This window comes from Podarcis bocagei, assembly GCF_964188305.1.
Source record: "Podarcis bocagei genome assembly, chromosome: 14".
Classification (NCBI taxonomy): domain Eukaryota; kingdom Metazoa; phylum Chordata; class Lepidosauria; order Squamata; family Lacertidae; genus Podarcis; species Podarcis bocagei.
The window spans coordinates 6,690,134-6,832,468 of NC_138139.1; the positions used below are offsets into that span (position 1 = coordinate 6,690,134).

At 46.0% G+C, this 142,335-nt stretch overlaps 3 protein-coding genes and 1 long non-coding RNA gene across 7 annotated transcripts in view; 3 read left to right on the top strand and 1 right to left on the bottom strand.

Moving 5' to 3' along the window:
- Positions 1–6,149: 6,149 nt before the first annotated feature.
- LOC308573597 lies at positions 6,150–15,905 on the bottom strand. Its single transcript, XR_014002122.1, has 3 exons — positions 15,594–15,905; positions 8,423–11,930; positions 6,150–6,553 (listed from the first exon to the last, which is right to left on the bottom strand). It is a non-coding gene; the product is annotated as an uncharacterized lncRNA (long non-coding RNA).
- A 414-nt stretch (positions 15,906–16,319) lies between these two features.
- On the top strand, positions 16,320–70,183 carry RFX7 (regulatory factor X7). 2 transcript variants are annotated; one of them, XM_081170506.1, is made up of 9 exons: positions 16,320–16,621; positions 39,125–39,158; positions 42,800–42,882; positions 43,421–43,543; positions 50,211–50,327; positions 50,876–50,960; positions 52,007–52,214; positions 55,495–55,790; positions 62,419–70,183. In XM_081170506.1, exons 1-9 carry the CDS (start codon positions 16,440–16,442, stop codon positions 65,785–65,787), a joined length of 4,497 nt encoding a protein of 1,498 aa, XP_081026632.1. In that variant the 5' UTR covers positions 16,320–16,439; the 3' UTR covers positions 65,788–70,183. The 2 variants fall into 2 exon arrangements, with proteins under 2 accessions (XP_081026632.1, XP_081026633.1); XM_081170507.1 differs by lacking the exon at positions 16,320–16,621 and adding an exon at positions 34,437–34,989.
- A 2,787-nt stretch (positions 70,184–72,970) lies between these two features.
- NEDD4 (NEDD4 E3 ubiquitin protein ligase) lies at positions 72,971–120,755 on the top strand. 2 transcript variants are annotated; one of them, XM_081170518.1, is made up of 29 exons: positions 72,971–73,154; positions 84,441–84,514; positions 85,252–85,330; positions 86,985–87,023; positions 87,935–87,988; positions 98,631–98,681; positions 99,219–99,280; positions 100,163–100,265; positions 101,134–101,294; positions 104,164–104,281; positions 104,820–104,984; positions 105,237–105,302; positions 105,997–106,116; positions 107,535–107,738; positions 108,719–108,796; positions 108,972–109,026; positions 109,126–109,184; positions 111,277–111,342; positions 112,832–113,061; positions 113,718–113,839; positions 113,944–114,014; positions 114,176–114,271; positions 115,127–115,200; positions 115,400–115,460; positions 115,972–116,031; positions 116,135–116,242; positions 116,661–116,757; positions 118,651–118,723; positions 118,836–120,755. In XM_081170518.1, the coding sequence occupies exons 1-29, from the start codon at positions 73,053–73,055 to the stop codon at positions 118,936–118,938; spliced, it is 2,751 nt and encodes a 916-aa protein (XP_081026644.1). In that variant the 5' UTR covers positions 72,971–73,052; the 3' UTR covers positions 118,939–120,755. The 2 variants fall into 2 exon arrangements, with proteins under 2 accessions (XP_081026644.1, XP_081026643.1); XM_081170517.1 differs by lacking the exons at positions 72,971–73,154; positions 84,441–84,514; positions 85,252–85,330; positions 86,985–87,023; positions 87,935–87,988 and adding an exon at positions 89,815–91,621.
- Positions 120,756–126,630: 5,875 nt separating this feature from the next.
- Positions 126,631–142,335, top strand: part of PRTG (protogenin) — an 86,289-nt gene continuing 70,584 nt past the window's right edge. For both annotated transcript variants that reach the window (XM_081170519.1, XM_081170520.1), the window contains exons 1-2: positions 126,631–126,795; positions 128,093–128,395. In XM_081170519.1, the coding sequence (XP_081026645.1) occupies positions 126,738–126,795; positions 128,093–128,395 (361 nt within the window). In that variant the 5' untranslated portion in view covers positions 126,631–126,737. The remainder of the gene's footprint in view (positions 126,796–128,092; positions 128,396–142,335) is intronic.

A 142,335-nucleotide genomic window follows, 5' to 3' on the forward strand; every position in this document is an offset into this window, starting at 1 on the left:
CAGCAGCACACAGACGACAAGTTGCACTGCGTTGAGTTCTCCTCAGATACGAAACATGAATTTCAAAGCTTCTTTGCTGTTAACTGTCTCCAAAAGCAGCTCACATCAGTCAATAGCACACTCAAAGGAAGAAGGGGTGAAAGGAAGAAGTGAGCCCTGTCTTCCAGCTTACAGACCAAAAAAAAGAATAGCATCAACAGCAAAAAGAGACAGAAGAAAAGGGGAGGGAAGAAGCAGAGGAGAGAGGAGCTTGAAAGTGCAAGCCAGGTCAAAGTGGAGAGAAGAAAACAGGCTTAGCTGTCTGCTGCATTTAGAGTCATTGTTTTATCTGCTTGAGAATTTTATGCTGCTTTTCAAAACAAAAGAGGTTTTCCCAAGTGAGTTACAACCTGTGCCATAAAACATTTAAAAATAAAAACCAGTTTCTAAAAATGTTTAAACACGGCAGCATAAAACAACAGTATTAAACACTTTGTAGCTAGACCTTACCAAGATTCCACATACTGTAAAACCATTAAACAATATCACAATTTTCAACAGAGGGCAGTGACAATTCAAAAACCAACCCCTTTGTTTTAATCAAAGGGAGAAGAAGAAAAAAGGTCTAGCTTGCTTAAAGTAGACTGGGAAGAGTTTAGCCATAGTCCCCAGCGAGCCTTTTGGCCTTTCTCATGTGCCAAAGGAACAAGTGCCCTGGTTTCTGTAGTCCTGGGGCAACAAAACTTTCTGTCTGGAAGCTACACTGTGATGCATCCATTATTAACAGAGACAACAGTCTTCACTTTAATATTGCAACCAGTAGATAGACCTGTAGCTACCTGGAAACACAACTAAATCTTGGTCCTGATGTGGGTGTCAACATTCTCACACGAAGAGTCACATAGCTGCCTTACACTGAGACTATTGGTCCTGTTCCATCTCAGTTTTGCTTAAGTGGCTCTTCAGAATGTCAGGTAGGGGTCCTTCCCCAGCCCTGCCTGGATGTGTCAGGCCAGGGATTGAACATGGGGCCATCTGCACGCAAAGCAGCTGCTCTGCCACTGAGCTATGCCTCTTCTCCTTTGTGACCACTTGTGGCAAGAGGTCAGAGTGGAACCTCTTGCAGTCTCCTCTTCTGAGCAGGAGGAAGAAAGAGAAAGGGCTGCTGTGATGGACATAAACTGGTTTCTGGGTCTAAAATATGGCAACTCGAGCACATACTGTGTGACATTGGTGTGGCTGGAGAGGCTTTGTCAGAGATAGGCAGGCAGGTGTCTGGATAACCATATGGATGCATAATAAAATCCCCCAGCAGCCCAGCCCTAGGAATATGTTAACTGTTTTGAAGCATATTTCCAGGCAAGTGTGCTCAGGATACATAAATATAATAAACATGATTAGGATTGATGCGTAAGCTATACAGCGTCACAAAGAATATAGTGCTGAATCCTTTGTATGGCACTTTCAATATCAGCCGATGTGTGTACACATGCAGTTAGGAAGCCCAGCCAAGCAGAGTTCCCTCTCTGGTCCGCACACCAGAAGAATAAATAGTTTCTATGTGGTTTTAATGGCTGCCTTTGCAGCAGTCCTTTCTGTGACATCCTGACATCCTGTGACTTCGTTTTCCTTTGTTTTGATTTTTTGCTTAAGGAGTTACACTGGCATCACCATTTCCACCCTAATCCGAACAATGCCCTTGGCTCTGCTGTTTAGCCATACAGAATCCTCTGCCAGAGAGGTTTTCCCTGGTAATATTCTCCGATTACAACAGCTTTGTGTCTAGCAGGGGGGAGAGAAGGACCTTAAATGTTATTAAACCTCATCAGCACTATGAAAAAAAGGTAAGTGGTTCACTAGCAGCCTGCATTTCCTTGACAATGCCACAAGTCTTCCACAGGGCATAATCCTTTAAGCTCAGGAGTTTGGTCACTTTTGTTCTGATTATTACAGCTCAAAAGATTTGACACTGACACACATCCTCCAAACCACTTTCCAGTCTTTTGTTATGCCAACATGTTCTTGTGGAAACAGAATAATTGATTCTTATTGTGGCCTGTGTTTAGAGTTCTTAAAAACTCACAGTGTACCCAATCCATTGTGACTTGATGAAGTCATCCTTTTGCAGAGTTAGTGTCCCATTAATCTATCAGTCATCCCCCCCCCCCCCCGGACCCAACAACCAAAACAAAATAATCTTTCCATCTGGAGCACAAGGCAGATCTGCTAATTTACAGAAGATGGAATTTATGGGAGATGGATCTGTTAGTGTTAATGGCTTCGGATTGCTGGATGCCAAGGGCAAACCAAATGGCCTGACTGCTACATCATCACGACCTGCCTGTGGGCTTCTTTCCCATGATGTGTGGATGGCAACTGATAGAGACTGAATGCTGAATTCTATGGACCTTTGATACAACCTTGCAAAGCAGGTCTTTGTGACACAGTCCAGCCATTGCATTTTCTTGCATGCTTATGAGAAGCATCCATGTACAGATGTACTGTGTGGATAATGTGCATGCTGCCGACGGGTGCTAGGAGGGTCCATGATCTGCAGGATCCTGGAAGCAACTCCTGTGATTCAAACAACCCAGGAGAGAAAAATTGTTCCATAGCCACAATAGCCATTTTTTCAAAGTGAGATTTCCCATCTTCATATACCATGACAGACCATGGTTCAGTGGTAGAGCATCTGTTTTGTATGCAGAACCTACCAGGTTTGAACCTTGTCAGCACATCCAGGTAGGGCTGTGATAGATCCCTGCCTGAAACCATCCTGGAGAGACATTGCTGGTCAGTGTGGGCAATACTGAACTAGATGGAGCAATGGTCAGAGTCCGCATAAAACAATTATTATTATTTAGATTTTTTAAAGTCACTTGTTACCAAAGGCTCCAAGTGACTTACATTTAAGTCTATAAACAAAAATATGTTATACCATTAAAAATTCAAACAAAACATTAACGTTCTCAAGCAAAACATCTACAGTAATAGTCACAGGACGCTTTGGCAGCATACTTAACAGCTGAACAAAATCAGCTCAGTCCATCAAAAGCCTGAGTGGAAAGGTAAGGCTTTTCCTTCTGCTAAAAAGATGTCAGCAAAGGTGCCAGGCAGACTTCGACAGGTGGAGAGAGCGCCACAACTGAATAGGCCCTGAATAGACTTCCTGTGTTCCTGTAAACAATCAGTGCTTTCAAAATAGCTAGAGCAGCTTGTTTTGCCTTTGGGAAAGGCTTGAGAGTGCTTTTTTGCCAGGTTACTTCATGTTCACTCTCTGGCTGTCCTCAGAAGGCCAGGAACAATTAGCATGTGAAGAAAGGGATATGGTGGTTTTACGTGATGGCTTTTGTATAATTGGAGCAATTGTATAATTTGTTCTTCAGCCAATGAGCAAAAATATACATCTGAAGGATAAGTAAAATAAAGCAGCTGGCAAACTGAATAGAAAATGATGCACGTGAATTACAGCATGACCCTCAGACAAAGCCCTCTCTGCTTTCTAGGACTCCAGTTAAACCCAGATTCCTCAACAGTGCACCGTCAAAACAAACAGCAGCATTAAACCAGGCCACAGCATTTGATAAATTGAGAGGGATTTCCTCCCCAGCCCCTCTACCCTAAGTACAGAAAGCTCTCTGCAGCCGGTTTTCCTGTGTTCTGCATAGTCATCCATCTTCTCAGACGATGTTTGTTTTGTGTTTGCCAGCAAAACATATACAGTAATTTAGCTTTCCCATAATCTCCCAGCTATAATCCAGACAGATTTCTCCTGGATTTCTATTATCTAGATTTAGCAATATGTTGTTCACTGGGCAACTTAAATTGCTGCAAAGCCTTTAGTCCTCACAATAAACATATTCTGATGCCCCTGATAATGGAGACAGCGGATTGTTCTGGACATTAAGCGCATGTAAACTTGTATATTTGGAGGGGGCACAGGTTGAACAGCTGGGGCAAAGCCTGAATGGGGTCCACTAATTTCACTGCACAACAAAAGCACCATCTGATGTTTACATGAACCCATCATAATAATGAGGGGAATGAGATATAGAGGATCGCCAGCAACAACTATGACATTTATTTGCAATGAGCTTTGGAGGACAACAAATATTTTCCTTATTTCAAAAAGATGGAATGGGAGATGTGTTGGGTGATTGCAGGATTACAACCAAGGCTACAGTCTAAACAATAGGAGTAACTCTTGTGGAACAAAGTGAGTCTTACATCCGAGTAAACCTGCATAGGATTGCACTGTAAAGCAGCTCTCTTCTGAGGCCCATTCCTTATTTTGCTTTTGCCAAGTCTGCCACTGGGAATTTGATACGCTAAAGCAGGCAGAGAAGGGAGAAGCTGCTTCCAGGTGAACACAATTCTGAATTGTCTTCAGAGTAAAAGTCTGGGTCACTGCGTAAAAAACCATTTGCTTACCTTGTTGATTTTCATGCACAATGTGTCCTTCTGTGGCATAGTTTATTATTTTCCCCATTTTATGGAGACAGAACTGAGGTTGAGCTTGGGATAGCTCAGTCAGTAGAGTACGAGAGTCGTGGGTTCGAGCTCCACTGTTGTCAAAAGATTGCTGCATTGCAAGGTGTTGGACTAGATGACCCTTAGATGTCCCTTCCAATCCTACTATTCTATAAAATAATTACTTGTCAAAGACTATGCAGTAAGGAACCCTTATCCTGAGCTTTGCCTACTAAACTGACTGGCAGTGGCTTTCCAGGGTTTCAGGCAGGCATCTTTTCCCAGCCCCATCTGGAGAGCCCGGGGATTGAACCTGGGGCATTCTGTGTGGAAAAGAGATGCTCTGCCACTTAGCTACAGTCTTTCCTCACTTCCGTAGTGAGACAACAGGTGAGCTGGGATAAGAATCTCTGTTTTCTGTTACCATGTTAACAACAGGCACATTAGGAAGCTGCCACAACCCACACCAGAGTAGTGTACAGTGGTGCCTTGGGTTAGAACTTACCGTATTATTCGCTCTATAAGGCGCACCTGACCATAAGGCGCACCTACTTTCTTTTTTTTGGGGGGGAATTAAAGAAAAAAAAATGCGGCTCTTGGGGGCTTTTGCGGGAGGTGGGGGAAGTGAGAGAGCCTCGCTCTGTCCCTTCTCCCATCTCCCGCAAAAGCCAGGGACAGCTGCACGAAGCCTCCCCAGGGTAGCGGGATGAAGGTAATTCATTCTGGAGGTTTGTTCTTAACCTGAAACACAACTTTAGCTAATGGGGCCTCCTGCTGCTGCCGCACTGCCGGAGCACGATTTCTGCTCTCATCCTGAAGCAAAGTTCTTAACCCAAGGTACAATTGCTGGGTTAGCGGAGTCTGTAACCTGAAGCGTCTGTAACCTAAGGTACCACTGTACTAGTAAAGTTTGACATGCAGGAGCTATGGTAATCATGACAGCTCCCATAGTTAGGCCTCCCAAAGGGAACCAAAACCAGCAGGAAGTTTGCTGCTCATCTAGAACCGCCAAAGAGCAGCAGTTTATTAGGGCCAGCTGCAAATACCGGTAACATGACCTGGCAGAAGGCGCAGTAGTGGTGAGCCTGCTGAACTTGGCTGGGGAAACCTGGGCTCACTTGACGGAGTGATGTTGGGCCAGTCATTGCCTGAGCCTAGTCTTCTCCAGGGGGGAGAATAACGAGGATAAAGTGAGATAGCCTACTCTAACTCTTAGGTCAAGGGAGGAAGGGTAGGAAACAAATGTAAACAGCATTAAAGCACCATGTGGTTCACAGATTGCCATTTCACATGCTAATGAGACAAATTTTAAACTATTTCACAACGTTTTGGTTAGTCCTAATAAAGGCATTGCTCAGCTATAGATTTTGGACCAACACAGCTTTGTTCTTACGGACCAGCATGTCTGCTGTGGTTTTCAGAAAAAAACATTTTGAATGTTAATGATGACATTTATATGACACTTTTCCTGTGCTCAAAATAATGTTATGTTGGTACCTAACACCTGGGAAAAGTGATGGCTGTGTTTGGCAATATAAAGTCCTGGAAGATATCCGTGTGGCAGGTCCTGGTGACCTAAAGGCAAACAGAAGGTTCTGCAAGGAATCAAGAGAGTCACTCTATACTGTGAGCAGCTAGATCTATAGTTGAGCTAGAAAGTGTTCTGATTGCAGAGGCAGCAGAGCCACACCAAAGTCAGTAGCTTTATATATATATTATTTATTTGACACTGTTGTCATACGAGGAAGGAAACAATATGGAAAATAGTACAGTCAACAAGTGGACAACATCAGCAATACTTCTGCCAAATATAATCTGGTTAAATTATATTTATTATTTGGATTAATAGCCTGCCCATCAGTTCAAGCTCTCAAAGCAGGTTCAACAAAACCATTTAAATAACAATTAAGGTTAAACCCCTAATTCAAGATTTCAGCAACACTACTTACTGCTACCATTACACTTATATGCCACCTTTTCTCCAAGGAGCGCAGGGTGGTGTCGATGGTTCTCCCCCTCTGCATTTTACATGACAACCCAGTGAGTAGCTGAGAGACGGGTTACACCCAAGGCTAACCAGTGAGCTTCATGGCTGAGAAGGTGCCTGAAACAAAAATAAACCAAATAGAATCAAATAAACTAAACTATGTCAAAATAGACTTCCCGCCATTTCCCGATGTACTTTACATTTACAATATTGAATATACTTATACTTATTACCTTACTCTTAATATATTTTCTAATACTTTTACATAATGTATCATACCATTTTTCCTTATTTATTAATGTTTCATTTACACACGGGTCATTCAAACGCTGCCAGAGATGTTATGTCATTATTGTATTTTTGTAGGTATTTCTTAAACATATCCCATTTTTGAGTGAATGGTTGTTTTGTATTTCCCCTTAATCCATTTGTTAGTTGAGTCATTTCTGCATAGTCTAGTGACTTATTCTGCCATTCCCTTACTGTTGGTACTTTCCCCCCTTTCCAATTTGATGCAATTAGTATCTGGGCAGCGGCTGTCGCATATAAAAAGATTTCTCTTATATTTTTCGGGATATCACTGCCTAGAATTCCAAGCAGAAATGGTTTATTTTTGTTAGAAAGTACAAGAAAAGAGTACGTACAAGCACAAGTTTAAATAAATATTTAATGGTCTAATTATTTAAGGTTATCATCATCATCACCTTTTCTTTGTATGTGTATTTAAGATTGTGTATGATATCCACGGATTCCAATTAATAATAATAATAAAGGGGGGGGGGAGAGAAGGGGCTTGAAACACTGGTCTCCAAGGTCCTCACCCAACATCCTAAATATTACACCACACAGGTTTGACACTGCAAAGGGAGAAGGCAGCAAGCTTTTACGTCACATCCACCCCAAAGGCATAGGCAGAGAGGTGCCTTTTGACCTGGCAATGGAAAACACAAAAGGATGCATCTGAAAGGGGAAGAAGTTCCATAACCTGGGGGCCACCACAGAGAAGGCCCTCTCATAATAAAGGATGGGGAGTGGGAAAGTTTATGGAAGAAGAAGCTACAGTGCCCAGCATGGCCAACAGTCATGGGATGTCGGGAGTTGTAACCCAACAATATTTGGAGAGCACTTGGCTCCCACCCCTGCTGTACTGGCTAAACTGATATTGAAATAATATATGTTGGTAATGGAGATAAAAGCGGCAAAATTAACTCATTCAGAGATACACCACCCCCTTTTGGAATTGCATTGCTTTGCCCCAGGCAGACTGCTAAACTACCGGTGCAGTTCATGCTCATATATTCCTAGGGCTGCTTCTGAAGTTATGCCTTCTGATCACAGAGGGCAGGGGTGAGGGCTGTGCCAAAGGGAAATGGGTTGTAGCCAGCCTTGCAGGACTAAAGAGTGAGACAAAGTTGGTGATTGTTCAGTATATTTTACTAACTCAACCAAATTGGTTTCATAGATTGTGCAGCTGTCAGTATGGAGTTGCTTCCTTGCGCAGGCATAAAAACAATACTAGGCTGGGTTTCTCTCCTTGTCTGAGAGTGTGCACTTATCAAATGCACTTTTTAGTTCTCCTGGCTTGAGTTCAGAGCAGCTCTCTTCTCTGGTTGCCAAAGACAGAGGGAGGGGAACCCAAATTTAGCTTGGCCCTCATTATCGGTGGGGTGGCTAAATTTATCCTTAGACTGGCTGCTCTGCCGAGCCAATTTCTCCTTGTCTAACCTGCTCTAAACTGTAGTGTGAGAAACTATACGCACACTAATCCTCCCCCCCCCCCAAAAAAAATTCTTACTCGAGCAATGCAATACAAAATTGTTTGGGCTGAATAAGTTTTCAGTTCATAGGTCTGATGTTGTTAGAGGCTTCAGTGCTTAGTATATATTTTAACGTGACTCCCTTCCGCTTCGTAATTGTGCTTTCCAGTGCAAATTAAAAGGTATGTAAAGGAATTTATTTGTATTTATTTATTTAAATAATTACTACCTGCTCTTCATTGTTCACACAAGACCAGAGCAAGGGAAAACACTGAAATACAATAAAGCGATTATTTCATTTAAATGCAATTTTGTATAAAATCAAGCAGCATAACAACGGCATAACTACATCAGTCAACTGAGGGGCACTACTTTAACCAAATGTTTGGGTGAATAGCCATGTATTTACCTCCATTAGCATTGGTACTGCTTGCATCTGAGAGGAGAGGGGGGCACTGTAGAATCAGGGTGCTGCCCCTGCTGAGAGAGCCATTGCATTATATCTCAGAGACCTGTGGCACCATGAGGACACCCCCCCATGACCTCAAAGTCAGGGCAGGTATATAAGGGAGCAGGTGGTCTTTCAGGTATCTAGGTTCCAAGCCATGTAGGGCTTCTGCTGTCAAAGCTAGCACTTTAAATCTGGCTCGATAATGTATTGGCAGCCAGTACTGAGCTGTCAACACATGTGTTATATATTAAAGGTGAGCTGTCCCTACAGGCAGCGTCTGAATCTAAGGCAACTCCACACAGAGTGAATTGCAATAATCCAGCAATGAACTTACCAATGCATGAACTAGAGAAGCCAGACCCCCCCCCACGGCCCTTGGCCTGTTTGTGTGTCTGGTTCATCCTTCAAGGACTCAGGGTCTGGCAGCAGGTCAGGGCTAGGCATGGCAGAAGCCATCTGAGGAAGGTGCAGAGGGTGGCAACACAAGAATGGGCCTTTTCAGGGGTGGCTTCCCAGTTATGGAATGTTTCTTAGTGAGAGCTGCCAGGCACCATTATTAATAAATGTGACCATTATGTACAACATTATTAACAACTTTAATTGTTGTAACCTGCCCTGGGGCCTTAGGGTAGAGGGGCGAGTAAATAGCTGTAGTAACAGCAACAACAGCTTTTAGACACCAAAGACATTCCTGTTCTTTACTTTGTTTACTCCTGTTCTTTCTTTCTTTCTTTCTTTCTTTCTTTCTTTCTTTCTTTCTTTCTTTGAGGGATCCTCAAATCTGAATTTTAGTAGGGTGGGAAAGGATTTGCACTTTTTTTGTTATTGCCCAATGAACACCTTTAGTCAATTGATGTTCTGTTACTTTTTTGGTATATTTTAAAATGTACATCATACCTGCTTTTATAACTGTATGTCATTTTAAGACACTATTGTAGTAAGTAATGAATAAATGCAATTAATAATAATACTGTTTCCCAGAACTGAGCTCTGCTTTGACCTTGAATAAGTGTCAACTGAGGAATTGGCTCTTCTGGATAGAAGGGACCTGCAAATAACTAGAAACACCAATTCTGCCACCCCACCCCAGTATCCAGAGCATTTTAGAGCTAGTTTTCAGACCAAACTCTCACCAGCTTCCTTAAGAAATGCCTTTATTGAACTGCGTTTCCAAGTGATGCCCACTGCAGTCTTGGATGGCCGCTACAACAACATCCCATACCAAAATAGACTTTGAATTTGTGGTCAGCCTCAGGTGGAAGACATCACTCATTATCTGTTAGCCTGCCCCTTATATAAAGGCCTGATTGCTTTCTGAAACCTTTGCTCATACAAGCAAGCAGATACACCCTGGTAGAAATGATCGCTTCATAACACAGAGTGGCTCTGTATGCACTGGCTGCAAGGAAAAAAATCACTATAAATTATTGTGGTGATTTGGAGGTTTAATTTGAAATCAAGAAGGATTTGAGTTTGTTGGTGTCTCTGATAACCCCTCTCTTACAGCATGGATGTTGACTCATATTATGGATCTGTATTGTTTTATTGGTACTGTTTGTCATGGTCTTTGGCTAGAACAATAAACTTATATGGAATTGAAAATCAATAATAATAGAGCCAGGGCAAAATAAAAAAGTTAAAAGACAATTTAAAAATAGCATCAAATACATTAAAAAGTTTCATACAGTGGTACCTCTGGTTATGAACTTAATTCGTTCTGGAGGTCCTTTCTTAACCTGAAACTGTTCTTAACCTGAGGTACCACTTTAGCTAATGGGGCCTCCCTCTGCCGCCGGCATGCGATTTCTGTTCTCATCCTGAGGTAAATTTCTTAACTTCCGGGTTAACGGAGTCTGTAACCCGAAGTGTTTGTAACCCAAGGTGTTTGTAACCCGAGGTACCACTGTATTTTGGTAAGGTAAATCCCCCACCCCTCTCTACATTTCACTGTCACCAGCAGTTAATGGGAAGCTGCCAACTGAGTAATGCCTAGCAATCTGTAGTGTAGCACACAGGACACAAGGGACCCAAGCCCTGGGACTTCCCCTGCAAAAGAAGGAGCAATGACATCACCTGCCAGAGTCGTGCCAGGCCAACTGGCACATTTTCCTTGCTCTGGCAAGTGACTGAGGTGGTAATAAGGATTTCAAGTTTGCTTCTGAGTCCCAGCAGCTGATTTTCAAGCCTTATCCTTGGAGGCTGAAGGTTGCAATGATGAACTCCTGTACTTCAACACTCACCATAACACTATTGCTGAAGGCTAACTGGAGTCTGCATTGGCAATTATAATAGATATTAATAGGATTTTGCATTATATAGTGATAATATAATAATAATAATAATAATAATAATAATAATAATAATAATAATAATAATAATTTATTTGTACCCCGCCCATCTGGCTGGGTTTCCCCAGCCACTCGGGGCGGCTTCCAACAGAACACTAAAATACAATAACCGATTAAACATTAAAAGCTTCCCTAAACATGGCTGCCTTCAGACGTCTTCTAAAAGTTTGGTACAGTGGTACCTCAGGTTACATACACTTCAGGTTACATACACTTCAAGTTACACACTCCGCTAACCCAGAAATAGTGCTTCAGGTTAAGAACTTTGCTTCAGGATAAGAACAGAAATCGGGCTTTGGTGGTGTGGCGGCAGCAGGAGGCCCCATTAGCTAAAGTGGTGCTTCAGGTTAAGAACAGTTTCAGGTTAAGAACGGACCTCCGGAACGAATTAAGTACTTAACCCGAGGTACCACTGTAGTTGTTTTTCTCTTTGACATCTGGTGGGAGGGCGTTCCACAAGCCGGGTGCCACTACCGAGAAGGCCCTCTGCCTGGTTCCCTGTAACTTGGCTTCTCGCAGCGAGGGAACCGCCAGAAAGCCCTCGGTGCTGGACCTCAGTGTCAGGCAGAACGATGGAGGTGGAGACGCTCCTTCAGGTATACTGGACCGAGGCCGTTTAGGGCTTTAAAGGTCAGCACCAACACTTTGAATTGTGCTCAGAAACGTACTGGGAGCCAGTGTAGGTCTTTCAAGACCGGTGTTATATAGTGATGTTTCCTCTTTGGCTTGCTGAATCCGTGCCATGGTGGGGAGCTCCCGTTGCTCTGTCCCAGCTTCTGCCAACCTCACAGTTCGAAAGCACACCAGCACAAGTAGATAAATAGGTACCGCTGCGACAGCAAGGTAAACGCCATTTCCGTGCGCTCTGATTTCTTTCACGGTGTTCTGTTGCGCCAGAAGCAGTTTAGTCAAGCTGGCCACATGTCCCGGAAAGCTGTCTGTGGACAAAAGTGTAGACACACACACACACACACACACACACACACACACACAGGTCACAGGGTAGTTTACGATACAAAAATACAGAAATACATAACATAGTAACAAACCAAAACAACCCCCCTAGTTTAAAAGGCCATAATTTGCTTAATTAGCCAAAGGCCTGGGAGAAGAGGAATGTTTTTGCCCGGCGCCTAAATATATGTAGTGAAGGCACCAGGCAAGCCTTCCTGGGGAGAGCATTTCACAAGTGGGAAGCCACTGCAGAAAAGGCCTGTTCTCATGTTGCCAGCCTCTGGACTTCTCATAGAGGCGGCACACAAACAAGAGCCTCAGATGATGATTGCAGGGTCTGGTCAGTTCATATGGGGAGAGATGCTGTTTTTGGAAAAATAATTAAAATTGGAGAAGGAAAGAGAATGGTGATGACTTTTGCAAATATGTATTGTGTAAAATGATTGAATTATTTAAAAAAATGTTATTATTTGGCATATATTGGTGCATAACATCATTGAATTATTTTTTAATATCTTTATTTGGGGGCATTTATAGCCTTCCTAATAACTGAAGTTTGCGAGGTGGCTTAGAATACATTTTAAAATGCAATAAAGTAGATGGGATTTTATTACGCAAGGGGCAAAGTTGTATACATCACTCCCCACAGTCTCCTGGAGGGTGTTGAGAGCAAGGAGTGCCTGAACTGTAGCTGGCAGTATTCAGCTGACCAAGGTAGGGCAGAAGACAGGGCTGCTAGTATTTATTCAAGGTATGACCAGCCCAGGGGCTTTGGCCTGCCAGTCATCACAAGGCCCAATGTGGTACACGCCCTTCTTCCAAGGTGCCAAGGGGAGGCAGTGGTCATAGGTGGGACAACACAACCACACGGCTACAGGAGATGTCAAGTGGCAAGGATGCTTCCAAGGGGAGGGGCTATGCCCTGCCTGGGTATAAATGGTGTTAAGTGGGAGCCACCCCAGCACCCTTCAAAAGCTGCTGGACTCATCAGCCCCAGCAGATGTGGCCATTATTTTGAGAGGATGGGAGTTCTGGTCCAGCAACATCTGGAGAGTACCATATCGGCTACCCCTTATGGTCATGAAAGAGAAAAGGCTTTTCAGAATGTCAGTGCTCTTTCCCCAAGTCCCAAAGGAGCTGAGGAAGAACCATTCACCACAAGAAAGAGAAGCCAAATGTCCTGCATGACACCTGTGCTCTTCTCCTCCAACTTTGTGGCTGGGAAAGGTGTGTTCCTGAGACAGAAACCCAGTGCTAAGATGGCTTCTACCTCTCCCCCATTAAAAGAAGGAAGCCAGCCACCATTTATGTTCTCCTAAACTCATTTGGCTCCTGCCAACCTAGAAGTTCAAAAGCACGTCAAAGTGCAAGTAGATAAATAGGTACCACTCCGGCGGGAAGGTAAACGGCGTTTCCGTGCTCTGCTCTGGTTCGCCAGAAGCAGCTTAGTCATGCTGGCCACATGACCCGGAAGCTGTACGCCGGCTCCCTCGGCCAGTAAAGCGAGATGAGCACTGCAACCCCAGAGTTGGCCATGACTGGACCTAATAGTCAGGGGTCCCTTTACCTTCAAACTCATTTGGAAGTGGGGAAAGGCATGTGCCTCAGGCAGAAGCCAAGGGTCAAGATGGCTTTGTCTTCTCCACTCACGACTGAAGAACAAGCCAGTTTCAGTTCAAAGTGGCAGTCAGGTTCCTTTTCCCTTCCCCTGAGGAGAAGGCAGTTGGCTGTCCCGATTCCCCCCGCCTCACTTCAGAAGGGGTTCATGAGGTGTCTTCTGTTTCCCGTCTTTTTACTCAGAACTAGCCCCAGCACTGTGGTTCTTCCTGTCTTCTTTTCCCCTTCAGCATCTCACAGAGTAGTGATTTGAAGAAAGATGACCACTCTGCCTCCCCTCTCCTCTTCATGAGACCCAGGGTCAGAGGGTGGCAGGAGCCAAACAGGGGGCCTGAGGCCTGGCTTTGGGCAGAGGGCTACTCCTCAGTAGCCTTTAGCCTGCCACCTTCTCCCTTCCCCATCTGAGGCACAAGCAGGAGTGGAGCTGCCCAGGCACTGAAGCAAATGCCAGACACTCACAGTGTTAGGGTCGTAACTTCCAGAGGACTGATGTGCTGACTTCTTCGCCTCCTTGAATTGGCTCTTTATTGGAGCTTTAGCCTTCAAACAGCTTCCCAGAAAGCATTGCTCTTCCTGAAAACTGGCCTTTCTCTCTGGAATCTGTTGGGGAGCAGGATGGAAATGGGGATCCCAGAATTTTAGACCAACTACAGGCCAGACACGGGGCAAATATTGCCCAGTGCAAGAGAAGCTTTTCTGTACACTTCTCTCCTCCAGCCCGCTGTTATAGGAGAGCCCGCCAAGAGCAGGCCCAGAAGAAGCTGTCTTATCCCAAGTCACACCTTGGTTCATCCACCTGTGTTTCGCTACCAGTGGCGTAGCGTGGGGGGTGCAGGGGGGGCCAGCCGCACCGGGCGCAACATCTGGGGGGGGGGCGCGCTCGCACTCGCAGCTCTCTGCCCCTACCTGGCTCACTCACTCTCTCTCACTGCAGTGCTGGCTGTGCGAATCCGATCCAAGCCGCTGGGTCGCCGCCCACTGTGGAGGGGGTGGGTGCCAGGCGTGCAGTGCGGAGAGAGAGCAAGGGACTAACTGGGGGAGGGACAGTGCAGCGGCCGCCCAGCGCAGCGCTGAGCGCGGGAGAGAACCACACCAGACCAGACCAGGCAGCAGCAAGAAGAAGCTGGCAGCGGCGGCAGGTTAGGGGTTAGGGGGCGCAAATTACTTGCCTTGCCCCGGGTGCTGACAACCCACGCTACGCCGCTGTTCGCTACTATGCTGATTTACAGCTCTCCATGGTTTTAGTGAGCTGAGCGGAGATTTTAATCTTGCCCCCCTTCCATCCCAGTCAGACATTTTCATCACCAAGCTAGCTCTCCAAAAAGAGCCAGTTAAATGCTAATGGTACTATTAGAACTCACGAGCTTCCCAAACTTGAACTTGGCTTCCAGCCTTTAGAAGGTGTTCCTTCTTCACATAAGGCACAATCAACCATTGGGACTTGCTGCCACAAGTGAGTTGGTGATGGCTGTGGGCTAGATCAGTGCTACTCAAAGTGCTGGTCCACAGACCAGTGCCAGTCCGTGAGCCATAGGCTGCTGGTTCACAGTGACTCCTCTGCAGGCCACGCTTGGGTGGGATGCTTTAGGGGCCAAATATGGTACCGGTTCCTCGCACAATGGATTTTTTTTTTGCCAGTCCACATCAGATAGTTTGACATGGCTTCAAAAGGGCCTTTGACACATTCATGGAAGCGAAACTTCACTTACAATTTGCTCTCAGCCATGGTCTCTAACTGCAACCTCCATGCTCAGAGACAGTATACCACAAATGGTATACCAGAAAGGCAAATCCTCAGGTGCCCAATGGCTCTCCTGTGCCATGATTCATGTGATCTCAGGTGGCGCGATCCACTGCAGTCTACTCAGAAGCAGCGTGGAACCCGAGGCTGCAATTCCCGACCCACATTCTCGCATATGCTGAACGCCACCGGGCACGTGCAGGAGCGCGACGCTGCTTCCAAGCCGCGTTCCCTCGCGCTCTGGAGTTCTGCAGGCAGAAGACGACGAGTAGAAGTCGAGGCACCTTACCTTGGCATCAAGTCCCGCTGCGTTCCGCTGGCCGGCTGCTCCTTGCCAAGAAGCGAGCCCTCAATGCGCGGGATTGAAGCCGCCTCCCTCGTGCCTTCCTCTTCGCCGGGGGCGGTTCCTCCGAAGCATGCCTAGGGATGCCAGCAGTGGGTCTCTCCTTCCGGGCAACAGAGCAGGAGCAGCGACAGTGGCACCGGACCCTGGGAGGCAGCGAACACCTCCGACGGCCGGGGCGCTTGGGGGGCGCCCATCTCTCCGGGCCCAGCACCAGAGGAGGCGGGCAGGCGGCTGCGCCTTTTCTCCTCCTCCTGGGCCGAGCGCGCGCCCTACTTCGCTCGCTCCCTGCCTCTCCCGCGACAACAGGAGGGCGGTCGCGCCAACTGAGGCTGCGCGCACGGCAGGCTGTCCGGCCGGCCGACCGACCGACCAAGTCGGCAGCGGCGGCAGCCACAGGAGGTTGCAAGGCGGAGAAGCCAAGCGCAGCGGAGGCGAGGTGCTGCTGCTCGCGCTGCGCGGCCGCGGGCTCCCTTTGGCCGGCCTTCCTTGTGCGCGCCTGGCCGCGATGCGCCTCCCTCCTCCTCCTCCTCCGGCGTAGCAACGGCAGCGGGAGGCTCCTCCTCCTTCGGCGGCGGCGGCGGCGGCTCCTGCTCGGGTATGCGCCCCTCCAGCCAGCAGCCGGGCCAGGCGGCTCCCGCGAGGGCTGCAGCGGTGGCTGCTGGTGGTGGTGCGGCGGCGGCGGCGGGGAAGGCCTAGCCAAGCGAGCCAGCCGCGCGCCCTCTCCGCCCGCCTCCCTTTTTCCGCCTCCGCCTCCTTCTCCGCCAGCCAGCCAGCCCCGACCCGGCAGTGATGGCAGACGAGCCGCAGCAGCACCAGCCACCTCCGACTCAGCAGCAGCAGCAGCCGCCCCCCGAAGCCCCCGGCGGGGTCGTCCCGGTGGCCACGGCGGCCCCTTCTCTGCCGGCGCTGGTGCCCGGGCTGCAGGGGACCGAAGCCAGCGCGCTGCAGCACAAGATCAAGAACTCCATCTGGTGAGCAGCCCGGGGAAGGCTCCGGGCCCGGGGGTGGCTGGCTGGGTGCTCGGGAGGGAGCCGGCCGGGGGTTTACTCATGCATGCGCTGCATGTGCCCAGCCGCCCTGCCTGCTGCATATTGATAGGGCGCTCTGAGCCGCGACGGTGCCGGGTCGGGGTGCCTGGACGGGCCCCTCGCCTTCCAGATCGGGGTTTTGTTTTTGCAAGGGTTGCAGAGCCCCCGGTGCGCCGCCTCCCCTCCCATGCTGTCTTCTGGCTCCGATCCCGCAAGGTTCTTTCTGCGGCGGCAGGAGGAAGAAGGCGGCGGCGGCGGCGGCGGCGGGGCGTGTGTGTGTGCCTGTGTGTCTGCAGGGTGGGGGAGGGGAAATGGAAAATGTGTTTACTCGGCTCTGCGGAGGGAGAGCGAGACAGACCCGGGCAGACAGAGCCAGACACGCTCGCATGGAGAAGGGGTCGGGCTGGGCGCGCAAGGCAGGGTGCACGTCTGCCTGCATGCTTCCTAGCTAGCTTGCTGGCGACCCAACACAAAGCTCGCCAGGCGCTGCTTTGCACGGGGCTGCTTCCCGATCCACGGTCGCGTCCAGTGCAGCCCGGGGCAGGAGGCGAGAGACATGCCTCCCCCCCCCCCACGCCTCGCCCCGTCGTGTGCAAAGCAGCAGGTCGTTCCGTGAAGGGGCATCGCCTCGCCTGGCGGCTGGCTGGGCTCGCCCTCTCCTCCTCCGCCCAGCGCCCCCCCACCCCAAGGCGCGTTTGTCAGAGGAGGCGGGGGCGCCTCTGCCGCATGTTGACATGCATCTCTTTCTCCCTCCCCTCCTTGCTGCAAACACCAGAATGGGGTGACTTGCCTCTTGCTGAGCAGCAATAGCAGCAACAGCAGCCCCTCGCTTGTTTACAGCTGCCGCCGCCGCCGCAGCCCCCCTTTTTTGCAGCGTAGGGCGCCGTTTCCTCGGCACTGCTCCGGGTTTTCCGCCAGAATCAGACCTCCCCTATGAGCAAGAGAGCTGAAGAAGATGTTCATTCAAAAAAGACTGCAATACGTTGTTCCTTGGGTACACTCCTAAAGCCAGGGACTGACTCGCTGTCTGCCATTGAGGATTTAGCCACTACACTGGCTTGCGAAGTGGGAGGCACCAGAGCTTTGCCTTCCATTTGAAGCCTTTTTCAGCTGAACCGACTTCTGTGCAAAAATAAAATTCCTGAAAATGAAGTGTCTTTCAGTGCTTGAAAAACACAGTATAAAGGCCTTTCACTTTCCCTGTGTGCACGAAGTCCTTTGAAACCTTTAATGCATTTGCTCTTGTGGTTTAAAAATGACATTTTGGGTATGTGTAGTGCTGATCTGAAATTGAGATCTACATGGTGTAAAATATATGGGGCAGATTGAATTGTCAGTGGAAGCAATACAGGTTGTGTGAAGGGATAGCTTTTGAGATGGTGAATTGCACACAGGCTTTGGGGACCAGACTAATAGTAGCCTTTAAAAATCTAGGCAAAGGAGGCGTCTGCTGACTCCAGTCTGCTCGCTGCCATTGTTTTGTTTACAGAATGCCATGAGTTAGAAGTTCTCTCCATCAGCATCCTGACTGTGTCTTAAATTGCTGCTGCTACTGAAGTGTTTGATTTACAGTATTATTATTTTTTTAGACACCCACTTAAAATATTTTCCCATTCTCCTAGTGTTCAGAAATCAGCCTCTTGAATAGGGTGTTTACATCAGTGGTTTCAGGGGAGGTGTAACATCCAAGTTGGAAGACAAAATGGCTACTAAGTAAAACCTCTTCCCTTTTATATGAACTTGGGTGTATAGGCTTAGTTCAAGCACAACACCATAGCATTGTTTGTTTTAATTCCCAATAAAATTGGGGCTTCTAGGACATCCTTTTTTAAAAAGACACATATACAACCTGCCAAATGTTTTTGCATAGCCTTGGCTGCTTTAACTAGGGATTGGCTTGTCAGCCTGATGGGAGTGAATGGAGGATGCCCAGTGGCAGTGCCTGCTGGAATGGTGCTGTTACTGGGAGTGTGACCAGCCAGCGCAGCTTTTTTGCTTACCCTAAAGGTGATCCTGAATGCCGTGTCTGGGAAGGAAGCCCCACCAGTTTCAATGAGCTTGTGTCTCAAGTGTTCAGGATTCTAGCTCTGGGCGCATGCTGCAGATAATAGGGATTAGTTTCCTTTTAACCCCATCTCCCCATTGGCTGCTCTTGGCCCCAGAGTCTGTGATCCTGTGCGTGCTTAGCAACAAGTGTGTCCCCATGAACTCAGCCGTTCAGGCTGCAAAAAAACATGTCTCGAAGCTGGGATTTATTTGTGTTTCACCTTTCCTCCACACATCTTGGCGCCACACCTGCGAGGGCCCTGCCCTCTTATTTCTGCAACAACAGCCCTTTGGGGTGGGTTAGTAAGCTGAGAGAGAGGGGGCCAAGGTCACTCAGGGGACCACAAGTGAGCAGGAGGAACATGTGAGCCCTCATTGAAGCTCCGTAGCCGCTGGGCAAGTCTTTCACCATTTTCTCAATCGTGTGGCTACAGGTGGGATGGGGATTCAAATTCATGCACATGATTTTGGGAACAGAACTGGGAATTGGAATTGTGATTGTACAGATAGAGTAGCGTCTTGTTGCATGTATCCTTGTGTCTGTGAAACAACAGCTCAGAAGCATCTTGTGCAGTGCTCTCAGAAGATTGTGCCCTGGTGTGTACTCTGGGCTGGTTTTCATTGCTGTTGCTTTGTAGTGGACTGCTAGTAAACAGTCTTCAGCTTGAATGGCTTCTCTCACTCTTTGCCGGAGTCCATGTGCTCAGCCGGGGATTTTGTAGAGCATAGCTCAGACTTGCTGGAATACTGCACCGATCTAATGCCCTGAGGTTTGGGGTAGGGTGGGCAAAAAAATCCCATAAATAAATAAGAAAAATTGCTGTGTATGGAAGGTGGCAAATGGTCTGTGTTGTCCATTAACCAATAAAGCTTAAAATGAAACCTTGTCTTTCTGGCTGGGATTACTGAAAAGAGCATCTGAAAATCTGTATGCTAACTCCTGAAACGTAAGTCGGATTTAATGTGACTGACTTCGACTGCAGTCCAAAACACACTTACTAGGAAGTAAGCCTCATTGAATTTAGTGGGACTTAATTCTAAATAAATTATATTATTATTATTATTATTGCTACTTATTTAATTCATAAATCACTTCTATGAGGCATCCTGGAGCAATTTATAACACAGTATTTTGTGTGTATGTATGCATGATATCTGCTATATATATTAAAACTTAAAATAATTGCAGTTTAAAAATTTATATTAAAATAGTTTTAAAGAACCACATATACATAAAATCAATTAAAATCCAGTACAGGTACCAATTGAGATTAAGACCTTCATTTGAAAGGCTTGTTGAAATTCTAAATAAACATACATAGGATTTCACTGTTGGTGGGTCCAACGGTCAAGAAGGCGGTTTCTGCACAAGTTGTAGAGGGGGCAGATGGGGCTTGTCAACGTGGGCAGATAGCCCATCTAGGAGAAGGAAAACTTTGATCTTAAACCTCCATGACCTGAGGGGTACCTTTGCGTGAAGAAAAGGCTAAGGAGTAAACCCTACACAAAACGAGTGGGGTCCCTAAGATGATTGGATGGTGCCTTGTACGCCTCCTTCGGGCAACAGCAGCCAAGCCAAATGTCTTGCTCTGCTTCCCTTTGAGCCACATCAGCGAGGTCGAGAGGGGGAGCCCGGGACCTCCAGATACGCTGCCCAGGCCTGCGCCCTAGGGAGGTCACGTTGGTGCTACTGACTTCACCCTTGGATGCACACTCCATTGTCAACAAGTACAGGTGGCAGCCATTTTAGACACATCCAATTGACATGTGATCGCTTACACACAGCTCTTTTTGAACCCAAAAGAAGGCAGAATGGGGGCGGGGCAGAATGGGATGTAACAGGGTGGGGTGCACTTATATACACTTTGCCGGTGTGTGTGGCGGCCGGGAACAGAGCCCCTGTGTGGAAGGATCACTGCCTGTGCCTAAAAGTGCAGTACACCTCCAGGTGAGCACTAGGGGAGGGACCCAAGTTCAAATCCCACACAGCCACAAAGCTTCTAGTTCAACCACTGTCTCTTGGCCTAAACTACCTCAGAGGAGAAATTGCGTTGAGGAGGGGGGGGGAAATGGAGATGGGTAGAGCCTTTTATGTTTTCCTGGAGGAAAGGTGAGGTTACAAAAATAATGATAATAATAATAATAAAATGTTATATATCAATATATATGTATGTTTGTTTCAATGAATTATTAGAATTGTCACTCTCTTAAAATAGCTTTTTAATGACAATTCATTTGCCTTTCTGTGGTTTGCAATTAAAAACAATACCTCAGTATAGCTGTTATTTTAAGATAATTAAAGTAGCTTACAAAATTGGAAGAAGAGGTTCTGTTTGGTGATAGAAGGATAGCTCACCTTTTCATCTCTCTATTGCAGTGGGCACACTAGTGCCAAAATGTGCCTCCCCTTTAATTTGCATTCCCAACAGCTAAAAGTTTACCTCACTAATTCCCCCTCCGCCACCGATTGATCAAATAATCCTGTAGTTGATTACTAATTAAACCTGCTCTCCCCATTGTCACTTTTAAAGGCTACAGCAATATATAGCAGTTACTAAAATGGAAGACTTGGAGATGATAACAAGTCTGTAAGGACCACAGTGCATTTGGTCGGTTGAGGCCTTGGCCAGCAATATTGTTTCTTGCTTTAGCCACAACAGAATTTATTCTGGAAATTAAAATGAGTTTGACAGGCGATATTTGTTATATTATGAGGCACTTGTAGGCACATGGCAAAGGGCCTCTGCAGATGCCTTTTAGGAAAGACCTTGGGGCAGGCTTTCCCAACCTGGTGCCCTCCAGATGCTTTTCCACTACAATGCCCATCACCCTCAACACCATCCTGCAGATGCTGGCCTGATGGGAGTTATAGTCTGACACCTATGGATTGAACCAAGCTGACAAAAGTTGCCCCAAGGTATGAACAGGTACAAATGAGAGAAGGCAGTCTGTTAGGCACTGAGGTCCCAAGCCCTGTCCCTTTACGTGAAAACCAGCACACTGAATTGGGCTCAGGAGTGAATCAGAGACCAGATTACTTGCTCAAAGCAGCTCACAGCTAAACTTTTTAAAAACTACAGATTGTGTCTGTCCCAGATTGGCCCTAGGATCACATTCAGAGGTCTTTCTCCAAGTGCCCTGCCAAATGAGTTGTGGTGGGTGACGTTTTTGGTGTTGGTGTCGCAGTTGTGGAATACCTTACAGTCTTTCTGGTGTGAGCTGAAGACATAATTATTTACAGAGTTTCCATAATTTTTTCTTCTTTTTGGGGCGGGGGGAGTATTTGTTAGATCTGCATTGTTGTTATCATCTGTTATCTGGCTTCTGCTGTTGGTACTATATTTTAAATTTAACATTTTATGGCCTTTGTCAGCCTGGTGCCCTCCAGATGTTTTAGATTGTAATTCCCATCAGCCCTGGCAGATGTTTTGGAGTACAACATTCATTGCCCCAGCATCATAACGCAGCCATTGATGGGAGTTGTGGTCCGACACGTGTGAAAGGCACCCAAGGTTCAAAATTTGCCAGGCTCTTTTTGTGACTGGCGTGGGTCCAATTGCGACCAAGTGGAGATCTCTGGATGCTAGGCTGGTGACTGACTTCTCCATCTGACTGGTCCCTCCATCTTTCTTAAGCAGGTAAGCAGGTTTTGGCGACTGCAACTTCGGTTTAAGGAGCCATTTGGCACCTAGCTTATATATCTGAGTTTCTAACACTTTGGGGTTACACTCCCTCTGAAGGAGCAGATACATAACTTTGGGAGTGCTTCTAGATCCTTTGCAGTAACTTGTGGCTCAGGTGGCCTCAGTGGCACAGACTGGCTTCCATCGGCTTTGGTTGGTGGGCGAGCTGCACCCCTATCTGGCATGGATAGCTTAACTTATGTTGCCTATGCTCTGGTAACCTCTAGATTAGATTTCTGCAACATGTTATATGTAGGGCTGCTTCTGAAGATGGTTTGGAAACTTCAGTTGGTGCAGAATTAAGTGGTCAGGGGCAAGATGGTTTGAGCATATTACAGTGGTACCTCGGGTTAAGTACTGTACTTAATTCGTTCTGGAGGTCCGTTCTTAACCTGAAACTGTTCTTGACCTGAAGCACCACTTTAGCTAATGGGGCCTCCTCCTGCTGCTGTGCTGCCGGAGCACGATTTCTGTTCTCATCCTGAAGCAAAGTTCTTAACCCGAGGTACTATTTCTGGCTTAGTAGAGTCTGTAACCTGAAGCGTATGTAACCCGAGGTACCACTGTACACTGATCTTGGCCCTACAGCACTGGCTGCCAATTAGTTTTCAAGCCCAATTGAAAGTGCTGGTTTTGACCTATACAGTGGTGCCTCTGGTTACGGACGCTTCAGGTTACGAACACTTGAGGTTACGAGCTCTGCTAACCTGGAAGTAGCTGCTTCTGGTTGCGAACTTTGCCCCAGGGTGCAAATGGAAATCGCGCGCTTCTGGTGCCCCATTAGCAAAAGCGCGCCTCAGGATCAGAACGGTTTCAGCTTAAGAACTGACCTTCGGGACGAATTAAGTTCGTAACCACAGCTACCACTGTACAGCCTTAATTGGCTCAGGACTGCAGTACCTCAAAGACCACCTCTCCCTATATGAACCAACCTGGATCCTGTGATGATCATCTGAGGCCACTCTTTGTGTGGCACCTCCACAAGAGGTCACTTTTTCTGTGCTGGCTCCCTGTTTGTGGAATGCTTTCCCTAGGGAGGCTCACCTGGCACCTTCATTACATATCTTTAGGCACCAGGCAAAAACGTTTCTCTATAACCGGGTGTGTGTGTTTGTGTACAGATTTGTTTTTGTTTTATTATGTCTTTTGTGTTCTCCTTTTGTATTTTTCTGTTGTGACCTGGACTGTGATCTTTGGATGAAGGATGTATGCAAAATTAATTAATAAATAAAATTAATAAGTTTTAAATGGGTTGCAGCCATAACAATTGACTCTTTCTTGCAGCTGATTAAGTATTGTGTAAAATTAAAATGACTTGGTATCTTCTAATCCTGTTAGGATTATTCCTTTCTGCCCATCTGAAATGGATGTGATGAAATGGTGTCTGCTTCGTTGTCCAATTGAGGCGTATGTGTCTTTATATATACAATAATCAAAATGCAACACAGGCATCAGTGAGCTACATACCGATGCTGTTTTTGTTTTGTTTTTCTGGCCATGAACTGGTTTTTTCCTCTTACAGTACTGATGAAAAGGCCCAAGCTGATCTCTGAGCTCTTTATTTCCCCTTTTCTCCTTCATGGATTACAAGTCTAGACCAGTGTTTCCCAACCACTGTTCCGCGGCACACTAGTGTGCCGCGAGATGTTGCCTGGTGTGCCGCGAGATGTTGCCTGGAGGGAGGCGGGCGAGTCGGGCGGCGAGAGGCGGGGCGGCGGGGAGAGGCCACCCAGCGCGGGGCTCTCGCCGTCTGCCTGCCTGGCTGCCTGCGAGCTCGGCGGGCAGTGCCTCCGTCCGCAGCGCCCGCCTCGCGGCTCTCATTCCCTGCCCCTGCCAAAGCTCACCCAGCCAAGCCGCGCTCTCCTTCCTGCCTCGCTTTGCTGCCTCCTCCCCCCCCACCCCCAAAGCTTGGAGGTTCCCCGGCAAGGGGGAGGGGAAAAAATTGAAACTTACACTTTCGTGCGTCCCTCCCGGCATGACGCTGCGCGCTGACGTCACAGGGCTGTAATGGTGGTGTGCCTTGAGATTTTTTTCATCAAACAAGTGTGCCTTTGCCCAAAAAAGGTTGGGAAACACTGGTCTAGACAAAAAGACCAGGCCTGAGCAGCAGCGCCCAGACAGCCCTGATTAGTGTCACTTAGGGCAGGGTTGCAAATTGCCCCAGCCTTTGCTGCACTTTTGGGATTTAATCTCTGTGTTTCTGTTTTTATTTTAGATTCATTAAAGCTTTTATGCTAATCGCTTTTGTGTCCAGACACTTAAACATCAAAAGGGATGAAAATATGTTTGAAACTATACATGTATGTCTGTCACTTTTTGTGTTTGTTTGTTTTTCCTAAAAATGTTGTAAAACCAATAAAAATTTTATAAAAAAAAAAAATAAACATCAAAAGGGAGATAGATCTTTGTTCAGCTCAACTGCTTGTGAATATGGGATTTTGGTTAATTTAGGGCAGAGTGGAAAAAGAAGAAGGTAAAAATAAAAAATTAGGGCGGAGTGAGCATTGTATGGCCCACTGTGTGTTTGTGGAGGGTGTATTTGACAAAGAGACTGTCGACAGACATCTCTGATGCTCCAGACTTTTGAGAGTCAGCCTGCAATTTCACTAAGGCTGCTAAAGTGTGTTCCACTTGTGAGTGCTATTGCTGGTGGGCTTGCCTCATTAGGGCATCTGGTTGGTCACTGTGAGACCAAGAGGCTGGACTGGAGGGCCCCCCTTTGGCCAGATCCAGCTGGTCAACCTGGTGCCCTGCAGATGTGTTGCACTACAGCTCCTATCAGCCACAGCCAACACAGCAGTGCTGTCAGGCCCGGTAACGTGCGGTCATGCTGGCTGGGACTTACAGAAGCTGTAGTCCCAAACATCTGCAGAGTGCCAGGCCAGGTTCAGGGAAGGCTGGTGCTACAACTTTCACATGGTTGCCAGTTAACGCAACCCCTGCAACCATCTGCCAAGCAGTGCCTCACACATTTACATGTTGGTGTGTGAGAGTGAAACCCTGTCCCCCGTTTTGATATTTCCTCACTTGAGGGGAAGGAGACAGTCTCATTCTTGGTGCCACCTCCCATCATTCTCCCGAGAGAAAGTCACAGAAATGAGGCCAAGGCCTTTCTTTCCAAGTAAGCTGGAGACAGGTGTTTTGGGTGCTACCCAGGGCTAGAAGTCAACTGGGACCCACCATGTGACTGCTTCAGAAAGGGGCAGATGTGCTCTTGTCTCTGCATGCTTCTGTATCCTGAACCAGGCAGAGCTTCTAAATGTTCTTTAGAGCAACCACACATATATTGGGCTGCCTAGACAATAATCCTGATCGATCAGGGTCCTGTCAGAAGTTAGTGAAGTTGTTGTAGTTTGGCTCAGCTTTGGTACAGCTTGAATGGCATCCTCACTAGCCCCTTTTGACATGACCCTCACTGCAACACAAAGAAATCAAAAATCCCAACCCTGTTTCGGCCAAAGGCTTTAATGCCAAATCAGAGTGGTACATAGGCAGGCAAAAGGTTACAGGGCGCAACAGCAGCTACATGGGTCGTACATAAACAAAATGCCAGCTAAGACATTGATCCAACAAGTGGCTTGCACATATTCCCAAAGTTATTTGCCTTCCACACTTTCTGATGTGCCGTTCTGATGTCGTATCTGTTGTGTGTAGAATTTTGGTCTCCAAGAACAGCAGCTTTCATTGAAGAGGACCCCATGGATAAACACAATCCCAGTTTTTTATCCAGTTTTTGAGGCCGTTTGGCTATCCCAAAGAAAGGGTTGCAAAAGTCATAGTTCCTCAGTGATTCAGAGTGGGTCAAGTGCCCAACCTACCTGCCCCAAGACCTTGTAATTAAAGCATCTTCAACAGAACTTACGCTATCAAGGCAGTGGATTGCAAGTCCCATTAAGGAGGCAGGCTAGTGTTTTCCCCCAGCAGATGTCCCATAAGGATAATGCTAGAAATGTAAAGAAAACAGTGATGCTGGCATGGCCCAGCCCCTGTTCATTTCAGTAGGACTTTTCCAGGTAGATTTGCTGGTGGATTTGCTTTTCACCCATTTTAATTAGTGTGTGTGTTGAGGTGCTGTAGTTCCCCAGTTCCCTCTGTAGGCAACTAAATGTCTTACAAGACAGTTGTCCACTTTGCTGTCTTTTGAGAACTTCCAGTGGAGCTTGTCATTCTTTGTATTTTCCTTTCACCCAAATTGCTTAAAGACAGTGTTTGAAATTAGCCAGGCACCAGGCGCAGTTTGTGCCTGACTATTGGCGCTGTGGGTTAAACCACAGAGCCTAGGACTTGCTGATCAGAAGGTTGGCGGTTCGAATCCCCGCGACGGGGTGAGCTCCCGTTGCTCAGTCACTGCTCCTGTCCACCTAGCAGTTCAAAAGCACGTCAAAGTGCAAGTAGATAAATAGGCGGGAAGGTAAACTGCGTTTCCGTGCGCTGCTCTGGTTCGCCAGAAGTGGCTTAGTCATGCTGGCCACATGACCTGGAAGCTGTACGCCGGCTCCCTCGGCCATTAAAGCGAGATGAGTGCTGCAACCCCAGAGTCGGTCACAACTGAACCTAATGGTCAGGGGTCCCTTTACCTTTACCTATTGGCCGCTTGCAATCAAGTGAAGATGTCTGGGTGTCGGGATGGCGCCTGACATCTCCATCTGGAGGTGCATGCCTGTGGATTTTGACTGTTTTCGCACACTAATACCACATTCTGTAGAATTCTATCAGCTATATTTTATTTGCACAATCAGGATGAATTTCAGGAACCAACATGCTTTTTTCTGTTCAGCCTTAGCAGGAGCAGTGAATAACATTATAGTTAATTATTGTAGCCTGTCTTCACTTACCCCCACCCCACTGCCCTGCTCACAGTTGTGAAGAATATTCTTAACGTTATGAATGGCCCATGTCTCTATTAAGGAAAAAAAGGTAGGAATCGGCCAATATGTATGTGGACTATCCCTGGATAAAGTGACTTTTCTTCTTTTAGTTCTCAAAGTTCTTAACCTAGCTCAAGGTTGTCATCTGAACTAGCCAGATGTTTAACTGATAATCACAGTCAGTCCATCATTTGAAAAATCAGAGAACTTGACATTCCATTTTGGCCACTTGGTTTAAGGAGCCATTTGGCACCTAGCTTATGTATCTTGAGTTTCTATCGCCGCTTTAAAAAATCACTTTCATGCAAAGCTGGCTTGATCTGCTGCCTCCTGCAGCCAGAGCACCTTAACAGTCTCGTTTCTGATTGTTTCACCCAGCATTGTTCATCAGTGAACTACTAGGTACGTGTGTGTGTGTGTGTGTGTGTGTGTGTGTGTGCAAAGAGAGAGAGTGAGTGAGAGAGAGAATATCTGCCTGTGTTTATGTATTGTCTCCTATTGCCTCCTCTAACACATCAACACACACAGGTTGCTTTTGATAGCAAATTTGGGCGTAGATGATGTATTTGTGCCTTAGGGATACATAAGGAACTGGGTGTGCCCTTCCTCCAGGTGGTGAGTTAGCCAGAAAATATTTGGAGGGTAGAGGAAGCCAACCTCACTTTCCAAGCAACTTCCAGCTGGTATCATGCACAACTGGAAACTATATGGTTCCTACAAAGATAGATCCTAGTTTTAAAGAAATAAAACAGTTGCTGGATCTGCCGATCCTTTCAGACATTCACTGAAGTCAGTGGACTGAGCCAGGAGGCAGAACTGCAAAAAAAGCTTTGTGTGTGGTTACCTGTCATTTGACTTTTGTTATTAATCCCTTCCGCCTTGCTTGAGTAAAGTCACATTTGTATGGGGGGGGGGAGTTGGGTTTGCTTCAGCTCAGGATAGATGTTTGTTGTGGAGGGAGACTAGGCACCTAAACAACAACAACACCATTTTTAAATGTTTCATGGAGTCTTGGGCATAATTGCAAGAGGGGAAGGTAGCCATAGTTATAATTTATTTTAATTCATTTATACCCAATTTTTCCTCTGAGTTCAAGGTTGTGTACATGCAAGTCCTGCTTAACGGACATTTGCGGTGTGAAAATTCACTTATCCAAACATGAAGATTTAGTGCCTAAACCTCGCTATTCACACCACATATTCCGAACAGAGAGCATTTTTCTTTACTTCCTTGTTTGCCTTCTGTTGGTTGGCAGAGGAAAGGAGGGAGAATGATCCAACAAATCAGAGCAGTTTTCCTGTTTTTTGTTTCGGCTTTTGGGGGTCAAAATTCTGTGTCTGGGAATGCATTAGAAATTTTCCCATAGGAATAAATGGAAATCATCATCTCGTTATGTGAACGCTCGGCTCATGAACGATTTTCCTTGTCTTCAGTCAGCCGGACATGCATGTGCAGCAACCCCTGATTTGCGTGGCCCTTGCACGTGTTGGCAGAGCACGTGTAAGCAAACCCTGTTCTGTCCCCTTTTCTGGCCACTTCTAGGTTGCAGCGATGTGCACTTGCACGATCACACGTGCATTGAACAAGTGTAAAATAGCCATTGCCTGTATATAGTTGTAACCCCCCACCCCCCCATTTTATTCTCACAACAACCCTGGGACACTGAGAGAAGGTGATCTGATTCAAAAAAAATGCTTCCCCTGAAATATTCTATGGCAGTGTCCCATTAAAAGGCATTTTCACCATCAATTGCTTTATTTTTTGCTCTATAAGACTCACTTTTTCCCTCCTAAAAAGTAAGGGGAAATGTGTGTGTGTCTTATGGAGTGAATGCAGGCTGCGCAGCTATCCCAGAAGCCAGAACAGCAAGAGGGATTGCTGCTTTCACTGCGCAGCAATCCCTCTTGCTGTTCTGGCTTCTGAGATTCAGAATATTTTTTTTCTTGTTTTCCTCCTCCAGAAACTAGGTAGGTGCACCTTATGGTCTGGTGTGTCTTATAGAGCGAAAATACGGTACATGCTTCAGACAACTTTTGAAGAGGCAAATTCCCCCCCAGCCTTTACCTGATCTGTAAGCTGAACCCTGGGGTCTTGTTGCTGTTATTGTTGTTGTTGTTGTTGCTGTTGTTGTTGTTGTTGTTGTTGTTGTTGTTGTTGTTGTTGTATATTACAGAGTTTTATTGAAGTTCTGTATTTTTACTGCTGCTCTGATCGTTTGTACTGATTTTGTTATATATCTATAACATACTTTTTAAGCTTTTATTGGAGGTTTTTATATAACGCAGTTTAGAAATGGTCTTTTTATTTATTTATTATATTGTCATGTTCTCAAAGTAAAAGTTGACAAAGTCGAGTTCCTGATGAATTTTTGAAATATAAATCCTTTAGTTTTTATTTGAGCAGACACCACAAGCACCATCCTAATGTCGGGATGCAGCATCTTGTAGCGCTGGCCCTCTGCAGCGCAATGCATGTTTTCTTGGGAGTAAGCCCCATTGAACTTGGCAGAACTTACTTGTGAGTAAATGTACACGTTAGCTAAGCACATACTTAGAAAGGCTGCCTGTATCGAACAACAAGGAAGGTTACGTTCAGATGTAAACAGTACTTTATTCAAAATTATTACACAGAATAAGAATACACTCAGATTTCTTGTGGAAAAAACTTGAAGTGTGAACAATTCTGTACTGCACTTATTCCTTTAGAGCAGGCGTCAGCAAATGTTTTCAGTAGGGGGCCGGTCCACTGTCCCTCAGACCTTGTGGGGGCCGGACCATATGAGGGGGGAAGTGAACAAATTCCTATGCCCCACAAATATCCCAGAGATGCATTTTAAATAAAAGGACACATTCTACTCATGTAAAAACACGCTGATTCCCAGACCGTCCGCGAGCCGAATTGAGAAGGTGATTGGGCCGGATCCGGCCCCCCCGGCCTTAGTTTGCCTACGCATGCTTTAGCGTACTTGCAGGCCACTCCATAACAAAGTTTTCAGGGCAATTCACCACAGATCCATGGGCGTAGCCAGAATTTTTGTTAGGGCGGGGGCAGGCTTCATATGGGGGGGGGCAGAACCTCAGTTAGTTAAGTATATTTCTTTATTTACTTGGTTTAGGGGAGGCAGCTGCCACCCCTTCGTCATAATATTATGAACTAGCAGTAAATGTGGATATTTTGTCAAGTTTTAATGACAGGCTCATTCGTACAGTATTATCATCATTATCATTGTGCATGATATTAAGAACTAAATGTCTTGGAGATCATAACTTCAGATTGTAAGCCAGCCCCCAGCCCCCCCCCCCCAAATCTGGTGCTTTCCAGATTTTTTTGGACTAGTCTCCCTTTAGCTTCAGCGTCTTATGTCATTGCTCACTGGGGCTGATGGGAGTTGCAGTCCATAATATCTGAAGAGCACTAGGCGAGCTAAGACTGAAGGCAAACTTTCGAACTGGTGCTCAGCTTCACAGACTTCAAAAAACAAGATTTGTATGGGTTGAAACCCTTTTTTCAACTCTTCCTACATGCCAGTTTGCTGCTTCTGTGGCCCTATTTGCACACCACCAGAAACCCAGGGCCTGGTGTGATGTGGACGAGCATAAATAAGTCTGTGGTTCATTCCTTTCCCCCTCCTTCAGTGTGACTGTGATAAGTCTAGAGAAGCTTTCACTTCTGGTTTTGCTTGTTTGCAGTTTGCTGCTTTGTTAGAATGGACACATTTTGGGTAATATTATTATTTATTTACTTGATTTGACCTGCCCTTTACTACAAAGACCTAGGGTGAGTAACAGCAGTATAAAAGCAGTTTATATATATTTTTATAGCAGTATACAGCTATAAAGACAAGTAAAACCAAAGCTGTTCCAACAGAACAGTGCAGATTCATCCAAAGTGGTGTGTCCCACAAATAACAACAAAACGCTTACCTGTGAAAGGCCATGGCGCAGAGGTCTGTCTTCAGCATATGCCAAAAGCTATGAAGATGTTCAGATGCACCTCTGTGTGGAGTGAGAGCCACAATCTAAGGGCTGCCACATAGAATGTCTCTTCCTGGCTACCATATCTTGCACTTCTGAAGGTGATGAAACTACCAAAAGAGCCCCGCAGCCCTTCTGATCTTCACACCAAAGAGGATCTGTAGGGATGGAGAAGGTCTTTCAGATATTTGGGGCCTAAGTCATTCAGGCTTTTAAGCACCTGTTGTTGTTGGGTTGTTGTTTTTAAAAAATGTTTTTTAAATGAGACACTTGAAACCAGTTTTATTGTGTTGGACAAAATGACAAGCTGCAGTCCATCTGAACTGGAAGCAAAAGCTTCCAAACCTGTCCTTGTGGCTGTGGCATAGAGGATCCTGATGCTCACCTAGGCTTGCTCCTGTCGTGCTAGGCTGTGATTTAGCATTGATGTCTGAACAGGACTTCCGTGTGTATCTCCAAACAGTAGCATGAAGCCGAAGGTGGTGGTGGGGGTGTGAGAATCAAGATACAGGCAGAGGAGCGGAGGTGGGAGTAGTGATGGAGGAACTGGTGCTCCCTGCTCTTTATGACACCAAACTTTGAACTAGTCACATTGGACCAGTGAGAGATGCTTACATCTTTTGCAAGCAACAGAGCAAGACCAAATAAATCCCAGCTGGAGGAGCCGTGATGTCGAATTGAGAACAGAGAAAGTCAACAGACAGAGGATGACTAGGTTGGATTTTGCTTTGGCTCATTTATACAGTGGTGCCTCGCAAGACGAAATTAATTCGTTCCACAAGTTTTTTCTTCTTGCGAGTTTTTCGTCTTGCGAAGCACGGTTTCCCATAGGAATGCATTGAAAATCAATTAATGCGTTCCTATGGAAACCGCTTGCCAGGCTGGCGGTGCGGAGAAGGGCTTTTCTCCCCACCGCAAGCCTTCAGGACAGGTACGGGAACAGAGGGGAAGGGGCGCAGCGCTTCTCCTCTGTTCCCGGGGCTTGCGGTGAGAGGAGGGTTTTTCCTCCCCACCGCCAACATTCAGAACAGCATTCTGAATGTTGGCGGTGGGAAGGAAAACCCTCCTCCCACCGCAAGTCTTCAGGACAGCCATCCGAAGGCTGGCGCGGGGAGAAGGTCTTTCCGCCCCACCGCCAGCCTTCGGAGGAGCCTTCCGAAGGCTGGCGCGGGGAGAAGGTCTTTCCGCCCCACCGCCAGCCTTCGGAGGAGCCTTCCGAAGGCTGGCGCGGGGAGAAGGTCTTTCCGCCCCACCGCCAGCCTTCAGAGGAGCCTTCCGAAGGCTGGCGCGGGGAGAAGGTCTTTCCGCCCCACCGCCAGCCTTCGGAGCAGCCTTCCAAAGGCTGGCGGTGGGGCGGAGAGCCCTCCTCCCACCGCCAGCCTTCGGAGGAGGTCCGAGGACAGTGGGGAAGACGCGCTGCGCTTCCCCGCTGTCCCGGAGATTTCCCTATGGGCTTTCGTCTTGCGAAGGAAGCCCATAGGGAAATTCGTTTTGCGAAGCGCCTCCAAAACGGAAAACCCTTTCGTCTAGCGGGTTTTCCGTCTTGCGAGGCGTTCGTCTTGCGGGGCACCACTGTAAGAGGTGGTAGACTTGTCCAAGTTTGAACTCCTTCATGGCAGGCCGAGCTCAGGGGTTTCACAGTAGCAGCCTGAGTCTTGAGGAGGACCAACTTCTTGTTACTTGCAAGTGACATTTTTTCTGCCTTCACGTAAGTTGAAGAGAACATGACGTTGATGTTTTTATCACTTGCTGGTGGTGCTGGGGAAACAATTGTAGGTTCTTCAGGAGCCTTTGTTTAAGTAATGACCTTTGTTAATCGCAAGCAAGATATTATCTGCTTGATGGGTTCCTGTTTTGTTTTGTTTTTTAAACCCAAACCCTCAAATTCCAGTTACATGGATGCGTTTTCTGGTTGCCGTGGACAGTTAAGCTTTTGCAAAACAACTTTCAGTTCACTAAAAGTCAAAGCTTGGAGATGGGAGTTCGAATCTATAAAGATCTATGAACTTGATTGTTGATTTTGGGCAAGACAGTGTCTTTGACTCAGAGTTTCTCATGAGGTATTCATTGTTTTATTTTACGCAGATGGTTGTAGGAATAGAAAAGTTGCGCCTTGTTGTGCTTCCTCAAGCAATTATTGCTGGGCCAGAAGAAGGAAGGTCCTCTCTCCCTAGCAGCAAGGAGTGGGCTGTGCTGCTGCTGGGGAAGCTCACCTAAATAGCCCCTCATGCCTTCTTTTCGGCTGCTCTGCCCCCTCCCTCCACTGTCTTTTCTTCTCCTTCCTCACTGATGCTGCTGCAACCTGGCGAGCTCCTTGTTTGCAGAGTATTGTAATCCACGCTGCCAGGAATGTGCTGTGTTGTCAATGCATTCTACTTGGTTCCTGTTGTGCAGGGAAACATTAAGCTGTTGATACTGAGTAGAGGCTGCCTCTGTTGACTTAATATATTATATGGCATACAGTGTGTGTTTGTGTGTGTGTTGTTTTCTTTAAAGAACGTAAGAAGAGCCTGGGTGCTGGATCAACCCAAAGGGGGGTTCATCTAGTCCAGGGGTCAGCAACCTTTTTCAGCCATGGGCCGGTCCACCGTCCCTCAGACCATGTGGTGGGCCGGACTATATTTTTTGGGGGGAAATGAACGAATTCCTATGCCCCACAAATAACCCAGAGATGCATTTTAAATAAAAGCACACATTCTACTCATGTAAAAACATGCCGATTCCCAGACCTTCCATGGGCTGGATTGAGAAGGCAATTGGGCCACATCCGGCCCACGGGCCTTAGGTTGCCTACCCCTGATCTAGTCTTAGCATCCTTTTCTCACAGTGGCCAACCAGATGCCCCCAAAGGGAAGCCAATAGGTAGGACATGGGCACATGAACCCCCTCTGACCCACTTTTCTCCAGTATTCAAAGTATTCAGAGGCATTTGGTGCCTTTGATTATGGAGGCAGAACATGGCCATAATGGCTTGCAGCCCTTGAGAGCCTTATTGTCCTCGATGAATTTGTCTAAACCATGGGTTCCCAAACTCTGATCCACAAGCCTCGTTCAGGTGGTCCATGGTGTATCTGTGGATTTGTGACTGAAGATGGTAGACAGCACACCCATAAATACCTGTTCTGATTTGGTATTTTTATTGTTTCTTTTATTATTATTTCTGTGGAATAATGTGTGTGTGTGAAAGAGAGAAGTGATTAATTGACACCTTATTTTCAGTAGCCCCTGCTTGTTGGTTGGTTGGTGACTTGTTCTACTTCTATAGTTGAGGGTGAAGGTCAGCTCCCTTTCCCTTTGTAGCCCACCAAAGCAAATTACAGTTGTGTTGGGCTGCTTTGACCTCTTCCCCTCCAGAAATGGATGGTGGTGGTTGTTGTTTGATTGGGGGCCTTCTTTACAGTGGCTTCCTCCTTTGAGGAGTCCTCTGGTTGCCTTCATTACAGGTGACTCCCCACTTACATGGGGGTTATGTTCCGGTGCATAAGTGGAAAACATGTAAACACACTTTCAATGCCTTCTCTCCCACTCTCTCTCCAATCCAGATCAAAAATACTGTACCAAAAATATCCACAACTGGAACTGAAGCTGTGGGGCCAGCAGGAGGCTGGAGGACGTGCAGAAAGCAAAGCCCTGCTGCGCCTCCGGTCTCCTCTCCGCTCTCACTGAAGTCCTCTTCGGGCTGCAGGGAGGGTTTCCTCTTGAGCCACGAGGACTCTCCAGCTCTCTCCCTCCATTTCCTGGTATGAATTAAATTACAGTACAGGAGACTCCCCACTTATGTGGGGTTACGTTCTGGCCCCTTGTGAACATAAGTGATATATAAAAAAATTTCTTCCAGTAGCACCTTAAAGACCAACTAAGTTAGTTCTTGGTATGAGCTTTCGTGTGCATGCACACTTCTTCAGATGTGTATCTGAAGAAGTGTGCATGCACACGAAAGCTCATACCAAGAACTAACTTAGTTGGTCTTTAAGGTGCTACTGGAAGGAATTTTTTTATTTTGACTATGGCAGACCAACACGGCTACCTATCTATAAGTGATATATGTTTAAGTGGGGTGCACCCCACTGCGCCTCCAGCTTGCAAGGAGACCCTCCCTGGAGCTCAAAGGGGACGTCCTCCTTGGGCTCCAGGGTGGGTCTCCTCACAAGCTGGAGGTGATGTGGGACTTGGTTGAGTTTCTCCCCCCACTTCTGGGTTTCATGCGTAACCAAACCAAAAGCCTCCCCAAATCTCCTGCTTCTGACACCTCCGAAATGCCTTTTTGCCTGCCAACTTCTCAGCCTCATGAGACCAGCACTGCCCCTCCTCACTGCCCCCTAAGCAACTCCCATCTTCCAGCATCCCTCCACTCAGGTGCCTCTGCTCCTGAAGCTACCCTCACAAAGCTTTCTCTGTCCACCCTGCGAGGCTCCCTCAGCTGGTACCTGCCACCAGGCCACTTCCGAGTCCCAATAGTGCTTCGTGTCCAGCAGGGCCACCACTAGGACCAAAACAAGGCCCAGCCAGGGCACCCGATTAATGTTTGATGATTCAGCAGTAAACAGCGGGTTTTCCCAGGGAAAGCGGTGGGACAATACTAAAACCTCTAGGACCCATGACTAGAAATCACGGGACAAAGAGAAGTGTAGGTGAGCCCTGAGTCAGGCCATTTATCCATTTAGCTTTGTATTGTTCACACTGACAGGTAGTAGTGGCTCTCTAGGGTTTCAGATGAGGAACATACCCTGATATCCATCCATCCATAACTACCTACCTACCTACCTACCTACCTACCTACCTACCTACCTACCTAGAGATGCCATGGAAGATTAAACCCAGTCATGGCCACTACTCTCCCTTTCTGAAGTTCTCACTCCTTGAAGGGGATAATCAAAGTTCTGTGGAGCTCCATTGAAGGTTTATCAGGGAATAGCAGGTGTTAGAAATGTTTCTGCTGCAGTTTCCTTTTCACCCCCCGGGCACAGTTCAGGACAGCATGGTATTGTCACATCCCTGAATCTGATATTGCAAGTGGAATTGATAAGAGGTGCATGGCAAGGTGGCGCCTGGATCACAGTAGCCCAGCCTCCCCCAGCCTGGCAGCCCCCAGATGGCAGTGGTGGTCCAGTACATGTGGTTGGGGAAGGCTGTGGTCGCCTGATGAAAGAGCCCCCTCTCAAGCCGTGTGTCGATTGCATGTTCTTTGGGTGATTGCTCAGCTGCTGCCCCCTGTTTGTTGCTGAGTGTGTGGTGTGGAGGCCTTCTCTTGCCCCTTGGAGAATGACCCACATGCCAGCCGTGTGCCACCCCTATCCCCATGCTGGATCTTGCTGCCTTCTCTCCCCCACCCCCCAGCTGATGCATCTGTCCATGTGGTGATCTGATGCTTGCTCATCAGTAAAGGTCATGGCCGAGTCCCTGGGCAGAGTAGGGGCTCCGCTTCCTTCTCAGCAGCTGCTCTGCTGCCCATGAGAGAAATAGGTTAGGCACCAAATGGACAGATGGATGGGCAGCTTTGAGGCAGCAGACAGCTGGTTTAACCCACTGGGGGAACACGCCCCCCCCCTTTGGTCTCTCTGTGTTTGGGTGCTTGCTGTTTTCTCCCGAGCAGGAGCAGCCATGCAACTTCCATGCAACTTTGCTCTGAAGAAGCAGGCAGACCTTCAGCACGCAGTGTTGTCCAAGACAGTTCCTTCCTACACAGCAGCCTGGGCATGGAGGCTGCTTCTGTCTGTGGCACCCTTGACACATTTCCGTTTAAAAAGCATACTGGACAGGGGTGACTTGATAGGGTTTCATGATTTTTTGGGGGGGGAGTTTCCCCCCTTTACCCCCTGCCTAGTGCTAGAACCCCCTGAGTCCACACAGTGAAATTAACCAGCAGCCAACTTGGGGCAGACTATATATATAAAGAGTTTTGTTTAATTGTATGTGTAATATAAATTGTCCATCTAAATAATTTATGGAATTACGGGATTAGGATGGTGAATTCACAGCAGGGTTGGTGGATGAATCATGGTTGTAAGGTAAGAACCCTTGACCGGACTCTCTGGGAAATAGGGTGCAGGAGGCTTCGACTTGATCCAACAAATCATTTGATCCAACAAAACACTTCTTGTGATTGAGATGGGGAAAAGGATCTCCCCCCACGTGTGGTGTGTTTTGGATCCCTGGAAATTAAACTCAGGATTGGAAGCAGCAGCCTGGTTTCATGAGGAGGTCGGCTGAGACTGACTGACTGATGACCACCTAGATGTTGTATTAAAGGCCTAAAGCAGCCACTTCCCCAACGTGGTGCCCTCCAGGTTTTAGGGGCCACAGCTCTTACCAATTAGCCAGCAAAGCCAATGGGCAGGATTGACGGTGGAGGGTTGGGATCCAAAACATCGTGGAGGCTGAGGAAGGTGTACACAGGCAGGGGAGAAGGGACAATATTGTGTAATAAACCTGTACACTGGAGAGCCAGTGTGGTGTAGTGGTTAAGAGCAATAGACTTGTAATCTGGGGAACTGGGTTCGCGTCTCCGCTCCTCCACATGCAGCTGCTGGGAGACCTTGGGCTAGTCACACTTCTCTGAAGTCTCTCAGCCCCACTCACAGAGTGTTTGTTGTGGGGGAGGAAGGGAAAGGAGATTGTTAGCCGCTTTGAGACGCCTTCGGGTTGTGATAAAGCGGGATATCAAATCCAAACTCTTCTTCTTCTTCTTCTACAGGAGAGCCAGCCCACCCCACCCTCCCTGCTTTCCTGTCTGAATGCAAAGCTTTTAGGATTAAAGAGGCCAGAGATTTGACAGGAAAGTTGGGCTTTTGAGAGGCACGTTATCAGGTGGGAAAGAAGTGGCAAAGCAGGATGCCTCGACTTCCAGTGTGTTTCTGGGTCCAATTCAAGGTGCTCATGTTATCGTTCAAAGCCCCAAATGACATAGGCCCCAAATATCTTAAAGGCCACCTCCTTCCCTACAGACCGTCTCGGGTGTTAAGAGGGGCCTGGTTGGTCGTACCGCCTCTCTCAGAAGTTTGGGGGGATGCCTAAGGGGGGCCATTCTCTTTGGCAGCCCCTAAGTTGTGGAGCTCCCCACAGAGATGCGCCTGGCTTCCTCACTATACGGATGTTACACCTGTGTCACTTAAGCTGTGTGTTTTCAGGGCCCGCCCTATTCTTGTGCACGCAACATGTTTCAACCGTTTTTAATTTTTAATTTTCCATTGTTGTAACCTGCCCTGGGACCCACTGGTGAAGGGCAGGGAATAAATTTAGTAATATTAATAGGAATAAGTAGGCATTGTGGCAAGACTTTCCAAGGCGCAAGTGGGTTGCTCACCGGCAAATTTGGAAAAATGGGGAGTGGGGGCAGAAAGCAAGCTTGTGGTAGAGAAACTTGGAAGCAGGAGGAAGGGTCTGTGCTGAGTGCCGTAGAAGACAGGCAATGACTGAGGAAGACTTGATATTATAGTCTGCCTTTTGGGCAGCAGAGCTTGGCTCTGAAAGCCATATTGTGTAACTGTGTGTGGTTTGTAATGCAAGCCGGCCAGCAAGCGCCAGGTTCCTGCAGCGGTTGTTGCTGCCACCTCCAGATGGGAAAACACGTGGATCCTATTTCTGAATCGTGGGACTTCTCTGGTGCTGGGTTAACAGGTGTTCAGTACCTCCTGGCATTAGCTCTTAACATTTGCCAGGGAAAGAGTGGTGTTTGGTTGCGTCTATATCAGGAGTGGTTTTTCTGTTAAGTCTTGAGATGCCATGCAGATTGGTTGGCCGCTAAATGAGGCAAAATGCAGCGTTTGGGTTCTTGCTTATTGACAAATGTTGTGCTGCTATAAATCTTTAAATAAACCTGCAGAAATAATGACGGTGAATATTAACTTGGTGTTTTCTTTTTCCTTCACTCTCCAGCAAAACTGTACAATCTAAGGTGGACTGCATTTTGGTAAGTAGCCTTGAAACCAAAGTTGCTTTCATATTCACCTAGTTTGTGCAGGGAGTGAGCCTTCCAACTCTGTCATACGCTGCCAGCTTCTTTAAAATACCCCAGGCTGGGACGCTTGAAGTGGAAAGCTTTCTGTAGCTGACAGGGAGCAAAAGTATCCTCCTCTTGCAGAGCAGACTTTTGTCTCATCACATGGAAAACAGACCCAGGAGTCTAGATCTAAAACTAGATCTTTTATTTAACAACACCAGCCCCTGCTTGTTTTATAAGAAGCCCGGAGAAAAAGAGGTGAAAGAGAAACTGAAACTCACAACTCAATAAGGCCATTTTGCTTTCTGGGCCTAGAATCCTGGGAATTGTAATTAGTTAAGGGTGCTGAGAGGGACGTGGGTGGCGCTGTGGTCTAAACCACTGAGCATCTTGGGCTTGCCGATCAGAAGGTCGGCGTTTCGAATCCCTTCTACGGGGTGTGTCCCCGTTGTTCGGTCCCTGCTCCTGCCAGCCTAGCAGTTTGAAAGCACGCCAAAAAGTGCAAATAGATAAATAGGTACCGCTCTGGCGGGAAGTCAGGGGTCCCTTTACCTTTTATATTTAAGAGGTTCCAAAACTCTTTGCAGGACCCAACCAGCAACCAGCCAATTTTTTCTCCACCACAGAATGGGCAGGAGGCGCTTGGGCCTTAATCTTTAGTGGCAGAATTGCAATCTCTCTCTCTCTCTCTCTCTCTCTCTCTCTCTCTCTCTCTCTCCTCTCTCTCTCCTGGTTTCCAGCAGTGGAAAGAGAGTAGAGAGCCTTCTCTGATTTTTATATATACATAGATAATGACCACAAATAAAGTGATTTTTTGTCTTCTGGTAACTCAAAGGTTTATCTGGTGCAAAACAAGCCGTGTGTGTGTGTGTGTGTGTGTGTGTGTTTGGCAGAACTCCCTCTTGCACTTTGACATGCTTTTGAACAGCTCCTGCCAACCTAGCAGTTCGAAAGCACATCAAAGTGCTAGTAGATAAATAGGTACCGCTCCGGCGGGAAGGTAAACAGTGTTTACGTGCACTGCTCTGGTTCACCAGAAGTGGCTTAGTCATGCTGGCCACATGACCCAGAAGCTGTCTGCAGACAAACGCCGGCTCCCTCGGCCTGTAAAGCGAGATGAGTGCCGTAACCCCAGAGTCTTCTGCGACTGGACTTAACTGTCAGGGTCCTTTACCTTTTTTTTTTTAAGGGTGCTGAGAGTTTTTAGGAGACCCCGGTTCCCATCACAGTTTCAAGAATACTCCTGGGAAGATAGATTGACTGTTAAACCCGTTATAACTCTTAACAACTCTAAGCGCACTCTTAGCAAACTGCACTTCCCAGAGGTCTTTGGGGGAAGCCATGGCTTTTTTTTAAAAAAAGAAACTTTATTAATTTTCATAATAAATGCAAAATACAAACAGCATCAAACATACTGATACAAAAGTAAAATAAAAAAATTGGAAGACTAGACTGGATAAGATAGAAGGGAAGAAAATGGAAAATAATATCCTACATTAATTTGTGTGATGCACCTTTTACAATCACAGTCCAAGGCACCTAAAAAACACTTTATCCTAATCTTCTAAAATATATACTCTCCACAAACCTAATGGGACCATTGTTCAGTCTCTGTGATATATATCAAATATATAGACTAAATAGTATAAAAATGATCTGATTTAGATTCTCTCCTAGTTACTTTTATTTGATTTGTAAGGTGTTTAGAGAGAGCTAGACTGTGTTTTAATTTGTTGGAAGCTGCCCAGAGTGGCAGGGGTGACCCAGTCAGATGGGCGGCATATAAATAATGTAGTAGTAGTTGTTAAGGAAAATTCTGGGTTGAGAGACTACTCAACAGCCCAGCTCCTTGGGGTACCAGTCCCCCGTGGGTCCATGCGGCCAGTAAACGTAGGAAATTCCAGCCAAGCAATTTGGAGCAAAACAGCAGTCAGTAGGCTTAGATCCTTTATTGTTGTTCAACAACAGTGAGTGAACCCAGAGCATGGGGCGACATTGATTTTTAAAACTTCCCACTACATCCCAGAATACAGTTTGCACAGCATTATTGATACATCATCTTTACATCACTGATGTGTCACCAAAGGGGAGGGGTAGACAGGAGTTACACTAGTTCAACCTTGGCGAACATGTCCAGACAAGTCCTTGGTCCAAGATTAGCATAGGCAAAACATGTCAGGGCAAGACCCAGGTATAAGATTAGCATAGGCAAACACCTCTGAAGTCCCATCACCCAAAGTACAACAGAACTTCCTTTGCATGTCTGGACCCCCATGCAAGACTGGTGATGGGATTAGGTTTTCCTTGGCCAACAATCAGCTCAGTAATTGTCACTTCTGGTTACTTCCTGGAGTCCCTTTTTCAAGGGCAAAATAGTGTTGGAATGGAGGAAACTGGCAAAGGAGTCGATTTTATATTATTTTTAAAGCTAGGTAACTTCCCTGAGCTGTCAAGTTGAAAGGATACATTCAGGCATAATATTTGTAACATTTTACAACTTTAAAGATGTGCCCTCCCCCGTAATTTCCGTAACATAGTAGTAGTAGTAGTAGTAGTAGTATATCGCAGACTCTACCCAACCAATAATTATCAACCAAGGGAACTGAGCAAGATTTCCATTGACAATCTGTTGACATTCATGCCACCACTAGTAATAGAAATACCAGTTTCTTATGAGATACTGTGGGATTTGTATTGCTTTTTATCAAAAGCCAAAGTTGGCTTTTGACTGGATCTGGTGTTAGTGATTGATCTATGATTTGAGGGATAGTGCTAAAAACCTTTATCCAAACATTATGTAAAACTTCACATTCCCACCACATATGAATATATGTTCCAATAGTATTACTGCCTCACCAGCATAGTGAACAGATGTTTGTAATGATTTCTGAAAGCCATGTCGGAGTCCAATACCACCTAAGTATTGTTTTTAGAGTGGATTCTTGAATCCTAGAAGATAGTAGTTTTCAATGGAGCATTTACTCAAATTTGAACCTACTCATGTTCATCAATCTGACATTTAAGGTCACCATCCCAGGATATCCTAATTTGCTGGGAGGAGCCAATTGCCTAGCTTATTAGCAACTTGTAAATATTGGATACCAAGCCTTTAAAATTCAGAGATATTTGAGCAACTAAGGATTCAAAAGTAGAGAAAGTAAACAATTCCCCTTACAAGGTAGAGATATAGCATATGTAGTAATTTGAAATAACTGTGGTACATTTCCAATATTTTCCTTTAGGGTAGACATGGAAGGATGACTATTAGGAATAATATCCATAATTGTATAAATTGCTGCTGCCTTCCATTCTTTATATTGTACATATTTATCTGTAAGGCAGAATGATAGGTGGTCCAGTACGGGAATTAAAAAGGATGTAGGCAGAGCTAAATGTGAACACCATATTTAAAGTGTTTAAAGTGGTATGATACCAATTTAAATGTATAGTGCAGATGGGGCCTAAAAGATTGAGGAAATTTAGAGAAGAGTTCTGTATTGATTGTTGAAATTGAAACCATAGCAGTTTAGCTGTAATTACATTTTGTGCAAAAATATGCACCCACTCTCTTCACTACTGACTGTGAACTCTGTTAAAAATTCTGTATTTAGCAAGAAGTTGAGAAGTTTACAGATCTACAGAAACTCTACCTCTACCTTCAGCTGCCTTCTGGTCCTAGCAATGGAGAGAAAAGGTATGTACATGTCAGAATAGTCATATAAGTCACATTTGCTGCCTAATTTCCTGGTGTTTGATGTGACAAACAGATGTTTTGTTGAAAGGCTGCTAAGGAAGTTGGAAAGACAAAGAAGTCTGTACTTTGTGGCAGTCTGGCTGTGGCTCTGTCCCACTGCCTAGGACCAGACCTCATCATTGGGGTGGGGTTAGGGTAATAGGCATGATGGAAAAGTGGGGTGGGGTACTGCCTTTGCTGACCAACTCCCTCCCCTTGCTGTCTCTGCCATTGTGGGTGGTACCTTTTTGTTTATTAGGTATTATCTTCCTCTTCCTTCGATATCTCAAAAGTGCACCTATATTTGTGGTGTTGGAAACAGACAAAGTTGCAGAAAAGAGATTGGTTAAGAGTCCAGGTGATCTATTGAAATTGGAACCTCCAGGGAACCCAAGTCTGCCAGTCTGTCCTTTCTCTGGCTTAGGATTCAGTACACACTGGATGGTAATATAGCAATAATAAAAGTCGTCCTAATTGATCCTCTTTTCTCCTGGCTCAGCGATCAGCTGTCTGTGTCATCCAGCCGCGCCCAGCAAATGCATGCCTTCTCCTGGATCCGTAACACCTTAGAGGAGCACCCGGAGACATCCCTCCCCAAGCAGGAGGTGTATGATGAGTACAAGTGAGTGTTTACAAATGTATTGTGGGGAGGTGGGTTTAGTTGTGCATTGGGAGAATATCAAGGAGGGTGGCCTTGATTAAACAATGAAATACTTGCTTGTGCTGCAAAGCAGAACAGCACTGCACAAAGCCGGGGAGGGGGAGCCCTCGTGAATAGTGGAGAGCAGGGGTCGGCAACGGTTTTTGAGGCCGAGCTGGTCCACTCCCTGGCAGACCTATCGGTGGGCTGGAGTGTGCGCACCCGCGCCCGCTTGTGCGCTCAAGCTATTTCCAGTGCTCTTCCAGGTCGGAAGAGCTTATGCGCATGGGCGCTTCTCTGTCCTGTGTACACTATTTTTGGTGCTCTTACAACCTGGAAGTCGGTTCCCGCGGCAAGAAAAAAAATGGCGCTGCGAAAAAAGCATGGAATCCCAACGCCGATCCACGGAACCCACTGCTGCCACACACTCGCCTAAGCATCAACTGTGATGGGCAGAGCATGGCATGTGTGTGGCAGCAGCACCCCTCCCAGCTGTCTGAGACCACCACTTTACCTTTCTTCATGGGCAGGCCGGCCCTGCTGCTAGGTTCTGTCTCACTAAGAGAGTTGCACGGGCGCAGCCAGACAATGGCAGAATTGCTCGTTCAGCTTTCAGGTTCAGTGTGCTGGCAAACGTAGCCGAGCGTCTCTCCTCCCGTGGCTTTGTAAATTATTAATCCCCGTTGTACGGCCTATAAAAGTGATCTCTTGACCCACAAAGGCTGCATGGTAGATGGCCGAGGCAACAGCGCTGGGGTGTGTGTGAACCAAAGGGCAACAGTAAAAGCTATTTGAGTGCCGAAATGTACTAGATGGAAGTGGGGTGCTTGTCTGGGCACGGGAAGTGTTTCATGCCCTCTGCTTTATGCATAGCACAGTATTAGCAGGTCGTATTTTCAGAATCATTTGCTGCTTCCCACATAAGGTGCTGGTTGTCACACCCTAAGCTGTGCACAGCACTTCTGCACTTGCTAGTCCGGCATGAAATTCTTCCCCCTTTTAAAGGCAGCCCTGTGGGTTCTGCCGTGCCCTTTCCCTTCTGCTTGAAGGCTTTCCCAAGGAAACCCCCAGAGGGGGTCCCCATTACAGGTGTGTCTCAGATGTGGTCCTCAGCAGCTGAGGAAAGCTGCCTCTTGGATTCTCCCCTGGAAAGGTCACATCCGGGCTGTGTGGGCAGGCGGTGATGGGCGCTCCAGTGTCCTGCCTCCATTGTTAACTTGAACTGCCACTCCTGCCTGTTTCCTGCTGCACTTCCAAAGAGAAGGGAGGACTTTTGGGGACAGGTTATAGCTTAGTAGTAGAGTGCGGGCTTTGCAGGTGGAATGACCCAAGGAACTTGTTTGGCTCGGGATGATGGGACCTGGAGTCTGCAGCATGTTGGACCACAGGTTTGCCATCCTTGGTTTAAAAGGTGCATACTGCTTTTCCAGAAAGCAGTCTAAAGCACTTTGCAGCTGATCGACTCAACATAGATGGCCCTCATTTTGATCCTGTGCCTGATCCCCGGGGTTTTTTTGGGTTTTTTGGTTGCTTAGCACTGGAGGGGCTGTAGCTGAATGAATGATCGAGCACATGCTTTGTGTGCTGAAGGTTGTAAGTTCAGTTCCCGGCACTCCTAGTTACTAGTGCTGGGAAAGACCCTTTTCTGCCTTGGCAAGCAGCTCTCTGTGGCCTAGTCAGAGAATACCACTGACCAGGACTTTGGGGAATTAATAGCTGGACAGTACCATGTTGGCTACCCTGGGTTAGATAGGCCAGTGATTTGGGGACAGGCCAAAGCTATATATACTATGGTCTTAGTATATAATGTGCATTAGCAGTCTAAGACAATAGCCAATTACATCTGGGCAGCATAGTTTCCTCTTTCTAAAAAAGGCTGTGTGTGTTTGGGGGGAGAACAGGCTTGTCCTTTTTTTTGCTTGGCTTTAGCCAATTCCAGTCCTTCTTAATGCAGGAGCAGGAAGCTTCCTACCTGCGGGTCTTATGTACAGGTATTACAAAAGACTGACTAGAGTCTTTGGAATACGTACTGGCCAGGAATCAAAGATCACATGGGAAATGTTGAATTGTTTGTTCATCTGAAAAATTTTGTAGGCTGTCGGAGGAGCACCGTTTGGAAAACTTGTTTTGCTTTCTTGTCCAAACGTGGTGCAACATTTGTGAAAATTATACTTATAAAATATGAAAGGGGGTGGGATCAGACCTATTACTTAGGAACACTTATCCATTATATGCAAGCCTCTTTGAGATGAACAGAACCTCTCCAAACTGAGGCAATGGGCTGTGAAATTGCAAATGCAATTTAGTGTAAACAGGTGTAAAGTGATGCACATTGGTCCTTAGAGGGGGGGAAATCTTCGTTTCACAGTTATGCTGCTGTGGTCACTGGTGGTGACTGACCAGGAACAAGACCTTGGGGTTGTAGGGGATAGCTTGATGAAGGTGTCGGTCCAGTGTTCAGCAGCCGTGAAAAAGTTGATCCAGGAAGGGAATAGACTTCCAGGACTTCTGGGGAGGAAAATGGCAGTCTAGGCATCTCTTGCGAGATAATTATGTGGTGATTAAAGATAGCCAAGCCATAAGTCTTGGTTGTCACACTCTCTCTGGGAAGACAGAGAGAACGGAAAATAACATCTGATTCTCTGAAAAAGCAGCTTTCCATGCTGGGAGACTGAGAGGTTTTGAGGGACCCAACAGGGGTGAGTAACCTAGACCAGAGGAACTGCTCAAACACCTCATAGTAGTCCTGAGAGTGAGTCCTTAGGGTGTAAGGCCAGCAAAACCGCCATTTATTTTAATTACTTTTGAGACTGTTAGAAATTATAACTGAAGTGATGGTTGAAATTTGAGTCTCGAATGTGAACTGATTCCTGGCTTAAGAAGAGACAATCATTAAATAGCTGGATGCAAAACAGCAAGCATGTTTTAATTCTTTGTGTCTAAGAAAGATTCTAAATGGTTAAGGGGTGTTCCAACTGTTAAAACTCTTTATTTTATTTTGTTTTATTTTTAACCTTTTGTCCCTCTGGTGAAAGTGCTGGCTGCAAAAGTTAAACTAGTTTATCTATGCCACTGTGGGAAAAGAATGTGGCCTGGAGACAAGGAAACTAAGATCTTAAGGTGGAGAGTGAATTGTTAATAAAACTAAGAACACTCAGTATGGCAGAAACACTGTTGGGCACCCCATTGACTGCTAGCATTGTGCAGCAACTACTATATGAGCAATTAAAAGAAATCAGGGCTGAGATGGATGACATGGTGAATGAAAATGGAACAGATAAATATGTGGCTAAAGAAGACACAGAACCTTTGATTAATAATACTAATAAAGGACTGTCAGAACAGGAGCGTGGAATGGTAGAGCTGAAGGCAGTAGATGATGAAATGGAAAGGACCTTCACACAGGTGACTGGAGCAGTGAAATAGTCATGTGGTGGAGTTACGATGTTGGAGGAGTGGAAAGAAACCATGGATGGAGAGATTAAGAAATATTCTGAACTAGCAGAGAAAACAGCTGAGAGGAAAAGGATTTTGTGTACAATTTGGAGTGAATTTAGAGGAAAATGCTACCAAGTCTCTAGTGACTTTCCTGGGAAAAGAATGGAAGAAGATTCCCCCCCCCCAAACTAGGTTGGAAATCACAGCCAACAGAAAATGGAACCAGAAGATGTGGAACTTGGTGTGAATTAATGAATCTACAATTAGTAAATAACCATGGATTACTCTTTTAATATATGGCCACAGTGGGGAGTCTCCTGTGTCAATAAAGGAGGTGGATTAATAGTTTCTCAACATGGAGGAATTGTTGTTGAAGTTCCTGGAGGCAAAGTCGTAATGCTGGATTGGAGAAACCCTCAGACTTTTTGTGTGGAAGGAAAAATGAGTGAACTTGAGATGTCTGAGTCTGAAGACTGGGAAAATACTTCCTAGCAGGAAGAGGAACAGCTGGATATCATCCTGGAGTGAATACTCTGAATAATCTTTATACATATAACTGACAGATGGAGAATCAGAAGCCTCTATTCCTTTCTTTTATTTTTTCCACTCTTTTCTTATCTTTATCTCCCTGTTCCTTTTTCTTCTTCTTCTTTTCTTCCCTTGCTTATGTTTATTTGTGTCTCCTACTCTGGTTCACTGAGGAGATTGTACACAAGTGAAGGTGAGGACTGGCTGGTGAAGGACCCTGTGTGAGAGGCAGGGAAGGGAAGATCTCCCAGAGTGGGAGGCTGAGAGAAGAATCCCCAGGTGAGAGAGAGCTGGGAAGGTCCAGCCCCTTCTGTGTGAGACAAGAATTGAGTTCTACCTCTGAGAGAGAGCTTTGTATTTACTTTGGGTTTTTTGTTTTTTGCTTTTTAAAATTTAGATTAGTTTGCTTTTTATTTCATTGTATGATGAAAACGTTTCCACAAAAAATTATGTGGAGAAAAATAAAAACAACAACTGCCAGTATCGTTATGCCGTTATGCATATATGTGGTTGAGACCATACTGGAATGCTGTGTACTCTTCTGGTTGCCTCACCTCTGAAAGGATATTGCAGAGCTGAAAAAGGTTCAGAAAATGGCAACTAAAATACAGTGGTACCTCGCAAGACGAATGCCTCGCAAGACGAAAAACGCGCAAGACGAAAGAGTTTTCCGTTTTTTGAGTCATTCCGCAAGACAAATTTCCCTATGGACTTGCTTCGCAAGACGAAATGTCTTGCGAGTTTGTTTCCTTTTTCGCTAAGCCGTTAATAGCCGCTAAGCCGTTAATAGCCGTAAGACGAAAAAACCGCAAGACGAAGAGACTCGCGGAACGGATTAATTTCGTCTTGCGAGGCACCACTGTAATTAAGGGGTTGGGGCAACTCCCTTGCAATGAATGGTGACAACATTTGGGGTTTTTTAAATTTTGAGAAATGGTGACTAAGGAGAAACATGAGGTGAATAAATGATGTGCAGAGAATGGATAGGCCTCTCTCATAATACTAAAGGTCGGGGACATCCAATGAAGCTGAATGTTAGGGCAGACAAAAGGAAATATTTCTTTACATAGTTTAACTATGGGATGCAATCCTATGAGATGTAGCTATGGCCACCAACTTGGCTGGTTTTTTAAAAAGGATTAGACAAATCCTTGTAGGGTAAGGCTATTAATAGCTACGGCCCTAATGGCTGTGGCTCTACCTCAACGTGCCTTTGAAAACAAGCTGGTGATCGCCGATGAGGAGAGCCTTCTTGCTGTGTTCAGGACTGCGACATAGCAGACATGCGGTTGACTACTGTGGGAATGGAATGTGGGGCCAAATGGACCCTTTGGCCTGAGCTGGCTTAAGTTGTCACTAGACAATCTCATGGGGAAATTATCCTGGGGATGGGATCAAACTATAGCTCGATTCATGTGCTCCATAAAAATGGTTGGAGATGGTAGCCTGGAGGCAGAGTTGGGCAACCAGGTGGCTAGACCCAACCAAGTAGGCATGCGGGGGGAGACAGGGCAAGGCAGCAGCCTCTGTGATTGACGGGGACCCCTGCAGCTAAGGCCCCTGTGGGGCTGTCCTGAGAGTGAGCCGCCTGGTTTTTCCAGGGCTGCTGACCCTGTTTCTTTGGTACTCCACGAAAAGGCCAAAGCACTAGGCATGTGGATGGGGCCTTAAGTGCTGCTTTTTCTGACCTAGATAATTTAATACTAATTATTTATTATTTCTACTGCACCCATCTGGCTGGGTTTCCCCAGCCACTCTGGGCGGCTTTCAACAGATAAAAACAAGATAAAACTTCAAACATTAAAAACTTCCCTAAACAGGGCTGCCTTCAGATGTCTTCTAAAAGTTGGATAGCTGTTTATTTCCTTGACATCTGATGGGAGGGTGTTCCACAAGGCGGGCGCCACTACCGAGAAGGCCCTCTGCCTGGTTCCCTGTAACCTCACTTCTCGCAGTGAGGGAACTGCCAGAAGGCCCTCAGCGCTGGATCTCAGTGTCTGGGCTGGATGATGGGGATGGAGATGCACCTTCAGGTATACTGGGCCGAGGTCGTTTAGTGCTTTAAAGGTCAGCACCAACACTTGGAATTGTTCTCGGAAACATACTGGGAGCCAATGTAGGTCTTTCAAGACCGGTGTTATGTGGTCTCGGCGGCCACTCCCAGTCACCAGTCTAGCTGCCGCATTCTGGATTAATTGCACTTGCTGAGTCACCTTCAAAGGTAGCCCCACATAGAGCACATTGCAGTAGTCCAAGCGGGAGATAACTAGAGCATACACCACTCTGGTGAGACAGTCCACGGGCAGGTAGGGTCTCATCCTGCGTACCAGATGGAGCTGGTAGACAGCTGCCCTGGACACAGAATTGACCTACGCCTCCATGGACAGCTGTGAGTCCAAAATGACTCCCAGGCTGCGCACCTGCTCCTTCAGGGGCACATTTGCCCCATTCAGGACCTGGGAGTCCCCACAAACACCCACCCACCCCCTGTCCCCCAAAAACAGTACTTCTGTCTTTCAACCTCAATCTGTTAGCCGTCATCCATCCTTGAACCGCCTCCAGGCACTCACACAGGACCTTAACCGCCTTCACGTGTTCTGATTTAAAAGAGAGATAGAGCTGGGTATCAGCCTTGCCCCAGTCCTGCTCTCATTCATTTCTACTTGCTTCCCTTTTGTTTCAGGAGCTATTGTGACAATCTTGGATACCATCCGTTAAGTGCTGCTGACTTTGGGAAGATCATGAAGAATGTCTTCCCCAACATGAAGGCTCGCCGTCTAGGCACAAGAGGAAAATCAAAATATCCTTTGTGGAAATGTTTTTGAAACCATTTCACTTAACTTTCCTGGAAATCAGGGTCAGCATCAAAGGGTGGCATGCCACCAGCTGGGGACCCCCAGGACCTGTTCCTCCTCTTCACTGCGGCAGCCTGCTTGTTCACCTGTCCTTCACTCTTTCAAGGAGGCAACAGTGGCAGGGAGGAGCAGGAGAAAGGAGGCTGGCCATTTGCTCATTGACATTGTCTGGCAAGAGCAAGCAGACAATGGCAGTGGTGAGGCAAAGGTAGCTGTGGCCATGAGCAGGGGGAGCACAGGGGGGCAGTTTGCCTCACTAGAAGAGTGGGGGTCCATTGAAGGCCTGGAAGGAAACAATAGAAAGACAGAGCTCCTCTCTTAACCCTTGATCATTTTTGGATCACGCCTGCATTTCTGCCCTTAAATTCAGAAAGGATGTTCTGTTGACCAATCAGCTTTGTATCTATGTTAGGTCTGTGTAAGAAAGTTAATTTAATGCAAAGGGAAATACTGCAATTTTACACTTATTTACACCTTAATTTTTAAAAATCACGTATTGCTATAGTGGACTTCGGAAGAAAGCTTTTGTGCAGATGCCGACACTCCCCAACCTTGACTTCCACAAAACTGCCGATGGGGTAAAGTAGACACCTGAGCTGTTGGGCAGAATGATTAAGACCTTTTAGGTAGAGCAAAAGGGCTTTAAGGAAAGCTGACAGCTTAGCACTGCAGAATTAAAGATCACTGGGTTTGCTTTGTAGAAGTTGGAATGTTTAAAACTAAGGGATTTCATTATGTAGTAAATGGGAAGGAGGCACAACCTTTTAAAACACAAGGTAAACCATAAGGTCAAAGACTCCTCTGACACTTGTGGTTGTTACATTTCACGTACACATTGGGTGGGAAGAGAACAGCTCCTCTGCTTTCAGAAATATACTGCATGTCACTTTAGAAATGTTGGGGCCAGGTGCCTGCCACAAGACACAAAGAGCATGTTTTCACCATATATTTTTGCATCTGTCCAAATGCAGATGTGTCCATCTCATGTCTGCAAGCAGTAGTGTGGGAAATGGCATTAAAAGAGGGGGCAGATTTTATCCATAACTTTTTTGGGGGGGGAGCATCTTTGGGGGCCCTCCAGATGTTGCCACACTCCCGACTCCCATAACCACTACCCGTAACCATTGGCCATGTTGCCTAATGGGGACCGATTGAGACTAAAAACATCTGGAAGTTCCCCGCAGGCATTCCATAAGCACTTTTTTGAAATGAGCAAACCTGATTTCAGTTTCCTTTTGTTAAAATGGTTACTGAAGCTTGGGGCTGTTTTTTATCGGGTGTAGGAAATTTTGCAGAGCCACCATGACAGTGTCTGAAATAATTTTAAAAGCCTAAGTCAGAGTGGAAAATCCACTTCAGGTCCTTCAAGAACCCCAACATAATGCCAGAATTCTCTTACTTACCTTACTGTGTTATGGAAGGGACACCATGGAGCTTGTGGCAAAAATAGCGAATCCTTTTCAAGGGAAGCAAAATATCAACAAACCCTCGCCCAGGCCTTCCTTAAGCAGCAGCTCAGTACTAGCCCCAATCTCCATGGCTAGATTGAAATGCTGTGTACTTTTCACGTACTATAGCGAAGCTGTTGCTGTTGCTCAGGGTCTCCTTTTTGTTTTTGTTTCAGCTGGAAGGGGCAGAGTCTTCTGGGCACCTGCAGAGTGCCGACGAAGAGGTGGTGTCAGCTGCCTGCCAGCTGGTCTGCCAGTGGGCCCAGAAAGTGCTGAGCCAGCCCTTCGATTCCGTCTTGGATCTGGCACGCTACCTGGTCAAAAGCCACTACATAGGCACTAAATCAATGGCAGCTTTAACTGTGATGGCTGGTGCCCCGGCAGGTGAGGAGGTTTGGCTCAGTGCACCACTTGATGTGCTGTTCCTGGGAGGAGAAAAAATGTTGGCGTTTTCCATGTTATAAGGGTTGGAGGGTTCATATTCCCCTGCTATAAATATGAGCGTGGTGGGCCTGTCAGCATCGCCCCTGAGCCAGTGCCACCAACTGGACTCATCCACTTCAGCCCCGACTGGGCTAGGCGAGCTGGGTAACACTTCCAGAGACCACCTTCTTCACAGGAACAGGTCAAAGTGCTGTGGACTCACAGCTTAGAGTTGTGAGCACCGGATTCACTTCCACAAGAAGACAGTCGTCACACAGCAGAGTATAGCAGAGTATAGCAGAGCATAAACGACTTGGAGAGCAGCTCTGTAGAATATCTTCTTTATTCTATCTACAACTATAATACACAACTATATACAGAGCTAAATGAGGTCTAAACGAAAATGTTGAACTGCACTAAGTGTCTGCAGCTGCTCTTAGCAGCAACCTTATCTATACACACGGTCTCTCTCTAACACTCAGTCTATCTCTCTTTGATGTGAGGCTGGAGCGAAATAAGTAGAGAGCAGAAACTGCCCCCTCCTCTCTGGAGAATCAGCAGAGAACATCAGCAGATTATTGGATATGGGAGGGGTGAAATCTCCTCAGGGCCCATGCTGAAATCTCAACAGATTTCTCTTGGAAAAGGCATTTTGGGACTTTTGGTTCATTCTTGTTGGCCTGTCAGTAATCTGGTTTGGGGAGCAGAGTTTTCTCTGCACTGGCTCCAAGGATTATTGCATGTTGTCTGTCTCTCTCTCTCTCTCTCTCTGTGTGTGTGTGTGTGTGTGTGTGTGAGAGAGAGAGAGAGAGAGAGAGAGTGTAGTTAGAGTTCCATTATCCTGTACACTGCTTAGAAATACTAAACATATTAGTGGTTTGGAAATACAGTGGTGCCTCGCAAGTCGAAATTAATTCGTTACGCAAGTTTTTTCTTCTTGCGAGTTTTTCGTCTTGCGAAGCACGGTTTCCCATAGGAATGCATTGAAAATCAATCAATGCGTTCCTATGGAGACCGTCCTATGGAGACCGTCCGAGAAGATCGCTTCTCCCCGTTGCCAGCCCTGCAATCTCCAGGGACAGAGGGGAAGGCGCATGCGCGCCTTCCCCTCTGTCCCCGGACCCCTTTTGAACCAAGGGGCGGCAACGGGGAGAAGCGATTCTCCCCGCTGCCCCTTCCCTTGCTTTAAAACAGGTCCGGGGACAGAGGGGAAGGCGCGCGGCGCTTCCCCTCTGTCCCTGGAGATTGCGGGGCTGGCAACGGGGAGAAGCGATCTTCTCCCCGCTGCCCCTTGCTTCAAAAGAGGTCCGGGGTGCGGGGGCAAGCTTCGTTTTGCGAAGCAAGCCCATGGGGAAATACGTCTTGCGAAGCAACTTGAAAACGAAAAAACCTTTCGTCTTGCGAGTTTTTCGTCTCGCGAGGCGTTCGTCTTGCGGGGCACCACTGTACTTCTAAAGAAAGAAAGAAATTTTAACAAGGGGGCCACTTGGGACAAATTCCTTCCTATATTAAATTGAGGATGGTACAGTCCCTGCAGTGGGATCCTGCTATTTCACCTGATAGGTGGGTTTTCTATATGCAGGGTATTTTATTATGAAACCTGACATTTCCCCACTGTATGACCGGAAGCAGTGCAGTCTGAGGAAGGCCTTTTCTCCTGAAAGTCAGTGTGCCACTTGGCATGCAAGTATCCCTTGTCTGCCTGGGAAACATTTGCTCTCTTGTCTAGAGCTGCAGCAATGACTCAGCGGGGGGGGGGGGGGACAGGCCTAACTCTGCACCATGGAAAGACCCACCAGCTATCTGGTTGCAATACAGGGGGGCCTACAAACTCCTGCAGCAGGTGGACTTGACAATCGTTTAGTTGTTGTTATTTCCTTTTCTTTTTTTCAAAATAATTTTTATTGATTTTAACATATAAATTATAAAATGTACCACAAAACTTATTACTTATACAATCTTTTTAGACGTCCATCAGCACCTCTGATCATCCATCGTTTTAACCACTTCTTATGCATTTCTTAACTTTATATTGCCTTTACATCTCTTTAACAAATCATCCTTCCCCTTCTCCATTTTTGCAATACTTCCGATAATACTCCTCACAAAACTTCTTGCAAACCTACAAACGTCGTCTGATCTTCACAAATACTTTTCAAATAGTCCGTAAATTTACTCCAGTCTTCCGTGAATTTCTGGTCCCGCCGGTTTCAAATCCTTCCTGTTAGTTTATCTAGTTCTGCATAGTCCATTAACTTCATCCTCCATTCTTCAATCATCGTTAATTCTTCTTGCTTCCATTTTTGGGCCAGTAATATTCTTGCTGCTGTTACTGCATATAAAAAGGGCTTATATTCCTTTCTATTTATATCACTCCCAACAATGCCCAGTAAAAATGCTTCCGGTTTCTTTATAAATGTATATTTCAACATTTTTTTCATCTCATTTTACAAAGGTGAGGGACTTCAACTTCCATTCTCATTTCTGTATACAAGGAGGAGACTTGTGTCTCACAGAGATGTGTTCACTGGGGACCTTACAAAATTTATTCACTGCCACCTCCTGCCAGGCATTTGAGGTGCTCGTAGGCAGCAGTGGGAAACTCCTGGCCTTTGGGCCCAGTTAGGCCTGACACAGGTCCCAGCTTGGCTCATGAGGCGTTTCCCCACAAACCATGCCTATGTGATGTCATATGTGGGGCAGGTATGTCCAAGACTACACAGGGATAACTGGAAGCTTAATGTGAGCTCCCAATTCACTACCATAGCCAAGGGTTAAAGCAAGGTCCTTTGAAGGCACGCACCCTGCACCAGTCAGCTGATTGGTGCCAAATGCATGTCTTTAAAGGAGGTTACTGCAGCAGCTGACCATCTGTCACATCAACCGCCTTTGAACTTGGACAATAGTTGTTGTGGTTAAGCAGACTGTGTGGCTTTTGCAGTTGTAGTGTGGCTGATAAGCCTGATGTTGTGCTCCTCCAGGTACCTGAGGGCACAACCCTCTCCTCCTGTGCAAGTGAACCCGAACTGCGTCCAAAGAGCTCGGCCGAGGATTGTGTGGGCTGTCGTTTCCCATGCTGGTGCCCCTCTGCCATTTGGGACTACAACTCCCATCAGCCACAGCATCGTATGACTGAGCTGGCTGGGGCTGATGGGAGTTCTGGTCCAACACAGCAGGAAGGCTGGTGTAGGTGCTCAAATGGCAGGCCTGCCTTACCCGCCCTCCTCCTCATCTTTTCCAGGAATCAAAGGGATCCCCCAGCCTTCGGCTTTTGTCCCAACCGCGGAGAGCAATTCCTTCCAGCCCCAGGTGAAGACTCTGTCCTCCCCAGTTGATGCAAAGCAGCAGCTGCAGCGGAAGATCCAGAAGAAGCAGCAGGAGCAGAAGCTGCAGTCGCCTTTGCCAGGAGAGTCCCCAGCCAAGAAGGTGGAGGGCACCACCAGCAATGGGGTCACCAGCCTTTCCAATGGGAGCCCAGCCATCTTGTCTCCTCAGCCCATTGGCATTGTCGTGGCTGCTGTTCCCAGCCCTATAACGGTAAGCTGTTGGCGTGGATGTTGGTAGACACAGTGGGCCCTAAACCTTTTGCTGACCTCCCCATGGGCTTCCAGGTGGGTAGTAAATTGGGGTGGGGTTATCTTGGGAACTGCGTATGATGATTAGTAGAGGAAGACAGATGAATTCAAAGTTATTTTCTCTGGAGATTTTTTTGGGGGGGAATACATGGAAGGAATTGAACTGATTTGTAGCAGGGTTTTTTTTTTTTGGAAATTAAATGGGGTTAAACAAATAGAAGCGAAAGTGATTTGGGGTGATCCGAAGTTGGGGTGCAGATTTATTGTAGAACTTTTCTAGTGTGATTTGGATCAGGAAATTATCTGGCTTTGCCTTCTGTGACATTTAAAATCTAAGCGTGAATCTATAAATAATAAACTAGCATTTATGGATTTTATGCAGGTTTGCACCTGTGGCCCTGTGCTTTCATGTACCTTGCAAGATCCCTGACAATTGGGAAATGCAGCTATGCTCTCATTTCTTTCTTTCTTTTTTAAATGATATTTATTGAAAAAAGATTTTTAAAAAAATTACAAAGAAAAAAGACAAAAAGAAAAAGAAAAAAGAAAACCATCATTTTCAAATTCTCCACTTTCATTACCTTCTTTCCATGACCTCCTCCTCCTCCCATCTCTTGTATCTTGAGTAATAATTATCACAGCAAATCCTTTCCATAATTCATAATATTCTGTCATTACATTACCTTACTCTATTTTCATCTTATCTTATAAAAAACCTTAAAACTTAAGACTTAAATCTTATTTTTACCAGCTTCTCATAACCATTACCTTTTTACCTAATTCTTTAAACATTTTTACAAGAGCCAAGTAATTTCATTTCAACATTTTCCCAACGTTCATAAAACATTTCTAATGATAAAAAAAGAGAATAAAAACAATCCAATCTTCTTCCAGCGTCCCCTCCCCCCGGTCCTGGGATTGTCAGTCCTTTTTATCCCGTTAGTCTGGCACATTAACCTGGTGATCTTATATCCGAGGCCTTCAAATCTCTTCCATGTCCCTTCCGCAGCTCTTCTTCATATTTTCCTTTCACTCGTGGGAACTCCAGCTTGGTAGTGTTTTTTTTTTTTTTTAAAAGATTTTTTATTGCGTTTCTTTTCATAGATTAACAAATTTGTTTACATGGCAACATACAAGAAACATTTTTTATATATATATATAAAGAAAAATAAAAACAAGAAAAAATGTTATGAAACTTTCCTTAACATCTTTCAGCAATTCACTTTTGGACCTCCTCGCATCCTCTCAGCATTGCATTCATTGTTCTAGCCAGTTCAGCAATTTGTTATCTTGTTTCCCATCTTATTATACCTTTAAATGTATTATGTTACCAATTTCAAAAAATTGTAATTTAGTTTTGACATTGTTAATAAACATAATAATTTGTTTCAAATATTTCTCGTTTTTTCTATCATTACTTACTTTATCATTTCTTAAAATAAATTGCGGAAACATAACATTTCTTAATCGTGCGCTATCTTAACATTCAAACAACTTATAATGTTTTTGCAAATAGTCCTTAAATTTTTTCCAGTCCTCCTCCATAGTTTCTTCGCTCAGATCTCGGATTCTGCCAGTCATTTCTGCCAACTCCATATAGTCCATCAACTGCGTCTGCCAGTCCTCCAGTGTGGGTAAATCTGGTGTTTTCCAGAACTTAGCGATGAGAATCCTAGCTGCTGTGGTTGCATACATAAACAAGGTTCTGTCCTTCTTTGGCACCTTCCGGTCCACCATGCCCAGAAGAAAGGCCTCTGGTTTCTTAGAAAAGGTATATCTAAATACCTTTTTCAACTCATTATGTATCATTTCCCAAAAGGCCTTTACTTTCGGGCAGGTCCACCAGAGGTGAAAGAATGTCCCTTCTGCCTCCTTGCATTTCCAACACTTATTATCAGAAAGATGGTATATTTTAGCCAACTTGACTGGGGTCATGTACCACCGGTATACCATTTTCATAATGTTCTCTTTCAAGGCACTACATGCCGTGAATTTCATACCGGTGTTCCATAACCTTTCCCAGTCCTCAGACATAATGTTGTGTCCTACATCCTGTGCCCATTTTATCATAGCAGATTTAACTATCTCATCCTGTGTGTTCCATTTAAGCAGCAAGTCATACATCCTCGAAAGTACCTTAATCTTTGGTTCTAGTAACTCCGTCTCCAGTTTCGATTTCTCCAACTGGAAACCCACTTTTTTGTCCATTTTGAATACCTCTTGAATTTGAGCATAATGTAACCAATCTCGCACCTTACCTTTTAATTTGTCCTGGCTTTGGAGCTTCCAATTGTCTCCAACTCTTTCGATCAGTTCCCAATATTTTGGCCAATAGGCCTCCATATTGGGCTTTTTTTTTGAGATCTTGGCTTCCACAGGTGATAACCACCTCGGGGTCTTGTTTTCTAATAAATCCTTGTACTTCATCCAGACGGCAAAAATTGATTTTCTGACAATATGGTTTTTGAACAGTTTATGAACCTTCGCCTTGTCATACCACAAGTATGCATGCCAACCATACACATTATCAAACCCCTCCAGATCTAGGACATCAGTGTTTTCCAACAGGAACCAATCCTTCAACCAGCAGAAGGCTGCAGCTTCATAGTACAACCTTAAGTCCGGCAGGGCAAACCCCCCTCTTTCTTTTGAGTCGGTTAGTATTTTAAATTTTATTCGGGGCTTTTTGCCCTGCCAGACAAACTTAGAAATATCCTTCTGCCATTTTCCAAAACATTCCATTCTGTCCACGACCTGAAGGGTTTGAAATAAAAATAGCATTTTTGGCAAAACACACATCTTTATAGCTGCGATTCGGCCTGACAAGGTAAGTTTCAATCTTGACCAAATATCCAAATCCTTTTTAATTTCCAACCAACATTTTTCATAATTGTCTTTAAAAAGATTTAAATTTTTGGTGGACAAGTATACCCCCAGGTATTTCACTTTTTTAACCACACTTAGCTCTGTCTCTTTCTGATACCCCTCTATCTCTGTAGGTGTCAAATTTTTGACCAAAACCTTAGTTTTTTGTTTATTTAACTTGAATCCCGCCACCCGACCAAACTCCAGGATAAGTTCCAGAACTCTTTTTGTACTAGATACTGGCTCCTGTACTGTCAAGACTAGGTCGTCTGCAAAGGCTTTCAGTTTGTATTGTTTCGCTCCGACCTCTATACCTTGCACCAACTGGTCCTCCCTAATCATATTCAGCAATACCTCCAGAACAGAGATAAATAGCAGAGGGGATAAAGGGCACCCCTGTCGTGTCCCTTTTTCAATTAGAAGTTCATCCGACACCACATTGTTCACTATCAACTTGGCTTTTTGCTCTGAATAAATTGCTTCTAGTCCATTTTCAAACCCCCGTCCCACTCCCATCCCCTTCAAGTTTTTCTTCATAAACATCCAAGAAATGTTGTCAAATGCTTTCTCCGCATCAATAAAGATTAAAGCAGCCCTTGTATTTCTAATTCGCAACAGCTCCAAAATATCAATGATGTTCCTGGTATTGTCCGACATGTGTCTACCAGGGAGAAAGCCTGCTTGGTCCTTGTGAATTACTTCATTTAATACATTTTTAAGTCTACTTGCTAAAATGTCTGCAAAAATTTTGTAATCCACATTCAGGAGTGAGATGGGACGGTAGTTCTTAAGCTGAGTCTTTTCCCTTTCTGACTTGGGAATCAATGTGATAAATGCTTCTTTCCACGTTTCCGGTGCCTTCCTCCCCTCCATGATCTGGTTACAAACCTCCAACAACGGTTGTATCAAGAAATCCTTCAAAGTTTTGTAATATTTGGAGGTGAGTCCATCCGGGCCTGGAGATTTGCCCAGCTGCATGTTTTGGATGGCACCTTCTATTTCCTGTTGAGTTATTTTGCTGTTAAGAATTGATCTTTTATCTTGACTTATTTTAGGTAGTCCATTTGTTTCCAAAAATTGGTCCATTTCCGATTCTTTCTGAGGCCCCTGTGCGTAGAGCTCTTTGAAATATCTGTGGAAGCACTTTCTTATTTCTTCTGGTTTCTGAACTATTTTTCCTTGAATCTCCAGATTTGTAACCGTATTTAACTTTTGTCTTTTTTTCAGCTGCCAAGCCAGCAACTTTCCACATTTATTTGCTGATTCAAACGATCTCTGCTTCATTTGTTTGATTTTCCACTCAATCTCTTGATTGATCAGTTTCGAATATTGTGCTTGATGAAATTTGATCTCTCTTAGCACCTCTTTAGATTTCGGTTTGATTCTCAATTTTTTCTCTCCTTCACTTATTTTCTCTAAATTTTTTTCTTTTTTTCCATTCCAATATTTTCTTTTTATCGAATTCTGTTGAATCAGAAACCCTCTCATTACAGCTTTACTTGCATCCCAGATTGTTCTTTTCTCCACCGTAGTGTTCAAATTTATTTCAAAGTAGTCCTTTAGTGTTTTTTGGGCCTTCTTCACAATCTCTTGATCTCTTAACAAGGTGTCATTCATTCTCCATCTGAAGGATCCAGTTGGGAAAAGTCTCAGTTCCATTTTTATGGCATTGTGGTCGGAGCAGGTTTCCAGCTTGGTAGTGTTTTTGACCCTTTTCAACAAATCAGCCCCTTTCCCATAGTCCAGACTAGACTCCATGTAGTGTTTTAAAACATGTTTCAAATTCCCTCCAAAATTGGAAGTCCCAACAGCTCCAAACCTCTGACGGCCCATTGCCAGACTCGGAAAGTCCAAACATCCCTGCATAGGGGGGTCAGTCCAACCCCCCATTTCCAAATCAATCCAAACTTTGTCTTTCCAAATCTGGTTTTTTCCAAGTTCATTTGTCAAATCCAAAGGCTCATTTTCCTGCTGGGCCAAAAGTCCCTCCATCTCTGGCGCCCGAGATTCTGCAACATCCTCTTCTATCATCTGCTCTGTCAGGACACACTCCTGTTTAAGTTCCTGGGTGGGCTCCATATAATTTCCTACTACCTGTTCAAATGTTCTGGCCGCATTAGTCATCAAATCCGTCTTCTGACTTAACTGATCCAATAGGGCATTTATTTTACAGAAAGCACCCAACAGTGCTTCTGAAAACATTGTCCTGCAAGGTCACAAGTCCTTTCCCACGGTTGTAATCTGGCAGCTGCAAGCTCCCTAGAATTGGTTACAGTTTCACAGTCCCCCTCTAGGGGGGAACTTCTGGTTGTTCTTTCTTTTAAGGACAATAGCAACAAAGTTTCTTTTTTATTATATTTTGTCAATATTTGTTCCTTTAAAATGCGAAAGGAAACAGTGGAATCACAATGTTACTCTTCTTTTAACTATCTGTCAAAAACATTTGTCTCTGGTCAATGAGCTTCAAAACGTCAATTCTGACACCCCGCTCCAGGGTCAGGACGGTGGAAAGTTACTTTACTTTAAACTCACTTCTGCAGGTTTAAACAGTCCAAAAAAGATCCCCCTTCTTCTCCTGCTACCGAAGGGGGGTTCAACGCTTTTAGATGGTGAAAACCAATCCTTTAAAAGTAATTTTCTAAGCTCTGGTTTACGTTGTCTTTGCTTTCTTCTGACTACAAGGAAACGGAAGGTTGACTTCCTGTTTAGACCTTCCCGTTTCAGTACCAAATTAAGGTAAATTTTTAAGTCCAATTCCTTTCTAATCGCCAGTTCTTATTTGAAGTCCAATTGTTCAATGTTTGAGTAATCACGGGTGATTACTTTAGATGCCAAATCGTCCCAGGAAAAAGGTAGCGCTCTCCGGCAATGGCTGTGCAGCTTCGCTCCACGGAAATAGCAGTTGACTCACAGCACCGTGCCACTTCCCCCTCTTCGCTTCGGAGCCCGTTAGTGGGTTCCTTTGCGGGTTGGGGGGGCGCTAAAGGTGCCCGCCGAGTCCCACGGTCACAGGCTTCATCCGCCTGTGATTTCTGAAAGGGTCCCCGCTTCGCCGCAGTGGAAAAGACCCGTTTCACGCGGAGCTGGTCCCTCCAGTTCAGAGGGAGTCCGCCATTGCCGATGGCGCCACCCCGGAAGTCCTATGCTCTCATTTCTTGTTCCTTGGTGACGTCACCCGACGGTCGGGGGTGGAGAGAACAGGAAGCCTGGGGGGGAGGAGTCTCCCTTGCTGAAAAAGTGGAATAAGGCAGGTAGAGAGGTAGGAAAAAGGTGCAGCTGAGAATCAACATGTGGCAGCCACAGGGAGTCACATGGAAGTTTGACGGTGGCAATGAAGAGATCCTTGGCGATTTTGTGAGGGTTGTGGACTGTCAGTGCAGCAGAGTGGACGAAAGATGCGTATCAGTGGAGAGCCCACTCCAGGAGTTTGGACAATAGTTGGTGGGGCAGGAGGTGTTGAGGAAGCCTTTTTCTGAGAATGGGGAAGAGACACATGTGTTTGGAAGCTGCAGGAGTTGATTTTTGATCGACATGAGTGGGTTAGAGAGTAAAAAAAACATAGGGCATGGGAGATTGTAGGGTGGGGGGCTGTGTCAAACAGGAAGTAGTGGAAGTGGACAGGAAGGAGACTTGCCTTCTGTAGACCAAATTCGATCTGTTTAGTTTTGCTGGGTGACTGCTTTTATAAGAGGAGTAACTGGAACCTTATTTCCCTCCCCCAACAGGTGCCGAGGACCCGGCAGTTGGTGACGTCGCCTAGTCCTGTGGGTTCAGCTGATGGCAAAGTTCTCCCGCTCAACGTCCAAGTGGTCACCCAGCATATGCAGTCGGTCAAGCAGTCACCAAAGACCCCCCAGAATGTTCCCGCCAGCCCTGTTGGGGATCGTTCTGCCAGGCACCGCTACCCTCAGATCCTGCCCAAGCCTGCCAACAGCAGTGCCCTCACCATCCGATCCCCAACGACAGTGCTGTTCACAAGCAGCCCCATCAAGACCGTTGTCCCTGCTCAGCACATGAACGTGGTGAAAATGACCACCATCTCCCTCGCTCCGAGCAGCAGCAGCAGCGCCGGCAGCACGCCGGTCAAACACACGCCTTCAGTGGTCAGCGGTTCCGGAGCAGCCGACGAGCTGAGGACTGTCCCGCAGATTCAGAATGGGTCCGTCATTTCGCTTCAGTCTCCAGGGCCCAAAGCTGGTGGCAGTGGAGGAGCAGCAGGAGGAGGCTTGGCTCCCTCTGCGTCTTCAGTTGAGGTCAAGATGGAGCCAGAGGCAGCCCTGGAGGAGACAGTGCTGCGGTGCCAAGAGAACTCAGACGCCTCTAAAGTTGCAAAGGTTGCTCTGAGCACCTCAGTTGGGCAGCAGAGGAAAGGTGAAGCAGAACTGTGGAAAGGTCAAGCCGAGGAGGTCCGCGGAGACGGGAAGTGTGTCCACGGCTGTGACCCGAGAGCCGAGGAAGCAGGAAGGAAAAGCCTTGCCCAGCCCACTGAATCCCGCCCCGTTCCCACATTGGAGATCAGTCCTGGCACGATCACTCCCTCGGTTGCTATGCAGACCTTCTCTGGCACCAGCATCCCTGTGCCTCCCGGTGGTGACAAAGTGTGTGCTAAAAGCCCAAGGAAGCGGCTGCCATCTGCCTTTACAGACTCCCAAGGCCCCCCAGTCAAGAAGCTCTCTGTGGGGCAGGTCTCTGCAGCCAGCACAGAAGCCCCAAAAGCAGGAGGTGTGAAGAAGGTGCAGCAGAGAGTGGTGGCTGTGGCCAAGAGCGAAGGGGCTGCAGCACTTGTGCAGGTGCCTGGCAAGGTGACCATCAAAGTCCATTCTGCGGTGCCCAGCAGCTTAGTGACCACTTGCCCCCTGGACGCCGACCTTGTTCTTGACTCCAGCGATCCCACTTTAGGGCAGCAGCTGGCAGACTCCTCTTCAGACATCAAAGTGAAGTTGGAAGGGAACGTGTTTGTCTTAGAAAGCAGTTCCCAGCCCAGTGACGGCTTTAGCCCCAACATATGGCAGCATCTTGCAAAGAGCTCCGACTTTGCCCCTCTGAACTGCGAGCAGCAGCCGCTGCAGGAGGACGTCGGTGTTATGGCTCTCACAGAACACGCTGGCGGCTCAGAGGCCTTGCCGAAGTCTGTCTGGGAGCCAGTGCACTTCGAAGGGCTCCAGCAGGCAGCTGCCTACGGCCAGCAGGTGCAGAGCCAGGGGCCAGAGCCCTCTCTGGAGCAGCAGCTGCAAGCGCAGGCGCCAAGCCAGTTAGCTTTGCAGCCGGAGCTCAAGGAGTTTGAGGATGCCGCCTCGCAGTCCAACGAGAACTTCTTCTCCTTCGACGACGACCTGACCCAGGACAGCATCGTGGAGGAGCTGGTGCTCATGGAGGAGCAGATGTCCATGAACAGCTCTCACCTGTACGGGAGCTCCCTGGGCATGGCCCTCCAGAGCCAGGGGGCGGCCCAGGGGGCATCCCTGTCCTCTCACGCGAGCAGCGCCCACTTCTACCACCCGATCCACAACAGCGGCACCCCTGTCCACACCCCAACTCCCACGCCCACCCCGACACCTACTCCCACGCCCACTCCGACGTCCGAACTCATTGCGGGATCGCAGGGCGTGTCGCGAGAGAGCCCCTGCTCCAGGATGGCTCAGACAACGCCCGTTGACAGTGCCCTGGGGAGCAGCCGGCACACGCCCATCGGCACGCCCCATTCCAACTGCAGCAGCAGTGTCCCACCAAGCCCCGTGGAATGCAGGAACCCCTTTGCCTTCACGCCCATCAGCTCCAGCATGGCCTACCATGACGCTAGCATTGTCTCCAGCAGCCCCGTCAAGCCCATGCAGCGGCCCATGGCCACACACCCTGACAAAACCAAGCTGGAGTGGATGAACGCCGGGTACAGCGGAGTGAGCAACCCGCCCGTCTCCAGCCATGGGATCCTCCCGAGCTACCAGGAGCTGGTGGAAGACCGCTTCAGGAAGCCCCACGCCTTCGCCGTCCCCGGCCAGTCCTACCAGTCTCAGCCGCGGCACCACGACGCCCATTTTGGCCGCGTGACTCCTGTCTCTCCCGTCAGCAGCGCCGGCAGCAAGCAGGAGGGCTTCGCTGTGCCTGCGCCCCTCGACGGCAAAGGGGCGGGTTCCTCCCATAACAGCAGCTTCAGGTGCCGGAGCGTCAGTCCTGCCGTCCACCGCCAGCGCAATCTCAGTGGGAGCACCGCTTGCCCTGCTGGCAATGTGCTGCGCTCCAGCACGACGACGGCCGCGACCGCAGCGCCCTTCGGCAGCCCCGTCACTCCGGAAGTCCACAACACGTTCAGCGCCGTCCACGCAGACGCGAGTGCCAGCAGCCTTGCGCAGAGGAGCCAGTCAGTCCCCTTGACCGTCATGATGCAGACGGCTTTCCCGCCTCCTCAGAAGCAGGCGAATTCTAAGAAGATAACAAATGTCTTGCTGAACAAGCTCGATTCGGATAACGATGACGCGGTGAGGGGCCTGGGGATCAACAACATGCCCTCCAACTACACAGCCAGGATGAACCTGACCCAGATCTTAGAAACTTCCTCTTCCACGTTTCCGAGTGCCAACGGCCAGAACGCGCTCAGCCCCAGCCCTTCGGTTTTTGAATTCCAAACACCAAGTTACCTCACAAAGGGCAGCAGCGCCGATCACATCCCTTTTGCTCCGGGAGATAATCAAGCACAATCGGAGCCTCTGGAGGAGGAGGAGGAGCAGCAGCAGCAGCAACAGCTGGATTTCAGCAGCACCGTGAAAGACTTCCTGGATGAGGGCAGCCTCCAGAGCAGCCAGCAGCTGGCCAACCAGGTGGCTTCTGATCTCAGCAACGTGGCCTCCGTCTTCTCCAATGACATCAGGTTGGCTTCCGAGCTCTCGGGCAGCATTAATGATTTGAACACGCTGGATGCAAACCTGCTCTTTGACCCGGCTCACCAGCAGGGCCAGGACGATGAAGCAACACTGGAAGAATTAAAGAACGACCCCTTGTTCCAGCAGATCTGCAACGAGTCCATTAACTCAATGACTTCGGCAGGTTTCGATTGGATGGAGAGCAAGGACCATCCTGCTGTTGAAATGTTGGGTTGAATCTTTTTTTTTAAAAAAAAAGATTAAAAAAATTAAATAAATATATGTAATATGATGTATGTAGCACACTGTATCTAAAAGACAGACAGACACTTTGTATTTGTCTTAATGGAAGTGCCTCCCTGCAGCAGAAACATTGACTATGACTTAATTGTGGCATTTTTACAAAACAAAAAAAAAACCACCAACAACCAACACCTTTTGCTCCACCAGCTGCTCTATTCTTCAGCAGGGAATATTCAGTCTTACCCGTTTTAAAGACTTTTCTGAAGGATACAGCCTGATCCAGAGCCAGTATTAGATTTTAAAAAAATTTACTTACCGAACAGCACTTTTTTGCTGTTGCAAAAGAAAAAGTGACCGGGGAGGTTCCAAGAGTGTAGTGAGTCTATATTGCTAAGGAAAGGGGCTCGCCAGTTCCCCAAGCAGTGTTACCTGGCTGCTCCTCCCTCTGTTCATTTCAGCCAGTGCCGCGCTGAGTCCCTTGCTGGGCTGCTGTTCCCTGGGTTACCAAGCAAGCTGCACTGGAAGGAGTGGAGGCCACGCAGCAACCGTGTTCCTCGGATGGAGAGGGCTACGTGCACTTGGGTGTGGACACGGGGCCCTTGCACATGCTGGCGCATCCCTTGCGCTGGAGGGCCTGCACACATTTCTGAGGAGCGAGCCTGTAGAGGAAATGGGGGAAGCGGTCCAGGAGGGAAGAGTTTCCTGTGTATATCAGCACAGGTTGCTTGGTTGGGTGACGGACTTTAAATGGCTGCTTCCCAAAGATTCTGGGCTCGCTATCGCCCCCTCTGTTTCATTGCTGTTAGAGAACCACAGAGGTGGGGGTCCCAGCTGTGGATAATGGCGGAGGAAGACTTGGGTAAAAGCTGACCATACAGCTTAGAAGGTGTGAGAACGCTATACTTAGACACCAATACAACTTAAAATGACAATAAAGGGCTAAAAGGGGGAGCGGCAGATAGGAACTATCAAGGAATGAGAAAGAAGCACTAAAATTTTATTGGGAAGTGTGTGGGGGTGTGTGTGTGCCTAGCCTTCTTTAGTTGCTTGAAAATCTCAGCTTAAAAATCTATCTGTTTTTATTGGTTTTAATATCCTTGAGAGGAAATGTATTTCTGAGCCTTGAAACTTCAGAAGACTTCATTCCGTTCTGTTTCCTATTTATTTATCAGAATTGGAGCAACCTGAAGTTAAGGTGGAAATGGCCCCAGCCCATCCATTCTCGCTTGTAAACAACATTTGGGGTGCAGAAAAGCAGTTGCCTCTTCACTGATATGCAGCCCCTCTGCTCTTTCCCGAGAAGCTGATAGAAAGAACAATTTTCATAGAGCCATAAGTGCTACTAGATGCCAGGGGGTACAGACATGCCATGGGGTGTATTACAGAAGCTACCCTACACAAACCCAATGGAAATGGATGGGGAAAGATGCATAGGTTTGTTGGTGCCCCATGTCCGCCTGTTGCAAGCGGATGCGCCCAGCAGGAGCTGCCCGGGGCGTGTGGCCATTGCCTTTCAAAGGGCTGTGAAGAGAGAACAGCCAGCCATTAGCCAGCTGGGGCCTTACTCAGGCAGAAGGATCTGTGCCAGAACTGTGACTTCACCTGGAAAACCTTTTGCCAGATCCATTGTCCAAGGCTGCGGGAAGCTGTTCCCTGGGTGCTTGTCCTGTGTTTGCCTCATCTTGTAAGGTGGGCTGATCATTTTGCACCTGCCAAAACCCAAGTAAGGTGTCAGGGCCAGAATATTTCTGGGAAGGAGAGAAAGAGAGAGGAGCTGTTGCAAATGGCTGCCCATGAGACAAAGCAAGCAAAAAATGCACCAGCCAGTCGTGGCAGGCTTTTGAGACTACCAGCCGGTCAGACGTAGATTGTGCCCTGATTGTTGGCACATGTAGGCCAGTTCCAGAGCAAAAGGTTTCAGGGCAGCAGTTCTGGTTAATGTGCTCGTGAGGAGGAAGCTTTCCCAGTGTTGTTGTGCCTCTACATTCAAGGTGCTGGAACCCAGGCCCCGTGACAATACTTCATTTCAGGCCCCACAGGGGTTGCCAGCGTCTTACTCCATGTGAGCCATAGCCAGCCCCTTTGGCGTCAGTGGGGTGGGGGGCAGGGAGTAAGGAGCAAGGGCCATGGGGAGTTTCCTGGCTGCTTGTGTGTTCTTGGAGTTAGGGAAGCAGTGTATAGAAAAGTTGACTTTGGAGGCGAGGGCAAAGCAGCAACTACTTACCTGGGTACCCCAGGGGATTCCACAGCACATGCACCCAGTATATTGTGGTTTTTTAAAAAGAGAGAAATCCGATTTCTGCATGGTTTTTGGTTGTAATTTTTAAGATTTGTGTGTGCACACGTGTTTTTCATTAAATAAGAAAATCTGGAAGTACAAAGAATCAAACCAAACAAGAGATTTCCCCTTTCCATCTAGGTTTTGTCCTGGGTGGCAGGATAGCTGTGTGTGTTTGTGTGTGTGTTCTCACATCACAGGCCCTTAAAGGAGGCATGCTGGCGTATATTTTGAGCACTCCTTGGCAGAGAGGGATGCCTCCTTCACCCCTGCCCAGGCATTACTGCTGTGCAGATGGGTTCTCTGCCCCCCTCCAAGAATGGAACTCTTGGTTTGTCCCTAAGGTGATGGTAGTGAAGGTGCAACAACCTGGGGGTGGGGGTACGTGTACATGTGCTGCTCACCTTCATCATCTGTCTGATGCTCCTGATTGGCCAGCAGGGAGCTCTTGCCCACATCCAGATCAATTGGGAGTGGAGCACTTTTTTGACCGGTGACCCACCTGTAACCCAAAATGTGTTGGATGCATTGTAGATACAGGTTTGAGCATGGACTGTAATGTAGATACAAGCTACAGATGGCTGAATTGAAATCAATTTTAAATGTGAGACATTCAAACTATCATGTGACCACTATCATTTTGTCTCTCCGCTCCCCCCCCCCCCCAATAAAAGAAAGGCCTGTTACCTTAATTTTGAAACGCCACTGGTAAATCGGACTGAAGCGATAATTCTGGGAATTCTGCGATAACTTAAAAGCGAATTGAATGGAAGTTAGGTTTGCAAGGAGGGTCTGGGGAACCAAAACTTTTTCACACACACTTCATGGTGCTAGACCCAAAATGGGGTTTTGTGTATTGTTGGCCTGTGCTTGTTTTGCGGTTTCCTCCGTGTGTTTGGGGTTGTCATGGGCAGCTTGCTGGACCCCTCCCTCTTCCTGGTGCTTGCAACCCCTTCGCTCTCTGCCTGCAGACAAGTCCCTGCTTCACACCAAAGCGTGCCATCTCCGGGGGAGGCAGAAGCCCCCTTCTGCCAGATAAGACCCCTGCGTAACAATGATAATTTTAGTTGTTCAGAGGGTTGCTCTCCTTGGCTAAAGGCGAATGAACTTGCACCCCCCATGTACAGTATTGTCAAGAATATATTTTGGATTTGGCTGGCCAGCCTGTTGGACTGTGTGGGGTTCAGCTATTGCACTAAGGCTTCTGTTGAACTGTGGCAGGCACATTCCTTAGGATAAATGCAACAAATTTGACGGCCCACGGATTATAAAAAAAGAGAGAAAAACAATGACTACAGAAAACTTTTTTAATGTGTTTCATTATTAAAAGGCAAAATGTCATGCAAATGACAGGCAACTTGTCTTATGTAGCAATGTGCATTGATCTCAATGAGATGTTTCTATTTCTTATTCTCTTACGTGAGAATCTTACAGCAGGAAGAAAAAAAAAGAACTGTTTTGTTTGCCTCACCATGTTAATACATGACCACCTGATGTGCATGCGTGTTCTCTTGACTTACCTTGTACAGTGCTAGGTAGACTTGTAACCCACTCTTTTTCATTATTATTATTTTTGCGCTGTATTAGATCTGGGTCTGTGCTAACCAGACAAGCATAGCTGAATCACCAGTTAGTTACTTTTTTTTTTTTACGTTTACTAATTCTGCTTAGTTATTGTTAAATACGTTACTTTCTCATTATCTTTATTGCTCTGGTGTTGGGGGGGGAATCCTTTTGGCATAATTTTTTTCATGAGAATTCATGAAGTAAAGAATTTGCAAATAATTGCAATAAGCACTGACTTTTGAACTGAAAAAGAAGGAAATTGTTTCTTGGGCAGTGCAGCATCTGAAGTTTATATAAAGTCTTGTACTATACTTTTGTGCTTTCTATAAGGAAAGAAGAAAAAAACCACCCTCTCTACCTTTTCATCTAGTGCACAGATTCTTCTCTCTCTCTCTCCCCCACCCCCGGTGTTTCGTTGTCTGTTGTACCTGCTGAAATGACAGTAGTTGGATATTGCAGTAGCATTTCAGTTGATTTTTTATTGAAAGTGCTCAAAATTTGTTTTTTTTTTAATGTTTTCAGAAACAATAAAACATTTTATATTAATCCGGACTTGAGGAGCAATTTATTACATGGACACGGGTGTTAAGAAACGCTGCAGGGGAGGGTGTCTCTCTGCAGTGTGTGTGGGAAAGGGTGTATGCAAGACCTGTACAAGCCCCATGGAAACAAGCATTAAATGTGATAAACAAGAATGGTTCACATTGACAGGTTCCTTTGGAGCACTCAAACTGCCTTGCTTATGATTCACAATGTATGAAGCTGCTTTAGACTCGGTCAGACCACTGATTGAGCTAGCTCAGTGTTGTCTACACCTGATGGGCGGTAGCTTTCCAAGGTTTTGGATGGAAGTCTCTCCCAACCCCACCTAGAGATGCCAGGGATTGATCTTGAGACCTTCTGCATGCAAATTACGGTATATGCTCAGCTACTGAGCTGTGGCAATTCCAAAAATATGGTTATTAATTGGGGGAGGGGTATGGGCTGTCCAAAGACTGGAAAACTGACTAGAAAACCCACTTTACAAAGTCACATCTCAATATCTTCCTCAGCTGGTGAGACAAATAACGGGGACTGTCCAACATGATGGACCAAGCAGTGCCAGATTACCAAATAGGCAGGGCCTATGGTCATAGCTGTCAACGTTTTCCTTTTTTTAAGGGAAATTCCCTTATTCCAAATAGGATTCCTCACAAGAAAAGGGGAAAGTTGACAGCTATGCTTATGGGCCCCACTCCTTTTCGGAGCCCGACAACAACTGATCAAAATAATACAGATTTGATATTGAAAGATAATTACAAAAATGTATTAGGAGATCATTTATGAGGCCCCACCCAACCCAGATTTCAGCTGCCTAGGGGCCTCCACGGGATTTAATCTGGCACTGGGACCAGGAAACCAAATTCTGCAGCCAACCAAGCAGCTCACTGAGGATCAGTCACTCTCAATCTAACATACCTCACAGGCTTGAGATAACACTACTGTGGAGGCAGAGCCATACCTGCCACTTTGGAGGTACAAGGCTACGATAGAAAAGTAAACACCCTTTGAAAGATTATGTGGGAAACTACTATATTTTTCCATGTATAACACTAGGTTTCCCCCCTTAAAAATGTCAAAAATTAGGGGGTGTCTTATACACGGATAGTGCTGAGGGTGGGCTGGTGATTGGCTGCCACGAGCAGTGGATGCGTCTTATAGATGGGAAAATACAGTATATATTTCAGGAGGTTTTCACCCTCCACTTGGATGGAAAAAGCTCTCAAGATTGCCTTACAAAAAACCAGTAGTAAGAGAGTTGTGGCCCTCGGGCTTGCAATCTAAAACATCTTGAATCTTTTCCTACCTGGGAACCATTTTTCATAGGCACCCATATATTTGTATGGTGTATGTGCTGTGACCCACCTCAGAGCAGACCAGGACCCAGTAGAGGGTCTTGACCCACCAGTTGAAGACCAGTGAAACACCAGGAAAACGAAGGGAGGGGAGGGTGGCATAATGGTTAGTGTGTGGGACTATGACCTGGGAGACCAGAGTTTGAATCCCCACTCAGCCATGAAGCTCACTGGGTGACCTTGGGCCAGTAAATGTAATAAATAAGTAAATAAATAAGTTGCATCTGTTCCTCAGGACCCACCCAGGATTGAAATGAAGCAGAGGAGAGCTGCTGGTGGGAGCTGCCGCTTGGCTGCAAGATAAGTCACAGCACGATTGTTGTTGTTTAGTCGTTTAGTCGTGTCCAACTCTTCGTGACCCCATGGACCAGAGCACGCCAGGCACTCCTGTCTTCCACTGCCTCCCGCAGTTTGGTCAGACTCATGCTGATAGCTTCGAGAACACTGTCCCACCATCTCGTCCTCTGTCGTCCCCTTCTCCTTGTGCCCTCCATCTTTCCCAACATCAGGGTCTTTTCCAGGGAGTCTTCTCTTCTCACGAGGTGGCCAAAGTCTTGGAGCCTCAGCTTCAGGATCTCCCCTTCCAGTGAGTACTCAGGGCTGATTTCCTTAAGAATGGATACATTTGATCTTCTTGCAGTCCATGGGACTCTCAAGAGTCTCCTCCAGCACCAGAATTCAAAAGCACCAATTCTTCAGCGATCAGCCAAGTTCTTGATCGTCCAGCTCTCACTTCCATACATCACTCCTGGGAAAACCATAGCTTTTACTATACGGACCTTTGTTGGCAAGGTGATGTCTCTGCTTTTTAAGATGCTGTCTAGGTTTGTCATTGCTTTTCTCCCAAGAAGCAGGCGTCTTTTAATTTCGTGACTGCAGTGATCTATTTATTAAACTTACTAAGACACCCTTGGTTCCCACCGCCCTAAAAAAAGCAACTCAACGACAAACAAACACAATAAAACCAGCATAAAACAAGCCATACAAAAATCCAAAAGCCCACTCAATCTTTTTTAAAAGGCCAGATTAAAGCTTCCCACCCACAAACAACCAGAAGCTCCAAGGCCATATCGTCAAGCTGAGCAACCCGCTCGGAAGCCGGGCAAAAAGAAGAGGTCGAGAACGCGATGAGACTGACTAGAACTCCCCGGCCACGCCCACTTGTGGCTCCTCCTCCAGAGCTCGGCCTGGCTCCTCCCCACCCCGCCCTGAGAGGGGGAAAAGGCGGGACACGGGGATGGGTGGGGCGCCAAGCCCGTGAGGCGGGCGGGGTTGTTGTTGACACGAGCGGAGGCGAGGTGGGCGGGCGCCAGCTCGCCGTGCTCCAATCCGCTTGAGCTTCCCGCGGCGGCTGAGGGCGGCGCGGCGGCCTCATGGGCTGCGGGGCGAGCGGCCCGGCTTATCTGGGCGTGGCCAAGGGAGGAGGGAAAGCTGGGCTCGGCCGCCTGTCGCTCATCTTGCCAGTCCGTCAGTCAGGCGAAGACGCTGAGGGGTTCCGGCGGCTTTGTGCTCCCGGGGCCATGGCCGCCGCCGCCGCCTCCTCCTCCTCCTCCTCCTCCTCCTCCTCCTTCTCGCCGGGGAATGTGCTGGGGCTGCCGGAGGGCGAGGCTGCTGCCGCAGAGGTGAGCCTGCGCTGGGCCGGCCCGAGGGCTTCTTCCCCCTCCTGCCTCGAAGGGTGGCGGGGGCAGCGGCCCCTGCGCCTTCTTCGTCGGCGTCGCGCTGGTCCTGCTTGTCCGGCCCGGGGCGGCTCCCTCTCAGGTCCCCCACCGCCGCCTTTGCTCGGGCGCCCCCTGGTGGCGAGGACGGAGAGGCGGCAAATGGGCCCATTTCACGGCTGGGGCAAAGGGAGGCCGGCCGAGCCTTGGGCTGGGGGCGGCCGAAGGGGCGGAGGCAGGGAGCGGGTATTAGCCCCCAGGTTTACTCCTCCCCTCCTGTTTTCCTCCTCCCTTCCCAACCCCTTTACCTCATCTCTTCATTCCCCCTTTTGATATGGGGTGGCGTACTGGTTCAAGAGAGGATCTTTTCGGGGGTCTGGGAAGGTTAATGCAATGTTTCTTAAACTTGGGTCTCCAGCTCTTGTTGGACTACACCTCCCTTCATCCCTGACCACAATTGTCCTTAGCTAGCAGGACCAGTGGTCAGGAATGATGGGAGTTGTAGTCCAACAACAGCTGGAGACCCACGTTTGAGAAACACAAGAGTACAACAAACTCGTGTTTGTTTGTTTGTAGTGTGTGTCTTGCTTCACACCAAAGGAGAGGCTGGGGGGCAGTGTTTGTCCTCCATGTCTGGTTGGGGAGACTTGGGCCAGAGAAAGGCCTCTTCTTTTGCATCCTGTCCTGTGTGGGCAGAGGCAGGGTGTGGGGCAAAGAGAAGTGCTGAGAGCATCCGCTCCCATGCAATGGGGCCTTCAGTCTCCTCCCCATCTGTCATCTGTCTGCAGCCACTGGCAATCTTTGAAAATCAATCATGGGAACTGTGAGTGGAGTTTCACTTTTCTTTTTTATTAAAGAGGTTTTAATAGGAGCCCTCTTCAGAAGTAAATCCAACTGCAGAATTTCTCAGCGGTGAAAGGAAGGCATCCTGTCTATGCCCTGGAGACTTTATCAATTCCTATCTCTGAAAACTGAATTCCCCATCTCCCAGGTTTCATCGACCTGGCTTAAAAATGGAGAGTCCCCATCTCTGTTGCTTCCTCTTTTTTTCCTGCTTATCCTCCGCTGACATCTGAGATTAGGTTGTGCGGGTTTCCAGAACAAGTGATCAAGTGAAACTGCTAGCTAGGACAATCTCTGAGTGGTGGCAGCAGTCGCTCTTTCCCATCACAGGAAATGCCCTAGAATACATGCATAAAGTTTCAGCTTCAAAGCATACATGTCACTTGTACCTTTGAGTAGGTACACGTTAGGGGTGGTTTTCAGCATAGTGATATATCACCAGCGAAACACTGCAATATATAAATATATTAGGATGGAACTATGTAGAGCAGAGCTTTCCAAATTGTGTGTTGCAACACGTTAGTGTGTCGGCTGCAGTGTGTAGGTGTGTTGTGCAAATGCTCCCCATGCTCTTCCCAGGGCTGGAAAGGGGTTAGTTTAACCTCTGGTTTGCTAGTAAAACTAAATTACTGTGTCACAAAATGATGTATGTCTAAAAAGTATGTCACCATCATGAAAAGTTTGGAAACCTCTGATGTAGAGACATGTGTGGTGTTGTGGTTCTCATCTTCTCGCAATTGTGAGGCCCGCAGATGCAAGCCAGGAGAAACTGCCGTGGAGTGGGCCCACAATGCAGTGGGATGAGCACCTGTTTTTCATGCCATGGCACCTCTGGCATAAAAGATTTGGGGATATTTCGGAGAGCTGCTGCCCATTGGAAGAAGCAGTACTGTGATGGTGTGAGCTGGTCTAAGGTGGCTTCGTCTGTGACTTGCTTTTGTTTGAATATACATCTTGAAGTTAAGTAATATCCCTCTCAGTCCATAGAGGTTAGCTGCTTGTGGTTGTAGTGGCCCATATTTGGAATTGTTTGCCTTGAGGGCCACGTTCATCTGGAACTCCTCTGTGAAACCTATTGCATTATGGGTGTGAGTATGATAGCTTCAGCATTTCAGGTGAGTATGATAGCTTCAGGAACAAAGAAACGGTGTGTGTGTGTCTGTGTTAAAATTGCACTCTGACAAGTACTTCTAAGAATTCATGTTTGCCTAGGAAGGAAAATGTTAAGCCTGCAGCCCACACATACTGCCTTCGAAAATAACCTTATTTAAATGAATGGACCTCAAAGCCCAGGGCTATTTGGAGGAAGGATGAGACTAGAGTGGATGAATCTGCCAATTCTGGTTTCTCATTTTGTTCAATCTTAAGTTCAGTTTGCTATGTTTCCACATCAGTTTGCAAACCTTAAAAAAGAAACCCCACAGGAAAATGTTATGCATTATTCCTAAATAAACACATTTTTGCACAGCCTTTGCCTACAATATTCATTTTTGCAGGCTGCTTTCCTAAACATTTGGTATGTAATTTTTACTCAAAGACACACTTTTGAGCACCAATTTTTCTAGGTCTTTATTTGCAAAGCATGTTTTAGCTGAAGAGCTACAGTGCAAAATTGGAAGAAGTGTGACTTTTGAAGAATCCATTTTTGTTTGTATATATAAGTTTGGAAAGTACAGTGGTGCCTCTCAAGACGAAATTAATTCGTTCCGTGAGTTTTGTCGTCTTGCGATTTTTTTGTCTTGCGAAGCACGGTGTCGGGAAAGTTTTGGAAAAGCTTCAAAAATCACCAAAGTCTTTAAAAACCTCAAAAAAGGCTACCACACCGCGTTCTATGAGTTGCTCCTCGAAGTCAAGTCGCAACTGTATTAACGGTGTTAAGAAAAAGGAAACAAACTTGCAAGACGTTTCCGTCTTGCGAAGCAAGCCCATAGGGAAAATCGTCTTGCGAAGCAGCTCAAAAAACAAAAAACCCTTTCGTCTAGCGAGTTTTTTGTCCTGCGAGGCATTCGTCTTGCGAGGTACCACTGTACTAAGTAAGTAAAAATTCTCTTCCTATCTGCAGATGAAATATATAGGATAAGATAAACAGGTTGTTCCACGCTGCACTGGAGCAGCATGGCTGGAAAAAACTGCCCCTTACTGTATTGATACATTGCCCAAAACCAGTTTAAAGTTCAGATTGCGATAAAAATTTCAGAATTTTTGAGCTGGCAATGTATCGTGGATTCCGCTCACCCTTGTGGCTGCTTCAAGCACCATGCATTTTTTCCCTCGGGGTTGCCATTGTTTCAAGCATGGCCTCCTCAGCTCTTCTCAATGTTTGCACCCAATCCAAATAACTTTATTGTACTAGCCATTGGCCATGACAGATCTGAATCAAAAATAAATACAAGCAAAAGGGGTGTTGCGCCCCTGCAAGGCTGCCTGATGCTCACCCACTCCCTCCTTCACTGCCAAGCCGTTGGCCTCAGGAGCCTGAAAAGGTGCTGGGGCCCGGCTGCCCCCAGCCATGCCTGTGCCTACCTGTTGTGCGCGCTCACCTGCCTGCTTGCCAGCACCTTCGCTTCCTTTTCCGGCCGAGCAGTCGGGCTGCCTCCTTCCTCCTCACACTGGGTACTCGGAAGTGAAGGCTTGGCCACGTCCCGTGAGCCTCTTCTGGTGGGAGCAGCACTGGCTCCTCTCCCTCACCTTCAGGACTATGTGGTTGATTGGCGGTGGTGGTCACCAGAGATGGGAACTGCACTGCGGTGATAAAGAGGAATGGAGTAGCCTCTGGTGCCTTGCATGGAGGATGGCTCCCAGTAGTTGCGACCGTTGCTGTGAGCTGGGCAGGCTCTGGGGAGAGGCTGTGGCTCTTCATTGTGTGGTGGCATGTGGTGTCCCGCCTGATGCGCTCTGCCCAAGGCAGCACCATCCACCTAGCCTTCCCATATAGCAGCAGAACCTGTGCATGGTGTCACTGTGTTTAGGGGTAGGCGATGTATCCTTCAAAACCGCTTTGAACTAGTCCACATCCAGGAATCAATACTGGGCTGCTTCTTGCTCCAAACCTTATTTCATCTTTCCTCCCCATTTCAGATAATGTGATATATCAGTATATCATGATGTTTGGCTGGTGATATATTGCAATGTTGAAAAACTGATATCGACCACTTTATTTATCTGTCTTGTAGACAGCTTTACATTTCAAGGTAAATCTCTTAAGCAGTCCACATATCTCAAAATAAATAACTATAAAAATACAATACAACTTTAACATTCAGCTAATAATACTCATCACTTCTACGTTTTTAGTAACGTAATTAAGCAACAAAAACAATGTACATAAATAAAATCCCACAAAATCGAATTCTATACAAACTACCAATCAGCATCAAATACAACATACAGTATCTAGAACAGGCTTCCTCAACCTCGGCCCTCCAGATGTTTTAAGACTACAATTTCCATCATCCCTAACCACTGGTCCTGCTAGCTAGGGATCATTGGAGTTGTAGGCAAAAACATCTGGAGAGCCGAGGTTGAGGAAACCTGATCTAGAAAATAGAAAAAATAGTCCAAAAAGAAAAGCAAAACAAAAACTTGCATATAACGATGTTGTCACCCCAATGGCTCAGCTATTCTCCTTAAACCCAACATATCACTCCTTCCACTAAATTCTCACTTCAATAAAACATATTAATAAGCAACCAATTATTATGTATAGAAAGATAGGTCTGCTGAATAAGAACAATCCAATAACAGGAGACCTCCCCCAACCCCGCTCAGTTTGAAAATGGAGGAGTCCTAGAAGAAGAGTTTGGATTTGATATCCCGCCTTTCACTCCCCTTCAGGAGTCTCAAAGTGGCTAACATTCTCCTTTCCCTTCCTCCCCCACAATAAACACTCTGTGAGGTGAGTGGGGCTGAGAGACTTCAAAGAAGTGTGACTGGCCCAAGGTCACTCAGCAGCTTCATGTGGAGGAGTGGAGACGCGAACCCGGTTCCCCAGATTACGAGACCACCGCTCTTAACCACTACACCAGTGTTTCCCAACCACTGTTCCGCGGCACACTAGTGTGCCGCGAGATGTTGCCTGGTGTGCCGCGAGATGTTGCCTGGAGGGAGGCGGGTGAGTCGGGCGGCGAGAGGCGGGGCGGCGGCGGCGAGGAGAGGCTGCCCAGCGCGGGGCTCTCGCCGTCTGCTTGCCTGGTTGCCTGCGAGCTCGGCGGGCAGCGCCTCCGTCCGCAGCGCCCGCCTCGCGGCTCTCATTCCCTGCCCCTGCCAAAGCTCACCCAGCCAAGCTGCGCTCCTTCCTGCCTCGCTTTGCTGCCTCCTCCCCCCCACCCCCAAAGCTTGGAGGTTCCCCGGCAAGGGGGAGGGGAAAAAATTGAAACTTACACTTTCGTGCGTCCCTCCCGGCATGACGCTGCGCGCTGACGTCACGGGGCTGTAATGGTGGTGTGCCTCGAGATTTTTTTCATCAAACAAGTGTGCCTTTGCCCAAAAAAGGTTGGGAAACACTGCACTACACCACACTGGCTAGGCTGTTTTGTGGACATTTCTCTTTTTATGTGGTGCACTATATTTCTTTACCTTGTTTTACTAGGTTCCTAAGGTGGGAAGACAGCGCATCTTAGAGTCCTGTCCATCCCCCCCCAGCCCCACTTGTTACCTAAAACTGCTAGTTCATATCCAGTTTCTGAAATGTGTAGTAGAGGCGAAATTGGATTTGTGGCTGCCGCCTGCTGGATAAGGGACTAAGCCTAGCTTGAGGATTTCTATATTGTACTAACACACAGGGCTTGTTCACACTTCCATTCATCCCTTGCCTAGAAAGCAGGAGTCTGATTGGTTTTGTCTTTGCCCTCCCTGCTTTTCCCTAGGAAACCCATGCTTAAGCATTAAACTGGAGCAAACATCAATCTGGAGAAAACACGGTTTGCATTTGCTTCAGTTCTGCAGTAAATAACAGGTTTTTATGGTGGGAAATGGTGGAGCAAGCAAAAGTGTGGAAGAGCCCTCAGTAGAGCAGCTCCTAAACTGAATCCCCAAACCCACAAGAGGACCTCCTTTCATTCTGCCCCATTTTCTCCTGTCTTGCAAAATGCTCTACAAGGGAACTTTATGCTGCTTCCTCAAAAAAGATTTACAATAAATCTTCCTCTCTGTGCTTTGCTTTGTAATAGCCTTTCCCATCCTTGTGTTTTCCAGATGTTTTGGACTTCAGTTCCCAGCAGCCCAATCTTGCATGCCTTATACATCCCTCCCCACACTATTTTGCTTATTGAGCATACACTGCAAAGCCTGCTGTTGCACATTCCATATGGTAGAAATCTTTAAATCTACTTTAAAAGCAGAGTGGGAGGGGTGCATCAGTTTTGGGAAGAATATCTTTGCTTATGCGTAGCATAGCACTGTGTCCAAGAACTCTGCGTATGAACCATGTATCCTGCACTTAGGGCTGATGCTGAGACTGTGATGATTTTATCAACAAAGCTTTTGGGATTTCCTGTGTGGAGAGCCTGAATCTTTCATCTGAGGGTGGGAGCCTGAAGTATGTTTTAAGCCCAGACGACTCTTCAGAAATTGTTTTTTAATTGCCAATAATCAGATAAAGGTGCTGTACTCTCAGGATGCACATTCTTACCCAACATAAATGCAGCATTTTGGCTTCCAACCCCAGCTGTTGTAATGACCAGTTTGAGGCATTGCTGGCACAGTGGCCAGTGCCAAGAGCAGGCATGCAGAGATTTTATCTCGCCTCTTTTTATATAAGCAGAACTTTTTGCGCTATGGCAGCTTGTAAACTGCCTCAGCTTGTAAACCGCCTTGAGTATTGTAAGAAAGAAAGACGGTATACAAATGGAAAATGATGATACTTTCACTTTTCCGGTTTTAATGTTCAGGCTGTGATACATTGCTCAGTTCCACAGAAACAGCATTATCAGAAATTGTGAGGAAGTGGCTACGTCATGTAGAACTGGCACAGTGCCAGGGCAACACAGCACATCAAAGGTGGTGATAGTAAGAACTAAACTGGAACATTTCTGGCTTGAAAAGTTTCAGAATATTTGCTCTGGTTCACCAGAAGCAGCTTAGTCATGCTGGCCACATGACCCGGAAGCTGTCTGCGGACAAACGCCGGCTCCCTCGGCCAGTAAAGTGAGATGAGCGCTGTAATCCCAGAGTCGTCCGCGACTAGACCTAACAGTCAGGGGTACCTTTACCTTTTATGGGGTGTGGGTGGCGCTGTGGTCTAAATCACAGAGCCTAGGGCTTGCCGATCAGAAGGTTGGCGGTTCGAATCCCCGCGACGGGGTGAGCTCCTGTTATTTGGTCCCAGCTCCTGCCCACCTAGCAGTTTGAAAGCACATCAAGTGTAAGTAGATAAATAGGTACCGCTCAGGCGGGAAGTAAACGGCGTTTCCGTGCGCTGCTCTGGTTCGCCAGAAGCGGTTTAGTCATGCTGGCCAGATGACCCGGAAGCTGTCTGCGGACAAATGCCAGCTCCCTCAGCCTATAGAGCAAGATGAGCTCCGCAACCCCAGAGTCATCCGCAACTGGACTTAACGGTCAGGGGTACCTTTACCTTTTATGAGCCACGCATAGATTGCTATGGGTGTGACTGTCCTGAAAGTTTTGATTGCACAAATCAACTTGAAAGTGGCAGAGTACAAATGATCCTCTTAATGTGATTGGGATGGACATACATGCTGCCACATTCAAGTTGAAAGCATATTCTATTATATCTCTGGTAAACCTGAGGGGAAGGAGCAAGTGGAAGGAATTCTGGAAAGTAAAATAACATATTTCTAAGTGTCTTGTGTTTTTCTTCTTGGCTTGGATATTCTACTTCACGATCAAATTACATAAGATCTCTAATAAGAGACAGTTCCTCTGAAGGCTGTTCAGGGTCATATGTAAAGTGTTGAATGGCGGGCTTGATGCTTCATGTGTTCAGCTTAATAACTGAATCTTAGTGTGTTGAAGGGGAAAAATCTATTAATAGTAGCTTGTGTCCTTCCTGCTCCAGTGCCTTTTGGCTCTGGATTTCTTGCATTTTGTATGCCAGCCAATGTAAGTTACCTCACATTTCTTGGGAGTTGTTGAAAAAAAATCATCAAAAAATCATCTTAGTGCAAGTTGCCACATAACTGTGTATTCCTGTGCAAGCTATGCTCATCTTTAACCACAACCCATTGGAGACTAATTTTGGTTTGCTTGAGTGTCCTTGTAAAAAAACATTCTACCAGAAAAAAATCACTTTCATTTCAAAAGTCAATATCTTTAGTTAGCTAAACATCCCACTTGTATTCCAACTTCAACCAGTTTCAGCTGAGCAGTTAAATTTTGTCATTTTAAGCACCCCCCCAAAAAAACAAACCCAATCACTTTTCATTTGCTTTCTTCATTCTTCTTTGGAAGCACAGCTGCATTCCTGGACCCACCTTAATCCATCTTCCTTTCAGTGGAACCCAACACACTGGGCCTGATTAAGAATGGGCAAGCCTTTAAATGATTCTTGGGTCCTTGATGTCAACAGCCATCTGTTTCAGCTGAATTAGGCCCTAATAGAGTGGCAGCTAGGTTCCCACTAGATTTGCTGAAAGGAGGCATATGAGGATGTTGTGTAGCAGAGTGGTATTGACATCTAGCTCAGTAGAGTATGAGACTCAGGGTTGTGGGTTCGAGCCCCTGCATTGGACTAGATGACCATCGTGATCCCTTCCAACGCTACAATTCTATTATTATTTCTTGCTTTCCTTAAAAGGGATTGAGGCACTGGGAAACTGTGGAAGGGAAAAAGAATCCTTGGTGGGTTCCTTTATTCTTGGTGAGCTTTGTCCTGCTGTGCACCAAGGAACATAGGCTTGGAGACCAGGACCTTGTCTTCCATCTCCCCCCTCTTAATACCCTGTGTGTTCTCGCCTTTCTAAAGAAGACCATTTTGAGAGAGTTTTTGTGAGAGTGGTCATACACTGCTTAATTTCCATGCAGGTTATTGAAAAATTGGTAACAAATTGTTTATGTGTTGTTGTTTTTTATCTTACTGGATTTCCATGGGAAATAAAAAATCTGGATTAAAGTTGGGGTGGGGAGAGATACAGGCTGGAATTACATGACGAAAACATTGTGTGAACGGTGAAAGAAATGAGCATGAGCGAGTCCTCGTCCCGTAATAAACACCTGTCTGGAAGCACCCCAAGTGTTAGTTGAGCAACCTGTGCAATAGGTTCCATTGTGAAAAACAGCTTTCTCTAACCTGGGGTCCACCTGATGTTATGGATTCCAGCTCCCATCGGTCCCAGGCAGCACAGTTGGCGGGGTGGGGGGGTCCCGGCTAGGATGCCTTAATGTAATTGGGATCATGAACTCAAACAATAGCCTGGGGTGGACAAGCTCTAGATTTTGCTGTACTTCCCAGCAGGCAGCATGGCCCATGGTCAGGGATGATGGGAGTGGCAGTTCAGAAACATCTGGACGAGGGCCAGATGTTCCCCATCCCTGCAACAACACCTGTCTTCGGGGCAGGATAACTGAGTACTCCCTGGGAGACATTCTAGAAATGGGGAAGTTTTTATGCTCTGTGAAGCTTTTCTTCCTTCCCCCAGTTGCCTTTGGGGTTATGGTAGCGAGATGTGGCTGCGGGAAGTCAGCCAGATGGGCGAAGCATAATTAATTAATTAATTATGTGGGGTGGGGAGCTTGAAGGCAATATTTACATTTCTTTGCTTTCTATTTCCTCAAACCTTAGGTGCACAATGTGTACCCTAGAGGGAGCACTTTCCCATAATTTGGGAGATAACTACAGTAATCACCATCGCAAAGATGAAAGTAGATATTGTACAACTTAACCGTTCAGACCACTTCAAGTCTGTGTGCTGCTGATGGCAATTGGGAAAAGAGACTACCTGTGTTTTATTGACTGGGTATTGTTCTGCTTCATCTAAATGGTTACTACAAGTACTTTCCTACCTGGTACATACTCATTTGTGCTGCAGGAAGACTGAAGCATCTTAATTGTGAAGTGGCTGTGGATACTGAAGGGCTGATGCAAAATCTACTTCTATACGTTATGTGAACCAGCCCTTGTGAATTAGGGAGCCTACATCTCACATCATCCCTGGCTGTTAATCCATGCTGGCTGGGACTGATGGAAGTTGGGGAGTCCAAAACCACCTGGAGGGCCACTGGTTGAGGAAGGATGGCAAGTAGGCATATTCAAGTGTTATGAGTGCAGATGAGAAGATGGTGAACAGCAGCAGCCCAGGTTCCTTGCTGGCTGCTGAGCTCCTTCCACCCTGCCGCTTAAGGAGCAGAGAGCACTTGGAGGAGCCTGATGAGCAGCAGGGCAACTGTCTTCCCTGTCAGCACGGCCTGGCCCTTTCATAAAGAAAGCAGGATGCTCTGGTATTGCCTTGTGTGGTTGAGAGGGTGTTGCTTTGGCTGCCTTGCCTGGCACCGGGAAAGAGAAGGAAGCATAGGTTTTTGCCAAGAGAAAACTTTGGCCTGGGGATGCCCCACATGTAACCAAGCCAAACAAAATGAAATTGAAATAAGTGAGCTTCTAAGAAAGATGGTTTGGGATCTGGAAAAGATGGGCTTGGTGCACACAAACCAGCCTCATGTGCCTAATGTGCCATCTTAACTGGAAGGTCCAAGGATTGTGTTTAATTATTAACTGCCTTTAGTTTATTTTGAAAAGAGAAGGGAGATAGAAATATTTTAATTAAAATTGTTTTCATTTTCTAACCATCATTTTCTTGACAGACTCAACTAGAGTAATAAGCTTCCCAGGCCTTTAACTTCCCCCCTGCCCCCAAAAACTGATCAGTCAGAGATAGTAGTAGTTTACATAAATTAAGGTAAAATAAAATGATAATAAAAGCATTACAATTATTCTCCTAAATAATCAAGCCTGGTGAAAAAGCAGGTTTACCTAGCATCTGAAAGAGCACAAAGTTGGGCTAAGATTCACCTCAGTGGAGAAGTCATTCTATAGATGCAGAGCCACCACCAAAAAGGCTCTTCTGTAGGCACTGCACACCTCATTTAATGCAGGAATCACCAGGTCAGCCTCTTTCACTGACCTTAAATACCTAGGCAGGCTGATATGGAAGAAGGTGTTTGCTCAGATATTTGGAACCCAGGATTCTAAATGTCAACCTAAGCACCTGGACTTAAGCTTGGAAGATAACAGGTAACTGGTGCAGCTGTTTAAGGACAGGAGTTAAATGTGACCAATCTGCTGCTCCCATCAGCACCCTGGCTGTACCTACTGTTGTAGATGGTATCAAAAGCTACTGAGAGGTTAAATGTGTACTCACTTTCATATTGTGGAATAAATTGTGGGATAGTTCTTAAACTGCACAGTCACCTTGCATCTTGGCCAGAAGCTAACTGGAAGCAAAACTACTTCTGTTTCAGGAAAACTTGCGGATAGTGAGGCTGAAGGTGATAGCTGGAATTGGCCTGGCCAAGAAGGATCTCCTAGGAACAAGGTAAGCATCCAGCTCTCTCTACAAAGAGGAAGGGAGGAGGAAATCATGCACTGTCCCTTCTGAAAAATCTCTTAAACTTACCTTTTCAGTGCCACTATTAAGTGGAGTGTTAGTCATGCTTGTTCCAGGGCTCCTTGCTCAACCTCCTGATGATTCAAGGTTGTACAAGGAGTAATGAGAAAATGATTTGACTCCTATGTAGGATCCCTTCCAGATTCTACAAGGCATATGAGACTGAATGCAGGAAATTATGTCATGTTCAGTCCACCCCACCCCACCCCGGCAAGTGTTATAAGAGGTTAGAGAAGGTAAGCTGTAGAGATCTGGACTGACCTGAGTTTTGGGAAACCTGGATTCAAATCCCTGTTCTGCCATGAATCTCATTCCAAAGAGAGGCACTTGCTGAGAATTGAGACTTCTGGGGCAATTGTTTCCAATTCTAAAATATACTACTAAATATATTCCTCCTCTTCTCTGCTAGCTTAAGGTCAGCTGCAAAATGGCCATGTATGAACCAAGGAGAATGTTGCCTTAATTTCTCCCCTTATCTCTTGATAGTGAAAAAACAAAACTTTTGGGTGTGTGGGAGAGTATTAGTGACATTTTGGCATGGATGGATTGACAGAATTTAGCAATACAGACCAAGGTTAGTCTGTCTCTTTAAAGGGTTTGTGATGCCCATATCTCTTGCAGACAAGTAATCCTATTTTAACCGTTTGTGCTTGTATTTTGTACAGTGATCCCTATGTGAAAGTGACAGTATATGATTCAGCCAATGGAATCCTTACCAGTGTTCAAACAAAAACTGTTAAAAAGGTTAGACTTTGCACTTTCTTTGCATAATGAATAGGTGCAAAATCAAGCAAGTGACTTGAAAGTAGACATTTACTTGTTTAAGCTCAAATAGGTGTAAGATGCAGTAGTTACCAATGCAAAATAGCAGCAGGAAATAGGCAGAGCAATATACCCTTGTAAGATGGCCACCTCCAACTTGGTGTGACACTTGATGGTTCCTTGTGGATTTTTTCAACAGCTACTGCAAACATAGTAAGTATGTAAGAGATGTGTTTTTCCTAAATCAGCCCAGAAAAACTGTACCAGAGTCTGATAGCAACCTATTGCTAGTAATCGGACTCCTCCAGAATCTGTCTCTGGGAATCTTTTTAAAATGGGCAGAACAAAACATAATGAACTATGTTGTCTACTTACATTTTAGCCACAGACACATAGCTGAGATCTCACATAGTTGAGATCTGCCTATAGAAGTTGACTTCCCCACCCGCTCCTCTTCCTGGCACCCCCCTCCCTCAAAAAAACAAAGAGTTTCCCTTCCCGCAAGGGTTGGGAGGTCCTTCTGAATGGATGGGCTCTGAAGGAGAAGGACCAGGTTTCCTCTTATCTTGCTTTAGCAGCTCAGCCTGCCTCACTCATCAGGAGCCTTTGGCATGTACTTGTGGATAGAGAAGAGAGTGGGAGCTCCTCCTCCTCCCCACCCTGTTCCCTGGCCAGTTCTCTTGGTTGTTTTGATGCTGTTTTCTAATCTGCCATTTGCAGATCATCTGGAGTTGCTGATTTGTAAATGCACATCTCCTAGTATTAAAAAATTGTACTTGCAACTTTGGAATGGGTTTGTGCCAAATACGATACTGGGGGAAACTGAATGGCAGAGAATAAATACATCTATAAACCCCCCTGGAAGGATGGACTCCTCTGGAACCACAGCATTCTTTCCAAGTTCTTTTCCTTGTAAGGGTCAAAGGATATAGGTGCGGTTGGCCAGTCTTCCTTCCTGTTTCGTCTGCTCATAGGCATAAAGGTTAGCTGACGTTCAGTGCAAAGTTCTCAAATAAGACAGTGTGCATTATTGAAGGGGAATTGTGGAAGTCAGCTATTTTTAGCTCTCGGTCGGCACCTAACTAAGACAGTATGTCAGGTCTGTGTTTAGTGCAGCTCATCAGATCCACAGTTTTGTTCATCTCTTCGAGGCAGATCAGAGTGAATGTGCTTCATGACACTGGGGCGCTTTGAGGGCCAGAGGCTGAAATGAAGCACTCGGGTGTCTGTTGCAGCTATATCAGCTCTCCTTGCAGCTGGGGTGATGCTACTTAGTTCTGAATGTTTTTTCCTTGCTGGGGATGCCTTTACATCGGCAACTGCATACTTTGATGCTAATGCTGGTCTATATTTCTAGTAGCAGAGCCATCAAAGACCTTTGCCTGAGATCGTGGGAAATTATTGGCAGGTAGACCAACCTGATGCCCTTCAGATATTGGGGGCTACAAATCCAAAAGTCAGATCGCATGTTTGGGAGGGAACCAACTGTCCCAAATGGCTGATGGCATCCAAACCATTTGGAGGGGTACCAGGTTGGCAGAGTCAGAGCTAGGTAGGTATTTCTGGGCTATAAGGGCCAAGTGAGAAAAGGCAGCTGTGTATGTTTTATAGTAATTTACTCTTTCTTTACTTGCAGACGTTGAATCCAAAGTGGAATGAAGAGTTTTATTTTAGAGTAAGTGAACCTTGTTGCATGTTGAAGTGATGACTGAGCATTGTAATCCAGCATAAGTCTGTTGTGATTAATGCCCTTTAAAGTTACCGTATTTTTCGCCCTATAAGACGCACTTTTCCCCCTCCAAAAATGAAGGGGAAATGTGTGTGCGTCCTATGGGGTGAATGCAGGCTTTCGCTGAAGCCTGGAGAGCGAGGGGGGTCGGTGCGCACCGACCCCTCTCGCTCTCCAGGCTTCAGGAAGCTATCCGCTAGCCGTGGGAGACCCAGCTCTCCCAGGGCTAGCGGAGAGCTTGCCTGCACCCAGAAGCTTGGGGCGCGCTGAGCTCTGCACGCCCCAAGCTTCAGGATTAGTGCAGCGGTCTGCTAGCCGTGGGAGAGCCACGCAAAGTCGCGCGGCTCTCCCACGGCTAGCGGAGACCTTGCCAGCACCCAGAAGCTTGGGGGCGCTGAGCTCCGCACGCCCCAAGCTTCGGGATTAGCGCAGCGCTCCGCTAGCCCTGGGAGAGCCGCGCGGCTCTCCCACGACTACTGGAGACCTTGCCGGCACCCAGAAGCTTGGGGCGCGCTGAGCTCTGCACGCCCCAAGCTTCGGGATTAGTGCAGCGCTCCACTAGCCCTGGGAGAGCCGCGCGGCTCTCCCATGGCTAGCGGAGACCTTGCCGGCACCCAGAAGCTTGGGGCGCACTGAGCTCCGCATGCCCCAAGCTTCGGGCTTAGCACAGCGCACCTGGGGGGGAAATAAATTTTTTTTTGCTTTATTTCCCCCCAAAAAAACTAGGTGCGTCCTATGGGCCGTTGCGTCCTATGGGGCGAAAAATACGGTATGTGGTGTAATAGAAAGCAACGTTGTACTTTCTAATGCTCCTTTCCTACCAAGCCAACTCACCAGAAGCTAACTGTTTCTCCTAGGTCAATCCTCAGAAGCACAGATTCCTTTTTGAAGTGTTCGATGAAAACCGTTTGGTAGGTGGACTTTTTGTTGTTTGGGAACAAAATCGGAATCCTGTATATTTTCTTGTGATCTTTTTTGGATTTGTTGGCAACCGTGGCACTGTGACATGCAAGCCAATCCCTGCACTCTTGGGGTTATTTACATTTTTTTAAAAAAATATTCCACATTTCACTACTTCTTGTAGACTCCCTAGTTGTCCAAACTCTTTCAGATCTGTGGTGCGGCCTGGTAGCCAGATTTTAAAGGAGAAGGGAGCATTAATGGGGAATTGATACCATGCTGGTGAAGGCAACACTGGAACTGATTTCATGGAAAGATACATGTGTGATGCTCTGAACAAGGAACCTCTGGGCAGCTGAGGGTACTAGAGAAGCGGTGGGCAACCTGTGACCCTCCAGATGTTGTAGAGTTGGAACTGACTCTGAGGGTCATTTAGTCCAACCCCCTGCAATGCAGAAATCCTACCCACAGCCATCCCTGGGTGGGCTTGAACCACCAGCCTTCTGGTTAACAGCCAGACACACTGACCCATGTTGTTAGTCTCCCATCAGTCTGACTCCCTCAGCCAACATAGCCAGTGGCCAAGGATGAGTTGTGGCCCTCCATCCACATTCTAGGAGAAAACAGAGACCTAATAAGACCTTGTTAGTGGAAACTGTCACAACCAGCTTACTTCCGTTGCTTTTTCCAGTTGGCATGCTCTATTCTTTTCACTCACAGGACCCAGCTAAGAATTAATTTGGCTCTACCACAGGATTTTTGAAAACTGTTTCTCTTCCTCATAGAGAATGTAAAATGCTGGCTTTAATGGAAAACTCCCTGAAAATGTAGTAAAGGTTAAATAAATACCTAGCAGAAAATATTCAGTCATGTGATTTACACAGGAATAAATGGTGCAGTGTTCTCTGCTGCCTGCAGTTTAATTCTGAGTTGCTGTGGTGGGATTCAGAAATGTGTAGTGTGTAACTTCTGGGTGTTTAAAGATGTCTGTAACTGGATGAATGTTTGCTGGCTAGCATAGATGTTGGAGCAGTGCATTTTCCTTAAAGTGCCACTAGGTGCCAGGAAAGAATCTGACTTAGGAGCAGCAGCGGCAGCAGCACAAAAGAGAAAAGTAAATGACAATCATGAAAGTTAACATTTCAAGCAGATCTCCAATATACTCCCATTTGATTTCTACCACTGTGAATGTGCTCTTAACAGAGGAACTGCTTGTTTTGGTGGTGGTACAGCAGAAATGGTATTGAATACCTTGGTTTCATAAGCAGCTAGGAGAAATGTTTGGTTTGGTTCCAGACCATAATGTTGGAATACTGAAATTTGCTTTCAACAGATTCTAAATGGAACTCTTATTACAATTATATCTGTCTACGTAGGGAATGTTTTTCCACACCTTGTATAAAAAGTATCTGTTTCTCTCAGAGCTCAAGCACCAGCTAATTGTAAAAACAGTCCGCAAATTTTAAGCTATAAAAGTATGGGCAGAGTGTAAAAAAAAATAGTGCTAGCCTTTCCAAAATATGCTGGTTTTTTGGGGACCCACCCATCCTTTTTCAGTCTGTTCAGTTGCTTCTCATCATTAAGCCTGCCCACCTCTTCAAAAATGAAAGAGCTGTTTTTCTCAGTAGCTGCCTTTAAATTAAATGTATGCAGTAAGAACTTCTCTCAAACTGAAGTTCCTTGCTACTTTATGCAGGGCATACTCTTATCCAGTTACTAGCACTATTGATCTTTCAACAGTGAATCCTAGATTTGATAATTATGTGGAACTTGGTTCCTACCAACTTCCTGTAACTCTACACCGCTGGGTAAAAATATTAGTGGTCATACACTGCTAAAGAAAGCACAGACCCAGATTCAGCCAGGGCAGCCGGGGGAATCTGTAGGAAGAACTGCTGTTGAATTAATTTGCCATGGAAGGGTAGAATTCAGACAAGGCTTCCAGTGTTGGTCCACTGCAGCTGAGTTGAGCTTTAAAGGTCGCTTGGCACTAAGTGTTTTGTCAGTGAATGTGCTCTTCACAACAAGCAACCCTGGGCAGGCCAGAGACGGTAGTGTGGCAGGAATGACTTGCTAAATTCAGAAGGCACTCTGGCTAACAGCTACCTGCATTTCTGTGGTCTTCATCTGTTATACTGAAGATTAACTGGCAAGTGATTGCGGGCAGCTGCTTTCCACTTAAGAAGAAGAAAAAACTCTCTGACCTTTATCTTTGGAAATGAGGACAAATGGCAAGGCAGTTGAGGCTGCATTTTGCAGCTGAAAGGAGTCACACGGATCCGTTATTAGAGACCCTTGGAGATGGCTGGTATAAAGAAGATACTCGCATGTACACCCAAAGTCCTGAGTCGAACGCTGCCCCTTACGTTGTTGAAATGAAGCGGAACCCCAATCAAATGCAGGAAGAAAACAAACTGCCAGTTTCGTCCCGAAAACCAAAGCGGAGTTCTTCGCTGAAGATTTCCTTGCAGACTTCTAGAGGCAATGGATGTTTGCAGCCCGTGGCCTTGGAAGACCATACTTCCCTGGTCAGCCTAAGGAAGAAAGGGGACTGTTGTAACAGGAATGTGACTGTCAGTCAGTCTCACCAGCTAACAAATGGCAGCAGTCTGGCTGATACTGCAGCGTTTGGGGTTCCCAGCAGTTTCTCAGCCAGTGACAAAGGAGCCTACAGCAGCGCAGGGAGTGACTATGGGTCGTGCACAAGTACCACAAGTGATGGCGGGTCCTATAGCAGTAGCATCATCAGTGACAGCAGTAGCTGCCCCTTTTCTGCTGGAGATGCCTGTCTTTTTTCTGGTAACATGGTCTCTGGCAGCTGTGCAGGTCGAAGCACCAACCGCAAATCCTCCACTTCCTACAGGAGCAGCACTGCGCAGAATAGTGTAAGCAGAAATATTTTTGACCAAGAAGACCCAGAGCAAGCTGAGAGGGCAACAAAGCTGCCATCAGCGAGAGAGACAAATGTTTCCTTACGACGCTGCTCATCTCTGGTCATTTTCCCAAGGAGTCCTTCAGATACGCCGCCAATGTCTCCAACGTCTCCTCCGCCAACTTGGCGGCCCTCTCAAGTGTCTCATAGTGAGCAGGTGCAAAGTGAAGACAAGGCCATGTCCGGGGGGTCCCTCTCTACTGTAGTCAATGGATTTAGGCTTTCTAAAGGTTCTTGTTTTCCTAATGAAAGTAGGGATGTTAGGCAGCTGCATTTGAATAGCTCACTGTGGGAGAGAACCTGCTGTGAGCAAGGCACCTGTGAGGAAATACCAAATGGAGGTTCTTGTATTTCATTTCACCTCTCCCATGGAGCACGAGCACCGAAGGGAGACACCGTGTCCTCTTCCAGCAGATCCTCCATAGCAGCCTACCCTAATCGAAGAGTCAGACATACGGCATCTGCCTGTTTGCCCTCGAATTTGGAGGATCATGCTAGCATAGGAACTGAAGAAAGATCATCTGCGTGGAGGAGCAAGCCCCATCATGGCCTACAGAGGAGCCTCTCACTGGGATCATCCCAGCCTTCATTTCTATCCAGTTTTAAATACAGTTCCAAGGCAGGAACGTCACATTTACACATACAGTTTGGATCCGAGAGAGAGGGCAAGCCTAGTGGAGTTCAAAGGAGTACTTTGAGGAAACCTCTTGAGGTGAGTCCCTAGCTCCAAAAAGAGCGACCTCTTGCATGTGATGCTTTTTATTTACACTAAAATGGGGTTAAACGTCTGTGGAACATATTTTAAAGCTCTTTTATTGTATTATAATTAATAGATCACTACAGTGAAACACACGTGTGTTTAAAATTGGCAATCTGGTTTTAGCTGTATGTTGTTAATTACTGGTTTTGCAGTGACTTAGTGTAGTTAGGTTTCCTTTCCATGACTGTTGCTACTCTCTGTACCTAAAAAGTTTAAACTGATTTCCAGTTTTATACTAAGCCTTCAGACCTCAAGGGAGCACATAGCATGTTATATTCTGCTCATCAATTTTCATTTCACTTTAAAACTCTAACAAGTTACACATATTTAACAGAAAGGGGGAAGCAAGGTGCTTGTTACTTAACTGAATTTTAGTGGGTTTTGTTTCATAGTTATGTTTTAAAAATAGCTGTCTCAGGAGAAGATAGGGCTGAATGTCAGAAGATATAAATATTTTAAAAACAATTTAGCAACCTTCGGCCTAGAAGTGTACTCTGGATCAGAAAAGGGGCATAACTCCCCCCCCCCCCCGCTTCCACAAATTGCTATTTTAGTAATGCTACTTGCTGAATGAACTGTGAGCTTTGCAGACCAGTGTGGCATGAGAGGCGGGAAATGCCCAATCGATCAGCAGCACATTCTTTTAGCAGCTGGTTGTTAAGGAGTTCTCATATAGCACTAATTGTGCAATCACAGCAGAAGAGATTGTTGGCTTCAATTCATATAATTCTGGAAATTAATTTCAGGGCAAACATTTTTTTTCCTGAGACCCTAATCTTGTATAAATAGCAGCTGTGAAAACATTTTAAGATAATTTGTTAGGATGTCTTGCTGCTGTGATAGTAGTTCATCTAGAGACAAATTTAAAATCTGACATGAAATGCGGAGCATTAGTAACAGTAGTCAAATATGGTTTTGATGCCAGACTGTGTTTCAACAAGAGCTTGTGCACTTGTGCAAAATATATCCATACTTGCATAAAGACTGCTTGGATCTGGGTCTCAAGTCAAATTGGTGCTTCATTAACTGGGCAATGTGAAAAGAACCCTTTAATGCAGTGATTCCCAAACTTGGGTCTCCAGCTGTTTTTGACTACAACTCCCAGCATCCCTAGCTAGCAAGACCAGTGGTCACGGATGATGGAAACCGTAGACTGAAAACAGTCGGAGACTCAAGTTTGGGAAGCACTGCTTTAAAGCTTATGGGGGATGGAGCCTACTGCCCTTCAGAAGTTGGTCATCTGTAACTCCCATCATCTGCCCTCACCAGGGGCCACACAGGCTGCTGGGAGTTAGAGTTCATCAACATCTGGAGGGCCACATGTTCCCTACTCTTAAATTTGGGTAGCCAAAAAAGAAATTTGAAACAGTGCTGTATGACCACATTCTTATTAAGTTGCAGATGAAGGACTTCTGTGTTAAATAAGCACTGTTGGAAAAGTAGCCTTCCCAAACAATTTTGTTAAATATGTGTCGTCTCTAATTATAGTTCTGTATTGTGATTCATTTTAAAATTAACAGTCCTGAAAATACTTCCTTGACTCCAGTTAGTCTGGCCTAGTATAACGATATGCTGAGTCTCATTTCCAATTTAACAGGATGATATTGGAGTCACATTTAGTAATGTCAGCTATCTGTGCCGAGTGTCATGAAATTAAATTTGTGCTTGGGTTTCAGACTTCAGTGTTTGCAGCAGCAAAAGGCCTCTTGCCTGCCTGCTCTGTAGGTCTACTTGCTGAGAGTTAAGCTTCCCGTTCTCCATATTCCACAGCATTTTTGTAAGGTTTCTGTGCAGTACTTGGTGAGAAGCATTGTTTTGCTGTCAGGTCCTGGAGCTTTGACTTGAAAAGTTTGGGAGAGGGAGCAAGCCACACGTGAAGGATACAGCTAGAATTTTGCCAGGTGGAGAGGAGAATGGGACGGGGTTTTTTGTGCAGGGTGTGTATGTGATAGTTTCCCCCTTAAGACATACACACACCGTTTGCCAGTAACGTGCTTGTCTTGGCCTGTTGCTGGTATCACATGCTGCAAGAACCCTGGGGAGCAGAGGAGAACGCTGGGAACAGCTGGCCCATATCAAACTGATTGGTCCACAATTTTATAAAAGATACATGAACAAGGCACAGCAAGTCACCCCAGCAGGGTACACCAAAAGGAAGGCACCAAAGAAAATTGTCCCTTTGGGTTGAGTTACTCCTATGGGCAGCAGTGAGGTCATAGACCTCACATTCTGAGATTATTATTTTTTTTTTGAGAGGTTGGGTAATTCTTGAGTGAGAAACAGACGTAACGGAGTGTGTGGGGTGAGTTTTCAACTTAGCCTCTCAGGGAGAGGAGGAGTGCTTGGGGGAACAGCTGCTTTGGTGAGAGCTTAGATCAGCTGTTCCCAGTTACACACTTGGATAACGGGGAATTTGTGATGTGAGCACAGGATGAGTGTGGTGGGATGTGTTGGAATACGCATGCTGGGGTGACATGGGGGGGAATCGGTATCCTATAACAAGTTATTCTGGGAGGGAAGATATGTTATGGCAAACAGAAAAATAGAGGGGGAAGGTGGCACCAGACCTTTGGCTCTACTGACCCCATTTTGCAGATAACTGGTCATTTGGCTACTGAGGCTTCTAGCCCGGTGCTGCTGTTGATCAATGCCAGGTCAGTATATAAGAAGACCACCTTTATCTATGATTTAATATTACCAGTGAGGGGACTGACTTGTGTAACCAAGAACAGGGTGGGTGAATTGGGTAGCGTGACTCCTACTCAACTCCCCCCACCCCCAGACCCGTTCAGCACCAGTCAAGACTGGCAGGCTGGCATGCAGGCAGTTGCTGTAGTCCATAATACATTGCGGCAGCCTTTGGCTATGTGCAATAAAACTGACTGACTGACTGACTGACTGACTGTAGTCCATAAGACATCTGATAACTAGAAAGGCCCCTGGGCTGTAAGGTCCTGTACCTGTTAGGCTTGTCGTTGAGCATGCTGCTGAAAGGGCCTAAACTTGCTCTGTGCCCCTATGTGACCCTGAATCAGTTTCTTCGGAATCTTTGTCCCCAACCATCTTGTCAAATGCCCTCGTATTTGCATGTCCCAGAAGGCTAGCAGTTATACAGGCTGTTAGTGTCAATGCTACAAAATCTAGATGTTTCATCCTGGCCTTTGCAGATGTTAGTAAATACTCTGTGGTAAGGAGGTCTAGCTCCAAACAGATAAGCATCTTACAGGATTGGTCTTTTTGGAATGTTGATGGTGAGGATTGTGCATCAAGCTCAATACAAGCTTACACAGTCGCCTGAGTGCGCATTACCCCTCATAAAGGTGGGTTGAAGTGTGGGTGGGTGATACACACTCCAGAAATTGGACTAAAATTAATTGCAGTTTGCTTTCTTACAAGACATTGCTTCTAAGCTCATCTCAAGCAAAGCATTATTGCATTTAATGAAATAGAACGAAATGGCCTTGTTCTAATGTTTGTTCCATGTGTGGGGCAAGTGCTGTGTGAGGGCAGCATTGCAACACATAGGAACTGTACTGTGTTTGTTTCCAGGTTTTGGATATGGGCATAACTGTCAACTTTTCCCTTTTCTTGCGAGGAATCCTATTCAGAATAAGGGAATTTCCCTTAAAAAGGGGGAAAAGTTTACAGCTATGGGTATGGGTGATGCTTTACCTGATATGAGCCTTGACTCAGTTTGGAGTGTGTCTTGGTCCTTCTTTCCCATTTTGACTCATAGAATCTTAGATTCCAGCTGTTTAAGCTTAGGCCAAACCTGTATCTTCCTGAAGTTTGCAAAGAAAACATGCATTGCCAGTTAAACATGAAGCCACCTTTATGATGTTTAGACATTAAGTCCAATATATAATGCAGTGAAACTGAGATGGTAAGAAGAATATTCTGAGGTCGTGTCTTGCCAGTCTTTCCCCACTTCCAGTGTTGTGGACTGGTGTCCCCAAACTAAGGTTAAACAAAACAAGGTGTGATATATTCTTGGTATGTTTTAGTAAACTGTTGATAGGCAGGCCCTGTAACTTACTTCAGCAGCACAACTCTGATTTTCTGGTAATACTAAAGTTGATGTTTGGCTTTGTCTGTGTAATACATTTTTTTACAAATAACTTCCATTTTCAAGTCATGCAAATTATTACATTCTATTTCTTCACAATGATCTTTTTAGGACTGACTTGCAAGTAAATATGACTAGGTTTCGCCTGATACTTATCCATTGCCTTTACTGTTATCATTCTGTAACCTTCTGGACCTTGGCTCAGGGTCTTGAGAGCCTTGTGCCCCCTTAATTCCTGTCACCTGTATCCTCCCAGGTGCTTCTGAAAACTTGTACTTGATTGAGAAGAACCTGTGAAGTTGCATAAAGTTATTGGTGTCCCTGCACAAATGTTTATCCAGTGTCCTGACTCTGAGGGGATGAATTTCCTCTGCAGGGTGTCTAATTTAAACCAAAGCCTCCTTGGCATGTGGACATCTCTTTCTTCTGGAGTACATCCAGTGATATATCAAGAACTCTTTGCTTCCTATCCTCTGCAAGGATTAACTGTATTCCTTACCAAAAGGAAGCCTAGCAAGTACCTAGCACAATTACTCACAAACTGTTCCTGGTATTTCTGCGCTCACTGCAGGAGTGTGTGTTTTTGTACAAACTTCAGCATGCATCTTACTGGCCTGAAAAAAAATTATCTCATATTATTTGTAGCTGCCAAAATGAAATAAGAACTGAAGCAAATTATGAAATATGGGAGGAACTTGAAGTGGTGCCGGGGGGGGGGGGGAGAGGAGACTGAAGTGGTGGAGAAGTTCTCAGACCTTGCTACAGACAAGAGAGCTGTTTAACTCTTCAAGACAAGCATAGTCAAGTGTCTGACCTTGTTCACGGCAAGCAGAAGGTCCCTTGGAAACACAGGCACTAAGAATCCGTAGCATAAGGGGGAAAGTGTATCCTGGGATGCATTTTGTGTTTCCCTCTAGAGGTCCATGTTTTGAGCCCCATTAAAACAGCATTAGATTCCAGTATAAAAGATGGGGCACTTGACATCTGTATAAATTCTAAATAATTTTTAATAACCTTGGGCTATTAAATAGAGCGTATGATAAACAGAAGCTCCAGCTTTCCCCAAGGTGGACAAGTGACAAGTATTTGGCAATGCAGTCTTACTGTGTGTGTATATATCTTGAGGACCAGGATACCCAAACCACCATCTTGCCCAACTAGTCCCTGGTCATGGGTTAAGAAGGGTAAACTTGTTTGTATCTCTAACAGTTTTGAGATATGCCAGTGGGCACATTCATCTTTTAGTTGGGTCAGCTCTGAAATGTTAAAGAAGAAAAATGCTATTTGGACCGAGGTAATAAAAGCAAAATGTGAGTACAGTGGTACCTCGGGTTACAAACACTTTGGGTTACAGACTCCGCTAACCTGGAAGTAGTACCTTGGGTTAAGAACTTTACCTCAGGATGAGAACAGAAATTGCGCGGCGGCGGCACAGTGGCAGCAGAAGGCCCCATTAGCTAAAGTGGTACCTCAGATTAAGAACGTGTCAGGGAACTGACATCAGAGCAGAGTGGAGAGGCTCGGCTCCCAGATTCTGCAGGAGAGGGAACTAGTAAGGGAAGAGAGAGAACGTCCTCTGGGGAAAGAAGTCTAGGTGACACCAGGAAGAAGGGAGAGGCACTTCGGAGGGGAGGCTCCGAGACTCTTCCAGTGAAGTCAGTGAGGAGGGTGGAGGACCACCACTTGGCACGCCCACTCTGCGCAGAAGGCTTCCGCGCAGAGAGGCGAGGCGAAGGTTGTCCATTAAGGAATTCTTATGCTGGAGGAAATTTAGGAGACGCCCACTCACGGATTCTGCTTGCGACTGAGCAGCAGCGCAAAGGGCTGCTCCGTCAGGGAAAGACACAACCACCCCTAAGCAGTTTGGGACAGCTGGAGGTTTACACACAAGCAACCAATTCCCTTGACAGCACGGTTTCAGGTTAAGAACGGACCTCCGGAACAAATTAAGTTTGTAACCAGAGGTACCACTATATCTTGCCTGCAGACTGGCTCTAACTGACTGGTGTGAGGATGTTTGTCAACCAGAAATCATCCTGCTTTGCCCTGTCATAAATTCAGCTGCTAGAGTTTTAACTGAGACTCAGAAAGCAGATCATATGACTAATCTTACTTCATCTCCGCCGACTACCCATTTAAGCTGCCAGTGTTAGCATTTGAAAGTCCTTAAGGGCCTAGGACCAGGAAGCCACCAGAATTGCCTTCTGCCACATGAACCTGTCTGACCTGCTGTGTCCCAACTATGTTTGAGGCAGGCTAGTAAGTATCAGAGACGAGGCCTTCTCTGTGGTGGCACCTAGATTTGGAGAGCTGTCCTTGGGGAGATTTGCCAAGCTCGTTCTTTCCTTGTTTTCACGTGGACAATTAGGACATGCTTGTTCCAGCTAGTTTTCAGTCTCTTGTTGGCTTCGTTTTAGTTTTGTATGACTTACTGATACTATCTGTTCCTCAGTTATGATGTTTTAATGTGAACTGTTGATTCGTTTTAAAGCTGTGTTTTATCACTGAATGTTTTAATAAACTGGTTGTTAGCTTTTTAGGGTGTTGCATAGGAAAAGTGGGATAGATATATGTTGAAGGAAATATTGGGGAAACAGCAGAGAATAAAAAATGGATCCTGTTTTTGAACTTGTGCGGCAGCAAGTTGCTAGACAGTAACACTAAACCCTCAAAAAAGGAGGCTTGTGAAGGAGAATGCATTGCATGTTTTTGAGTAAATCAGAACAAATGTCTATTTATAAACTTTCTTCCATTATTCTTGGTGGCTGATGCCTTTGTTCTCTGTGTGGACCTGCCTCGAGAACACACAACACATTTTGGGGGGTGGGGGGCTTTTGCTCAGACAGAACCTTTTCTTAAAGGTTGCATGCCATTAATAGTTTTTTCTCTTCCTAGACGAGAGATGATTTTCTTGGCCAAGTAGATGTGCCTCTCTGTCAACTGCCGGTTTGTATTTGTTTAAAAATAATATTTTGCTCTTCAGTTCAAAATTTCTCTGTGTCTTTTTAGTACCTTTTTGTCTATGTTTTGAAGGGAGAGAGATTGTCCTAGGTAGGTGGTACCTTTGAGCATTTGCAGCAGCAGGTAAACTGAACTTGATTACCCTGTGTAACCTGTCTGTGCCCTGTCTCGCCAGAAAGGTACATGCTCTGGTTATCTCCCTCTTGGACCACTGTCCTGACATGCAGGATATCTTAAAAAATGGCTCAGCTCCTGGATTCAAAAGTAGTGAGGAAGACACAACATCCCTACTTAAAAAGTGTGAGGGCTACAGAAGGCAGATATCTTAAAGAGAGACACCTCTGGCAGTGTGGAGCTGTGGCTCAACGTCTTTGCCATTGTGACGAGCATGGACTGTTGCTGCTGTAAAACAGGATGTGCTTTGGAGAAGTGAACACTGCATAAATTCTTTTCTCAACGGAGGAAAGCATCGGTATTTTTTGCTTGGGTGAAGAAAAACCTGAAACTGTTGTTTCATTTCAGACAGAGAATCCAACTACTGAGAGACCATACACGTTTAAGGATTTTCTTCTTCATCCAAGGAGGTCAGTAAACATCATACCTGGAAAGCACTGAACATCCTGATCTGCACTGTACATTAGCATGAACGTGTTCTCTCTCATTCTTGGTGGGAGTGACTTTTCTTCAGAAAACTTGTCCTTCCGTTGTCCTGTGGCCAGCCGAGTACCTCTGGGAAACCTACAAGTGCAATAGCAGTCTCGTGTCAACTGGTATTCATAGGGAACCACACACCCATCATGAATAGCACCAATTGACGGCCTTATGCTCCTTCATGAATGTGATTAATCACTTCGTAGAGCTGTACAAGTTTGGTTGCCGCTGCTGCATCCTGTGGCAATGAAATCCAAGCTTAGCTTAGCAGTGTGTGGTGAAGAAGCAGCAGCAATTCCTTTTGTCTGGCCCAAATATCCTGTCCAATGAAAGTGATGGGCGAGGAGTTTCAGGACAGACAAAAAGAAGGCTTCCTTCACACAGTGCATGGTTAAAATGGACTCCACTGATCCTGGATGGCATGATGGCCATCAACTTGGACTGCTGTACAAGAGGATTAGACATATTCATGGAGGAGGGATAAGGCTATGTATCAGAAGCAGTATACCTCTGACTACCTGTTGCTGGGGAGAGTGGGAGAATGCCATTGCACAGGGTTCCTGGTTGTGGGTTTCTCATGAGCATCTGTGAGAGCCGGCCAGGTAGGCCTTTGGTCTGATCCAGTGATGAGGGCCATCTTCTGGTGGGCTTCCAGCGGCAGGAATAGGATGAAAGAAATAGGAGGCAGCCTGGGTGGGTAAATGAGGCATGGCTACTAGTCCAGCATGAGCCCAGGTACTACTTATGAATGTTTGCAAGTGTTGGCATTTTAACAGGCTCACAAACTTTTACAATCCCACCCCCCTCTGCTGCAGCCATAAATCCAGAGTGAAGGGGCATCTCAGGTTAAAAATGACCTACATACCTAAAAACAATGGATCTGAGGAAGATGGCACAGAACAGGCAGAAGAGCTAGAGGTGAGTGGTTTGGTCTTTGGTGTGAAATGTGGCCTGATCTGGTATGATGAATTCAGCCAGCACATGCGTTTCAGGTGACTTTAGTCATCAGAATGAATTCAGCCTCTGGCCATGTTGAGAAGGGGTCTCTACTGAGTATGTGCCACAAGATTAGCACCCGCTGAAATTGGATCAGCAGCAGTTCTTGAATAGGGGTTTCCAAACTTCATTCAGATGGTTTGTGGCATGCCTGTGGATTTGCAGTTGAAGGTGGGAGGCAGTTCATCCATTGTGTTAAATATTTATATTGATTTCTGATTGTATTTTTATTGCCTCTTTTATTTATTATGTTGCATTCCACAAAATACAATCTTTAAAAAATAAAAGAAGCAATAAAAATACAATTTATAAACCATCTATGCTTCTATGAGATTTTGAATTGAGGGGGAAATGAGTGAGTTGAGATATCTGAGTGGCAGACCCCATCACAACACCAGAGTTGTTATAAGCCCCATATAACACCCATGTATTCTTATCAGCAATCCTTCATATAATCTGATAATTCATTGTCAGTATCTCATTCAAAACAATTAGGATCCATCTGACTTCAGTGACGGATCAGAATGTTTGGTGTTTTCACCCCTACAGTAGAAGCATTATAAGAAAATAGACTTTTCTGGTGTCTGTATCTGGTTGGAAGGCATGAGAAATGCCTCATGATGGGAACATGGCCTGTCTTGAGTACTTGGCTGTATGTGCAGAGGCAAGATTCAGGCAGCCATCGCAGTGTTGATACCATTGTTCATATGGCTTTCTTCTTAGCTGCCCTTCAACATAAGGTCCTGGGCAAGTTATAACCACATAAACCACCTGCTCTTGTTGTTTGCAGCCTGGCTGGATTTTATTGGACCAACCTGATGCTTCTTGCCAGTTGCGGGAGCCAGAGTCTTCTCTACCTGCAGGCTGGGAAGAGAGGCAGGATGTCCTTGGCAGGACCTACTTTGTCAACCATGAATCGAGAAGGACACAGTGGAAAAGACCAACCGCTCAGTAAGTCTTACTGTGATCTTAATTCAAAATAGTTTGCGATAGGGATATTACTAAATGCATGTTACTAGAGAAGGCTTGTCTGTGGGAGGTGCTTAGGACTTCTGATCTGCGGATCTGATTCAAAATACTTTTCTGAGATGGCTATTAAGCAAGAACATTTCTTGATTTCCATTTTAAAAGGGGAAACCCCTACAGTTTTAAATGAAACAAATTGGTTTTGCCTTTTTAGAGATACTTTCTTTGACTAGTCATGCACCATTTGTGCTTCTGTGTAGAGGGCCGACCAGCCCATTGCTCTTCCGCTGTAAGCTACAGGCAAAACTGCAAGTAATTTCCCAGATTATTGGGAATGTTGTTGCACTTTGACCCCTGTGAATATTGCATTGTGTTCTGTTGACACTAGTAGGCATGGCATAGCTGTGTGTGCAGAGGCCCAATTATTTCCCACATCAGTCTTTTTAAAAAATCATTTACTCGTGCTGTAGTGCTGTTTATTTCACCAGTATTTCACAATTGGTGGGGGTGCTTGACTCTTATTTCCCCAGAAGTCACACCAGTAGGCTTCTTTTACAGCTTTGCAATACCCCTTAATACCTCTTCCACTTCAGCTGCATCCAGAAAGGAAGGAAGGAGCCAATGTGGGTCATTGTGACGTTAACATATGAGAGTGCTGGAGGTGAAATAGTTAAACAAGTTACCCAATCAGAACCCCGGGGGGTGGAGTCAGTGGGACTATAAAACCAGCTCTGGGAGGGGCAGTTGGGTGGTTGGTTGGAGTGGGAGTGAATTGGGATGGAGTCTGTGGGGTTATGTTGAGTTAGTGTAGCGAAATAAGCTGAGTCAGGAACAGTTAGGAGCTAGGAAGACAAGTAAATATCTGAGAGGTGGTTTAATGAGTGAGAGCAGGTAGCGGAAGTTATAGGTCTGGATAGACACCCCATGGATGTAATTGACCGATACAGTTTATGATACAACACGCTTGTTAAATTGCAATAAATAAACAGAAGTAAATGTTCTAATTTAACCCTGACTGGACTCAGTATTGTACCAGGTAGGGCCTGGGTGGCGGCAGCAAGAAATAAAGTGTTGGCACAGGGATCAATAAATGGTGAAACGTCCAGGGACCTTGTGTGATCGCCATAGTCATTGCCCATCTTGCAGTACTGGAGGAAACACAAAGCAGTCAGCAGGCCTAGAAACTGGGCAGGAGGTGGCACAGGATTATTTCCAAGGAAGAAGCAGGGAGCAGGAATAGAAGCGCAGCCAGAATAGAAAGGAAAGATCATGAGAAATAGCCTTTAGCTGCCTTTTTCAGATGGATTTCACTTCTGTCTCACAGTATATTAGAGATGCATATACAGTGGTGCCTCGCAAGACGAAAAGAATCCGTTCTGTGATTCTCTTCGTCTAGCGGTTTTTTCGTCTTGCGAAGCAAGCCCATTGACGGATTAGCGGATTAGCGCTATTAGCACTATTAGCGGCTTTTAGCGGCTTATCTGCTGATCGGATCAGCTGATAAGCAGCTTAGCGGCTTAGAAAAAAGGGGGGAAAGGGGAAAAAAACCAGCAGGAACTTGCAAGACATTGTCGTCTTGCGAAGCAAGCCCATCGGAAATTCGTTTTGCGAAGCACCTCCAAAACGGAAAACTCTTTCGTCTAGCGAGTTTTCCGTCTTGCGAGGCATTCGTCTTGCGGGGCACCACTGTACTTGTAGCGGCAACAGGATAAAAAAAAATGAGCCATCTCAACTCTCCACCGCCTTCTTCACAGACCACAGGGGCCCTTGTGTCTCCCTCCTCAGCTTTAGCGGGGTAGCAGTTCCCAGATGCTAGGAAGGAAGGGTAAGCACCTCAGGCCCAACTCTGCAGGTGAACAACAGAAGCCTCCCAAGACTCTTCCTGCTCTTCCTTTGGAAGGAAGGTAGTGATGGGGAGCGGGACCTCCTAAGATGGTCACTTTTCATAGACAGTAAGGTCTCCTTTTCGTCAGCCAGGCATATTTGGTGGGAGTTGAGAATGAAGCTAGGTTTATTAAATTTGCTTATAGCTCCCCACTAAAAAGCCCTAAAATGAGTTAGAAGCAGTGGCGGTGCCAGGCCATTTTGTGCTGTAGGCAAGCAAAATTTGCACCCCTCCCAATTTTTGTTGTTGTGCTAACTTCAGTTTTCAAAGACAGATGTCTCAGAGAAATGATAAAATTCTTCAAAATAAATGTCAAACATTATCCTATAACAAAAACTAATCTGTATAAAACCGTGCCCCTCAAAGGTCAGTATTGCGCCCCCCTGAGGTCTGTGCCCTTGGTGGCGGCCTCGTTGGCCTGATGATAGCACTGGCCCCAGTTCCAAACAAGAAAAAAAATACAGTCGTACCTCGGGTTACATACGCTTCAGGTTACAGACTCCGCTAACCCAGAAATAGTACCTCGGGTTAAGAACTTTGCTTCAGGATGAGAACAGAAATCATGCTCTGGCGATGCGGCAGCCACGGGAGGCCCCATTAGCTAAAGTGGTGCTTCAGGTTAAGAAGTTTCAGGTTCGGAACGGACCTCCGGAACAAATTAAGTACTTAACCCGAGGTACCACTGTACAGTAATAAAACCACAAAACAGAATAAACCCTTCATCTGGAAGAGACCCATGTCAGGTCTGAAGCTTGTCATGGCCTCCGGTCATTCAAAATGCTGAAAGCTCTGCCAAATGCCTTACGTTGGTCTGCTTTAAGCTTCTCAGCCAGCTCCATGATTTAATCTTGTGATCTGCCTCTTCTCCCTATGAAAGCAAACCTTTCGTTTACATTGTACCTCTTCAAATATTTAAAGCCTCAGAATCCACCCACCTCCCATGTTCCCTTAAACAACATTTTTGTGCAGGGACAACGGACCCGATGCAGAGACTGGCAACATTCAGCTGGAAGTGCAACATGCCTTTGCTCGCCGGCATCAAATATCCGAGGAGGCGGAGAATCTGGACCACAGAGAATCTCCTGAGGTGGGAAGCTCACTTTTCATAGCTTTCATAGCACCTCCTTACCCTGACTTTTGACACTTGAGATGGATATTTTTAGGGTCCACCTTATTTTTGAAATTGTAAGTTGTTTTAAAGTGTTTTAAATTTTGAGTCTTAATGTTATAATCTGCTTTGGGACCTTAGAATGAATGAAGGTCAGTTAAATAATAATAGTTGTCACTTGTCTGTCTCGAGAGACAGTGGAAGAGTATGTCAAAGTCAAACCGTTGGAGTTCCAGCACCAGCTGTGGCTGCAGAGACCGATTTGGGAGAAACATGTTTTGTTGCAGCTGGGGCAGATGGAGACGTCTGGTTGTGCTGCTGCAGATGCACCATGTTGTTTCTTCTGTCTGTGCTCCTCCCAGCGATCATTCCTCCTCTGGTCACTGCTATGGATAGACCTGACTGTCTGTCTCCAGGCACTGTGGTCATCTGTGAGGGATTCCCACACAGCGGGATAAAATGATGGTGATGATGATAGTGACATTAAAATTCTGATGAAATATTTAACGTTTCTTAGAGTTGGGAGATCATCACAGAAGATGAAGCAACTATGTACAGCAACCAGACTCCCCAAGTCACTGTGCAACACAATTCTGAGGCAGAGAACGGCCTTACAGAAGAACTGAGCACAGAGCTTACCACCTCTGGGAGTTCCACTGCTGCCCAAGCAGCTTCCTGCACTGTAAGCATGATGATAAGTCAAACATTGCATGCTTTAAGCAGCAGGGTCTGCCCCTGAAGAGGCTCTGTATCACACACCCTCTCCCAACAGCTAGCTTGTTCAAAGGGTAGCCTAGTTCCATCTCCTGGTTTCTGGTGTATTGGGTAAGCATAGTAGGGTATGCATGTACCAGGGATTGTCACCTCTGCATGTGCTACTCATCACAACAGTAACTGTAGAACTAAAAAGCCTTTCCCTCTCTTGTCCTTCAAGAGTGATTTAAGCAGAAGCAACAACCCTCAGTCATACCAAGCTGAAGAACAACCAGCTCTTCCTGTTGTAAGTTAAGCTCTGAATTATCCTGCCTGATTGTGACTCTTTTCACTGCATGTGACCAAGTCGCATGTGCTCTGTCCGTGTTACTGCAATCCTTTCAACTACAACCTAAAGCATTGGGAGAATATATTGGAATAGTGTTTAAGGGTTTCCTGTGCTGACTCAAGATCACCAAAGAATAGGAAAACAGATAGGAGAGAAGAACTAATTTGGAGGGTGATTAGCTTAGCAAAGCGGTGGTGAACGGAGGGGAACTTGTGCGTTTCAGAACTGACTGGGAAATGAGCAATTAATCTGAAAACAAGTAGAACTCCCTTCAAACAGCACACTGTCGGTGTTTGGAATTCACTCCTAGCTTCCAAAATGGGGCTAGGCAAACTTATGGATGATCAGAATACTGCTGACTGACTGGGATGGCACCTGCAACCTCTTTCTGTTGGTCAGTGGCTGATGTTGCTTTATATTAGTTTACCACCTCTGGACTTGCTCACGGATGGAGTAGGAGACTGTCTAGTGGGTGGTGGAGGTTGACTGTATTGGTAACTGCCTAACACAGCAGTTAACTTAGTTGGCATGTACGTTCTCCTCAGTTGTCAACTTGCTTCCTAAAATATTTAAATCTTTGTACTGTTATGTGTCTGAGCCTTGGAAAAAAATCCACAAGTAGCCTTTGCCAGCTAATTCTATCTTCTTTTAGTTACTGCCTACTACTTCTGGACTGCCTCCAGGCTGGGAAGTAAGGAAAGATGACAAAGGAAGGCCGTATTATATAGACCACAATTCCCAGACTACCACCTGGAAGAAGCCAGCAGTACAGGTACCCCCCCCCCCTTCATAGACATCTGATCTAGAATTAAGATTGCTGCATGGGGTTTGGCCAAGTCACTAAAACGTACAGCAATCAGTTCCTGCTTATTCAAGCTTTCCTTGCAAGTCTCATTGGATAAGAAAACGTGGACCTTGTAGTCTTTCAGTCTTGTGGAACGCCCAACTCCCATCTGCCCAGCATGGACATTAGTCTGGGATGATGGAAATTGCAGTCTGATCTCTAGAGAGCCACAGGTCCCTTGTCCCTGTTCAGATAAACATTGCAACAAACTCCACCATCCCTGATGGTGTGCATGTCACTACAGAGTTTGCTTGTATCAACATGTATTTGGATGAGAGCATTGGAAATTGCATTAAGGAGCCGACAGAGTTTGTCTGTTTCATATTGAGGCACCTTGAAACCAGTGAATCATGTTTCTTTGAGATCTGTGAAGAATTGGTTGTCATCCTTTTGTTCCATTTGCTCGTCCCCTGAGCACAACCTGCTATTTTGTTCCAGCAGCCCAAATGATGCAAGCATCCAAGGGTCCCATGCTGAGGGCACTTCAGTACATGCAAGAGTTTACCTGAGTGGCTGTAATTGCAGGGCACACATTGGGCTTAAAGAAAGAAAGATACAGGGGTTTTGTGTAAGAACTTTATCAGAATTTCAGTATAGCTACAGTCTTGCACAAGACCTCTGATTAATTAAGATAAACTAACAAAATAAAAAAATTCCTTCCTTTTTTTATTTTGACTATGGCAGACCAACACGGCTACCTATCTGTAACTGATAAACTAACAAGTAGGAATAGATATTGTCCCCCGCATCAAAAGCACAACTGTTATTGTTATTGTTGTTGTTGTTGTTATTAATAATTAAACCTATTGTCACTCGGAGGTCTCCAAGTGACTTACAGCAATATATATGCATATTAGATATATAAACACACAAAGGTGTAAGGGGGAGAAAGTGGATGGATCATGTCATACACCAATATATCATCTAACATAACATTTATTTTTTAAAAAACAAAAACAACATGCCTGCCATATAAATTACAAACAACATTAGCCATACTCAAAAAATAAACAGAGTTTACTGACAGCCACTAATTAGTAGATAAACAACCATTTAGTGAAATATAACGGGGGACTTTATCACTCTTGTGCAAACCGTATGTGCAAATCAGGAAAATAACACTCTTAAGCCAAACCTCAGTAATCATTTTAAAACAAATAATTTGAAATTGCCCCCCATTAAAAACAACCAACCTGTATTCTGTCAATTGTAAAACATGATAACTGAGACTGGTAACATTCCCTCTTGTGTAATCCATCTCATAGACTCTGGCTTGAGGCGTTGAGCAAGGTCTTCCCTGCTTGCCCGCGCATTTCACTCTACTTGCATTCTCAATTTTCCATCAGATCGGGGTGGATGTGGGTCAGCAGGCCACGGCTCCACATTGTTCCTCCAGACAACAGTTGGCATCAGATGACTCACCGCAGCAGCCTTCGTTCCAGAAACCCCCAGAAGCTGATCTTGGACTTCTCCCAAAAGGCTGGGAAGTTCGTAACGCTCCAAATGGGAGGCCTTTCTTTATTGACCACAATACCAAAACAACAACGTGGGTAGGTAGCTTCTGGATTTAATGCTGCTGTGTATTTTTAATATTGAGGAGACAGAAGGTGGGTGGGGTGAAAGGACAATTCTTTAAAGAGCAATGCAAGGTCCTTACACCCGCGAGAGTGTTTGGCTTGCTGATTGACCTTTGCTGAACTGCAGACACTTCCCAGCAATGTCACGTGAAAGAGAAGAAATCTGTGACTTTCTCTGAGGAAGGGAAGGCCCGGCTTGTCCCCTTGAAAGGCTCCCTCTGAGCTTGGTTTCCATGTGATCTTCCTCGCACAAGGCACTGACTTGCTAGCAGGTCCTGCTGTTGAGCACCTTCCCTTCCTGATTCCTTGTTGTGTTACTTATCCTGCCAGCTGCTTCAGTTATACCCTAGTAGCCATTTATTTGTTTTGATTATAAAAACCAAAAACAGTAAAGTAACAAGAAAATCCACTGGCTGCGAAGAAAACAAGAGTTGAGAACAAGCCTGTTTCCATAAGCAAAGCTGAGCCAGAGCTATATCTCTCCTCCCCACCCAAATCCAGGAACTGGTCTCAAACCCCAGCATGGCATGTCAGTTTCTCTTTCTGGAGAACATTCTGTCATTACCTGGAGGGGAGCTGCTAACAAAAGGAGCAGTTGCCCCGAGAAAGCAGAACTCGCTTTTGAAAGAAATGGGGAGCAGGTAGAGCTGCTTAAATCTGTCAGATATCTGCTGACTGAAAGCAGCAGTTCTAAGCACATTTTCCAGGGATTAAGTCCTGTTGAACCATGATTTCGCCCATGGAGAGAGGCATGGCTGGATTTCTATGGGGAAATCTTCCTCTCCGTGAAGTGTCACATGGATCCGCTGTTTGAATTCTGCCTCCAGCTGCTTTTGGGAAAGTAGAGTTCAGTGGCTTCCCTTGTGTGGAGGCCTTCCTTTAGCAGCCAGCCAGGAGTCTTAAATGTCCGTGGCTAAAACAGTAGCTTAACAGTGTTTTTTCCCTTGTCAAAGGATGACCCCAGAATCAGAATTCCTGCTCATATGAGAAGAAGGACCTCTTTGGACCCTGCAGACCTTAGCCCTTTACCGGTAAGCACCTGCCTCTTGGCCTTTTTAATACTTTACATCCCTCAGATTACCATTAAGCACAAACCATTAAGCATTATAAAAGGCTGCTGCTGTTTAAATCTGTGGAACCATGCCAGCACACCCATCATTTAGCTCCCTGCCAATGGGTACTTATGGTTTTCTCTCTTTCCTTTAGCCTGGCTGGGAAGAACGAATACATACAGACGGAAGAACATTCTACATAAACCACAGTATGTAGAAGTTATAGCACGACTCTCCCTTATAAGATATAATATGACTCTCCCTTATTGCTCAGCCTTATTGCAACTAATACATATGTGTGCTTGCAGATACCAAGAAAACTCAGTGGGAAGACCCTCGCTTGCAGAATGTCGCAATAGCTGGACCAGTAAGATTCCCTGGATTACTTTAAAATCAGTTGTAGCAGCTAGCCAAGTATTTGCATCTTCTGTTCACCCCAGGGCACTTTCACCTCAGAAGTTTATAAGTCGGGTGCAGGTTCAATATTTATCCTTCTGAGCAGTTGCCAAACTGTATGGTAGAAATAAGAGGATACAAAATGGTTCAAATGCATTGGTGCAGTTATTTTGAATGTGAGAAGTGTCTGAAATGGGGCCAGGAATTGAATTAGTGGTGGGAGGCGATGGTGTTGAAGTTCACAGGCAGGAGGTGGGGGCAGTGCTTGTGAAGATGAACATATCCTAGAGCTCAGTGGTGTTCATCTGTCTATTGTTTTACTATTGTATATGTTTCAAACTGATTTTATCAGATATTGTATGTGGCCTTGGGGAAATTTGGCAAGGTGGCTAGTAAACATTAAGTGAGCTAAAGTACCGGTAACTCTTCCCCCGGGGCTCTTTGAGCCAGTCCAGCATTCCAAGCACCAGCTGGAAATGATGGTTTTGCAAGGGGAGTGCCTTGAAGGCCCCCCCCCCTCCATTGCTTCTACCAGGAAAATAAAAGGCCTGGGGTGAAGAGAGGTACTTAGAATCATAGAATCATAGAGTTGGAAGAGACCACAAGGGCCATCGAGTCCAACCCCCTGCCAAGCAGGAATAATGAACAGGAGCAGATCCCACAACGGATCCAAAATGGTTCAGAAACCACCTTTAGTGATTCCTTGGCATCCTTGACTTGATTCCTGGCATGGGTTCCTGGTACCATCTAACTTTGGAATTGACTTGGAAATCGTGTGTTTTTCAGATTTCTTTCTTTCTTTCTTTCTTTCTTTCTTTCTTTCTTTCTTTCTTTCTTTCTTTTCTTTCTTTTGGAAAAGCTCGTCTAAACTGAGATGGTGGGAGGGGTGAAAAGTGGTTTCACCCATCTCTATAGGGACAGTTGGATTTGAGAAGAATTTTTGAGACTCCCCTCATCACAACTGAGCCATAAGATTGAACCCAGTTTTATGCATCTGAATCCCCGAATCTTCATTTTATGCTTTCATACTGTTTCATTGATTTTGGGTTGTCCTTTTCTTTTAAGGGATAGGGGATTTATATTGTACATAGTGTACACCACTTAGAGATATTTGGAAACATTAAGCAGTTTAGAAATGCTTTTAAATAAAGTGCAAGGCTCTCAAATTGGTCTCCAGCCACAGCTCAGTTGCATCCCTGAGATAAGTAGGTGGAGTGAAGTCAGGCTCCTGTTGGCAGGCTCTGTTGAAACTATTTACTAAAGGTGGTATCTGAACCATTTTGGATCCGTTGTGGGATCTGTTCCTGTTCATTATTTCCCCCCGGACAAAATAGAAAAAGCTAAGGAGGTTTACTAAAGGGGCTGATTTTGTGGTTGTGAGGGATAAGTGATCCAATGCTGGCTTGCAGAAAATGAGAATTTTTTGTTGGAATAAATTTATATTAATACAGTGGTACCTTGGTTTACGAACTTAATCCGTTCCAGAAGTCTGTTGCTTTCCCATAGCAGCGGGGGACTCAATTTACAAATGGAACACACTCAACAGGAAGTGAAACATGTTCTTATTCCAAGGCAAAGTTCACAAACCAAAACACCTACTTCTGGGTTTGCAGCATTCTTAACCCAAGTTGTTCATAAACTAAGCTGTTCTTAAACCAAGGTACCACTGTATTTCTATAAAAAGTGAATTAAAACTTTGGGTAGTGCTGTGGACAAGGATTGCAAAACAAGTGTATGGTATAGATTATTGTATTTTAATATTCTCTTGGAAGCCACCCAGAGTGGCTGGAGAAGCCCAGCCAGATGGGCAGGGTATAAATAATAAATTATTATTATTATTATTATTATTATTATTATTATTATTATTATTATTATTATTATTACTGAAAGATGCTCTAGTTCCCTCCTGAGTGTCCTCCCACCCCAAATTCTGTCACAAAACTGTAATCCCCTGGCCTAAGGCAGAAACTTTCATGCATCAACAAATATTTGCCCCGATGAAATGTGATGTTGGATACTTGGACATCTTACATTCTTCTACCCTTCCCTCTTCTTTTTCAAAGGCTGTGCCTTATTCCAGAGACTATAAAAGAAAGTATGAATTCTTCAGAAAGAAGTTAAAAAAGCAGGTAAGTTATGAGTCTAGTAACTTCAAAGTGAATATGTTTCCAGAATGTGTGCTGCTTCTCCTGTCTTCTTCTCTTGCAATGAGTGCAAAGATCAGCAGTTTCCCCCTCCCCTGACTACGATTAGCGATCTTCCCCTGCCCCCTGGGCTATGACAATGTTACATGATGTACCACTGAACAAACCAGTGGAATGACTAGAGTACAGATTACTTTAAATAGTCACTTGGCACAGAAGTACAGTTGCACACGCATGCCCACCTTGTTACCTATACATAAGAAAAACCCTGCTGGGTTAGACCAAAGGGTACCCAAGGCCCATCAAGCCAGCATCCTGTTCCCACGTTGGCCCATTACGGAATGCCCACAGGCAGGAGCTGACTGCACAAGCAGCGCTCTCATCATTTTTGATCCCCAGCAACAGGTATGCAATCAGCCGTCCCTCTTAGTTTTTATTGGTCATGAAGGGCAGGGGTCAAGGGGTCTGGCAGTTCCTCCACTGTGAGATGTGAAGTTACAGGGAAGCAGGCAGAGGGTCTTCTCAGAAGTGGCACCCACCCTGTGGAACACCCCCAGCCCACCATCAGATGTTGAATAGATAAATAACTATATGACTTTTAGAAGACATCTGAAGGCTGCCCTGCACAGGGAAGTTTTTAATGGTTGGTGTTTTATTGTGTTTTTAAGATTTTGTTTGGAGCCATCCAGAGTGGCTGGGGCACCCCAGTTAGATGGGCGGCATATAAAAAAATAAAATAATACTATATAGCACACGTGGTCACCTGCGCCAGTCTGAGCACCTTGTCCATGCCCCCAAGCAATACTAACTGAAACTCATCCAAGCCTTATCCTCTGTGAATTCATCTAATCCTGTCACCTGCCCTGTGATCCTCAGATGAAGGGCAATATATAGATTTAATAAAAAAAATTACATAGTCTTCTTTCAGAGCCATCCAAGTTGGTGGCCATCTTGTGGGAGTGAATTCATTAGCTATGTGCTCTGTGAAAAAATAACTTTAAAAAAGGTATACTACTTAAGTGTAGTCTTTGTAAGCTTGGAGTATTAACAGTCTAAGAAGAAGAAGAAGAAGAGTTTGGATTTGATATCCCGCCTTTCACTCCCCTTCAGGAGTCTCAAAGCGGCTAACAATCTCCTTTCCCTTCCTCCCCCACAACAAACACTCTGTGAGGTGAGTGGGGCTGAGAGACTTCAAAGAAGTGTGACTGGCCCAAGGTCACCCAGCAGCTGCATGTGGAGGAGCGGAGACGCGAACCCGGTTACCCAGACTACGTGACTACCGCTCTTAACCACTACACCACACTAGTCTAGGCTGATATTTGTTAGGGTACATAACTCCGTGTTTAATTGAAGAGCATTCTTCAGTCTTCATTGATCAAACTTCTTGCCAAAAGTGCAGGGCCCTGTTTAAGTATCCTCCCTTCATTTTGCTTGACAGACTACTCTAACAATCAGTTATCGTGTTTCTCTTCAGGGTGATATTCCAAGTAAGTTTGAAATGAAACTTCACCGTGCCACAATCTTCGAAGACTCCTACAGAAGAATTAGTGCTGTAAAGAAGCCAGAGTATCTCAAAGCCAGGCTGTGGATTGAATTTGACGGTGAAAAGGGTTTGGACTATGGAGGGGTCGCCAGGGAGTGGTTCTTCTTCATCTCCAAGGAAATGTTTAACCCATACTACGGATTGTTTGAATATTCTGCCACGTAAGTAAGACACCTACTGTGTCCAAGATTCTTTTGCGTGTGTGAAATGTTGAACAGCTTAAACAACAAATTAGCTAGCCTGCCATCCAGATACTTCATACCTCATTTGAAGTTCTCCTATGTTAGCTGTGTGTGTGTGTGTGTGTGTGTGTGTGTGTGTGTGTGTGCACAGAGGGAGCACTAAGCTTCTTCTCTTGGCTAAACATGGCTACTCTAAGGCTCCTCTTTGCCCATTTCGAGAATGGCAGTTCTACAGTTTGAGTCTTAAGAACCAAATTTAACCTTGAGCCAAACTCCAGGAGGAGGAGGTGAAGGAAGCAGCCCTTCTGCTACTCATCTTTGCACTTCTACCTGGGAGAGGCCCAGCAGGATGAGGCAAGTGCTAGACTGGATGGATGGCAAATTCTGACTTCCTGGGGAAGGGCTCAGTGGCAGAGAGTCTGCTCTGGGTGCTCCAGGTTGGTTGAACTGCCGGTTCAGTGCTCAGTATCTCCAGGCAGAGTTGGGGAAAGACTTTAGGGAGCCATTGCTGGTCCACATAGTCAAAGCTGATCCTGATGGACCAATGGCCTGGTCCCCATAGGGCAGCTTCTGAGATGTTTGAGCAAATGTCTACTGCTAGTATATGGAGCACATGGCCTCTACTTCCCTTGCAGGGATAACTATACACTCCAGATCAATCCAAACTCCGGCATGTGCAATGAAGACCACCTTTCATACTTCAAGTTCATCGGCCGCGTGGCAGGGATGGCCGTCTACCATGGGAAGCTCTTAGATGGTTTGTACTTGACATTACAGAGGCTGCTTCTTGGTCGCTTATTATTAGCACTGTGCTCCATAACATTTCTTTACGACCAAGCTCTTCCTCTTTGTCTCTTGCAGGTTTCTTTATTCGCCCTTTTTACAAAATGATGCTTCAAAAGCCAATAATTCTTCATGATATGGAATCTGTGGTATGTAATGTTTACCCCAAGCTGCTGTTGTTGCCTCACATTTTTATGGTGAATTAAATTTACATTTGTTAACACCTTCTACATTTGTTAACTGTCCTTCCAACTGAAGGACAGTTTATGTTGCTGGTCTTAATCACTCGTCCCTGTCATGTTCACTCTAGGACAGTGAATACTACAGTTCTCTGAGGTGGATTCTTGAAAACGATCCCAAGGAACTGGACCTCCGGTTCACAGTTGATGAAGAACTTTTTGGGCAGGTTTGTAGCCATGCAGGGCTTAAATTAGAACACTCAAAAGGTACAGGATGCCTTATGGTTGCTTCAGTCTTACCTTGTCTAATACTGATTTGTCCTTTTTTCGATAATGAAACAGTAAGTTGATAAATGAGTTGAATTAGAGTTTTTACCTGGTCGTCTCAATATTTGTGGTCATCTACAAAATAAGTTTAAATTGCAGTGAAGCATATGTGCATGGCAACAAGCAAAACACTGCCACAAGCCTGTGAACACAAAGAATTTAATCTCTTGAAACAGATGTAGGTACCAGGTCTAGTTTTTCAGAGTAGCAAATGGTCTTTTGTCATCTGACCAGGAGAGTGTTGCTCTGGCACCCTCAGAAATCTGCTGGGACACTTTTGTGAGACACTTTAGGGATAAAACACTCAGATTCAGACAGAATTGGATGCAATGGTTAGAGCAAATCTCCCATGGAGGTGCCCAGAGCCCTGCTTGTCGCATCTGTGCTGGACCAGTTTCAATTATTGTGGTCTGAAGATGTGGATAAGCAGCTCATGGAAGGGCAGTCAACCACCTGCCTCTGCTTCTGGTGGAAATACACTGAATTGATTTTGATTTTGAATTGTATCATTGTTTCATTGTAACTTGCCCTGGGACCCTATGGTGAAGGGCCTGTAAGAAACCTCACAAATAAATGGAGAAATCTTGAAGCTTCACCAGCAAGCCCTGCAACTGGTAATAGCAAGCCTTGCTATATCTCATCACTCACTTCAGGTGATCAGCAAATAGGAGGTCTGTGTTTGTGGAGGGAGGAGGAGGAGATTTTGCTTTGCGCCTTATGTAGTGCTCAGTTTGCTTTGGTCCTCTTGTCTTTAGACTCATCAACATGAATTGAAACCTGGAGGGTCAGATGTGGTGGTCACAAACAAGAACAAGCAAGAGTATATTTAGTAAGTAACAGACTGCAGAACTGACACCACCCCACCCCTTGTGCGTGCATTTTCCAGTGGCAACTGTTCGCCATAAACTCTTTGTTCAATTTCCAATCTGCTCTATCTTAAAGCTAATGCTATGAAGAATCTGTAAAAACCTTTTAAATGTAGCTGTCATGTTGGTGTTTAAAACTCAATACTTCCTTCCATTTTACAGTCTTGTAATACAGTGGAGATTTGTGAACAGGATCAGGAAACAAATGGCTGCCTTCAAAGAGGTACCGTCATTTGCAGATACTCTTTGTGTTCTAATGTTGTCAATAGTCTGTTTCAATATTGATTTCAGTCCATTAATTTTTACCTGTGTGCAATTGAATGTTTACCTTGCTCTATACCTAGAGTGACTTGCATTGTTATTTTTAAAGCCATAAAGCTGTGTGAGCACAGCATGAAACCCCAAAAGAGAATGTGGAAAACTTAGATTCTCACTCCCCCCTCTTAACTCCAGCCGTATTTTATGGGGATGAATTTTGTCAGTAGCAGCTCGGTCTGTCTACATACCATCAAGAAAATGTGTCCTGCTGCTGCAAAGAGGTTTTGTTTGTTTTTTTGTCTCAGTCAAGATAAAATAGGAATCTGTCCTAAATGTCTTCCAAAATGGAATGGGACCGAGGTGCAGCAAAGCTTCTTTGAGAGGGAGTTCCGTAATGGTGGGATTGTGGGGTTATGGCTACAAACACATCGCCATTCCAGTTGTCCAGCTTGCCTTATGCCTCTTCTGTATTCTAGGGTTTTTTCGAACTAATACCACAAGATCTCATCACAATCTTCGATGAAAATGAGTTGGAGGTAAGCTTTCTTCTGCTTCTTTCAAAAACCTGTTTCCTTTGGGGAGTTTGTGTGTTGATATTTTCTGAGATAATGTTTCCTCTCTCTCTCTCTCTCTCTTCAGTTACTGATGTGTGGCCTGGGAGATGTAGATGTGAATGACTGGAGGGAACACACAAAGTACAAAAACGGCTACAGTGCAAATCACATAGTTATTCAATGGTTTTGGAAGGTAACAAAAATGTTGATATCATTCTTCTAGCAGAAACGTTTTAAGCAAATGTTAGGCCAGAATTGCATGAGAGTGTCTATGTCCTGCTACAAGTAGCGAAGAGTACACAGGGAGCTCAACATGCTCTCTTCTGCCCTGGTTGTACTAAAGATGGACGGAACTCAACTTAAAACAGTGGCACTGTTTAACCACCCATCACTGATCCTGGCAACCTCCTAAGTTAACAACAAAGGCTTCTTCTGTGCAGTGGAAGCAAAAAACAAACAAACAAACAAAACTCCACCTGAAATGAAACCAGGCTAATTTTATCTGAGCAGACACTTAATAAACAAGCCACATTGACCAGATTGAACAACGAACACGTGTGATGGTTGGTCATAAGGTTAGCATTTCAGTAACTCTTTGTAACTCTTCCTAGGCTGTGCTGCTGATGGACTCTGAAAAAAGAATCCGACTCCTTCAATTTGTGACGGGCACATCCCGCGTACCTATGAATGGATTTGCTGAACTATACGGTATGTACTTGCAGGGAAGTAACAGTTACAATAGCAAGGCATTTGCATGGGCATTCTGGAGCAAATTCTTCACACGCTGAGTCATCCTTCACAACCTCATATTACAAATGGTCAATATTATCCCCGTATCACAGATGGGTGTGTCTGTGTGTGAAGCTGAGGTGGCGGTGGCCTCTTTGTGAGTTTATGGCCTAAGGTGGGCTTTTAAGTTATTGCCTTCAAAATCTCATTGGGGTAAAATAACACCCTAAAAACAAGGGATGCGGGTGGCGCTGTGGGTTAAACCACAGAGCCTAGGACTTGCTGATCAGAAGGTCGGCGGTTCGAATCCTCGTGACGGGGTGAGCTCCCGTTGCTCGGTCCCTGCTCCTGGCAACTAGCAGTTCTAAAGCACGTCAAAGTGCAAGTAGATAAATAGGTACCAATCTGGCAGGAAGGTAAACGGTGTTTCCGTGCTTCTCTGGTTCGCCAGAAGTGGCTTAGTCATGCTGGCCACATGACCCGGAAGCTGTATGCCAGCTCCCTTGGCCAATAAAGCGAGATGAGCGCCACAACCCCAGAGTTGGTCACGACTGGACCTAATGGTCAGGGGTCCCTTTACCTTTACCTTAACACCCTAAAAAGAGAGGGTGTGCCTGTCCCAGTATTATGTGTAAGCAAGATAAATGCAGGGGCAACTTGTAGAGGGATTTGTGGGGTGTGGGCGGGTTCCTGCACTTTCTACCTGCCAGTTTCCCTCAGGCCAGAGCAGGTGGGCCAGTTGGCATGGACGTCCTCCAAGTCCTCCTGGTAGAGGCAAAGGGGGCAAATCTTTGGTAAAGGTTATTGATATTGCAGGGAGACTCAAGGGGGGAGGGGGTCCTTTAGCACAGGATGTTAATCTTTTAAAGAAGAGTCATAAAAGATTAATACAGATAAAATATAGATAAGTAAATGCAGAAACGGGGCCTACGTTTCCCATCTGGCCTGGGCCTATTGCCAGCTTTGCATGGCCCCTTTTCTCCATTCAACTTGGGAGGACATCCAGCAAAGGATTACTTATCCTCCACCCAACGGACCTTGCAGGATGTCCTCCCAAGTTGAATGGAGAAAAGGGGCCATGCAAAGCTGGCAATAGGCCCAGGCCAGATGGGAAATGTAGGCCCCGTTTCTGCCCCATTTCTGTAAAGCTGATAATAGCACATGTGATCCCTTGCATGTGCCCTCCTTGTCTACCCTCCCCTACACACACACACACCCCTCTTCAGTGTGGGGTTGGGGAGATGCAGCTGACAAAATCACCAGCTCTTGTTTATCCCCAATAACTAGAATTAATTTAATAACTAAGGGGAAGATGTATTGATTTGTTTGCGCTGCAATTGCCCAAATAGGAGCAAAAATACTTAACAGGAGCCCTCCGTCCTGCTCCCTCAGAGCTGAGTTGTGGGACCAACTTAGGCTGCATCTTCTTGGAAAATAACTTCTTAAAGATCATGATTCCCCACTTCTGTTAATGGCTGCACAAGGTGCCATGAACCCATTTGGGAGGGTCGCCAAGTCTAGAGGCACTTTGGAATCACCACATGACATTGAGCTGCTTCTTTTGCGTTCAAGCAGCCTCATCACGTTCATTATGTCAGGAACCCTTTACCACGCTCCTGCAAGGTAGGCTTTTGACCTTGTGTTGCAGATGAGGATGGGGTTTGCCACAGGGCAGAGGTAAGATCTTCTCCACTGGACCACCTTAATTCACAAGTCAGTATTGGCTCTTACCCTGCTGTAGCTGGATTAGTTTCTTTTTCCCATAGTTTGCATGTTCCACTTCCATAAATGAGAGCTGCCTGTAGCCAAGGCTTACACTGTGACCAGGTGAGGATCTAAAATCATTAGGCTTGCTGTGTATGTTCCTTGCAGGTTCGAATGGACCACAGTTGTTCACCATTGAGTACTGGGGCAGCCCTGACAAACTGCCGAGAGCTCATACTTGGTAAATATTCCTGAGCATGAAGTATTCTGTTGAGATTGTTTCTCTGCCCATCCTGGCATATAATATAACTGTTTTTCTTGTGTCTCTTTTATCCATCTCCACCCCACCCCAGTTTTAACCGCTTGGATTTGCCTCCATATGAATCTTTTGAAGACTTGTGGGACAAGCTTCACTTTGCAATTGAAAATGCTCAGGGGTTTGATGGCGTTGACTGAGCCCCAGGAGAGGAGGGTGACAATGCTGTACTTCTTTTCTGTGCTGCAATTTGAGAGTTTACAAGCAAAACAAATATTCCAGGGACTCTGTTGCTGCATTTGAATGGCAACTGAATCTTTATGGTAGCCTCTTTTTTTTTTTTTTTTTTTTTAAAGTGTTAATTTCAGTTACAGCTAATTGTATTTTGCATTTCAAACTCATGCCTGTTGGATTAGCGGGTGCGCATGAACACTGGTGAGGCTGGCATGAATGAGCCTTGCATTACCTCTTTCAAGAATTTGCCGCCTTGGCAATCTTAACTACTGAAAGCATAAGCTGTGAAAAGCCGAGTGTGTCTGTCTGTCTTCCGTCCATTTGTCGGTCCATGTGTGCATCCTCTCTCCAGAGGTGACTGGACAGCCCACGGATTCTGCTCTTGGGTTGCGAATCACTTCTTCAGACTTTCCAAAGCACCTTAACTATATCTTTGGGTAACCTTAAAATCTTTCCACCTGTGTGCAGTAAACTGGCTCTGGCTGCACTTGTGCACATTGCTGCAGGCGCTGAGATGGTAGGGCTTGTGCCTGGGAGCTGGATGGCAGCTTCCCTGTCCAGCTCTGCTTGCTCTGAGTAGCGAGAAGCTGTGCACGGAGACTGGCAGCTGCTTCCCTGGGCATTGCACAGGAGGAAACTTCTTCCCAGTCGATTATGCCCAGTTGTTTCCTTTTTTAGTATTCACAATTCTATTTCTAAACTTTTTAACTTTTGAGATTAAAAAGTAGCATGGACTTAAATGAGATTATTTTAAAACCTGTTTGGATTTATATGCTAGTGTATTTTTGGTAAATCATATTTTGATAAATTGTCTAACAAATAATATTTTCAGCTTTGCTTTTTTGAACTCAAGACAGACTTTTTTTGTTTTTGAATACTACAGTGTTAAGTCATAGCAAAAATGCCTTTTCATATTCATTCTTGCAGTATTGCACCACAAAAAATAAATATGCAGACATGTTTACAGGGTTTTGTGGGCCAAATTCAGCAATCTGATCTGTGCAAACGTGAGTGACGCTTCTCAGAATAACCACCCAGGGCAGAATTTGGCCCTGAAATTAGTTTAGATGTTACAGGACTCCTCTTCCATCCCTATTCCAACTGCATTTTTATATTTTGTCAACATTTAGTCTAGAAACCAAATAAAAATACAGTATAACCAAAGTTATAGTATATAATGTGCAATTCAGCATGAAACATTTTGTACATTTGTTCAATAAGAAATAAGGATATTTTAGTATGAGCGTCAGGGCTGGTATTTTGATCAATGCTGGTTTAAAATCATGTTTTGAGAAGTGGAAGTTTACAAAACAGTCTTTGGTTTTGGTTGACTCTTGAACCCTTTTGTTATGCACGTACCTTGAGCAGTTCCCCAAGTGCCACAATCCTGACCCAGTTGGAAGGGGCTCATGCCTGACCTGTTAGAAAGGTCACTGGGCTGCCGCAGCACTTGGTGAACTGCACCAAAGACGTGGAGAAAAAGCAGGTCCACCCCTGTGGCCAGTTGCCATCTCACATGCACATTGTCGAAGACCTGCAACTCGCTCTAACAAATGGGCCTTAAGGGGTCTTTCAAATCCTTTTTGGATGGGGTCTAATGCATTCAAGAGTATTACAAGTAAATAAAAATGACTATTCAATATACATACTTTCTGGGGGGGGGGTTGTGTGTGTAAAATTTGGAATAATCTGTCTGTATAAATTTGAATGTAACAGAGTACTTTAGTCTAACAAATGAACAGCCTGAAGAACCTGAAACGGTAAATTAAATCTATTCTGATAAGCTGGCTGGTTTTCATTCAGGTCCATTCGGTACTACTGAAATGGTCTATAATTAGTTCTCTGAAGCAGCCATTCCCATCAGTTTCTCCTCCTTTGCCTCTTAGCTCCAGGAAATATCTGCTCCCAAAGCTTTTACTATCTATCCTCTTACCTTTCACTGTTCCTTGTTGTGTGGATCAAATGAGGAGGTGGAGAACCAGGTACCCCACCTTGAGCGCCTCCTTGGAGAGGGAAGGTGCATATAAATGCAATAAATAAATAAAATCCCTGAACTATGGAGTGGGGACTGTGTGTGAAAACCTATGACAGTGGTTCTCATTTTTCTCTGGGCCACACTTGCAGAATAGAAATTTGCTCATGCCGCACTGAATTTTTTTATTGATAAGAAAACCAAAAGAAACAACTCCTAGCAGTGCTTGATTTATAACATGCTTTACAATATGATCATGGGGCATCCAGAAGGTATAAAACAATGTAGCTATAAAGGAACACAAATCATTCCCAAAATATAATCATAAACATATATACCTTAAGTATGTATGTAAACTGAGTGAGAGGCGTGAGCTTGCTTTTGGCAGGTAATCTCTAATTTGAGACAGACATGTCATGGAGCACCAGAAGAATAACCAATGGTTGCATATCCAATTTTTTCTTTTATTTTTATACTCTACTAAGCTACACTGAAATGTTTAAATGTTTCTTTGATTGCTCTTGAACCTTCCTGCCACATTTGCCATCCTCTCCTGCCACACCATTTGAGAACCATTGACCTGTGACAAAATGCAGTTGTTTATTTAATGCATAGATAAAAGCTACTCCCAAACATGCAGCTGTGTCAAACCAGACATCAGTTGATTTGCCTTACTATGTAGTTGGATGATTATGAAGAGCAAGCTTATTTCTTGGATCAAGCAAGTCTGTGAGTTGCAGCCTGCCAGGCAGTTGCAAGATGTCCAGGTTACCTCTGAGCCTTCCACAGCCCCTAGAAATGATGGGTGAGGTTTGTAAAATGGGTTATATTCCACTTCCACATAGTCCAGATAACTTCTTTCAAATGGGGAGTTAGATTAGACTTCCTCAACCTTGGCCCTCCAGATGTTTTGAGACTACAATTCCCATCATCCCTGACCACTGGTCCCGCTAGCTAGGGATTATGGGAGTTGTAGGCCAAAATCATCTGGAGGGCTGAGGTTGAGGAAGCCTGAGTTAGATGGAAGTTCTAAACATGCAGTTCAGTGGCTGATCACAGATCAAAAACCCCAATGGGTGAGGGTGGGATCAGCCAATGTGTAAGTTATCCAAGATTGTGGAGTCTGATGCCTTTGTATTTCTTCAGTAGAAGTGAAATGTTTCTCTGCAGTGCAGCTCTGCTCTGAGTGACATACATCAGTCCCTTTTCCCCTTTGATTCAGCTGCTGATCAACTATTCCAGGAGGTCTCCCTTTTTCCCCATCTAGGTTAGTGAGGTTAAAAGCACTCTTGCTATCCACAACATATCCCAAGCCATTTTTGCTAGTCTGTCTTACTGGTATAGATAGCTTCCTGTCTCTCCTCAAATATTCAGTGGCAAGGATTTTCCCTGCACCTTTGCAGGCAATGAGTTAACAGCACTAATGATGAGGAATCTCTCTTTCTTGGGAGATTGAGGCAATTTTGATTACTCATCAAGCTCCACCAGAGGGCATAGCAAGCCAGCTATCACATTACAGATGAATTTAGGGCCTGAGCAAGAATACACAAGTTTAGGACTCCAATACAGTACAGTACTCTGGAATTTGCCACCTGAGGTGCCTCAAATCACCTGGTAGGGATATTAATGGGGTCTGAAGGGAATTGGACCCAGTAACAAAAGGGTGGAGAAAAGCTTCATGAACACAAAAATTAGGATCCAACATTCATCCTGAATATGTGATTAATTCACTCAACTTGGCAACTGTTCCTACTGGAGCAAGCAGAAACCTTTTCAGTTCCACAAGGGGGAGCCACCGAATCTTATGAATACCATCTTAAATAACTCCAAAATGTGGTTCCCTCCAGTTTCGCATGACTTTGAATGCTAGCCCCGGTAACGAGAGTGGAATATATATGAAATTAGATAATATCAATGAAAGAATCAATGTTTAAATGGCCAAAAAGGATAATAGGTTTGCTTATAGAGTAAACGGAAAATAAGGAATTTAAACTTAAATAGTAATTGAGAGTATAAAAGAAACACATGAAACAAGGTTATAATTTGCTGATAAATTTATTGTTAATAATGCTCTGTGCGGGGGACGTGGGGAAGTTCGTTGGAAAGTTGAAATAAGTTGTTGAAATGGTTGGTTTTTTCTTTCTTCTTCTTTTTCTCTTTCTTTTCTCTTTTTTTCTTTTTCTTCTCTCTGTTGGTTCAATACTGTGTATCTTTATCTGGAAAAAATGCAATAAAAATTATTTTAAAAAACAAAAACAAAATGTGGTTCCCTCCAGAAGTGTTGGACTACAGCTTCCACCAGCTCTGAGCAGCATGATGGGAGTTGTAGTCCAAAACATCTGGAAGGCGCTAGGCTGCTGAAGGCTGCACTGAGTTTTCCTAGAAGGCAACGATGGAGGCAGCTGTGCATTTAAAAGTAGTTGGTGTTTTTAGTGAAATGTCCAAATGGTGGGGAAATGTCTCAAAAAGTGGCTATAGTGGCTCTGGGTTATATTTGGAGCAAGCACTTGTACCACTGGATTTGCTTATACCCGTTGTTGGAAGCCACAGGAAGGCAGTGCGCTGCAGTGCTCAAATCCCACACGCACCTGAGTGACCACTGGGAGAACAGGATGATGGACTATGTGGGCCGTTGGCCTGATCCAACAAGCTCATCTTATGTTCTTCGCTTTTCCACAATCCCTCTGCTGCCTCTCCTCTCTCTGCTCAGCCACTGCCAGCTCTGACCCCATCTGATATTTTAGACTTGTGTACACTGCTATTTTTCTGCCAGTTTATCTAGCGTGGAGAGAAGTTTTTGGAGCTCCTCCTGATTCCTTTTCTTTTTTCCACTCTAAATAATTTGGTGCCATCCTCAGACTTCGTTACCTATAATTGTTTTCAACTAAGTCCTGCTTGGAATTAAAAAGCACTAATCCTGTTTCAGATCTTCAGGGTTCCCACTGATTCCATCTCTCCATAGCAAGAACTGCCTTGGTTCATCCTTGTTCTCTTTAACCAGTTTCTGATTCATAATACAGTGGTACCTTAGGTTACATACGCTTCAGGTTACAGACTCTAACCCTGAAATATTACCTCAGGTTAAGAACTTTGCTTCAGGATGAGAACAGAAATCCTGCTCCGGCGGCGCAGCAGCAGGAGGAGGCCCCATGAGCTAAAGTGGTGCTTCAGGTTAAGAACAGTTTCAGGTTAAGCACGGACCTCTGGAACGAATTAAGTACTTAACCCGAGGTACCACTGCACAACCCACTTAAAGATTAAAGCCACTGTCCATTGTCTTCTATGCCAGCCTGCTTCTACTTGTGGAAGAAGAGTGTTGCAGATGAATGTGTTCTGTGCAAAATCCTCACAAAGTGCTGCCTCTGTCGTTGTGGCACCTGCTTTGGTGCAGTATCTCCCATGGAAGCAAGGACCATGCCACTCGACACACAACCAGCAAAAGGTGTCACTTGTACTTTTGCATTACTGGAAGTTTGCTAACGTTCCTGGAGACATGCAGAAGGAAAACAGAAGGGGCTTGTTTCTGACTCCAGTTTGGTGCCAAGCAGAAAAAATCCTACTACAAAGCCTGTTGGGTCCAGGGAAACGAATTCCTCCCTCCGCTCCCCTTGTGCAGCCAATCTGAGCTAAGCAAAAATTCCAAGAGTTTCTAGCTGTAAACAAACAGTTTTGTTAGCAAGATGAGCAAATGGACAAACTTTCATGAACTGTTTTTTCGTTTTGCAAAAAAGCCGCTTCAGAGGAGCTTTTGTGCGTGGTTCAGGGACCTCTCTGAAATATAAGACTCCTGGTGAGGAGAAATATTGTTATGGAAGCTAGACCTGTGGTCCAGTGTGTGTGAGAGAGAGAGGCAGGGAGAGGGCTTGGGAGATGCCTTGGAGGCTTCCGATCTGTTTATCTTCACACTCCTGAGAGGTCATCGCTCTTCTGCTGTGACAGCAGCTGGTAGGTAGGAAGGGCCTTTTGGAGGAGGGGGGAGGTTAAGATAAGGGGACAGGCCTGGTGGAGCCTCCTCTGCTCAGAGTTCCTGCACGTCTGCGGGAGATAAAATGGAGCAGAGGCAGAAGGCCTCAGCCATCTATCCTTCTGATGAAATCGAAGATAAGGGGGGGGGGATCAAACAGCTAATTCCTAAAAATCCACGTAAGAGTAGACAAGGACATGAAACACCTTTGCGTGTATCTCTGGGCCTCAGTAGGTCTCTGGTCAAGTTTTCCACCTTTCAAGTGTGAGTTTGTTAGGAAATTCAGCGATGTGGCCAAAATGCTGCAATAAAGAACAACTCTCAGGGGCACCCTCGGGTGGCAGGTTCAGCCTATACAAAGGCCAAAAGGCAGGTGGCATTCCAGCCAGGCATCTAACAATAGCCCTGTGCATACTTCTGAACCCCAAGTTATATTTGTGGCAGGGGACGAGGTATGCTTAATCCTCAGTCCTTGAAAACTGTCCTCTTCCCTAAGTGTTTCCAGATCTGTGTGTAAGGTTGATGCCAGCTCTGGGTCCCTGCCAGAGGCAAGAGGTGGTCAGTGGGATCTTCCTTAGGACAACTGGAGAACTTCTTGCAGTAATGTGGCCCTAGACTTCATCTCATGGCAGCGGCATGTGGGGAGCACATGCCCTGCTTTCAAGCTTATTCCCATTGGGCTACTGTGAGAACAGGATGCAGCCCCGGGCAGGCCTTTGGTCTGATCCAGCAGCCCAGTTCTTCTTATGGAATTAAACAAGAGGAAATGAAAGAGTCGAGTATTCGCTGCGAAAGAATGCCAATGGGAGTTTTATGCTGGCCACACACAGCACTGATGCCGAGAGATCTTTATCAGCCTTAAGTGCTGCGTGTTATACCTTGCATAGCTTCAACAAGGTCTCCAGTTATAGCAGCAATTCATCAAAATCAGAGCTAGGAGGACAGCCATAAATAGATGACTAGAAAAGAAAGCGGAGTTTGGCAGGATCTTCAAATACATATTGCCCCAAGCCATTATTTTAAACGTACAAATAGGAAGGCAACAACGGGTTAACGCTGCTTGGAGGGGCATGTTTTGCCCTTTATCTGCTCTGGGACCCCGGCAGCCCCCACGAAGCTCCCCTTGGGATCCTCAGCAGCCCCCCGCTTTTGACGGTCTACTATGGGCAGGAGCAGCGCAGCGAGCGAGACGTCGGGGGGTCGCAGCCTGGGGAGAGAAAGGGGGGGGGGATCTTATGTCCCTATTGCACGGGCTGCGAGGCGGGAAGCCCCTCCTCCGCCCAGCTGCTCCTGGCGCTGGAGGCTCTTCTCGGCAGCCCCGTCGAGCCGGGCAGCGCGGCACAGAACCCCGGGGCGAGGAGCCCGTGCGAGAGGGCGCGCATCAAGGCCCCCGCCCTCCCCACACCGCGCCGGGGCCCGGGCAGCGAGGGGATCCCCCGGGAGAGCCCGCCAGCAGCCTCCTCCCCCCCCGCGCCGGCTCCAGCGCCCCCTCCTCCTCCCTCGGCGAGGCTGACCTCAGGTGCCTGCGCGGGGAGGGGGCGGAGGGCCGGCTCCAGCCAAAGGCCAATGACGAGGCCCCGAAAGTAGGGCCGGGGAGCCCCCCGCCTCCTCCCTCCTGCCGGACCCTGCCCGCGGCCGCAGCCCCCTCCTCCCTTTGGTGCGTCCTTCCACACTGTGTCCCTGCGCTGCCCCAAGCGGGGAGGGGGGAGAAGAAAGAGTCCCCCGGCGGGGCGGGCGCGCTGGCCGGCCAGGCAGAGAGAAGCCATTCGGCCCTCTGGACGGACGGACGCGCTGCTGGCCGGAGGAGGGCGATGCCCCAGAGAGGCTAAATGGCGCCCCGACGGAACCCGCTCCTCGCCGCCTTCCTCGGCCTCCTCGCCCTCCCAGGTGAGCCGAAGCCCGGGCGCCGCCGCGCATCCCCCGGACTAACTGGCCGCTGGCTCGCTCGCTGGCTCGGCCGGTCCTCCTCCTGGCAGCCGGCCCAGAAGAGGCGGAGGCGGCCGCCCGCCCGCCCGCCCGGCCCCTCCTCTCCTCCGGCTCGGCGCTTCCCCTTCCCACCTCCGGAGCCGCGGCATCCTCTGCCCAGAGCCCGACGGCTGCCCAGACTGCGCCTCTCCGTCCCTCGGAGCTCTTCCCCGGAGCGGCGCTTTCCCCTTCTTCTTTTTTTTTTGGGGGGGGGGGTCTCGCTCGCTCGCCTCGCTGCGTCCCGGTCGCTCAGGGCTCCCCCCCCCCGCCAGTCCAGCGCTGGCCGGGCTAACGAGCTCTTGTAAAAAGAGCCTTTTACGAGGCGCCCCGCGCGGGATCTTTTTTTTTGACGAGCTTGTAAAATTAGCGACCGGCTTGTGGCCTGGAAGGGGCCCGGCGACGAGGCTCGAAGACCCCGCGCGCAGCAGCGCCTATTCCCTTGCGCGGGGGGGTGTTCCTTCATTCCCGCGTTGGCCGGAGGGGCCGTTTCCACACAGGGACGTCTTAGGAGCCCGGCACCCACCCCAGCTCGGAAAGGGAGGCGAGGGGCCATTTCCCCGGCACGGGACGCCTCCCGCCCCTCCGGGTCCTGCTCCCCTGGAAGCGCTTCTCCCCAACAGCCCCAGCCAAGCCGGCCAGGCAGGGAGCTTATCGGGGTGCTCCGCGGGCGAGGCGGTGTGTGCCCCCCGACTGGTCCTCCTGGGGGCAGCATGCCCGTTTGCTCCCCTTGGCCAAACAGGGTGGGACCGTGAAGCCCCAACGGGCATCGATAGTGCCGGGGCTCTAAATTTTTCCGGGGCGGGGAGACAGAACTTTCTTCCCAAAGGACCTTTAAATAAAGTTATCCACGTGTTAGCTTCCTTTCCCTCTCCTTTGATCTGGTCGCCATCTGTTCGGTTGGGCTGCAGTGTTTGTTCAATTAATCTGTTAATCAATTTGACCAAAAATAAAAACACCCCCCCCACTTCCAATCAACAAGGAGAAAAAGCTCTCTTTCAGCTTTTAAACAAGTACAGTTTTAAAAATGTAAACGTTAGCAACTGCACCCAGCAAACACTGTGTATTGATATATAATGTTTTCATGTGTGGAGTGTTATTAAAATATTTCAGGCCTCCAGCACTTTAAACCAGTTACACAGTAGTTGGCATGTGTTTGACCCTACACAGAAAAGAAACTACTTTCTTTCTCTTTCCTTTCCCCTCTTTCTCGTTCTCTCAGGAATATGGTGCTTTAGTGAACTGTTTTTTGCGAAAGAACCTCAGGACGTAACTGTTGCTAGGAAGGAGGCTGTGGTTCTGGACTGCCAGGCACGAGGCGAAGTCCCCATCACCATCACGTGGCTCAAAAATGGGGTGAAGGTGGCGGAAAATGAACGGATCTACACTTTGTCTAATGGCTCTTTGTACATCAGCGAAGTGGAGAGCAAACGTGGGGAGACGCTGGACGAAGGACACTACCAGTGCTTGGCTCTCAACAAATACGGTGCTATCCTCAGCCATAAGGCCCACCTTACGTTAGCCAGTAAGTCATCACAGTTGTTCTTCGCTGTTGATCATTTCCTTCCTTTGTAAACCTGTTCAGGAACAGAGTGACAACATTAGCCCGTGTGTGCGCGATAAAATGCACTGCTATCATTCTTCCAGTACAATTTTAAACCTTACGGGAATTTTAAATGGCTTCATGGTCCAGTTTGTAAATGCGTGTGTTTGTGAAGCCTCTTTTATCCTCTGCTACATAGAGGTTGGCTTTGCCTGGGCTACTCCAAATAGTACACCTGGCATCTTCCTAAAGGGAGATTTCTGAGTGAGTGAACTATTGCTGCAAACTATATTTCAAAACATTGTGAAAACATGAACTTACAACAGCCCTTCCCTAGCTTGGCACCCTCCAGCTCTTTGGGGTTCTAGCTCCCATCAGCCTCAGTCAGAGTGGTTGCATGAAATCATGGCGGTTGCTCTCCTGCTGCTGTTGGACTACAACAGGTTAAGGAAGGCTGACTCCCAGGGACCTAAATATTTGTGAGATGCTTGCCTTTAAGCACACTGAAGCTCTGTTTTGTTGTTGTTAATCTGCTGGTATCAGAGTTGGGAATCCACACCTGCTGCCATCTTGCTTTGAAGGGCTGAAACTCAATGGTGCAGCATCTGCCTTGCATACTGAAGGCTCCAACTTTAATCCCCAATGGCTTCTCCAGGCAGGGCTGGGAACTGTCTCCTGCCTGCAACCTGGGAGAGCCCCACTGCAAGTTAGCGTAGACCGACAGCTAGATGGCAAAGTGATCTGGCTAGCTATAGGGCAGCACTTCCTGTGAAGGAGGATCGGCTATTGGTCCTCCGTAAGTGTGCCACTGCTGTTCCTCAACTGGACAGAAGGGTACTCAGCCCTGTGTTGGTCTGCAGCAGCAAAAACAATGAATACTCTTCTAGCATGGCCTGATGCATTTTCATTCTGTACATCTAAATTTGGGGGAGTGGCTGCTGTGTTCATCTGTAGATGAGTATGTACTGCAGGTCTAGGCAAACTCAGCCCTCCAGATGCTTTGGGACTGCAACTCCCATCATCCCTAGCTAACAGGACCAGTGGTCAGGGATGATGGGAATTGTAGTCTCAAAACATCTGGAGGGCTGAGTTTGTCTATGCCTGATGTACTGTGTATAGCTGGCATCCCTCTGTCCCAAGAGACAAGGGAGGAGTGCACCTTTGGGTATGAGGTCAAGCTGTTGGAAGGTTTCAGCAACTGCTGTGGCTGTGCTCATCTGGAGATGAGTGGTGCTCAAGTTTTCCCCACTCTGGCCCATTTGAAAATTGCTGAGCATCTTTGGCCGGCCACAGGTTTTTCTGCCTGTTGTAGCAATTGTAACCCTATATAATTCAGATTGTGATAACAGTAAAACACACTTGGGAAATAAAAGAAGCAATAAAATACAATTAAACATCATTATGAATATTTTATATGATGGATGTTCCAATTCCCACCTGAATGAAACTTGTGGGTCAATGGCAGTCCAGAGGATACAGTTTGGAATTCTTTGCTGGAGATGCAGACTCTCATGACTCTTCATGCACCTGATGGAGTAGACTCTAGTCTAGGGAAGTTTATGACACAATATATATATTTGTTAATCTTAAGGTGCTGCAAGACCTTAAAAGTGTGTTTTGTCCCACAGGAGACACTGTTGGGTCCCAATGAGAACTTAGATGTTGGTGCCTGGTGCTGAGAGTTGGTTTAGAGACTAATTACTTACATAGTGTCTGGAGATCACAAAAGGCCACTCCATATGCTGCCACAGAAGTGGGGAAAGGAGGAAGGAGTGAGATATTTAACCACTTCTGTGTAAGGAATGAGCCAGCTTCTCAATGCTGCATGTGGTGGTGTAAACGCCATTACTTTACTTGTAGTTGCTATGTTTAGATTCTGCTTTTCTTGCATCTCGGAATTTAAGGCAGCTTACATGTGTGTGTCTGTGGAGGGTCCCAGGTTGTGTCTTATCTGAGCACTGACTGACCAAACCCAGAACTGCTTAATTTCAGCATAAGTTGTGCATCATGTGCCTGCAGACCACACCTAGATCTTAAATGGCTGTGCAGTGGCATCTTGTTGGCCAAATGTGATGACTGGAAAGTGACTGCCACTTACTTTGAAAAGTAAAAACTCTTCAAGACCACATCAGGGTGTTCCTGCATGGGCTTTGCTTATCACACAAAAGCCCTCCCACCCTCAGCCAGTACAGTGGCTCTTGCAAGGAGCTCATCCACTGTCTTGACTAGCAGGGGAGGAGTTGCTGCTGGGCTGTGGCCAAAAAAACTTGCACAGCAGAAGCATAGTTAACCTTGAATATATTCCTTTTCTCCCAGCTTCACTTACTCTTATGTTCAATCTTCTGTGGGATGGAAATGGCCTCCCAGACTTTGACTCTGGGTTTTTGTCTCAGTTTTGTTCCTTGTGAGCAAGCTTATTCAGGATCATTTTTCTTACAGGCTGACCCAAAACATGTCTAATTTTTCTTCCAAGCAAGAGTGCAACCTTAAAAGTCAAATTTGTCTGTCTGTCTGTCTATTACATTTCTATACCACCTTTGACTTCCAAGGAGCTCAAGGTAGTCCACCTGGTTATTCCCCTTCCCATTCCATCCTCACAACCACCCTGTGAGGTAGGTTAGGCTAAGAGATGATCAATGGTCCATGGTCACCCAGTAGTGAGCTCCATGGCTGAGTGGGGATTCATACCCTGGTCTCCTAGGCCATAGTCCAACACTAACCATTATGCCACACATTTAAACAGTTATCTGGGTGGTGGCATAAATGTGCAAGAGGGAAGCTGAGACATGGCTGCATGTGAACTTCTGGAACAGGTGAGTGAGGTATATGGTAATACTGCCAGCGTTATCCTCGCTTGCTTTTATATCCCAAGCAAAGCACTTGGTTCTCCACCACGGGATTTGCCCTTGTGGGAACTGTTCATCTTGTTTTGCTAGGCTTCCTCCCAGAGGGCTTTGGAGCTTCCTGGAGGCCTGTGGCTGCCTGCTCCTTCCCAGCTGTGCCCACTCAGTGGGGCAAAGAGGGACCTCTACCAGCTAATTCCTCTTTGCAACCATGGATTTGAGGAACTTCCTGCTTGGCTTGGCTTTTGGTGCCAGAGTTGGGGAAAGCCTACCTTATAAATGAAGTATCCCGTGCCTAAGTTCTCAGGTTTCAAATAAGTGGAGAGTCAGTCACCTGCTACTTTCTGAGTTGGTGGTTCAACCTGTATATCTACAGATTCTGGAAGATGTCCCTTTTGCTCCTGGCTCATTTGTGCTTTTAATCTCCCGATGGTTGGGGATTGGAATCCATGTCTGCCGAATCTTGGCTTGGGTGGTCTTTGCCTGTGTGTGGAAGAAAGTCCTAAAGGCAAAATAATTATTGCTGTGAGATTTCTAAAATAACAGTCTCCCAGCTTCCTGTGGAAGCCTCTGACGACACTGGAGGCAGGCAGGACACATTTGAAGAAATGGTGGTGTCAAACCTATGTAGGAACATGGTCCGTGTAAGTGGTGGGGGATCCCAGAGCACCTTGTTCTTGATTCTCAGAAAAGGTGGTAGATGAGCTCCTAGAGAGTTCACACCTCCATCCTTTCTGGTGCATTTCATGAAGCCTAGTCTTGCCTATGAAAACATTTCCCACAATAGAAGACAGATGACTTGGCAGTCTGTGACCACCATGGCCCCAGAAGTTAGCAAGCTCCTCCCAAAGTTTTGCTGCTTTCATTTTGGATCAAGTAGGGTGACCCAACCATCTAAATTCTGATCCATGTGTTTTGACATTGAAAGGTATAGCTCCATTCTCTCATCACATTGTCTCACAAGATGGTGTTTGGGTCACCATGAATATAATTAAAATAATTCGGACAATGGTCAGGCTGGGTAGACAATAGAGTTACAGAACAATATACATTATGGTGACCCCCCCCACACACTTTCTTGAATCAAGTGTTTTTCCTGTGTTTATATGGAATTGTAAAGCTTAAAATATATCCAAAGTTTATGACTCCCTTACAGCATGATCCTATACCTATTTATTTGTCCTATGTAAATGTGTATAGGATTGCAGTCTAAGTGCGATAAGGGGTCAAACTCTACTTTTCAAACCCCAAATGCATTAGAAATAAAGGAAGCCTCCTTTCCTGTTTCTCAGAATTTCAGAAGATGTGAATGAATTTCCAGCATTTTGTAGTCAAAGGAAATAGTTTTAGCTGGGCTCATGATGGCTTTACAGCTCTGAAGAACAAAATGACTTTCTTTGTGGCCATGGCAAAGCTGAAACTATACATACTAAGCAGGTGGAGGCCGGGCTTCCCTTTCTTCCCTTTCTTCCTTTGCAAAGGGTGAAAAGCAAAAGGCGGCTGCTCCAGCCCCCCACCCCCACCCCGCAAGCAGCAGGGTGCAAGTCTGTTCTCTCCCTTTTGCTTGCTCAAATCTCTCACCACCTTGGTTTATCTTTGGTTTCAGAAGGGTATTCCTGGGTGCTGCATTTGGAAATCTGAAACTTTAATCTGCCCCAGAGTTTGAGATTTGAGCACATGGGGAGCTTGGATCTAAAGTTAGGGAGGGGAAGCTGAGGGTTGCACTCCAGGCAGCCATTCCATTATTCATGTGCAAATTAAGAATTCACAGGGTTAAAAGGTTAGAAACTGGCCAGGATGAGGTTTACCCTTGTGATAAAGAGCAGATGACCCTCATTCACTGGCCAAAGCTTTCATGTAAGCTCCTCTGCAAAGTTAGTGATTGCCATGAATTGTTCTTGAGGAATGCAGAGTTCCCAATGCGTCCTGGCCTCCCCTCTGCTGCCCCTCTGCAGCCTTATCTCAAGAGCCCATCAGAACAAGTTTGCAGGGATGGGTCAGGATCCCTTTCCAGCCCCCCCCACGCTTTTGCTTTCCTGTGTTACTTTTGACTTGCTTCTAGTCTTTATTTTCTTTCCTTCCAGCATCCCTTTCTGCCCTTCACCATATCAGTTAGGTTTAAAAATACTGCATTTTGGGAAGGTGACTGCTGTTGCTCCTAATTCAACAGGGTAATGGGGGGCGGTGTGTGGGGGGGAGCGTGCAGGAAGATGCCTTCCTCCTTCACAGTTTCTTTGTGAGGCACCATGTGGGGGTAAAATGCTAATATCTGAAGATTAAACAGCTTATTGGAAGTTCAGGCTAGCAGCGCCTCTTTGACTAACAGGATTCAAAGTTGCTAGAGTATTTGAGCATTGAGGTCTTTTCAACAAGGATGGGGGTGGTGGCGCTGTTGGGGCATTGGAACCTAATGCTTAAGCCCTGTACAGTTAAAACTGGAACAAAAGCTTGATAAGGTTGGTTGGATGAGTCCCCCTGAAATTATTTACTTTTTAAATACAATTAGCCTTTGGATAACAGAAAGAGATGCACTGGAAGATACTAAAGTAAAGCACTCTAGCGCAGATTGGAAACCCTTCGACTGACTGAAGGAGATGGATGCTAAGGGTGGATGGATGGAAGTGTGGTGTGTTGTTTTTTTAAGAAAGAGAGAGCTTCTTATCTTCTTTTTTAAGATCAAAGGAGACAGTGACATAGCTGGCATATTATTGATTTCTGCACTGCAGGGCATAGATGGGTATCAGAGGATACTGACTTAAAATCACTCCAGATCTTCTAATTGATTGTGTCAGCACAAAAGCAGTTTGCAGGGTTTGTTTGTTTATGTTTTGCTTTTCTGTAGAAGATTCCTTTGAACAAAGGTGGGTGGCTGCCAGTTGAGTGGAAGGGAAGTTAGAGCCTCGCTGATTGTCTGCTGCTTCAGACAATGAGGTGATGGACTTTTGCTTCTTTCACATCTGCTTTCTTGCCTCTCCAGGGGCTTAAGGTAGCGCCCCTCCCTCCCTAGGAATACAAACGTTTGCTTCCTGTTTATAGTTAAAAGCCTACCTAGTATATTGATGGGCCTGCAGTCACTGGAAGCATTCCCTCTTTTTTCAAATCAAGTAGGGTTTTTGTGGGGTGATATTTAGCTTTTGTGTGTGAGAGAGGAGTGTCAAAAATTTTAATTTTATTAAAAAGCAAAGGTTGGTCCGTAATGGGGGAAATTTAAAATCCACTGCTGAAAACCTTCATTGGGACCAACCAAAACATCACAGAGTACAGTACTACATCCTGCCTATTTTTTGGTACTTTTTTTGTCCCCCCATTGCCTCTGCTTTCATTGCCTCACTTTGTGTTAACATGTTGCCTGATGAAGAGTTTTGGAGAGCTTGAAAAGCCAAGCTTTTCTGATGCTTTGGTTGGTACTAAAAGGGCATTTTGGAGTTTTCGTTTTCTAGTGCAAACTATAAAACCCATTTTCAGGATGTAAAGCTGAGAATAGCAGCATGAGACATGTTAAGGAGGTCATATCAAATGATGCAAAGCTGAGGCCCTGAGCAAGTAGGGGCAGCAGAAACCTTTCTTGGATTGGGGTGGGGTGAGAACTAAGAGACTTCCCCAGCAGCAGAACACATGGGTAATGAAGAGCCACATGCAGTGGCTGCAGGGAAAAGAGAAATCTGCTTTTCCAATTATAAAAGTTTTCATTTCTGGTTGCCTGCAGACAGTTTGACTGGATGAGTATCTATACCCAAGCCCACTTAAGAAAAATTCCACAGTCCCTGTTAAGTCAATACCTTTACTAGGTGAACGAAAATGTCACAAAATAGGGTGCCAGTTCTTCAGAATGCTTCATCAGGCTAGATTTGGGGTCCCCAGCTTTTTGAGCCTGGGGGGGCACATTTAGAAATCTTAGAAACTGTGGCAGGCACCACAGGAATTACCGTATTTTTTGCACCATAACACTCACTTTTTTCCTCCTAGAAAGTAAGGGGAAATGTCTGTGCGTGTTATGGAGGAAATGCCTACGGGTGGCGTGCCTACGGATTTTCCTCCTCTAGAAACTACATGTGTGTTATGGTCGGGTGCGTGTTATAGAGCGAAAAATACGGTACCTCTGATGCTAAGGCCCTGCTCCCTAAAAGAGGCAGAACACCCACAATCAGAACAAATAAAGCATAGACAAAAAAGCAATGCCTCCAAAAAAGTCAGGTGACAGCCCCTCAAGAAACCTTAACCCCCCACAACCCATCACAATTTAAAAAGCAACAATTGCTCAAGGGGCCTTGGCTGGCGCTGAGAGGTGTCCCTATTGGAAACTCCTGGACTAGATAGTAAACACTGATTTAAGCTGCAGTTAGCATGAAGGGGTTTGGAGCTGCTGTAGCTTCTCTTTTAAAACCAACCCCTTGTTAGTTTCACCTTGGCTAATATTAGTGCTGCTGCTGTAGTGCTTAAGTGCACTTGAGATGTTGGTGGGTGTCCCATCTCATGGCCCCTTCTTGCTCTCTTAACCCTGGTTAAGGAAGCACCACGGTTTCTGTGGCAGTCCCCGGATGGGATATATCGTCATCTGATTAAGGCTGCAGACCTATGAGCATCTATGGCCGAATCCCAATGAGTTCAGTAGGACTTACCTCTGAGTAGACATGTATAGGGTTGCACTCTTAAGAGACCAATGGAATTGTGTATATTTTGTAAGGCAGGTTGTTCGATGACTAACATGGAGCCTAATTCTAACCAGGCTCACTTGCAATGAGCTTGATGATTTCGGTGGGGCTTGCTTACGTATAAGTGTGCTCTGCATCACAGTACTAATCTTTTCTTTAAAATAAAAAAGGTATTTGTGAAGCTTTTGCAATTTCAAGACAGCAGCAACAATATAACAAGGGCTACAAAAAAAATAAATCAAAGTACGTTTTAGCAATGGCACACAGGAGAGGTTGCTCAGACTACAACTGTAATTGGTGGGGACTGACATTACAGTATTCTGAAAAACTTGGGGGTGCTTCCTGCTTCTGTCCATCTTCTTTCTGGGTCACCTGTGTATGTAGGGGCTCCCCCACGTGCTGAGGGAGCTGAGTTGCAAGCCTTATATTTTAATAGCCTAGCCGGTGCTGTGCTCTGCTCTGGCCACTTTTGTTCTCTCACAGCAGTTGTCCAAAGGGCCTTCAGCACAGACCCCTTTTGTCATGGGCCCTTTGGCTGGGTACAGAACATATGATAAAAGAATGATACAGGGGCATCTCCCAAGGCAGAATTTCGTATAAGAAGCACAGCCATTTCTGAAGTGTCTTGTGTGTGGAGGGGGTGGGGGTGGGGAGAGAATCCTGTCCCAAATGCTGCTGCCGAACCTTTCGGAAGAGCTTGGGTGTATCTCTCAGTTTGGCCTTGTTTTCTTTTTGCCCCCTCCCTCAGTAGGCCCAGCTGTTAAACTGGGATTGATTACCTCCCGTCTTTATAACCGGCAATCACCACCTAAGTGAAAACTAGTCAACACAGCTCCACCATTGTTGACTGCTCAACTGAAGTTGCTGCCCTGCTTAAAGTTTAAGCAGATGCTAAATAAGGCAGGGTGTGGATGTTCTGGGAAGAAACGAAAGTTTACTATATGCTGAGCACACCATCATGTACCTGGAGTTTTTAACAGGCTAGATAAACCCCAAGCTTCTTTTTCTTGCTCCTTGTTCCTAGATTTTCTGAAAGCCTAATTGAAGGAAGGAAATAAGCAGATCTGATAGAGGACAGAGGCTGGGCTGACACTGAAACAGCTGGGAATACAAAAGACTAGTATTTGGTTAAACGATTAGAGAGCTTTGGGGAAAAGAAGGCTGTCTTCTACCCTCCAATCTAATTAGGTGATTTGGTGTCCTCCTGTGTTTGTGTGTGTTTAAAAAATAGCAAGCAGTTCTTGTGAAGTTTGGTCTTTTACCATGATAAATTGCTCCTGCTTTTGCATCCTGGCTTTTGAAGAGCAAATGGCACTGAAGGCCTTTTTTAAAGGGCCAAATTCCTACATTGTATTTTGTGAGAATAAATAAAATAACTAAGTAAGGATTGCTTTTGTTTTATTCGTGGATGGTTTTCCTATTGCCCACTATTTGCGTGTGTGTGTTTATGGCATAAACAATGGCCCAGGCAAGATGAATGAAGTGACATCTGGATGCTGCTGCTGTTGCTGCAGTGGCCATTGTGGCAGCCCTCCCTGACCTGATTTGGGGCCTGCACAAGGAGGATGTGGAGACTGGGATCCAGCCATTGTTTTGATTTGGCATCTAAGGCCTTCCTTCTACACAGGCTGGCTCTGGAGGGCAGGCAAGGGCGGCTTCCAATCTCCAAGGTCCGTGTGGCCCCAAGGCACATTTTGCAGCCCGTGTGCTTTTTCTTGTTTAGAAGCCAGAGAACGCTGGGCCTCACTGAAAGAAAAAAACGTGTTTTCTGTAGTCAGCAGCTTTTGAAAAAGTGGTGGCGAAAATTATTAACGGATCAGAAGCCAATTGAGACAGACCAAATGGATGAAGCAGAAAAGGCTCCCAGAGAGGGTTTCCAAAGTCAGTCGTTATGACTGTGCCTGCTGACATTTTAAAAGATTCCACACACAAGGAAAAAGGGGTGGGAAGGGAGGAGGAAAAAGCAAGCTCAGTGACTAGTCCATAAAATTATAGTTCTTCTAATGATCAAGGCAGCCTGATGGAATGGCTGTTGCTGAGTCACTTATGGGTCTGTTTCATAACAAATGAACAACTTAGCAATTTCACAGCAAGAGAAGGAAAAGGATGGGAGTCTTAGAATCATAGAATCATAGAGTTGGAAGAGACCACAAGGGCCATCGAGTCCAACCCCCTGCCAAGCAGGAAACATAGCAATTCCCCTGATCCGGATGTTCTGGAGTAATAGAGCTAAGTGTAATAGCATACGGATGGAACATTCTCCCAAACTCCTAATGACCATTTCCAGTGGCATCATAAAGATATTAAATCACATTGGATATAAGATCGTGCCCTGCGGCACACTGTAAAGTAACTGCCAGGGGGCCAAAAAGCAGTCGTCCCCCCCCCCTGGCTACTCTCAATAACTTGTGTCAACCATGGATCTCAATAGTCTGTGAAATACCCTCTGCTAGATTTAATAAGCCAGGAGTGGCAGGGGTCAAGGGAGCACATGGCGGAGTGTCTCCTCACCAGCACTGTCTCCATGTTTGCTGACTGAGTAAGTTTAGGCTCCTTTCATTAACCACATAGGCATCCCTGTATACATTCTAGCTCAGCTTCTTGTACTGTGGCTTTAAACAACTCCCAAGCATTTTGGAGAGACCTGAGCCTCTTGGCTTTTCCTCTTATTTATTTGTTGCAATTACAGTGGTACCTTGGGTTACATATGCTTCAAGTTACAGACTCTGCTAACCCAGAAATATTACCTCGGGTTAAGGACTTTGCTTCAGGATGAGAAAAGAAATCAGCATCCGGTGGTGCGGCGGCAGCAGGAGGCCCCATTAGCGAAAGTGGTGCTTCAGGTTAAGAACAGTTTCAGTTTAAGAATGGACCTCTGGAACGAATTAAGTGCATAACCAGAGGTACCACTGTATTTCCCACATTCTTCTCCAAGGAGCTCAAGGTGGCATAGATGGTTCTCCCTCTCCTCATTTAATCTCCATGACTCTGTGAGGTGGGTTGGGTTGGGCTGAGAGGCAGTGACTGTCCCAAGCTTCATGGCTGAGTGGAGATTTGAACCCGGGTCTCCCAGGTCCTAGTCCAACATTCTAATTGTTCCATCACTGGCTCTCCAACTTCCTTTTCACCAATCCCCTCATTTGGGGGGAAGTTTCCTTTTCTCCCCTGAAGTCAGTCTATGAAGTTGCCTCTGCCACCTACAGCCTGAGGTAGCACCATCGAGTTAACTTCCTCAAGATTCGACTGTCTTGCTTCCCTCTTGGTCTGGTGCATGTGTAGACTGAGGCTGCTAATTGTGGCTCTAGGCCCTGTTAGAGGGCTCAGAAGTTCCTTAATAACTGTAATGTGTGCCTTAGGCTAAGTTGTGCGTTACGCATGCTCTTTGTAAATAGAATGCATTGAGCTGCCGTTGGCCCTTCCAGATATCCATCACTTATGATTAAACTTGTCTTTGACATCCAGTAAATTGATGGGAACTGGAAATTTTTGTTGGGAGATGTGGTAGGGCTTGGTCATTTTGCCTGAGGAGGAGACAAAACTTTGTACAATGTATGTCCCAAATTACAGGGGTGTCATCTGTCTGTCTTTTAAATAAATGAGTATACCAGCAGCCTTGGGAACCTTCATTTCCGTTAAACAGCCTAACAGCCAACAGAGATAGGCAAACTTAACTGTTATTAGCCTCATTATATAGCTTGGAACTTGTGAAGTGCTCATATTTAGATGGTCCAGGCAAAAAAAATGAGAGGCACAAATACAAGATGGGTGACACCTGGCTTGAGAGCAGTACATGTGAAAAGGATCTAGGAGTCTTGGTTGACCACAAACTTGACATGAGCCAACAGTGTGACGCGGCAGCTAAAAAAGCCAATGCAATTCTGGGCTGCATCAATAGGAGTATAGCATCTAGATCAAGGGAAGTAATTGTGCCACTGTATTCTGCTCTGGTCAGACCTCACCTGGAGTACTGTGTCCAGTTCTGGGGACCACAATTCAAGAAGGACACTGACAAACTGGAACGTGTCCAGAGGAGGGCAACCAAAATGGTCAAAGGCCTGGAAACGATGCCTTATGAGGAACGGCTAAGGGATCTGGGCATGTTTAGCCTGGAGAAGAGGAGGTTAAGGGGTGATATGATAGCCATGTTCAAATATATAAAAGGATGTCACATAGAGGAGGGAGAAAGGTGGTTTTCTGCTGCTCCAGAGAAGCGGACACGGAGCAATGGATCCAAACTACAAGAAAGAAGATTCCACCTAAACATTAGGAAGAACTTCCTGACAGTAAGAGCTGTTTGACAGTGGAATTTGCTGCCAAGGAGTGTGGTGGAGTCTCCTCCTTTGGCTTGACAACCATATGTCAGGAGTGCTCTGATGGTGTTTCCTGCTTGGCAGGGGGTTGGACTCAATGGCCCTTGTGGTCTCTTCCAACTCTATGATTCTATGAAGATAAAATACAAAGTTTAGTTTCACTGCATTGCTGGAAAAACTACTTCCACATGCAAGAAGCAGTGATATTGCAGTTCAGGCAACTGGTTCATATTGTTCTTTCCTTTATATTTTAACAAGCTCTTCAGGGCAGCCTTGAGCAGAGAAGGGCCTTTGCCCATCACTGGCTGTGCTACCTGAGAGCCTTTTAACTGGGCTCTTCTGCATGCAAAAGGAGAAATTGCCTTTTCAGCAATGACCGCACTTCCCCAGTAATGCTGTCCCCAGGGAGACTCACCTGGCACCAACTTTGATGTGAGCATGGTGCCAGACAGAAAGAAATTGCAGCAGGTTGGCTACAACATTGGCTGGAGTGTTTGGAATTACCTTGTGCCTGATCCTCTGAGATGTTCTTCTGCAGAACCCCATGGAAAGTCCCAGAGGATTGTCCTCTGTACGTGCAGGACTGTAGACTGTGGGCTGGGGGAAAGAAATGGCCCCATCCTGCCTTCTTGGTTTTGATTCTTGCGGATGTGTAAACCTTACACTCACTAAGATCCATTTCACTGGAGCTTGCTTGGTTACACAGCTGGGTGGCAGAGTCCCCATGGTCCTAGCTGGATTAGCTTCATAGACGAACCTCTTCTCAGGTCACAGCAGAAATTGTTAAAACATAAACAGGCAGCTGTGTAAAATAAGCAGAGCCAAGGCAACCGCCCCGGAGTAAAAAGACAGGGGAAGAAGGCAGCTGAATAACCAAGAAAATCCATAGACGCGATATGCAGTCTGTTGAAACAATGGTAGCACATCGGGCCCCTTATAATATATTGTGTGCCCCTGCATAATAGTTCACTGGATTAAATGAATTTATTGATTTCTGCTTCTTCCCTTACACGTATCTGCAGGCAGCTTCTCCAGCACTGCAGACACATGTCAAAGGTCATAACTTTCTTTCACTGTGGAAAAACACATATGCACAGGCTTTTAGATAGTAAATCACTGGCTTTTACATCAGTGGCCTGTACCTTAAAACAAACATTCTCTTCTATAAAATTCCCAAACTCTTGATTGTTAAAGCCATAGTTTTCTAATATCAATGTCTGTCAGCATGAATGTTCAGAAAACTTGGACACAGCTTAATAGTTGCACCTCAAATAGGGTAACTATAATATTTATTTATTTGGCAAAAGTTAGCCTGTAGACATAGCACTGTCAAAAATACTGGAGTCAAATATGTGGTGATTATTACATCCATTCCATTAGAGAAATAATGCAGGATAAGACACACACACCCTCTGCAAGACCCTCCTTAACCCATCTCTCTCTTAATTTAAAATGGATAATGGCTTGTAGCATGTTTTAAGAGTCATATTGTGATTCAGACAAATCTATTCCACTCGTCAAAGAAGTGGCTTTCCTTTTCAGTCTTGTATTTCAAATGCAAATTGGAAAATATTTTATAATCATTGTTTCTTGCGGTTATCTGTTTTTAGTGTGTAATTGGAAAGTGAACTTTGAAAAATGAAAGGGAATTAAAAATCAACTGCTGTTCTCCTGCAAGCTATTTTGCAGCATTTACTGCAAAGAGCAGTCTGGGCTGAACTGGTTTCACAACATGATTGAGGCCATCAGAGATTTTAGGAAAGGAAAGTAAGGATTGTGATTGTGGTTCACAATGTCATTTAAGAAAAAAGTTTCCAGGTTTTTCCTGGGTCTGTATTGTTTTGTTGCATCCAAAACAGCAGTCAGAGATGGACCAGTGCTGAACTAGATGGAGCAATGGCCTCGCCTGGTATAAGGCAGATTCCTGTGTTCAAAAACAGCAGTACAGAAGGAACACATAAAATTGCATTTATGTATTGGGTAAAGCAGCAGGAAACTGAAGGTGTCAACATCCTGAAGCCAAGCCAAGCACTAGCAGGGATGCACTGCCTGCAAGAGAAGTCCTGGTGTTGCATTTAGCTAAACATTAGCAGGAAAAGAATCCAAACATTTCTGGT

Bases quoted from the DNA above. Each gene is read 5' to 3' on its own strand.
- RFX7 (XM_081170506.1), top strand. From the start codon at position 16,440: ATGGCAGACGAGCCGCAGCAGCACCAGCCACCTCCGACTCAGCAGCAG. The intron at 39,159-42,799 runs GTAAGTAGCCTT...TTCTGTATTTAG, and splicing joins CTAAGGTGGACTGCATTTTG to CAAGAAGTTGAGAAGTTTAC. The intron at 55,791-62,418 runs GTAAGCTGTTGG...CTCCCCCAACAG, and splicing joins CTGTTCCCAGCCCTATAACG to GTGCCGAGGACCCGGCAGTT.
- NEDD4 (XM_081170517.1), top strand. From the start codon at position 90,206: ATGGCAAGGCAGTTGAGGCTGCATTTTGCAGCTGAAAGGAGTCACACG. The intron at 98,682-99,218 runs GTTTGTATTTGT...GTTTCATTTCAG, and splicing joins TGCCTCTCTGTCAACTGCCG to ACAGAGAATCCAACTACTGA. The intron at 109,185-111,276 runs GTAAGATTCCCT...TCTTTTTCAAAG, and splicing joins ATGTCGCAATAGCTGGACCA to GCTGTGCCTTATTCCAGAGA.